Genomic DNA, 143,125 nt, shown 5'->3' on the forward strand with positions numbered 1-143,125 from the left:
GTATGATGTAGTTCATTCAATAAAATGGTCTTAAACACCTAATCCTCCTTACTCCATTCCAAGGTGCTGGGATTACAGACCTGCATCACAGTGCCCCCCTCTGAAAAGAAGACAGTGTAATCCATCACAGTACAGGAAGGAACATGTTGCAGAAACAGAAAGGCGTCTCAGGGGTGAAGAACATTTATTAGTTTCCTAGGGACCAGAGTTTGGTTCCCAGCACCCACATGGTGGTTCAAACCCAGCTGTAACTTCAGCCTCAGGGTATCTCATGCCCTCTTCTTGACTCCACAGAAGTACACGCACACATACAGGCAAAACACTCATACATATAAAAATAATAATTTCAAAAAAAGATTTTATAAGATGGTAGAAGGGGTAAAAAGTAAACAATGCAGAAGAAAGAGATGAGCAGACAATTCAACCAAGTGTATGAGCAACAGAGAAAATTACCAGAATTACCAAAAATCTCCCAATAACTATCCTAGTTACTAATAGTTTGAATTCTCTAGTAATAATAATAAGAATAGCTGATTGGATTTAAAACAACATCAGTTAAGTTGTTTGTATAATTAATCTCACTGGCAAAGAGATTCAAAATAAAAGGATGTAAGTCAATATACCAAGGAAGTGGAAAATTAAACCAGTCATGATTAGGTATATTTCTATCTGATAAATTAGACTTTGACCCCAAATTAAAATAGATAAGGCAGGTCACAATATATGTTCCCATATATTAATATGTAGGGAAATAATCTGTTAAGAACTTAGTAGTATAAAAATATATGCACCAAATATTAAGGTACATAATTTTATTAAATAATTCTAGTAATGAAAAGACAAATAAGTCCAGATACATTAATAGTGAGTGATTTCAATACCTCACTGTTATCAAAAGATCTGCATTTCAGACTGAAAAAAAATCAGAAAGAAAATGCAGAGTTAAATTGTACCAGAAGTCAAAAGGACTTAACAGAAATCTCCAGAACATTGCATGCAACACTATGGAATACACATTCTCAACAATCCATGGAACATTCTCTAAAACCACACTGTAGGCCTTAAAGAATGTCTTCACAGCCGGGCAGTGATGGTGCATAACTTTGATCCCAGCATTCGGGAGGCAGAGCAAAGTGGATCTCTGTGAGTTCAAGGCCAGCCTGGTCTACAGAGTGAGATCCAGGACAGGCACCAAAGCTACCCACAGAGAAACACTGTCTTTAAAAAAAAAAAAAAAAGAATGTCTTCACAAGTACAAAAGAATCAAGAATAAATAAATCCTTTAAAAAGCAAAGATGGGCTGGAGTAATGGCTCCGTGGTTAAGAGCACTGTGGATTGCTCTTCTGGAGGACCAGGGTTCAGTTCCCAGCACCCACATGGCAGATCACAACTATCTGTGACTCTAAGATCTGACACCCTCACAAAGACATACATGTAGGCACAACACTAATGCAAATAAAATAAAATAAAGCAAAGACAGGAAGAGGACTATGTGGGGAAAAGAAGGTCACCAGGTGCCATGTCACAAGTTCCAGAACATTGCATTTACTCTTATGATCTCTGTGGTCCTATTCCATACCATTGAAATGTCAACATTGCTTATTTCTTTCAGCAAAATTATGACCTTCTAGCTCTTATGTAACGGAGTTCTGAAGACAGTGTAGAAGACAATCAATCTCAGGTATTTTGTAGCATCACATGAATAGGAGATATGCCATAGCCCTGGGGTCTTCTTCATGGTTTTTTTGAGTCTCACAGATTCCCATGAACCTGAAAGTAATTATGGTTAGCCTTAAACAAGTGAGGGGAGAATGTCCATGCTCTCACTCAGCCCACCCTTACCCATTTAAATTTCCAGGATTATGTGTTGCATGGACTACATGCCTACTTCTGATTTCTTGGCTCTGTGGACTCTGGAGAAACCCCAAGTCAAGGGTCCTAAGTCCAGGCTAAAGGGATTCCATTTGTGATCCTTACTGAAATAAGATTGAAGTTCTAGATACAAGAACCTACCTGGACAACTAGCTGAGGTAAGATTCAGAGAGGATTTTTTGTTTTGTTTTGTTTTGTTTGTTTTTGTTTTTTGTTTTTCGAGACAGGGTTTCTCTGTGTAGCTTTGCGCCTTTCCTGGATCTCGCTCTGTAGACCAGGCTGGCCTCGAACTCACAAAGATCCTCCTGGCTCTGCCTCCCGAGTGCTGGGATTAAAGGCGTGTGCCACCACCGCCCGGCCAGAGAGGATTTTTTAAGAGACTACAAACTGGAGCTAGAGAGATGGTTCATTCAGTCGTTACAGTGCTTCTTTTCCAACCGGCACAGGGAAGCGAACAAGCCTCTACAATTCCGGTTCTATAGGATATGGTGCCCTCTTCTGGTCTCTGTGGGCACTGCATACACAGACGTGCCGGTAAAGCTCCCATCAAAACAAAATTAAAAAAAAAAAAAAAAAACCCTCACATTAAAAAAAAATTATTTTATGCCGGGCGGTGGTGGTGCATGCCTTTAATGCCAGATTTCAGGAGGCAGAGTCGGGTGGATCTCTGTGAGTTCGAGGTCACCCTGGTCTACAGAGTAAGTTAGAGAACAGTCAGGGCTACACAAAGAAACCTTATCTCAAAAAGCAACACAAAAGACAAACAAAATTATAAAAAAGAAAGAACTGCACTGTGGCTTGGTTAGTACACAAGAATGAGGGGCTGAAATGGTCTGGAAGAACTTGGCCTCTATTCTAGGGGTGGTTAGGAGTATAGACTAGAGGGAGATGAGATCTGATTCAGGTCCCAAGATACTCTCTAGATCCGTGGTTCTCAACCTTTGTGTCATGACCCCTTTCGGGGTAGCATATCAGATATTTATGATTCAGAATAGTAGCAAAATTGCAGTTATGGCGTACCAGCAAAGTATTTTATGGGTGGAGGTCAGCACAGCATGAGGAACTGTTAAAGGGTCAAGGCATTAGGAAGGTTGAGAACCACTGCTCTAGATGATGAATGAAGGATTGACTGGGTATGGCGAGGGTTTGGTACATTACAAAGGCAAGGAGAGCAGAGTGGTGGCTACCACATTATCCTAGGTGAACACTGATAACACATGGGCCAGAGGGGTGGCCTTGTAGTTGGGAAAAGCGATCGAACTGCATTTCCTGATGTAAGAGAGAAAATAGCTGCCTCAAGAATTTGAGTCTTATCAGCGGGAAGAGTGAACGTTCCATCATCTGAACCCAGAAGGTCAGTGCTAGAAGTATCTCCGTATGGAAATCAAAAGTTCATTTATGCCCATGTCAAGTGGGCAGCCAGACACACAACATTGGAATTCCATGCAGAGTTCCCAGATGGAGATACACAAAGGTGGAAGATAATGTGTAGGCTGGAGTTTAGAAGACAGAATATTCACATCACACTGATAGTGCAGGCAGAGAGCCAAGAAGGTGACAATAGATGCCACCAACTGGGTAGAGGTATAGTGTTGTGTCAGAGATGATCTAAAGAATAATTCTACAGAGTTAGAGTGTACACTGATGAGCTCTGGGCCTTAGTACCAATCTTAAGGGAGAAAAGTGAGCCTAACTTTGGTTATCTGTCCAGCATGATCATGCCAACTCCATGGAGTTAGGTGATTGAAGAGTAGGGCTCTTTGTGCTGAGCCCAGACCATATATGATGACTTTCTGCCTATCGGGGACTATGGGGGTCCAGCCCCTTGATAGTCCCTTCCCGGGGTCCGGTAGGAATCTACAACAAGCTGATAATCTTTGAAGAAAAGAAATGAATCTATGTACATGAAACTCCTAAGCCCATACACTTTATTATTCTGTGTGAGTTCTCTCTCTCTACACAGCTTCTATTCTGCTCTCATGTCAAGCCCCTTTCTTGCCTAATTTCTATATTTATCTACTGCTCCCTCTAAGTTCTATTGTCTTTTTTTTTAAGATTTATTTATTTATTATGTATATAGTTTCTGTCTGCATGTATGCCTGCAGGCCAGAAGAGGGTGCCAGATCTCATTACAGATGGTTGTGAGCCACCATGTGGTTGCTGGGAATTGAACTCAGGACCTCTGGAAGAGCAGCCAGTGCTCTTAACCACTGAACCATCTCTCCAGCCCCAATTCTCTCGTCTGTCTCATCTAGGTCCTTTTCATCTTGTTTTTACCCAGCTAGTACTTCCCCATCTGACTCTTCCTCATCTTCCATATTGTCCACACATACTCTCTGGTCAAAAATCTTCCTTATCCCTCCGCATTCTCCATCTCTCTGTCCTCTACGTTCCCCTCAAGTCTCTCTGGAGTCCAATTATAAACCCAAGCAATAGCAATCCTCTGGCTGAGCAAGGTTGCCAGGCTTGAATTCTGCAGGGTCATAAAGGCAGGTAAGAATTTTCCTCAAGCAGTGTCCACCAGGTTTTCTTTTATAATCCAAAATGGGAGTGGTAAAAGAGGTCAACTGAGTGCTAATGACTGTTAGTATATCGAAAAGGGGATCTATGTGCTCGGTCTATATTCCTAGAAGTGGTTAGGTAAGAAGTTAGGGGTCTATTAGTAAGGTTGTATAAGAAAGGAGGGTCTCTGCTGGGCGGTGGTGGCACATGCCTTTAATCCTAGCACTTGGGAGGCAGAGGCAGGTGGATCTCTATGAGTTCGAAGCCAGCCTGGTCGACAAAGCGAGTTCCAGGACAGGCTCCAAAGCTACACAGAGAAACCCTGTCTTAAAAAAAAAAAAAAAAAAAAAAAAAAAAAAAAAAAAAAAAGGGTCTCACCCTAAATTGCATAAGAAATAAAGCTATCCGCCTGACCTAGGAGACAAGTGTTGTTTCGTATGGCCTTGGATGCTTGATAGGCATTTTAGATAAATACACTGTTAGGAGTTCTTGGAAGCATGCAAGAAAATCATTTTAGGAACCAGCTAATTATATATATATATATATATATATATATATATATATATATATATATATATATATATATATATATATATAAGCTAACATATCACCAAGACTTCTTAAGCCATGGCTTGACCTTTGGAAAAGTCCTTGACTTTTCCAAGTAGTAGCTTTTGTGATAGTAGCTGAATTCCATTACACTTTCCTGCAGCTTGCAGCATCTGTCCACATGCCTGTTGTTACTACAAATGGACATATTAATAGGACCATGTGGAGAGCAAACACCAGTGGTACCCAGTCCTCATATTTCCTCTGAGCCTGAGAATTTATAGGAAGGTGTGCAGAAGAGCATGAGTGGGGTCCTTGGGGAAAAGGCCACTCATGGACTCTCTCCACTGTGGCAAAGGCGGGTGAACTTTGAAGATGTGTTCATGTACTTCTCCGAGGAGGAGTGGGTACTTCTTGAGGAGACTCAGAGACTCCTGTACCATGATGTGATGCTGAAGAACTTTGCACTTATGGCCTCACAGGGTAACCCCGTCAACTCCATCCCATTATCCTGGTCTGGGCTGTCTTGCCTCCTCTTCCTAGGAGTCATTTCCTTGCCACATCAGAGCTATGTGCATATCCCCTTCCATTAGAGTAGGTACTATGGTCCTGGACCTAGATGTGTGCACTGCTCCCTTCTCCATTTGAATGGTTCCAAATCCTGCTCTGCTGTTTCCAGAACATATCTAGGGGTTAAACATCTTGTTTTGTTTTGTTTTTGTTCTTTGTTGTTGTTGTTTATTTATTTACTTTTTTGGTTGGTTTTTTTGTTTTTGTTTTGTTTTGTTTTGTTTTCCGAGACAGGGTTTCTCTGTGTAGTTTTGGTGCCTGTCCTGGATCTTGCTCTGTAGACCAGGCTGGCCTTGAACTCAGAGAAATCCGCCTGGCTCTGCCTCCTGAGTGCTGAGATTAAAGGCATGTACCAATGCCGCCTGGCTCTTTTGGTATTTTCAGAGTTTTTCTGTATAGCCCTGGCTGTCCTGGAACTCATTCTGTAGATCAGGGTGGCCTGGAATTCACAAAGATCCACCTGCCTCCTGAGTACTAGATTAAAAATATGTGCCACTAAGCCGGGCGGTGGTGGTGCACGCCTTTAATCCCAGCACTCAGGAGGCAGAGCCAGGCGGATCTCTGTGAGTTCGAGGCCAGCCTGCTCTACAGAGTGAGTTCCAGGAAAGGCGCAAAGCTACACAGAGAAACCCTGTCTCGAAAAACCAAAAAAAAAAAAAAAAAAAAAGATATGTGCCACCATCACCTGGATTTTTCCTACCTTTTTTTTGAGACAGTCATACTAATGTAGCATTGGCTGGCCTGGAGCTAACTAGGTAGATCAGGCTGGCCTCGAACTCTTAGAGATCCACCTGCCTCTGTCTCCAGAGTCCTGGGATTAAAGATGTGTGTCACCTTGCTTGGAGGAGTTAAACATCTTAAAGTCAGCCCAGTGGGTCTTATTTGTCTTGTCTTGTCTTCTTACTTCCTCTGGGTATATCCACAACACTTCTGTGCCTCTCATCCCTATCACCCCCTACCCTCACCCCACCTTTAAGTTGACATTTCCTCTGGCTTACTGATTCTCCAAATTGCAGTGACCAGTGTGATCACTATTTGTAGGGACTACTATAGCAATATCAGCAATTACAATTTTCTTCTTTGTAAGGTAGATTACCAAGACCAGTGCTGCCCATCCACTGGCCCTGTTTTGACCTTGAAGCATGCCTCTTTCATGTTTCACGTAATTGATTCTCTGGAGCTGTGCAGTGTAGTGTGGGTTCATGACTTAGTAGGCGTGTCTCCAGCCATTGTCAGAGACTCTAGGTAGGTGTGGCCTGGACCAGGGAAATGGGGAAAGATGTGTTAGGGCTGAGTTCAAATCATTCCATAACATCTCTATGCCCATTGTTGTTTTAGTGTGAAGGTCTCCATTTCTGTCTTCTTTCCCATTTATCCACTTGTTATTTATACCCTCTGATTTGACCTCAAGTTGTTTTATTATTTTTGTCTTGAGATAAGACCTATGTAGTCCTGGTTGTCCTGGTACTCACTATGTAGACCTGGTTGGCTTTGAACTCACAGAGATCTGCCTGCCTCTACTTCCCCAGCACTAGGATTAAAGATGTATGCCACCACCACACAGCTCTCTAGTTATTTTAGATCTCTACCTCCACACCTCACCTATTGTATGTCATTGCTCCATCTTCAATGCTTTCAACCATTGGACTAGAGGTAGTATGTTGTGGCTATGCACATACCCCGATTATCCTTTAAATGCTAGCTACCCAGGAGCAATTAGATTTTCTTGAGCAGGAATTTATCCTATCTGCACAACTCTCACTTTTCCCCAGGAACTAAGGACCTCCCAGTCATGAAAGACTTCATTGGAGATCTCCTATTCTTACTATACTCCACATTGTTTCTTCTCAGTCTGGTCCTTCTCTGTTCTGTGATATTTAGATCATCTTACTTCATCTGGGTATGGCTGGCAACTCCATCTCTGCCTTTCTTCTTCTCAGCCTTCTCCTAGTCTAGTCACCCCACCTACACTTCTTGCCTGGCTACTGGCCAATCAGCATTTTATTAAACCAAAAGAAGTGACAAATCTTTACAGTATACCTTATCCCACAGCATTTCTTTTTTCTTTTCAAAACAAAAAGCCTGAATCTAATTTCCTTTGTTCAGCTTTTTTTTTTTTTTTTTTTTTGGTTTTTCCAGACAAGGTTTCTCTGTGTAGCTTTGTGCCTTTTCTGGAACTCACTTGGTAGCCCAGGCTGGCCTCGAACTCACAGAGATCTGCCTGGCTCTGCCTCCCAAGTGCTGGGATTAAAGGCGTGTGCCACCACCGCCCGGCTTGTTCAGCTTTTTTCCTAACCATTATCCATAATAATTGGTACCAATACTGTAAACAAAGATAAACATCTATAATCCATTTTTTTTAGGAATGTGGGCATAGTTTCCTAGGCTACTTCCTGCTGATTGGGGGCACTAGTAATCTTATGGGGACACAAAGAAAATTTAGGATTATGGTCAAATATTGACTTGAGTAGTCTGTGAAGCTGGATCATCTCAGCCAGCAACCTTGAAGCCTTTCTGGATGCAGAACTCAGAGGAACCTGCAACAGAGGTGCTCTGAAATGTTAGATCATCTGGGCCATCTGTTCCCACTGAAGATTTTTCAGGAGGTCTTTCTCGATCAAACTATATTAACTTGGAAGCAATCCATAGGTTCTCATCTTCTGTGGAAACAAAAACAGAACTTCTTTTCCAAAGCAATATATCCTTAGATATATTTTGAAAGTCAAAATACCTTTAAAATATATGTTGGTTTAACTTAGCAGCCTTTACAATCACATCTCTCTGCAGTTAAAAATCCCAACAACACAATAATATACAATATCTACACACTCTGTGTATTTTCCATCTTTACATGGCTTATTATATTTTTTATTACTCTGTCTTGAAAAACTATGAAAAAAAAAACCCACAAGTTTTTCTGCATATTGAGAGTCAGTAACTATATTGAGAGGTTCTGTAAAGGCCGTTAGTACCATAAAAATGGCATACATTTCTCACTTTTATACAGACTTGTAAGGGATTTGAACCACTTTACTTAAACCTCCTTATTTATATCCTGCCTTTCCTGCTTTATTAGCATCCATATAGAACATTGGGACTCCAGAGATTGGTTTTCTCTGTACAATGTGAGGAAGGACCCAAATGATTCTTATTTTTTAATTTTTTTTTTTTTGGTTTTTTGAGATAGGGTTTCTCTGTGTAGCTTTGTGCCTTTCCTGGATCTTGCTCTGTAGACCAGGCTGGCCTCAAACTCACAGAGATCCACCTGCCTCTGCCTCCCGAGTGCTGGGATTAAAGGCATGCGCCACCACCACCCGGACTCAAATGATTCTTTTTATGAATTTTATTCTCTCATTTTTGGGATAGCAGTTATTAATCTCTCCCAAAAAACTACTGCACGCTCTTTGCCGATATTCATTATCTTTGCATAAAGAGGAAATTTCTTTATTAGTTAAAGGTACGGCAATTTCTGTTGGGTCCACTCCTGTCAAATGACAAAGTCTCAATTTTCCTTTTAAAATCAGATCAGAAATCTTTTCCACAATGCTAGTTGCTTTGTTTATGCTTTAAGGTTTTTGTTGGGAAAAAATTAACATATGTTTCTGGAAATGTAGCTTCATTTCTCTTTCTTCAATCTTGTAAATTATGAAGTTTTGCTTAATTTTGCTTTTTATAACTACATTATGGTTTGGATTCGAATATGTCACCTACAAGCTTATGTGTGTTGAGAGCTTGGTCAGCAAGTGTTGCTGCTTTGAGAGATTATGGGAACCATAGAAAAGTAGTCTCGCTGCTTGGTGTGGGTCAGCAGATTCTGAGGTTTGTTTTCTGGTCATTGTTTCAGATTTACCTCTCTGCTTCTTTTATATTTTTTAGAGGATTTTTACTTCTACTTTTGTGGTGTGTGTGTGTGTGTGTGTGTGTGTGTGTGTGTGTGTAAGCATACAAATGCCCAAGGGAAATGAAATCATTACTTCAAATTTGCCTTCACCAATGGACTACCAAGTGTAATATATTAAAATGCACCAACATATTAGAATAGCACATTCCACCACTTTTTTCAAACACTCACATTGCTCCTAGATATAAATGTTCTGTGGGAGACAGAGCGGGAATAAGCACCTAGTCATTGTTTGCAGTTACGGTAAGTAGCATTTTTCAAACACCAGCTCTTAGTTTGTCTTAAAAGTCTCATTTTTAATAAATCTAATAATGCTAATTATACATATGGGAGCTCTACCACATAGAATTATTTAACAATTTGATTAAATTAGTTTCTTAAGTATGATGAAGATAATGATACCTACTCTTAAAGCACATAATTATGATTTTATATCTACAAATACCTCTTTCTCACATGTCTTTTAACTTGCTTATCATATATATTCCTGCACATAGCAACTAAAATAAGCTCTACTTCATCAAAGTGTTCAGAGGATTGTTTCACACTAAGTGTCGACACAAAGCCATTTACCTAGAAATGGTTGGAATATACAAAAGCTAGGGCTTTGGCGGATGAAGTCCTCAGTGGAAAAGTTGGTAGTTATGTTAGTTCTGCAATTACTTATATTGATGGTTAATTATGTTACTGGTCTTTGGAAAACAGATTCCATGTCTATACACATGTAAAGAAAGCAATGCAGTTATGTGCAAACATTTGGACATGAAAGCAAACAATTAGTCTTGTACATTTCCCAACACTGATGTAGAAATTGAGTTAATCTGCTTTCATTTCACAATGCATATTCTCTAGACAGTTCCATATTGCTCAGTTGAAGTGGGATACAAATTAAAAATTTAACATACAGAATGTTAACAGATAAGTTTAGTAGAAACATACATCCTAACAGACCCTATACAAGATCAGAAACATGCAGTTCTAATGTAGAACAAAGGAAATAATAATCTCACCAAGATCATGAAACTCCAAGTATTTTAAAATTTCCATTTGCCATTACTTTGATGTTGTACCATCCTACTGTAATTTCCATATGTAGTTTCTCTGTATTCAATGTGCTCAATATACATATTTTTAAAATAAAATTGCTTTTGAAGTTACTGCTTATATGCTGACAATAAAATATTATTGATGAATGTAAAAAAAAAGAAATCTTTTCCACATATGTCTTTAATTTCTTACCCTGTTTACATGGTAGAAATATCCATTCCAAAATAATATCTTCCTCCTACATTAAGAGGATATTATAACCAGAATGCACTTAAGCTCTGGATTCACACAATCCACACGTGCCTCTCATATTTTCTTTTCCACTACTGCCAATTCCTTTTCAGCTTCAGCTAATAATGCTCTTGGACTATTTAAGTCCTTGTCCCCGTTTAGGGTATTGGAAAAATTTACTAGTTCATCTTTAGTTATCCCAGTGGTGGGCAGTAAACTGGAAATGTCTCCTAACAATTTTTTAAAGTCACTTGGAGTCTGCAACTGATCTCTCCTGATTTATACCTTTTGGGGTCTAATTTTTTTGTAAACCTATCTTATATCCTAAGTAATTAATACAATCTCCTCTTTGTATTTTTTCCAGGAGCAATTTGTAATCCGCAGCAAGGTAAAATTTTACTTCTTTGAACATGTTTTCTAAAGTACCTAACTTTGAATCAGTTAATAAGACATCATCCATATAATGGAAAATTATAGATTGTGAGAATTGTACACAAATTATTTCCAATTGTTTTTCACAAAATATTGGCACAGGGTGGGGCTATTTAACATTCCCTGTGGTAGTACCCTCCATTGATATCTCTTAACTGGCTGAGAATTATAATAAGTACTGTGAAGGCAAATTTTCCCTATTCTTTTCTTGTAGAGGTATAGTGAAGAAACAGCTTTTAAGTCAATAACTACAGTATGTAACAGAGAGGGCAAGGGCATTCCATTCTGCAGAAAGCCCATATTCTGATTTATTTTATGACTCTCAGCTCTGTCAGCATTCTCCATTTTCCAGGTGTCTTTTTAATAACAAACATAGAATTCCAAGGGCTGGTAGATTCTTCAATATGTTGAGCATTTAGTTGCTCCTGAACCAGCTGTTCTAAGGCCTGTATTTTCTGATGTCATAGGCCATTGCCTAACCCAGACAGGTTTGTCAATTAGCATTTTGAGGGTAGGGCCATTGGTACCTCTGAGATTTCAACAGCTGTTGTGCCCTATTTTTGTACAGCCTGAATGGTTGGTGACTTTCTTATAGTATCTTTTAATATTATTCCCAGAAACATGAATTGGTTTATGGTCCACTTCTGAGATCTGGGTATTCTACTGCTGTAGCACATTACAACCCCATAGATTCACTGCTACATTAGCCACATATGGCCTCAGCTTTCCTCTCTATCCTTCTGGCCCTATGCATTCAACCCGTCTTGTGCTTTGTTTTAGCTGAGTTAGAGTTCCAATCCCTAGGAATTGAACATCTACCTCCTGAAGAGGCCAATTTGGATGCCATGATTCTGGTGTAATTATAGTCATATCTGCTCCTGCATCCAGGAAAGCCTTCAGGTATAATGTTATTTATTCATACCCTTAGCTTTGGTCTTTGTTCATTTATGGAAGTCTGCCAAAATATTCATTTTATGTTTTGTGGGGGTTTTTTTTGGAATTTTTGATTCATCTTTCAAAGCTATTCTATCATCCAATGCAGTATGGTATTTTATGTTAGCCACTGGATCATCTAATTGTCCTGAGGAGGAGTTTCTTCCACAGTGACTGGAAATGACTGGACCACATTTGATTTGGGAGCCTGCAAGAGACCCCCCCCCCCCCCCGAAGTTGTTTCTGGATTGTAAAGGGTTGTCTTATGTGTCTCTTGTTGATCTGCATTTGCAGGTCCAGTGTCAGCCTTTGCTGAATCTTCTCTATAATCTAGAAGGTTGGAGCCTTCTGTTTGGGTCATTCCTAGAAGAAACATTGTTTCTAGGATCTCACTGTATATAATTTCTTCTTATATGGCCAGGTTTACCACAATTTAAACATTTGACACTTTGATGTCTCTTTATGCCTTTGGAAATTGCCTTTCCTATCCAAGTCCCATCACTATAGTTAAGAGACTGAACATTGATTATGTGTTGGATCCATTCTTCTATGGGTGCTGATCTGACCTTTGCAGGCAGGGTTACAAGCACCCAGACTGGCCTCAGTGCCTGTGCATGCCTAGAGTGCTCAGGGAGCGCAGGGGCCCTTCCAGCTCAGTTCCCTGAGTGCACCTGGTGGAATGTGCTGGGTCAAAGCGGGTAGACACCAGGTCCCCTTTTGTCCAAATAAAAAGCTGGGTCAGCTGGACCCACAGTTTGACTCATAGGCTCTGGGGCAAGAGGGAATTTGAAGAGATAGGGAAGCAGGTCCCTGGGGGGGGGGGCGCTGCAGAATGCAGATGTCTGGCAGAGGGGCTCAATAGCTCAGTGTGGCTTGCTTGGAGCTCAGAGCATGAGAAATGCCATCAGTCACAGAGGCTGGGGACGGATGCCATGCAGACTCATCATGGTCTCATGGGCTCAGATCACATGGGCACCAGATAATGAAGGAAACCCACAGATTACTGATAAAAGGACTAGTTATTAATAGATTATATGAGGGAACAACTCACTGATACAGGATAAGGCAAATTCAGTCACAGAGTCAATGGAAGGCTGAGAACCAGTCTCACACTGCTTCACACTGCCTGACTCAGTCTTCACCATCAAAGAGCATTAAAGAGAAGGGCCCCATGTACATTCTCTCCAGATTTTAAGATAGCCAAAAGGCCACACCTTAGAGGCTGGTACCCCAAGACCATAGGCAGAATGAATACCCACTACAGTAAGGTTTTGTTTTGTTTTATTTTTAGACAGGGTTTCTCTGTGTATATCCCCGACTCTCCTGGAACTCACTCTGTAGACCAGGCTGGCCTTGACCTCAGAGATCTGCCTGCCTCTGCCTCCTGAGTGCTGGGATTAAAGGAGTGCACCACCACTGCCTGGCTAAGGTTAATTTTCTAGAGACATAGAAATTGGACACCTGAGAAGGGAGGCAGAGTAGGTATATAAGAAATATGGATACTACCACAAGATGGCAGTTCTAAGTACTGTCCACCTACCTACCTGGGCTTCATTACACCAATCAATACATAGTTAACACTGATTTTGAATGCAAGGGTAGTGCTGACTAGTGTTAGTTTCAGAATCACAGGAGACACTGTTTAGATCAGAGGTTCTCAACCTCTGGGTCACAACCCCCTTTGGGGTCAAACAATCCTTTCACAAAGGTCTAAGACCATCAGAAAACAATTCAAAACACCAGCAAAATTACAGTAAAGCAGCATGAAAATAATTTTATGGATGGGGATCACTACAACATGAGGAACTATATTAAAGGTCACAGCATTAGGAAGTTTGAGAACCACTGGTCTAGGACACTTGCCCTTTGACATTGTTAAGTCTTGAGGCATTCAGAGAACCATGTCCTGGAACTCCATGCTGTTCTTGGGGGAAAAAAAATCTCAGCAGCCTGGATAATTTTCTTTAAAAAAAACAAACAAACAAACAAACAAACAAACAAACAGAACATCTCTGGGATGTATTCCTTCATGATCTCATAGAATGTATGATATCTTCTAAGTATAACTTTCCATAGAAAACAATGGGAGAACCAGACATTAAAGAGGAGAAACACAGAGAAAAACCTCCAGCAAGATGGTACCAACTGAAAGCATAATTCTGCCAGAATTTATGAGGTCAAATATTCCATGTAGTAATTAAAATTACAATTTCTAATTCCTTCTAAAAAAATAATTTTCAAATGAAATCCCTATTCCTCTTGCTCTTAGAAAGTCAGAGCTGTCAAGTAGTTTGGCTGTACCATAACATTCCCTTAACAATTTAGGAGTGATGCCTCATTCATCAACAAAAATGGGTAAACAAGGAAGTTCATGCACACTTTGGTCATTAGGAAGATTGTCAGAGCTATAGAAACCCACCCTCTGCTGCCAGTGCTGGGATTCCCAACTGGACAGAAATGGCCACAAGCTTGACACCCAGGATGGAAAAGAAACTCACAAACCTTTCATCAGTGGTTCTCAACCTTCCCAATGCTATAACCCTTTGACAGAGTCCCTTGTGTTGTGGATGCCCCCCAACCATAAAATTATTTTGTTATTTCATAACTGTAATTTTGCTACTGCTATGAATTGTAATATAACTATGTTCTCTAATGTGAAAGAGTCGCTGGATGCCAAAGGGGTCATGACCCAGGTTGAGAACCACTGCTTTAGATAATTTACTCTGACAGGGGTCTTGTCTACCAAAGAGACAGGCTCAGAGATTTTTGGCACATTCACTTCATGTGGCTGTAAGTACACACACGTGTGGAAGATCCTTTCCAACAAATCTTTTGTCCACCAAAGTCACCTCATCCCTATCATCTCAGTGTCCCTGCAACACTTCTGTTTCTCACCTCACTTGGTAGGTCAATGACACTTTCCTAAGGGACTGGGAAAGACCAGAGTCTTACTCTGTACAGTACAGATCCAAGAGATAGGAATCTCTCAGTCACACTGGGGAATCCGTGACATCAAAAGGACTGAATTCACACTGCTTTCAGGAGCAAATGCACTTTTCACACCTGTTTTCCTTGGAATGAACACTGGAATAACAAGTGACCCTTACATTCAAGCATATAATTTAGCACACAGAGCTCTTTGGTGTTTTCAGTAGGACCTTAGCAATAGAACACATTATGTTATAACTAGATTGAGAACTCTCTGCCATCTTGTGGTCTTCTCTGAGGCAAATAAAGATCATGCCTATAAATAGCACTATCAGCATGCCTGCAAATAAAGACCACCCCATGTTGGCAGAACTAAATATTAATCTTAATCCTCCCTACATTGTAAACAGAACTAAATGTAATGGCTGCTATACATTATATATATTAGTTGGTTAGGTAAGAGGTAGCAGCTGTGGCTTGTTGTGCTTCTCCTTTGTCGCTGTGAAATGCAACAGCAAAAGATAAGGCAGTTTCAAGGTTGAGACATAGCAACAGTACTGTCACAAGTCAACATTTTTGATAAAGAAATGTCTGGAAATCTGCAGACCTGTGGTAATATGTTGCTTGTAATCTAAGAAATAAAAGCTTGCCTGAAGATCAGAGGACAGAGCTAGTTACAGAGTTAGCCGTAGGTGTCAGGCAGAGGTGGCACACAACTTTAATGGCACTAGGGAGGCAGCATCAGAGATCTGTTTGGATTTCTGTGAGTTCAAGGCCACAATGGGCTACATGAGATTAATCCAGTCTAAAAAAAGAAACGGAGCCAGGCAGTGATGGCACTCACCTTTAGTTTCAGCACTTAGGATCATACACCTTTAATCCCAGCACTAGGAAGTTTGACACAGGAAGTGATACAGCTGAGCAGAGAAAGGAATATAAGGCAGGAGGAGACAGGAACTCAGTCTCTTTCAGGCTGAGGAGTTGGTTAGGTAAGAGGTACCAGCTGTGGCTTGTTCTGCTTTTCTGATCTTTCAGCTTTCACCCTGATATCTGGCTCCAGGTTTTTATTAAGACCAATTAAAGTTTGTGTAATATCTGGCACCCAACATGGGGCACAAATTCACAAAAAAGCCACAGGCCAGAGCTGCACTTGGCCAGAGTCCCTACCCTGCTGGCTAAGATTCTGTTGCAGCCTATCTGCAGCAAACTCCATAGGCTTTTAGACTCCAAAAGCCACAGGAGTTAGCTGCTTTTGCATGTTCCCCTGTGCAGAGAGCTGGATCTTTCACTTCTTTCCTCTCCCAGTGGGTTGTGGCTTTCCCTGGGCCCCCTCTTCAGGCTGCTGCCACACCTTCAACTAAATCATCATTGTCAGTAGATTTGGTGAGTCAATTGGGATTTCTTTTCTTTTTTTTTTTTAAGATTTATTTATACAGTGTTCTATCTGCATGCATGTCTGCACGCCAGAAGAGGGCACCAGATCTCATTATAGATGGTTGTAAGCCACCATGTGGTTGCTGGGAATTGAACTCAGGACCTCTGGAAGAACAGGCAGTGCTCTTAACCTCTGAGCCATCTCTCCAGCCCCCAATTGGGATTTCTTAAAGGGAGGAATTAGTTTTTAAAAAAAAAGTCAGAATGTTTTCCCACATTAAAAATGGGAAACACTATTACAATGGAAGCAGTCTGATCTCTGACAATACACTAGATAGTTTGAAAATGGAACAATCAAATGAGGGGATAACTAACTTAGATGGGATTCACATAATGTCAATTATAAACATTATTGTTTGATCATTCTTGTTTTATCCCTAAAAAGTTGGTTTATATGAGTGCCAAGACACAAATTTTAGAAACTTATTAAAACAGATCATAGAGATATTCATACCCAGAGGAATTTAAAGGAGAACCATTCTCAACATTGAATTATAAGGTTACAGAGGAACAGCCTAAGGCTCTCAAACAGCCAACCTTAATTTATCCAGTAACCTTACAGGAACTACCAAATGACAGATATCCCCAAGTCTGTGTATGAGCTGAATGGACTCTTGTGCAAATGTTAGATTTGAAGACATTCAAGGAAATAATAGTCTCCATATGGCATGCACTCACCTTTTGTGAAGCAGATGTTAAACTCACAATCAACTTGTAATAGAATTATCCCTCAAGAATGGAGAGGTTTGGTTACAGCAGTCTTGGAGGCTGGGCCACAGTTACAGTGGAGGACCTGATGGAAGGATGAGGCTAAGACCACTGAACAACATAGTAGAGCTAGAAGTATTGAAATTTCCCAAGATCAACTTCTTGGAGAGGATGATTATGCTAATATACAAAGACAATCTTCATATGATGACCACACCCTGGCTTTATGCCATGCAACAGCCTTGAAAACTTGGGACAGAATTGAAGAAGTAGGAAAGAAAACTGAATCCCAAAGTTATACAGGTCCCAAAAGAAACTTTCACTGATTTCTTATAAAGATTGACTTCAGCAGTAAATAAAATGATACCAAATTCAGAAGCTAGACAAATAATAATTGAGTTTCTGGCTTTTGCAAATGCTAATGCACAATACAAAAGGGTATTTAGGCCATTAAGGGCAAGATCAGCATCCTTCAAGGAATGGATCCAAGATACAATCTACATTGAATCTCATGACCATGATGATGCCTGAATAAAAGAGATGATTTCCAGAGGTTTGAAGAAAAAAATGTCAAATGTTTCAATTGTGGTTAACAAGGTCACTTAAAAAAAGGACTATTGCCGGGCGGTGGTGGCGTACACCTTTAATTCCAGCACTTGGGAGGCAAAGCCAGGCGGATCTCTGTGAGTTTGAGGCCAGCCTGGGCTACGGAGTGAGTTCCAGGAAAGGCACCAAAGCTACACAGAGAAACCTTGTCTCGAAAAACCAAAAAATAAAAAATAAATAAGGACTATAAACAGAAACAATATTTTTGCTAAGAATAATCCCAACAGAACTACCCTCCCTTCTGGATTATGCAGAAGATGTGGCAAAGGCAGACACTGGACTAACAAATATATATCAACAAGGGACAGACAAGGTAATCCCTTCCTTTGCCATCAGGAAATGACCTGAGGGACTTCTCGCATACCCCCATGTCGAATTCCATTCATGGAAGAAACTGCTTCCCAGAGCAATTAAAGAACCTAATGCATATTGTAAAAAACAAAAAAAAATCATACTGCTTTGGATGGTAGAACAGCTACAGAAGAGAGAGCAGACAATTCAGGAGAAACCATAAATCAAAATTGATAAAGATTAGATTTGGAAGCTCCCCAAAGTTAGCACTGGGGAAGGGTTTTGTTTTTGTCTTTCAGGAGAATGAAGGCTAAGGAATCTGAAGAACACTGGACAAATGAGACATCTGAAGAAAAAGGACAAATCATCCAGAAAAAATGTCCCAAGAAAGAATAAATTGGCCTATTGGTTTATCACATATCTAACAGGATAAAATTTCATAAAGCTGCCTGAATGTTTGTTTCTGCTGTTCTCTACAGACATATAATGCAAATGGTCTTTATGTAGTCCCAGTTCAATTAAAAATTAAAGCTGTTTTTGGAGTTGGAGCATGGCTCTCTCCTTCCCTAAATGCAAGCATGCTTGTTAAAGGAAAACACAAAATCTCTGTATCATGTCAGAAGAGCCATCTGATATGGGACAGAAGAAAAACCAAAATTAAGGGGCTATTCTATTACTACTAATCTCATGATCCTTTTGTTTTATTTTGACTCTTTAGAACTTTCTTAATGTATGAATTTTATATCAAAATTTATAATATTTATATATATATTAAACTTTTATCATATTACTGGTCATTTAGAGTACTAACTAATTCTAGAAAAAAGGCTTCATCTAGCTTCCTGTGCATGATTTCAGGTTTGAGTCTCTATCAGTTTTCTGCAGTGAACCATGACCACACCCAACAGTGACTTTTGAAGTCTCCAAAGGGATGATGGGTCCTATGACGATGATTTCACCAGGACTATGATAAGGCCACTAAGCTGATAAACACCACCTAAAGATCAGCTTTGGACTACAAACTGCTCAGGACAATTTTGAGGTGGATAGCTAAGATGCTACCACCTCACAGACTACTCTAACCATGACTTGAGACAAGCCCTACACTTTCCCTTATGCAGAAACTGGACAACAAATGATACAGCTACCTCTCCCAGGACTTGACAATTAACCAAACATTTTCCTTTCAGAATATCCTAAAGATGACTTTGCCCCCAGACAGCAGAATGTAAATTTATAAATACAACACCCACATTCTCTAGAGATGGGGTGGGTAGCTTTTGGTCATTCAATGGGTTATAGATAATTGTTATTGTTTAGGGTGGTTGGTTACAAGTTGTTATTGATAATGGTCAGGAAGAATGCTAAACAAAGGAGACTGGATTCCGGATTCTTGTTTGAAAAAAAAAAAAACAATAACAACATAGAGATGATAGGATAAAAGGGTAGATTATTAAATCACTCTGAAAAGAAAAAAGGGGAGGATATGGATATAAGATAAAAAGGAAATTATCAAATCTACTTTTGAAAAGCAACTACGAGTTTTAAATATTTTACATTGGATTGGATTTGTATATGTGAGATTAATTCAATCTAAAAGACAAACAGAGCCAGGCAGTGGTGGCACTCACCTTTAATTCCAGCACTAGGAAGGTTATTCCAGAAAGTGATATGCTGAGGAGAGAAAGGAATATAAGGCAGGAGGAGACAGGAACTCAGCCTCTTTCAGGTTGAGGAGTTGGTAAGAGGTAGTGGCTGTGGCTTGTTCTGCTTTTCTGATCTTTCAGCTTTCACCCTCATATCTGGCTCCAGGTTTTTATTAGGACCAATTAGGATTACTGCAACAGAGACCTTAGCTGGGTTCCTTTTAGTCAAAGCTAGCTACTTGCTCAGATTCTAATTATAAAGGGAGGAAGAGAAGCCTCAGCAGGCTCCGGGACATTCGTGATTACCTGTAGGGGACAGCAAGCAAGTATTTGCCTTCCTAGGGTAGAATGGACTGATGAAAACAGATGGATATAATGAGATGGCATCCATAAACTTTGGCAGTGACATAACTCTCTCAAGAGCCATGAACAGTTTACAAAGTGGAATACATCCCATGATAATTTCCTACACGATACTAACTGGGAATCTCCCCTGATAGACAGAAGAATGGACCAGGCTAATCTGCAGGATGATGGGTTTTGCATAAATAGTACTTACTGAGCTTTGCTTTGAAGTGACTATTAGCTTACAAAAGGAAACAGCAGATTTCTCCCTTGCCATAAGGCTGTTCTCTAGGATGATTTTGTTGTTGTTTTGGTTTTTCAAGACAGGGTTTCTCTGTGTAACAGCCCTAGCTGTCCTGAACTTGCTTTGTAGACTAGGATGGCCTTGAAATCACATAGATACATCTGCCTCTGCCTCTCGATTAAAGGTGGAATTAAAGGTGTGCACCACCATGCCTGCTGAATTATTTTTCATGTTAAACAAGTTTAAGAGGTACAGCTAAAAGGTCACCAAAGCTGTTGCACACACGAGGCCTTTTTTCCATGTGCACTTTCTGGTGTCGTGTAAGATGAGAACTTCTGCTAAAGGCTTTTCCACAATCAGTGCAGATACAGGGCTTTTCTCCAGTGTGAACTCTCTGGTGAACAATGAGGCTAGAATTGCGACTGAAGAATTTCCCACATTCACTGCACTCATAAGGCCTTGCCCCAGTATGAACTTTCTTGTGCTGAACAAGGTGGGAGCTACTAATGTAGGTTTTCCCACATTCCTTACACACATAAGGCCTTGCTCCAGAATGAACTCTCTGATGTACAATGAGGCTAGAGCTATGACTAAAACATTTCCCACATTCATTGCATTCATAAGGTTTGGCTCCAGTATGAATTCTCTGGTGTACAATAAGTTGGGAGCTTTGACGAAAGAATTTCCCACATTCACCACACTCATAAGGCCTTTCTCCAGTGTGGATATTCTGGTGCTTTACAAGTGTGCCTTTGAGGCGGAAGGCCTTCCCACACTGACTACACTCATAGGGCTTTGTACCAGTGTGAATTTTCTGGTGATGAACAAGTGTGACTTTGTAGCCAAAGGCTTTCCCACACTTGCTGCAAATATAAGGCCCTTCTCCAGTGTGGATTTTCTGGTGCTTTACAAGTGTGTCTTTGTGACTGAAGGCCTTCCCACATTGACTACACTCATAGGGCTTGGTACCACTGTGAATTATCTGGTGCTGAGCAAAGGTGTCTTTGCAGCCAAAGGCTTTTCCACACTTGCTACAAACATAGCATCTTGCTTTGGTATGGACCCTTTGATGTTTTATAAGGATGGAATTTTGGGTGAAGAATTTCCCACATTCACTACACTGGTAAGGTTTTTCTCCTGTATGACATCTTTGATGTTGAACAAGTGTGTCTTTACGACTGAAGGCTTTGTCACAATCGCTGCACTTAAAAGGTCTTTCCCCTGTGTGAACTCTCTGGTGCTGAATAAGTGTGCTTTTGTGGCTGAAGATCTTCCCACATTCATTACATGGGTAATGACTTTTCCCACTGTGAACCTTCTGGTGTATTTTTAGATGAGACAGGTGAGTAAAGGTCTTGCCACACTCCTTACATACACAAGGTGTTTCTCTTTTGTGGATGTTTCTTTGATTAAAAAAAGGTAACGTCTCCTTGAACACATTTCCAACTGGCACACACCTAATGGGTTTCACCTCAGTAAGAGGTGTATGACTGTCAAGAGAAGTAACACTGCTCAGGGAGGCATTCCCATTATCACTGCCTTTGAGAGTCATCCCATCACTATCTCCTTGGTGTTTCCCAAGCCTGGATCTATGTATGAGAGGCTTGGGGGACTCAGTCTTTTTGTGTAGATTCACCTCATTGCGCACTGTGCACTGGGTGTGGTGCTGAAGAAGGGTGGAACTGTTCAGCTGGTCCATCTCTTCTTCTTTGCATGTAAATGGTGTCTCAGTCACGTGAACGGCATTCTTCACACATGACGTTTCTCTGTCTTCCCATCCAATGGGTTTCTCTCCACAGTGTTGCTTCTTGTGCTGGGAAGGTTTTGTAGTGAGTAAGAATCCTCTTGAATTGAGCCCACATCTATGCAGCACCTGCTTAGGGCATAAGCCATGGTGTTCAGCCAGGTGCAGAATGTTCTTCAGGAGTGGGTCATACTTCTCACAGGGGTGGGAAGTTTGCATCGAGAGACTTGATTCAGCAGTCCTGGTCTGTGGCACGGCTTCTACAGAGATGCTGTGCTCACAAGGAGCCTCCTTGCCATCTGATTCACACCAACAACCTAAAAGCAAAGGAAAGCTGATGACGAGCAGGTTGGCTTTGAGGGGAAGCAACAGCCTATCACAATGAAAGCCTATCAGTTTGTCTGAGGAGGCAGCATCAGTGTGAGAATTAGTAGTTGGTATTGGGCATTGAAGGGTCACACAAGGGAGGAACTTCAACACTGAGTAAAGATCTACTAATGGTATGTGGGATACAGAACAGAGGGGAAAAACTAGTTTTCATGGGGGTGTGGGGCAAACGGGTTTCAGAAGGATGTTGGCTGCTGGTCTTAAATGAGCTGGGTAGAAGGGTAATTCCACTCTTACAAAAATCTGCCTCCAAAGGTTTCCCAAATACTCAAACTTGTTTCCTGTTAAGGCAGGACAGTGTTGTAGAACAATGTAGGTGAAGAAGAGTACATGAGACACAGAACAAAAAAGCATGAAAATGGCCAAGGGAAAGGAAGCAAGACAGAAGAGAAGGACAAGTGGGCAGAGAGCCAAGAATGGGGGAGGAAGAACAGAAGTGACATAACAAGCTATGTTGGCAAGAAACACTGCCAAACACAGAACAAGTTCAAGGCTGAGGTTTGATCTGATGCCAGCTCTAAGATGGTATCTCTGCAGCTCTCATCCATGTGGGCCGGACCTTCACCAGGTCTACCCCAGTGTGCCCAAAGTAATGTCTGTCCTATCACACTGCTTTTCTCCAAATGAGCATCTCTGCTGTGGGATGTTCTGTATGTCAAATGTGTTGTTCTGATTGATTAATAAATAAAACACTGATTGGCCAGTAGCCAGGCAGGAAGTATAGGTGGGACAAGCAGAGAAGAGAATTCTGGGAAGTGGAAGGCTGAGGCAGAGAGACGCTGCCAGCTGCCGCCATGACAAGCAAGATGTAAGGTACCGGAAGGCCACGAGCCATGTGGCAACTTATAGACTAATAGACATGGGTTAATTTAAGATAGAAGAATCAGATAGCAAGAAGCCTGCCACGGCCATACAGTTTGTAAGCAATATAAGTCTGTGTGTGTTTACTTGGTTGAGTTTGAGCGGCTGTGGGACTGGCGGGTGAGAGAGATTTGTCCTGACTGTGGGCCAGGCAGGACTGGAGAAAAACTCCAGCTACACATCTCCAAATGAGCACCTCCATGGGACCTTTAAGAAAGAAGCTGGCTGGGTGTTGAGGGTGCACATCTTTAATTCCAGCAGAGGGAGGAGGATCTGAGTTCAAGGCCAGCCTGGTCTAGAGAGTGCGTTCTAAGACAGCCCAGGGCTACGCATCAAAAACAAAACAAACAACAAAAACAAACCAACAAAAACACTAGAAGGAAATCACGGTCATCTGAGTGTAAAGTCCTGGAAAACTATATCCCTCATTTATGAGAACTGCCCACAGACTTGTGAGGCTTTTGAGGTAAGGCCAGCAAGATGACTCAATAATTAAGACACTTGCTGCCAAGCCTGACAGGCTGAGTTGAAGCCCCAGGGGCATATGATAGAAAGAGTCCTGCAGGTTGTCCTCTGACCTCATTTATGTGTTATGATACACATACACACATGCACAATAAATAAAATTTCAAAAGAGATGCAGACAGATCCAAGGCTGCTCAAAGTACACTTTCTTAGTAACTTTCTAACAGAAACACAGTCAAGGCTGATGTTAAAATCAGTCAAAATCAGGAATGCTTTGTGACAAGGTCAGCGGAAGGCACTCATCAATTGCTCAGGACAAAAGTGGAGACAGTTCAGCCCTAGAGGGTGAGGCATCCCAGACACTCGAGCTACTCAGAACAAGACCTCTGGTGTTATTTCCCATAGAACATACCTGGTGTAGATCAAGAACATGGAGAACAGTTGTGCTGATAGAATACTCCAATGGTTTTTGTTTGTGGTGCACTTAAAAAGTACGTAGAAGTGCTGGGTGGTGATGGTGCATGACGTTAATCCCTTGGGAGGCTGAGGCAGGTGGATCTCTGTGAATTCTAGGCCAGCCTGGTCTACAAAAATAGGACAGCCAGGGCTGTTACACAGAGAAACTCTATCTCAAAAAACCACCAGCAACAACAAAAAAATGATGTGGCTAATCTGTGTCAACCATGGTGGTTTGCATCCATGAAGGCATTGGTAGGATCAAGCTGAGTCCCTACATTCCACCCTCAGTGATGACTCTTAAAGGCTCACATACTTCCTCTTCTGTAATCTGCCCTGGGCTAGTGAGGGGTTTAACATTCTGATGCCAGGTACTACAAAGCTGTTTGTCCAGAGTATAAGCAGCATCTACCACAACAGCCAAAGAGCATGCATAAAAGGAGACCGAATAATCATGTAAATAACAAGAACAATAATTTTTTAAATTAAGTTAATAAAAATATGTTTATTTTGTTTGTATGAGTGTACCTGAGTATATGTATGTACACCATATGCATGCAAGTACCTGGCAAGGTCAGAAGAGAGTGTCACATCTCCCAGAACTGGAGTTAAAGGTGGTTGTAAAGCACTGGATGTGGGTGATTGAAATTGAATCCAGGTCCTCTGGAGGAGAATCAAGTGCTCTTTACTGCTAGGCCTTCTCTCCAGCCCCAACAATCTTTTTTTTTTTTTTTAATTTTTTTCTACTAAGAGGCCTGGGAAACAAATCATTAGCCAATTATGTCACCCACAGAAGGGACAGGATTGGATAAGACACTAACCTGGGCTTGTGACAGCACAGCATGGTGACAGAACAGTAAGAACTATATAGAGACCCTGAATAACTAACTCTCTCTCTCTCTCTCTCTCTCTCTCTCTCTCTCTCTCTCTCTCTCTCTCTCTTTCTCTCTCTCCTCTCTCTCTCTCTCCCCTCTCTCTCTCTCCTCTCTCCTCTCTCCCTCCCTTTCCCTCTCTTCCTCCTCTCTCTCTCTCTCTCCCTCCCTCTCTGTCCACACACACACACACACACACACACACACACACACACACACACACCTGTCCCTAAGATATGAGCAAACATTGGCAAGGACATGATTTGGTAAGAAGTCCTGTGGATGGCAGCCTGAAAGATGGCTGCCACTGATCTCTGCCTGCTGGCACTGTGGCCCTCATGGAAGCCTCTGCCCCTGTCATAGGCTGGACTTACTAACTAGGGTACAAGGAAGATCACCTTTAAGATAAGTCTCCCAGTCACTTTCTAGAACACAAGTTACCTTCCATGTTCTGATGTTCATCACACAACAGACATGACTGAGAATCATGCTCCCAGTTCAACATCCTACATCCTTGTAAGCAGATTCTTCCAAAGACAGGTTTTCAGAAGACATCAGAGGTCTGCTTCACAGCTTAACTGAAACCCCATCTCACTCTGAGCTAAGCAGTTCCCACAATCCAAAGGGATTAAAATGGAGCAATAATACCTCCCACCCCCAAAGCAAGGTTTCTCTGTGTAATGGCCCAGACTGTCCTAGAACTTGCTTTGTAGACCAGGCTGGCCTCAAATCAGAGTACTGGCATTAAAGGCATGCACCACCACACAGGCTGAGACAACTTTTTAGTGTATTAAGCTATTAAATTTGGAATCTACCAAGTAGCAATGAGACAGATACTTACCAAGTGTGGCCACAAGTGAAAAGTTCTCCAGCATCACATTGAGGTAGAGTAGCCTCTGTGGCTCATCAAGGAGTTCCCACTCTTCCCAGGAGAAGTTGACGTATACATCCTCAAAGGTCACACGGCCCTAGCATGATGGAAACAGTTAAGCCCACCAGAAGCATCTTCCATAGAAACCACCCTTGAGTCTCTCTCATGTACACACACATCCCTTTATCCCTCCCCTCCCCAAGTCTACCATCTTATAGGATACACTAAGCCATGAAACTACTGATGTCTACTCTTTCCCTGTGTCTCTCATTCCACTGTGTGCAGAACATCAAAGAACCAGGTAATGTGCAAATCGATATCATCTAAACATGGAGTCTTAAGCTGGCAAGATGGCTCGGTGAGGAAAGCCGCTTGCCTGCTTGGTAAGCCTGATGACCTGAGTTTGATGCCCAGAACCCATGTAAAAATGAAAGAGAAACTACTCCACAAAGCTGGCCTCTAACCTACACACACATACACACACACACACACACACACACACACACACACACACACACACATTTGCGCTCTGAAGTGAGGGGTCTGCTGTTAAAACCTGTGCCACAGCCCCTCCATCTCTGCACTGAATTTCTGTCACCCTTGGGAAGGAAACTCAGATCTGAGGCTCTCAAACCTCAACTGGAGCCTGAACCCCTGTTCTCAGAAGGCTTGAGGTTTCTGAAACTCCTCACTGTTACATCCAAGTATTGTTGTCCGCCAATGCTAAGAAGCAGGGCCTGGCGTTCCCCTGACTGGGTGCTTATACTCAGGGAGAGGAAGCAATGAAGCCGGACGTCCAGGACACACAAACCTCTGTATCTGGGCGAGAACTGCCAATCACCTGAGCACGGTCCATCTGTGAAACAGCCAAGTGAGCAGGCAGTGGGGGCGCCCTGTCGCAAACCCACATCTGGGGTGCCCTCAGCCTGCACGGTGCACCAACGCCTACAAAGCTTAGGGAACTGACTCTAGGTGTGACCAGGTTAGGAACTGCCAGCTGTCACACGGGTATGGAGAAAGATGCTTTGGTCTCGCTGTCTTCCCTGCTGGGCTCCAATGTGATCTGGCCAGCCCACTCCTAAACCAGTTTGGAGGACGCCGGCAGCAATCTAGACGTCACAACTGTGGCGACGGAAGTCCCGCCCGGCCCAATCTTGCCATTGGCCTAGGACTGTGGGTAATGTAGTTTCTTCCCTGTACCCTGCCATGTAGCTGATCCTGACTCCTTCAGGCCACTGCCTGGAGAGAAGAAAGATAGAGAAAATAGTATCTTGGTCCACCACCCTCACCTTATGTGAAATTCACTCTGATTTCTCTGGCTACTTGGGTTAATGCCATTACTCAGGAATCTCCAGCACACACCTTATTCTTTAACCCTTCTGCTTCTGAGGTCCAGGGAGAGCTGCTTCGAATCTATCAGTCTTGGGGATGGAGGTTTTAGTTTTTCAACACGTAGTGGACTTCATTCATGGGGCCCTTGCGTTTCAAATGAAATGGTGCTCTAGTTCATGGGCCCCAAATTTGGGTATCTCGTTTGACAGAATAGCGACTTCAAGAGAAAGCTTAATGTCTAAGAACACTTGCTGCTCTTGCTGAAGAGTCAAGTTGAGTTCCCAGCACGCAGCAACATTAGGTTGCTCTTGTCCACCTGTAAAACTCACCCCCGGGGGATCCTGATGCCCTCCTCTGAAGGCTTGGTTCTGCCTCAACTGAATGTACCAGGCTCTGCTGACTTCCCAAGGGAGCCTTTATTTATCCTTTTGAAAGAGTTGATGGGGGTGTGTCAGAGGCGCGGGATGCTGGTGGGGAGTGGGAGGAGGGATGAGAGGGGGATCTGGGGTTGGTATGTAAAATGAATAAAAAAATTCTTAAATTATTTTTAAAAGTAGGTACCACAGTAATTACTAGTAAGCTTGATGCTGATCTTGCTAAACAGACAAATCCCTAAAATAACAGGTATGGAAAGGATGACACATGACTCTGATATTGAATACATTTTCATGAGTGTTGGAGCTTCTGAAGTCTTGAATGTATTGGGTCTGTCAAGCTACATACATGCCTTTGTAAATAGTCATTCTTGATCTCATTAATCAGGTGGTGAGTGGTGAAATGTAGCAGAGCTAAAGGATAGAATTCAATAATTACTTTGTGAACAGGATAGAATGGTCATGTTGAAATTGGTTTGATTTTAAAATGAGCAATAAATTAAATACAAAACAAAAAGAATACAAACAGGCTAAGAGATGGCTCACAATTAAGAGAATTGCTGTTCTTGCAGAAGACCTGAGTCTGATTCTCAGGACCCACATTGGATGGTTCTCACAACCATCTGGAGCTCCAGTTCCAGGGGATTCAATATCTTCTTACATGCAAACATGCAGATACCCAAATACACAATGAAAAATAAAACCTTAATAAACAAAAAAACTCCAAAGGAAAAAACAAAAAATTATCAGGCCACTGTGGAAAAGATACAACATAGAGAGCTTGAGACTTATCCTTTTGACCATGCAAATTTCCCTCTTGCTTGGAGTTTGTAACTTAGACTTCAGGTTTCATAGTAGCCCCAGATGGGGAGTGGCTGGATTTTTGTACCTAAATTGTTTGTTTCAACAATGTGGCTCATGTGGAATACCTCCCACACTTCTGGAAGTCTAGAATTGGACACAGCATAAGCTCAAGCCATATCTTAAACGAACTCAGTAGAACTCAGTATGAGTGTCAAATGAGATGTCCTAACAATGACCTCCCACAGTAGTCATGAGTCCCTGATAAGGCTCAAACTGAGCACATCCCACATGACTTCATTGGATATTGTTTGGTTTTTCTCTGGACTCCAGCCAATGAGCTTCTTTCGTTTATTGAATCTGTTTCATTGAAAAGTATAAAAACAGGAAGATGGAAAGTGCAACAGTTGACTAGACATGACAAAAGAAAGACATGGTATTTCAAATAAATAGACATTAACCAATAGAAAGAGAAAAAGGAAAAGTGAGAGCCCAAGGATGCATGGGACAATAACAAAGTATTTATCATTTGTATTACTGAAATCCCTGGAAAAGAACAGAAAGAATTCGGATGAAAAAAATAACTTTAAATCTCCCAAGTTTGGCAAAGGGCATAAACCTTCAGAACAAAAGAAAAAATCAACACCAATCAAAATAAACTCTCACAGCTGGGATCAGGACACCGAAACAGGAAGAGTGCTTCAAGTTCAAAGCTAGCCTGGGTTCACTAGTACCAGACCTGCCCTGACTATATATCAGGACACTATCAAAAAAAAGAAAGAAAGAAAGAAAGAGAGAAAGAAAGAAAGAAAGAAAGAATAAAAGAAAGAAAGAAAGAGAGAAAGAAAGAAAGAAAGAAAGAAAGAAAGAAAGAAAGAAAGAAAGAAAGAAAGGGAAAGAAAAGGAACTCAAATTTTTCATACCTGGTACATTACAGACTTTTGAACATTACAGAGAAAAGCATTTTGAATATATCTCAACTGAAATGACAGATTATGAACAGTTCAATTGGTAGATTTTTAACCAGAAACCATAGTTGAGAGAAGAAATGGAAGGGATGGAATAATACTGAAAATACTTTCGAAATATGGATCCTATATGCCACAAAAACTACATTCAAGAAAGAAGGGAATGTGAGGGTGTCCTTAGATGAAAGAAAATGAGAATGTCACCAGCCTAGCATAGAGAAAATTCACTAATTAGAAAGGAAATATTAACAGAAGGTTTGCAATTTCAAGAAGAAAAAAAAAACCAATGGAATGGGTACAGGTAAAAGGGAACTGTGGTAATAAGGCAGGTATACACCAAAGTGCTAAATGTTACAGTCTGTTAAGGTCATGTATTGGTTTGGTTATTTGACATCATCTAGGATCACTATGAAGGGAGAGTCAGTGAGGGATTGTTTAGATCAGGTTGGGCGTGGCCATATTTGCGAAGGGTTACCTTGATTATATTAACCGAAGTGAGAAGACTTGCATATCATGCATCATACCTTGTACAGAGAATTGTGGCTTGCATAAGAGTAGAGAAAGGAAGCTGGGCGGTGGTGACGCACACCTTTAATCCCAATACTTGGGAGGCAGAGCCAGGCGGATCTCTGTGAGTTCGAGCCCAGCCTGGTCTACAGAGTGAGATCCAGGACAGGTACCAAAACTACACAGAGAAACCCTGTCTTGAAATAAACCAAAAGAAAAAAAAGGAGGCGGGGCTGGAGAGATGGCTCAGCATTTAAGAGCATCTGTCCTTCTCGCAAAGAAACCATGTTCAGTGGCTGGCACCTATAAGAGTAGTGAAAGTAACTCCAGTTCCAGCACATCTGATGACCTCTTCTGGCCTCCAAGGGCACTGCAAGCACATGGTGCAGACATAAATGCACTCAATACACCCATTTACATACAATAAATATCTAAAGAGTTCAGAAAGTAAGCTGAGTACTTGCATTAATGTATTAATTCATTGTTTTCTGATGTCATTATTTACTTCAAGTCCCTGCCACTCTGACTTCCTGCCATGATGCATCACATCCTGAAACTGTGAGCCAAATAAACCTTTTCTCCCTTAAGTTGCTTTTGTCAGAGTACTTTATCACAGCAAACATCTTCAAGACTGAATGCTTCACTGGAGAATGCTACAACACATTACAAAAACACACAGTACCAATTTTACAAACCATTTTCCAAAAAAAAAGGAGGAAAGCATAATCCCCAAGTCATACTGAAAGGCTGGTATCACTCTGACACCAGACAATGTCAAACACAAGACAACAATGACAGTAAACGCATCACTCAGGAAACTGGGGAAAACCTCAATAAAACAATAGCAAGTACTAACAACACAAAATCTAAACAAAATTATACACTACGGCTCTTCTCAGAATGCAAGTCTGGTTTAATATTCAAAGCTTAATGTGAAGCATCACATCAATAGACAACTCAACACATTGATTAACACATCTGATGAATTCCAACACCCAGTAACAAAAATACCTCAGCAAAAGGAAATTTCCTACATTTGATTTAACACACACACACACACACACACACACACACACACACACACTCCTTACGCTTAACATCACTCATGAGAAACTGAACACATCAGGAACCAAGTCCAGGTAAATTCTCACTAGTTTTAATGTCATATTGAAAGTGCTAATACAATACAAAGAACAGAAATACAAGCTATATAGATGAAGCCAGGTAGTGGGGGTGCACGGCTTTAATTCCAGCATGTCGGAGGCGGAGGCAGTCAGATTTCTGAGTTTGAGGCCAGTCTGGTCTAGCAGGACAGCCAGGGCTACCCAGAGAACCCCTGTCTTAAAACAAAAGAAAGAAAAGAAAAAAAGCTATACAGATGAGAAGGAAGAAAAACTATTTGACTATTCACAGACATTTATCTGTTTAATAGTTTAAGGATTCTCAAAAATTCTAAAAATGATTAGAAATACTTCAACAAAGTTGTAGAAGAAAAAAGACCCTTTCTGTACACTATACCAAATTCAATACCATGTAGAAATTCAATGTTTAAACATCCCAATTATAATTACTAAAAAATAAAAGATATAAATATCCCTTAAAATGTACAAAAGTTATATGGGTATAAACTATAAAAACAGCAATGAAGTAAGTCAAGGAATACTTAAATGAAAAGACATACCATGTTGTTGAGCTGGAAGATTTAAAACAAAGATATCAATTCTCAACAAACTGATCCACAGATCTAACTCAACTTCTATTAAAATTTGAACAAGATCTCATTTTTTACAAAACCAGAAAGACATATACTGAAATTATATAGAGATTTAAAAAAATAGTGCTAAATCAATTTTAAATAAAGAATCATCTTATCCAATTTTGATACTTACTATATAGCTTCGGCAATCAGGGAATCCAATAATTGGGAATCAACGAAAGTTCTAAGTAGTGTTTGGAATGACATAGTTTTTTTTCAGACTTAAAAATCTTAGGTGGTGCATAAAAAAAGTGGCCATTTGTATGTATTTGTAACATGCCTGGCATGACAAAAGTCCTGGGTTTAGTCTCAGGAACACACACACACACACACACACACACACACACACACACAAACACACTCTGCCTTACCTTCTTAAAGTATTTCATAACTTAAGCTTTCATATTTCTCATACAACTAATGCTCTCTAGAGAAATATGTGGAACAAGGGAAACAGTAAGTTTCTAGATTTGTTCTCAATTTTTTTAATACTAGACAGCAATGCCATACATATATATTCATAGTCTGTCTCTCTCTGTATATATATATTTATATATGTATATATTTATATATATATAAATGTATGTATGTATGTATGTATACACAAACACAAGACATATAAAGGGTTATCATCCTTTACTCCTTCACTCTCACCCACATTAGAAATCCATTAGCAAATGGCAAAGACTTGGCAGGACAGTGTGAAAGCAGTGCTTAAGTTTTTCATCCCTATGTCACCTCCTTATCACAAAAATATCACCTCCTGAACTAACACTACACTGCAAAGTAGGAGAGAGATACACCTGGGAAGGTTTTCATGAGTGCAAAACAACGACTAGGTGTCTCTCCTACTTTCTCAGGGGGAAAATAATGCTCAATTTCTAATATGTTTTCATAGGACAAGCAGCAATCTGCAACAAGTTTTCTCACAGTGAAGACACTTTCAGGGTTTCTCTTTGGTATGAATTAGCAGGTGCTACACAAGATGTGTCTGCCTGGAAAAGACTTTCCTCAGTGGTTATATTAAAAAAGTCACTTCCCAATAGAAGTTCTTGGATGTTGACAGGAGTCTGCCCACTTGTGAAAGGCTTTTCCTCACCTGCTTCACTGGTAGGGTTCCTCTCACTGTGCATCCTTCGATGGTGAGTGAGGGATGAGCTGCGGCTGAAGGCCTTCCCACATTCACTGCACTCATAGGGTTTCTCTCCAGTATGGATGATGGAGTGTCGGATGAGGTTTGTGCTCCAACAAAAGGTTTTCCCACACTCAACACATTCATAAGGTTTCTCCCCACTATGAATCCGCTGGTGCCTTGTGAGTCCTGACCTGCGGTTGAAGGCCTTCCCACATTCTGTGCACTCATAGGGCCTCTCTCCAGTATGGATGCTGAAGTGTCGAATAAGGTCAGCTCTATTGCTAAAGGCTTTCCCACACTCTTTGCACTCAAAGGGTTTTTCTCCAGTGTGGGCCCTTTTATGCAAGATGAAAGTGGAGCAGTGGGTGAAGGCTTTTCCACACTCACTGCACACATAAGGCTTCTCCCCAGTGTGAATGCGCTGATGCCTCTTGAGGTACGACCTGTGGTTGAAGGCTTTGCCACACTCGAGGCACTCAAAGGGCTTCTCCCCAGTGTGGATCACATAGTGGTGGATCAAGGCTGCACTCTCACAAAATGCTTTCCCACACTCACTGCACTCATAGGGCTTCTCCCCAGTATGAGTCCGTTGGTGCCACAGGAGGTAGGACCTGTGTTTGAAGACCTTGCCACACTCAAAGCATTCATACGGGTTCTCCCCACTGTGGATGATGTAGTGTCGAATGAAGCCTGGCCTGTCTCGAAAAGCTTTTCCACATTCTTTACAAACAAAAGGTTTTTCTCCAGTGTGGCTCCTGTTATGTAAGACGAAAGTAGAGCGGTGTGTGAAAGCTCGGCCACATTTATCACATTTATAAGGCTTCTCCCCACTGTGGATCCGCTGGTGCTGTGTAAGGTGGGATTTGCGGTTGAAGGCCTTCTCACACTCCATGCACTTGTAGGGCTTCTCCCCACTATGGACCATGTGGTGTTGAAGAAGGTATGTGCTCTTGCTGAAGGCCTTCCCACACTCCCTACACTCATATGGCTTCACTCCAGAGTGACTCCTCTCATGGCGAGCAAGGAGGCGCTTCTTGCTGAATACTTTGCCACAATCATGACATCTAAAGACACTTTCCTCCTCCTGAATTACAGGGTCCTTATCTGACTCATTCGAGCGACAATTACTGACAGCATTTCCTGAAGAAATGTGCTTCTGTATAACCTCTGAACACATGTCTTCAGCTGTCACTAAGCTATCACGTCCAAGACTGATTTTCCCAGGAAGCAGCTTGCTCTGAGGCTCTATCCCTGTTTGAAAGTGTCCTTGCTGCATTTCTGAAGAACCAATCTGACCAGGAGTTTGCACTGACTGGGAGTCCTCTGAGGCTTCTTTTGTTAACTTGCCCTGGCGTGAGACTCCTTTAGATAGGGCTGGCTCACAAGTGGTAAGTTCGGTGGCCTTGGTTTTTCCATTGTTACCTGAAATAAGCAACACACAGCAGAATAACAGAAACCCAGAAAAAACAAAAGTGCCGTGTTAAAAAAAAACAGCAGACTTGAAACAGTACCTTGACGTCTGTTAACCCTGGTTTGCAATTTCCATTTTTTGTGATTCTTGAATTCTTGACTCTTAAGGGGAGACCAAATTGAAAGTCTAGATGATAGGAAAGAGAGTCTAGGGTAGACATTCTCAATTTCTGACTTAAGAGGCCAGCCTGGTCTACAAAGCAAGTTCCAGGACAGTCAGAGCTGTTAAACAGAGAAACCCTGTCTCAAAAAACATCGACTGCCACCAAGCCTCATGACCTCAGTTCAATGCCTGGTACAAGATAAAAGGAGAGAACTGACTCCTGACAGTTGTCCTCTCATCATCTTCACCCATGTTCTGTGGCACATACATACATGAATGAATGCACACACACACAAGAAATAGAAACACAATAGTCTGCTGCCTCCCAGCACATCAGGAGACGGAGATAAAAGGATCACAAGTTTGAGATCAGCCTGGCTATTTACACAGACAGCTTGAGGGCCAGCCTGACATACCTATAAAAACACTACTTCAAATTCCGGAAAAATATACTTTTAGCATATATAACTAATAAAGTATTATGAATGTGGACTGGGAGGTGTGACTCAGTAGTAGGCACTTATTAGCATGTCTGAGGCTTTTGAATGAAAGAAAAAAAAGAAGAAAAATGTGCAAAGAACTCTGAGTTAATAATGTTAAAAAAAAGCACTTATCTGAATTATTTCACAGAAGACACAGAATTGTCAAAAATCTTTTAATAAGCCACTAACCCCTCCTTCCCAATGAGAAAAAAATGAAATACTGTGGTGTCCCCATCTGATTAGCAAAACCTGAGAAGCACCCACCCTTATAGCATCAAGTGCTGGATGGGCTAGGGACAAAGTAGGACATGCACGCAGACACTGGTAAAGAACTGCTTGCTAAGTGTCGCTCTACAACTCAGAATGGGTGAAAGACGAGAAACGGGGTAGACAGAGCACAGCTCCAGGGTTCCGAAAGAAACATGAGACTGAAAGGAAAACCTCAAAAGCAGGGCCAAAAACAGGCCCAATGATTCAAGAAACCTACCCGCCATGGAATTCCAGAAAACAGCCAACCCTCATCACATATCCACGGGAAATCTGGCTTTCATTTCATCCTGTGGTTTATAAAACAACAACAATAACAGTTTCTGCCCTTCCTCCCTCCTTACTCTCCACTACAAAAACGAATTCTCAGACCCTGCACAAACCCTTCTCTCTCCTGTACCCTCAGATACTGAGGCACAGGGCTTGGGGGCACCAACCTCTCAGACCAGTAAGGGCTGCTCTTGCTATTCTGAGGTCGAACTGAGTCTACTCTTTCCCATTCCCCCTTGAGCAAACTTCTTACAATACATTCTTTGCCACGGTCACCTATACAACACGAACGGTAAGGCTTACATGTTGGTTCGTGTTTGGAGACAGGGTCCCACTGTGCAGCCTTGGACGGTCTGGAACTAGCTATGGAAACCAGGCTGGCCTTGAACTCACAGAGATCCACCTGCTTCTGCATCATAGGAAAAGCTTAATTTTTGATGTGTCGCTTTCTTGTCAACCCCCAGTGTGAAGGAAAACAAAAGAGGGCTCAGGAGACGACTCAAGTGGGTAAGGAGCTTGCAGCCAAGGCTAATAAACTGAATTTAATAATAAGCAGACTCCACATAGTGGAAAGAGAGAACCAACTTCCAGCTCCTGCAAGTTGTCCTCTGACTCTCATATGTACACTGTGGCATATATGTGCACATACACACAAAATAAAAAAGGAAAGAAAGAGAAAAAAGAAAGGAGACGGAGGAAGAGGAGGAGGAGGAGGAGGAGGAGGAGAAGGAGGAGGAGGAGGAGGAAAGAGAGAGAAGTCTCCGGAAGACTCCACTAGTCCTGACCACGTCCCTTACCTGCACTGATGCTTGGGAAAAGGTCTTTCATCACCGGCCACAGCTCCTGCCCGTGCCCCAGTCGACACAGCAGCTCAGGTCTGGGAACAGGATACCCTTCGAGGAGAGAAAGGTGGACTCATGATTTTTTTTTTTCCTGAAAAGAGATGAAGACCCTCAATGTCATCTGGGACTTCAGGACCAGAATTTGGCCTTGGAATGAAGCTGCTCTCAGCAATATCAATAAAGTTAGCATGTGATTTGGAAACTTAAAAGAGTATGCTAAAATCTGTAAAAGGTGTGCCTGGTAGGACAAGACTATAATCCAGCTACCAGAGAGGCTGAGGCAAGAGGACAGCAAGGCCAAGCCTGCCTGGGAAACTTGATGAGACCTTGTTTTAAAATAGAAAGGAGAGCTAGGGACACAGTCCAGTGGTAGAGTGTGCGCGGAGACTACAGAGACAAGCACACCCCTTGAACTGGGGGGGGGGGGACCAAGTATTTTTATGCAGGTTAGTTTTTGTCAACTTGACACAAACCTAGACATATTTGGGAAGCCAAAGCTCCAAGGAGAAAAATGCCTCTAGCAGGATGGCTTGTAGGCAAACCAGTGGGGCATTTTTACTCGAGTGAAATGAGGGAGGGCCCAATCCATGTGAGTGGTGTCACCCTTGAGCAGGAGGTCCTGGGTTCAATAAGAAAGCAGGCTGGGCACCCATGGAGAGCAAGCCAGTAAGCAGCACTCTCAGTGGCCTCTGCATCAGCTCCTGCCTCCTGGTTCCTGCTCGAGTTCCCACCTTGGCTTCCGCTGATGATAGACAATAACCTGTAAGCCAAATGAACCCTGTCCTGCCCAAGCTGATTTTGGTCATGGTGTTTTATCACAGTAATAGAAACCATAACTAAGACATGTCCATAACCAATATTTATAGGGCATCTAAGGGATGTATATTAGGTTAATTCATGACTGAAGAATATTTAAGGGAAAATTTAGGAGTAAAACTGGCATATTCAAAACATCAAGTATTTCCATTTAAAACAAGACTGATTATTAATTCATTTTCCTGTGTACAAAGAAATTCTTAAAGCTGGGCAATATAATAAAAAATCAGAGTCTGGCTGTTGGCTCATACTTTTAATCCTAGTACTCAGGAGGCAGAGACACGTAGATATCTGTCAGTTCAAGGCCAGCCGACTGAATACTGAGTTCCAGGCCAGCCAAAGCTACACAGTGAGACCCTGTCTAAAAAACACCAAACATACGAAAGGAACAAGCTTGGAATCGGTGATGGTTAGCCCCTAAAACATCAGTGTGTTGGCTAGTTTTATATCAATTTGACACAAGCTACAGCAGTGGTTCTCAACCTTCCTGATGCTGCGACCCTTCAATACAGTTCCTCATGTTGTGGTGTCCCCCATCCATAAAATTATTTTTGTTACTATTTCATAACTATAATTATGCTACTGTTATGAATTATATAATACACGTATCTTATGTTTTCTGATGGTCTTAGTTCACCCCTGTGCAAGGGTTGTTCAACCCCAAAGGGGTCATGAACTGCTGAGCGACAGTCAATGGAGAAAAGGGAGCCTCAACTGAGAAAATGCCTCCATAAGATCACGATGTAGGCAAGCCTGTAGGGCATTTTCTTAATTAGTGATTGAGGAGGAGGGCCCAATCCATTGTGGGCAGGACTATCCCTGGGCTGGAGGTCCTGGGTTCTAGAAGAAAGCAGGCTGAGTAAGTCATAGGAAGCAAACTAGTATGTAGCACTCCTCCATGACATCTGCATCAGCTCCTGCCTCCAGGTTCCTGCCCTATGTGAGTTCCTGTCCTGACTGCCTTCGATGGACTATGATGCGGAAGCAGAAGCCAAACAAAGCCTTTCTTCCCCAGCTTGCTTTTGGTCATAGTGTTTCATCAAAGCACTTAGTTAAGACAACTGGCATCTGGGAGGCTGAGGCAAATAAAAGAATTGCCACAAGTTAGAGGCCAAGCTGGGTTACACACTAAGTTCTATGCCAGCCTGGCCTATAAAGTGAGACCTTGTCTTAAAAAACAACATACTGGGTGTAAGTGGCACATTCCTTTATTTCCAGAACTCAGGAAGCAGAGACAAGTGGATCTCTGAGTTCAAGGCCTGCCTGGTCTACACAGTGACCCTGTCTCAAAACAAACAAAAACGTATCCCCAAAATAAAAATAAACAGGGCAGGTAAAGGTGCTTGCCACCAAGCCTAAACGTGACCCTCAGGATCAATGTAGCGAGGAGAAGTGAGTCCTCACGTTGTCCTCTGAGCTCTATGTATCATAGCACAAGTGTGCATACACACTAACACACAGTATAATCCTAGCACTTTGGAGACGGTGACAGGATAATAAGGAACGCAAGGTCATCCTCAGCTATGTAATGAGTTCAAGGCCAGCCTGGGCTGCATGAGACCAGACCACTTTATAAAAGACAAAAATCAAGTCTATTTAGCTCAGTTTAGAGGGAAGTCTTTCCTGTATCCCCTCTTCCTTTCCTTTCCTCTGTTCCCCCTCTTTTCCTCCCTTTACTAGGGTCTCTCCATGTCTCCTAGGGTGGCCTCAAACTCCTGATCCTGTTGACTTGGGTTCCCAAGTGCTATGATTACAGGTAGGTATGAGCGACCACACTCAATCAGTACTGATGTTCTATAATCCACTGTAACTAAGGCCATGCCAGGACCACATTGATAAGTACATTAACCCCTGGAAAGGACAGTGGCTCCAGTAACTTTTGCTTCTCTCCTTCCACATTTATGTGGATCATGGAGTTAGCACTCAGGTTTTTGGTTTTTTTTTTTAAGATTTATTATTTTTTAAAGATTTATTTATTATTTTATGTATATAGGTATTTTGCCTGCATGTATGCCTGTGCCCCTTTTGTGTGCATATTGCTCTCAGAGGCTATAAGAGGGCATCAGATACCCTGGAACTAGAGCCACAAATGGCTGTTGGCCTCCATGCTGGTGTTAGGATTTGAACCTGAGTCCTCTGGAAGAACAGCCAAAGCTTTTAACCATGAAGCCATCTCTCTAGCCTCCAGCTTAGGCAAATGCTAAGCTATCCTGCCAACCCTAAACCTCACTTCTCAAAGATATAACCACTTCAATATTACCATGATGATAAGTAAGTCTCCAAACACATAACCATCTAAATTTGTTGTGGAATATTCCTTTACACTGTGTGAAGATGTCACTGTGATTGGTTTAATAAAAAGCTAAAGGGCCAATACCTAGGCAGGAGGTATAGGAGGCACTTCCAAGTAGAGAGAAAGGAAGAGGAGATGAATCTAGGCATGGGAGAGACGCCAGATACGCCAAAGGACCCTGAGAGAAAACAGGAGATGCAAGATGAAAGAGGGGCAAAAAGCCATGAGGCAAACATATAGACTAATATGAATGGGTTAATTTAAGTTATAGGAGCTGGTGGGAAAGCCTAAACTATAGGCGAAGCTTTCATAATTAATAAGTCCCTGGGTCATGATTTTGGGGTTGGCAGTCCAAAACAGCCTGCTACACAAACCACAGCAACATGTATTTTCATTAACCCATCTTTGTTTAGCTCCCAAGCAAAGTTTTACAGTGTTCTTGCAGGTCACAGACTAAATGTGGATTCTATTCAGAATCTCTCACAGCATCCCCAGGTAACCTCCCTCCAAGCATGTATTAAAGGAAGACCATGCAAGTACAAAGTACAAAAGAAGAAGGCCCTTAGCACACAGAACCAAGCTACCTACACTCTAACCTTGGATTTCTCAGCATTTAGACCTACGAAAAATAACCATTTGTTAAAGAACTAAAAAAGAAAAAAATGAAAACTTCACAGGAGGAGCCAGGCTCATGGATGGCAATTGCTGCCTCAAAAAATGTTGGCCACAGGGCCAGAGAGATAGCTCAGCAAGTAAAGAAGCGTCCAAAGTCCTCCAAGGCTGATGACCTGAGTTCAATCCTCAGGACCATATGGTAGACAGAAAGAATGGACTCACACAGGTTATCCTCTGACCTCCATACACATGCCATAGCATAAATGCCACCCTCCCGCCACAAGATATAAAAGTATTAATATTTTTCAAAAAAAAGAAAAAGAAAAAACCCACATAATGTTGGCATTCTGGCCTCCTCCTTGGGGACCCGCCCTGCACATCCTGATGTAAAGCCTACTTTAAGAGAAGACGACTCCTCCTCCTCCCTCTCTCTATTCCCACGAGATGCGCACCCTCGCTCCACCCGCCTCTCTCCCTATCTTTCTCTTTCCCTCTTTCTCCCCTCACCAAATAAAACTCTTCCCTGAGCACTGTCTGCTTGGCGTCTCTGTCTCTCACCACCCATGGGGCACCTTGTCCCAAAGGCCCCTGTGCACCATATGATAACACAGAAGCCACTGCAGAAAAACAAAAACATGCAGAAAACCAGAGACCACTGAGAGTAATGACTAAATGAGTCTTTCCTGTTGCAAATTTGATAAAGCAGAGAAAAAGAAAAATACCAAGGGTCTCGTTCTCAGGTGAAACTGGCCTTACACTCACAATCCTTCTCTCTCAGCCTCTCAAGTACCAGTATAAGAGTATCACTACCTTTGGGGAAAAAATACGGGGGCAGGATAGGGAGAGGGCTTAGCAGGTAAAAGCACTAGCCACAGGGGGCTGGAGAGATGGCTCAGTGGTTAAGAGCATGTACCACTCTTCCAAAGGACTTGAGTTTGATTTCTAACACCCACGTCTCACGGCTCATAACTTCTTGCAATTCCAAATCATTCAATACATCCAGCCACCTCCAGCACCTGCACGCATGTACTGACACACTCACATATGTAGGAGACATGAGGTCCTTGTGCTCACAGGTAAGTACTAGGGAAACCAGGAATGTTAAACATGCAGGGTTGTCTCTTCAAAGAAAGAGATGCATGACCTGTTTTCCACCTAGAAGCCTGGGAGTGAGGTGGTTATAGCCTGGTGACCTTGGTACTATCTGTATGGCCAAGCCAACCTGGCTCCCCCAGACTCATATGTTTATCTCAGTCAATCTATAGTGCTATCTTCTCCCAGACCTTATCATGAACTGTTTACCTGAGCCTGCTTTCCTAGTTAATCCATTGATCTTTATGAAAGAGGTCACATGTACTTTACAAAGAGTTTTGATGCAGTCATACCTAAGATTTATTGTGCATACAGAATCAAGTACCACCAGGGAACATTTTTCTAAATTGTACAGTACTTAAATATGCCTAAAATAAACTGCCTGGTGTCAAACTCTCAACATTTGAATCAACACCAGCCACTGAGTCATGTCGAACCAGACTTCCTTCTTGACTCATTAGGATCAACTCTCTGCTGGCCATGGTGTTTGCAGATACTCATGTACACATACAAATGACTAAAAATAATGAAAATAAATCTTGTGAGGGGAAAAAAGCACTACCACAAGAAGCTGGAAATTCTACCTCTGGGTTCTATGAAATACCCCTTTCCTCCCACAGTCATCCTCTCTGTATTACCCTTGGAGCTAAAGGTACTATGTTTCTGGCCCAAAGACAGACAACATAGGAAAGGATGAGTCTAGAAAAAGGTCTGAAGCAGTGGGAAGAAGAGGAGGCAGGCTCAGAGGACCCCTAAACCATCAAGGCCTGGAACCAGCGGGTAGAAAGAAAAGAGCAGATAACCCGTCCCCCCGGAAATGGGAGGCAACAAGACTTACCCAGAGAGACCAGGAGCCCACGGTTTTCCAGCATCACCTCCTGGTACAGGGTCCTCTGAGCTGGAGCCAGCTGCCCCCACTCCTCTTGGGTGAAAATTACAGCCACATCCTCAAAGGTGAAAGCCACCTGAAAAGTCACTAAATGTATTAGTGTTGGCCTTGGGCGGCTCGGTAAGATGTCATACATGCATTGCTCAAAAGGTATATAAAGGAATGAAGGCCCAAAGTACACAGCACATCCTGAAGGTCATGCTGCTTCCTGGCTCCAAGGGGAGAGATATGCTGTTGGGGCATGTGATGGCGAGATTTCATTGACAACTTGACACAATCCAGAATCACCTGGGAAGAGAGGCTCAAGGAGGGACTGTCTAGATCAGGCTGGCCTGTGGGCATGTCTGTGGGAGATCATTTTGATTATGTTAAGGTGGGAAGACCCAACCTAAAAGTGATTGACACCATTCCCTGGGTTTGTGCCCTAGACTGCATATAAAAGGAGAAAGTGGAGTCACTGAGTTGCTTATCAGGAAAAGGCCAAGCTTTACAACTTATCTATCCCCTGGGACCTTAAGTAGCAAAAGGCAGGAACCCAACTCCCAAAAGTTGTCTCCTCATTTCTAAATGCAAAGCCTATACATACACACACATACATAAATGAATAAACATAACTTTTAAATAATTAAAAATAAGTGCTGGCTGTGACCGCTCACACCTTTAATCCTAGCACTTCAAGAAGCAGAGACAAGACGGGTCTCTGTGAGTTCCAGGGCAGCCAGGGGCTACTTGGTGAGACCCTGCCTCGTGAACGAACAAACGGAGAAAAGCGGAGGAGCACACGCATGCGTGCATCTATGGCTCTCTTTTTCTGACCATGAACACACTGTAACCAGTTCTCTCAAACTCCTGCTGCGGTTGACTTCCCTGTCGTGACAGACCCGGGATTGTGAGCCAAATAAACCCTTGCTTCCCTCAACAGCCTTTGTCAGGGTATCTTATCCCAGGAACAGGAAACAAAGCTAAGACGAAGACGGGGGCATAATTATGCCAGTGTGAAGGGCAGCAACCCCCCACACGCAGGAGCTCTTAGAAAGTAACAAACCAGGAACACCAACTGTGAGTTGTGAGAGAGCCTCTGTCTGGGGTATCGCAGGAATGACAAAACAATGACAATAACAATGGAACCGATACCAATAACGTTAAAGATAGCAATTCTTCAGTTTCACTGGTCCCGCTAGTTTCCTGCCCATGCTGAATGCTTCACAAGTCCTCAGTTCTGAAGTCAGACTCCTAGAGTTTCAATCCAAGCTCCTGAAACTACCACTCCACAGCTGTGCAACATTAGGTACCTCACTTCATCTCTGAGCCTCCATTTCCAGATCAAGACAGTAATTCTCACTTCATCGACAACAGCTATGAGGGAAAAACAAAACAAAACAGAAAAGGGTAAACATGGGTTAAAAAAACAGCCACGAGACTGAGATGAGATTTTTGAAAAATAAAGCATACCACACTTGAGCCGGGCAGTGGTGGTGCATGCCTTTTATCCCAGCACTCAGGAGGCAGAGGCAGGTGGGTCTCCAAGTTTGAGGCCAGCCTGGCCTACAAAGAGAGTTCCAGGGCACTCAGGGTTATTACACAGAGAAACCCTGTCTCACACAACACTTAACTGTTTATTTCCATTAACTTCTACAGCATGTGGTCACCTATATATCAGTCAGTGACTAAAAGATGTCCACAAATTCAAGTATATCTTTGTGTTTGTTAAGACAAGGTCACACGTAGTCCAAGCTAGTCTCAAACTTGCTATGTAGCCAGGGCTGACCTTGAACTCCCAATCCTCCTGCTTCTGCCTCTCCAGTGCTGGGACTACAGGAATAACTAAATGAGGGTGCTATGCGGGCAAATGAGATGGTCTGGAGGGGAAAAGTACTTTTCCCCCAAGCCAGGGCACCTGAGTTCGAGCTCCAGAACCCATATAAAAGTAAGAGAGATCCAATTCGGGAAAACTGTCCTTGGACCTCAAACTCATTGCTCACACATGAGTGAACACAAGCTTGCACACAATCAAACACACAAATTTTATAATTTTTAAAAAGTGACCTCTGAGCAGAAATGTCAGAGAGAATGGTCTTGCAGGGATCTGAGGATGACCTGAGACAGAGGGAACTGCAAGGGTTAAAGACTGGAGAAGTACAGAGAAGTTTTGGTCAGGTGAGTACACCTGAATAGCAGTGAGCCAGAGAGAAAAAGGAAACAAGATTGTAAGTGGTCAACCAGGAAGAATAAGAGACTTATAGACCATGTATGCTTGGATTATGAGTTGATGAAAGTCTTTAGCCTGGAGCTTCATTCACCTTTCAAACCTTTAAATACCCATTGGAGGCCTGACATTCATTCACCTTTCAGTCCCTTAAATACCTTTTGGAGGCCTGACATTCATTCACCTTTCAGTCCCTTAAATACCTTTTGGAGACCTGACATTCGTTCACTTTTCACTCCCCTAAATACCTATTGGAGGCCTGACATTCATTCACTTTTCACTCTCCTAAATACCTATTGGAGGCCTGACATTCTTGGCATGAGGAAGCTGTAAGGGGGCTAACTAGCAAAGGGTCATCCTGGAAACTGAGGGCTATGTGTGGCCTTTATTAGCAGCAGAAACAACTACAACAAGCAGGAACTAGTTATTAAAACAAATCCTAGTCATCTGTTGCCTATTGTTACAGAAGTTATGTGTAGGACTCTATAGATTATCAAGAGAAATAGTCATCTGGCTAACTGTAGATATGACTTACAGGCTGACTTCCAAGGTGTTTTGTTACAGAAAAGGTGGCAGGTTGCTCAGATTAGGGCTCAAAGTCCTACTTCTTTAGGTATGGCCTTCCCTGTCCATGTGTATAAATGACCCTCTCGGGTGCTAAGTGAATAAAAAAAGAAAGAAAAGGAAAGGAGATGACAGTTCCTAGGTGTGGTAGAGGGGAAAGTTTATTATGGATATGTGGAGGAGCGTAGCTAGAGACATGGACATCAGAGAGAGTCCAGAGTGGACATGACCCTGAGCCATGTGAGGAGAGGGGGAGGGGGACCAGGTGCAGCAGTCAGAAGCCCAAAACAGGAGGGGTAACCAAAATGGTTGGATTATATAGGGACGGTGAGCTGGGGGAAGGGCTGCCCAGCCCCTGGGCTGGAGATGTTTAGGGTAGAGGGCGGGTACTCCAACCAAGAGGACCCTGTAACAGGTAGGGACTGAGGGATGCTAGAAGAACCTGGCAGCCAGGTCCGCTTTGGTATGTTAAATAAGCACCTCAGCCGTTTGTCTCGGCTTTGAGACCTAACACCAAGACTGGAGAAGAATTGGGTGACCATCCAGAGCCACTTTTCCTAGACAAGCACAACTACAAAGACAAACCGAGAGGCTCTCTTGACTGACAGGCTTTCGGAACCGAGGAGACGTCAAACATCTCCGTCAACCCACCTGCCTGGCGTCCACCAGCGCCGACGCCATCCTGAGACCCCCGTGGGCTTCGTGCCCCGGGCAGGACACCTTGGCTGACGGCGGCTCGGTTCACCGCCTGATGTCCAGGATTGCCTGTCAGAGGAGACGCCCCTCAAGCCCTATAGGAAGGCTGCTAGGATTTCCACAGCGGGCCTGGACCACACCGTCGTGCAAGAATGACATCACGGCACGGCGACAGTAAGTCCCACCACCCGCTCCTCAACAGGAGGGAAGCACACTATATTAGGCTTTTCATTTGCCGAGCAAGCCTGACTCGGGTGCTATGCCTTCTGGGTAATGTAGTTCTTCCTCTGCTACCTACCCCTCTCTCCTCCCCCCTCCCAACCCCATTGGAGTGCCTTGGTGTTTTCCTAGACTATAGACCCAGCGTTGTGTCTTGGACACAACAATAAATATTGTTATTATTTGACATTGTTTCACTTTTAATTTTGGGGACAGTCTCAATAAATTGGCCAGGTTGGCCTTGAAATTTCTCGGCGGCCCAGGCGGGCTTTGAAATCGTCCTGCCTCAGTCTCCTGAATACTTAAGATTGTTGGCATGGGTCACCAGGCCTGGCTTCAGACCCACCCAGTAACAATGCACAGCTTGGGAGGATTCGGGCACTGAGTGAGACTGCCACTCTTTCAACGTAAAATGTAGTTTTTTCAGGGCGGGTCTGGAACCTTTGCCAAAAATCTGGGCAAATGTAAAGATGAGAAACTGGGCACTCTAGGGGACCCCAGACATCTCTCCTTATCCACCCCCTTTTTCATTTATTACTTATTTTGTATATGTGTGGGCGTGGGTGTGCCTCTGTACCTGAGTGGAAGTACAAGGACTTCGATCCCCACCACCCTGGTACAAGCTGGGCACAATGATGAGCATCTGTAATCTTAGTGCTGGGGAGCTGGAGATAGGAGGTTCAATGTTCCCTGACCAGCCAGTCTAGCCAAATCAGTTGAGTTTCATGTTCAGTTCAGAGATCTACCATCTCAAAACATGAGATGAAAGCCGGGCATGGTGGTGCACACGCCTTTAATCCCCAAACCTGGGAGGCAGAGTCCGGTGGATCTCTGTTAAGTTCGAGGCCAGCCTGGTTGACAACTGGAGTTCCAGGACAGCCAAGGCTGTTAACACAGAAAACCTGCCTCAAAAAAAAAAAAAAAAAACAACCAAACCAAAAATGAGATGGAGAGCAATAGAGTATCTACCTGATGTGGACCCTTCGCCTTCACCCCCCCCCCCAAACCCCCCCCCCCCCACAGTTAAGACAAAAAGATTCTACCAAATTGACATACCAACTCACACAAACAAAAAGATGTTAAATCAGGTTTAATTAGCATCTTCAAAGAGAAAACAAGCAAAACAGATGAGGTAACAGAGCCTGGAGAGCTCCCTGAATAAACACAAAGGAATAGGGGCAGGGCTCAGGAAGCAGGCTGACTACAAGGAGGCAGGATCCTATGAGAGTGGGCCCGGACCCAGGGGTGCTTCAGGATCTGGTCCAGGTCCAGTCGATCTGAGGGATGGTACCTAAGAAGCTTGGAGATCAAGTCTTGGGCCCCCACAGGCACTGAATGAGGAAACCTCAAATCCACCTAATGAGGCCGGGGAAGAAGAATGAGAATCTAGTTAATCTCTTTGCTTAGTTCTCTCCTTGTTCTGTCAGTCTCTTCAGGGTACCTGTGGTGATATTTTCTTTGTGCTTTAACAAATAAAGCTTGCCTGGAGATCAGAGGAAAAAGCCAGCCACTATATTAAACATAGAGGCCAGGCAGTGGTAGCACAAGCCTTGAATCCTAGCATTCGAGAGGCAGAGATTTATCTAGATCTCTCTGAGTTCAAGGCCATCCTGGCCTAATAAGACACTATCTCAAAAAAAAAAGCGCTAACCGTAACACAAATTACTAAACAGTCTTATTAATTAAAAAAAACCTGGAGCCAGGTATTGGGTTGAAAGCTGAAAGATCAGAGAGCAAGCCAGCCACGTCTTACCTCTAGGAACTCCTCAGCCCAAGAGCTCTATCACTTCCTGTCTGTCTGTACAGACCTCCAGACCTCTGCGGTTAACTAGTGATAGGATTAAAGGCATGTGTGCCACACTGCCTGGCCTCTATGTCTAATCTAGTGGCTGTTTCTGTCCTCTGATCCCCAGATAAGTTTTATTTGTTAGAGCACAAATAAAAATTACCACCACAGGTACCCTTCTGGCTATAGCATATATAGTCTTCTGTAAACACTCCAACCCTCAAAGGCCCAGGAGCTATCACTGTCTGCCTTCCTGATGTGGCCATCTCACCTTGACGATGCGTTTGTATGTCTCGCTGTGAGTGCTACTCTCGAAGGGTGGATTTCCCACCAGCAGCTCATAGCAGAGCACCCCAATACACCACAGATCCACCTTCTCATTATATGTTCTCCCTTCAATCATTTCTGGGGGCAAGTAGTCCAGAGTTCCGCACATTGTCTTTCTCCTAGAGCAGGACACAGAAGGGAGTGCTGTGTGTGCGTAGGCTCAGAATGAGGGAAATCCCGGCCCCGCCCCGTTCAGCTTCCAAGGAAATGGGAGACCCAGGGACATCCTAAAGAGCCCCATCCTGGGCAGGGTTTCAGAAATACAATTGTTAATATGGATCAAGATTCAGAGCGGCTGTGGGAGGTGGCTCCGTGGGTAAAGCATGTGCACTGAAAGCCCCAGGACCAGAGTTCTATCCCCAGAACCCACATAAAGCTGGGTGTGTGTCTATAGTCCCAGCGCTCTTAGAGTGTGATGGGAGGCAGAGGAGAATCCCTGGAAGCCTGCAGGCCAGTAGGCCAGCTAGCCTGACTATGAGCAGCAAACAAGAGACCTTGTCTCAAATAGGATGGAAGGTGAAGAGTCACACCTAAGGTTGTCTTCTGACATTCCCCCACACACATACACACACACAACACGGCACACATGTGCCTGCACTCACACATGTGAACACATGCATAGAATTTTTTTTTTTCTTTAAGATTCAGGGAAGGCAGATGGGTATAGTGGCGCACATCTCTAATCCTAGTGAAAGACCCCCACCAAAGGCCAAGACACAGTTCCCCCAGAAACCCAAAAGAGCTGAGGGAAGAGATAGCTTAAAAGTAAACAGAACAGAGTCTGTTCCCCCTTCCTGGAGAGGGTGAAGTCAGGTGTTTTCAAAAGAACAAAATCAGGATGTCTGGTGGTGACCGATTAACAACGAGATACCCCTCTCTGGAGATAACATGACCAGACCCTGGAGATGGGTTATAAAACTCCTGACAGGGCAAACAGATAAGCTAAAATAAGACAAAGTCCAGGCCTGGGAAAAACTGGACCAATCAAGGATGAACCCATACTAACCCCCTCCCCTCTAAGAAATTTTGTGGGTTTTGCCTATAAAAACTAACTTCCCCAAGAAAGAGTAACTCCTCCCTGCCTCTCTGCGCTGTGCGTTAACTTGTAAAGGAAATAAACCTTGCTTTTGCATTCTGGTATGCTCGTCCTCGGTGGTCTCTCTGGGGGGTCACGATCTGGGCACAACACTAGCACTTGGGAAGGTTTAGGGAGGAAAGAGTACTATGTGTGTGAGGCTAGAATGAGCTACAGGCCAGACAACATGAGAAACTGTTAATCAGAAGGCGGGGCTGTTCTTCTAAAGGACCCTAGATGGATTTCCCAGCACCCCCATGGCAGCTCACAACCATCTACAACTCCAGTTCCAGGGGATCTGATGCCTTCTGATCTCCACAGGCACCGGGTATGATAATCGGTGTACAAAACATACATGCAGGCAAAACACCCTAGTGTGGGATAATGCTCTTGTACACTGTAAAGATTTGTCACTCCCACTGGTTTAATAAAACGCTGATTGGCCAGCAGCCAGGCAGGAAGTGTAGGTGGGGTGACCAGACGAGGAGAAGGCTGGGAAGAGGAAAGGCAGAGATGGAGTCACCACCCAGAGGCAGAGGAATTAAGATGAGAATGCTGGACTGAAATAAGGTACCAAGCCAGGTGGCTAAACATAGATAAGAATTATGGGTTAATTTAAGCATAAGAGCTAGAGTTAGTTATAAGCCTGAGCAATAGGCCAAACAGTCTTATAATTAATATAAGCCTCTGCATGTTTATTTGGGTCTGAATGGCTATGGGACCAGATGGGACAGAAAATTTCATTTACAACACCCATGCACATAAGATTAAAAATGAAAAAAACCAAAACCCCAAACAAACCCTAAGAAGGCAAATACTGTAAGGGAAAATACACTAACTAACCCCATGCTTTCAAATGATTCAGTCAGGTAGAGTAAATCACACCGAGATAGGATGATTGCTCTAAGTTTGAGGCCAGCCTGGTCTACAGAGCGAGGAGGGAAGATTTGGAACATAATGATGGTACATCAAGAGGACCCAGGCAAATGTAGCTGATCAACACAGAAAAGTTCATTCCTGGAATGTTTACTAATTTTACACAGAGAAATCTTATGGGCAAAGGCAAATACTAATAAAAACCAGAAAAGCTCTGGTTGGGCCTTGTTTGTGTGTGTGTGCATGCCTACACATACACACACACACACACACACACACACACACACACACACACACACACACGACATTCAGTGTCTCTACTGCTCTCAGGTTTATTCCTTGAAGGCAAGGTTTCTCACTGAACCTAAACCAGCCATTTTTGCCAGGCTGGCTGCCAGCAAGCTTCCAGGATCTGCCTGTTTCCACCCCTCAATTTTGTGCTTACACAGGAAGTGCTCTTACTCACTGAGTCACCACTCCACCCAATTCTTTCAGTCTGCAAATGCATTTTAAAGGTATGCACTTGGAAAAGATGGTGTCCAAATACAAGCCCCTGTTTGAATCTGGGTCTTACATATGAGAAGAATTCACCCAGGTGAAAACTCCTCAATGGTTTAAGGGTCCCACCCCTATCCCATGTGGCCTACCTGAGAGAAGGGGTATGCACAGACCAACCAAAGTCCGCGATCTTCACCTCACCCCTGAACCCCAGGAGGAGATTCTCCGGCTTGATGTCCCTGTGAATCACCTTCTTCTCATGACAGTAGGTCAGGGCATCTGCCAACTCTTCTATTATCTGTGTAAACAAAAGCAATCTGGTGGGGGAAAGACTTTTACAGCCTCCCTGCGAGGTAGAATAGGCATTATGAATTTTTGTTTGTTTGTTTGTTTTGTTTTGTTTTGTTTTGTTTTGTTTTGTTTTTCAAGACAGGGTTTCTCTGTGTAGCTTTGAGCCTTTCCTGGAACTCACTTGGTAGTCTAGGCTGGCCTCAAACTTACAGAGATCCGCCTGGCTCTGCCTCCCAAGTGCTGGGATTAAAGGTGTGCGTCACCACCGCCGGCGGCATTATGAATTTTAAGACCACAATGGAAGCTCACTTCTTGAGGTAATTCCAATATTTTTTTTTTTAAGATTTATTTATTTATTATGTACACAGAAGAGGGTGCCAGATCTTATTACAGATGATTGTGAGCCACCATGTGGGTGCTGGGAATTGAACTCAGGACCTCTGGAGGAGCAGTCGGTGCTCTTAACCTCTGAGTCATCTCTCCAGCCCCCAATATTTCTTGGTGTGTATACGCATGCATATGTAGAACCCAAGGACAGTTTTCAGTGTGGCTCCTTATTGTCCACCCACCTTGTCTGTGGCTTTTAAGACAAGGTCTCACTGTATAGCCCAGGTTAGTCTTGAACTCATGAGCTCCGCATGTCTCTACTTCCTGAGTTTAGGATTAAGGAATGCACCCCCATGTCCTCTTGGTTCCCCAATATCTTTACTATAACACCATGGTTATAGCTTTGAATGGACACTAAAATGGACTGGTCTTCCCCGTGGACTTGGCAGAACAAGTAGCCAGATATAGAACCTGTGCTTAGCCAATCAGAACACTCCCCAAAGAGTCGGTCTCAAGGGAAGGCTATAGGAATCATTCATTTTGACTCAACTACTGCTGTTGGGATAATGGCTGCCTATAAATTTCTAGGTAACTTTTTTTTTTTTTTTTTTAAGATAGGGTTTCACTATGTAACCCTACTGGCCTAGAACTTGATATGAACCAGGCTGACCTTGAACTCCTGATCTTTCCGCCTCAGCCTTCCAAGTGCTGGAATTATAGGCCTGTAAAACTACATCCAGCTAGCCTTCCAATATATGTTTATGGTTCCATTTTCTGCATGACAGAGTTGGACCTTTTATATACTATTCTTATTACATTTATTTGTTTTTTGTGTGGTTATATGTATGTGAGTGCATGCACAGGTCCCAGGCTACCTTCTGGATTTGTTCTCTCTTTCTACCATGTGGGCCCCAGGAGGCCAAACTTACATGATCAGCCTAGGCAGCAAAGTATACATACCTATTGAGCCAGCTTTCCAACCTAAGTTAGAATCTGATGCTTGGTATAAAAGACTCCAGGTATGGTGCAGTGGCCAGCAGTCAGGTATCAGAGGCAAGAGGATCTCTGAGTTTGAGGCCAGTCTGGACTACATACAGCATTCCAGGTCAAGGCTACTGTCTTAGTTAGGGTTTCTATGGCTGCAATGAAACACCATGACCAAAGAGCAAGCTGGCAAGGAAAGGGTTTATTTGGCTTACACTTCAGCATTGCTGTTCATCACTGAAGGAAGTCAGGAAAGAAACTCAAAACAAGGCAGGATCCTGGAAGCAGCAGCTGATGCAGAGGCCATGGATGGGGTGCTGTTTACTGGCTTGCTTCCCATGGCTTGCTCAGCCTGCTTTCTTATAGAACCCAGGACCAGCAGCCCAGAGATGGCACCACCCACCATGGGCTGTGCCCTCCCCCATTGATCACTAAATGAGAAAATGCCTTACAGCCGCATCTCAAGGAGGCATTTCCTCAGCTGAGGCTCTTTCCTCTGATGACTCTAGCTGGCGTCAAGATGACACACAAAACTACCCAGTACAGCTAGTTGAGACCCTCTCTCAAAAAATAAAATAAAATCCAAACTATGAACACTAATATTCTAGAACTACTACCCAGGGCCATACACCAGAAACTGGACCACCAAGTCATATCTCAGCACCCCAGAAAAAAATTTTTTTAATGGAAACAGTCCAAAGCTGGGTGCGGTGGCAGATGCCTGTCTTCCTAGCAACTCAGGATGCTGCAAGTTCAAGCCAGCTTGGGCTATACAGGAGTTCCAAGTCATTCTCGGCTATATAGCAAGACCCTGCCTCAGGAAAAATATAGCACCCTGAGCCAGGCATAATGGCCTATGTCTATAATAATAGCGCACGTGAGGCTCTCCCTGGAGGATCACACATTTCAGATCAGCCTGGAGATTCTGGGAAAGCCAGGTTACAAGATTCCCCCATATGGTGGTATTTTATTTGTACTGAAAAAAAAAGGGGGTGGTGGTGATGGAATGAAGGCCAGCAAGATGGCTCAGTGGGTGAGAAAGCTTTGCTGTGAAAGCCTGGTGACCTGAGTTCCATCCCCGTCTCCCATGTAAAGGTGGAAAAAGAAAGCAGACTCTTCCCCTCCAAGCTGTCTTGTGGCTTCCACATATGCAGCACCATGGCATGTATACCCCCCTCCCACATCACACACACACACACACACACACACACACACACACACACACACACACATAGTGAATTAAGAAAAAGTGAGAAGGGGATATTGGCAGGCACAAACACTAACTCATCATCCCAGGCCAAGCCCCTGGCCCCGGAGCGGCCCTCACCGTGGCTGTACGCTGCTCATCCAATGTCTGGTTCCTCTGAAGCTCCTTATAGAGCTCGCCCCGCGGAGCATATTCCAGAATTAAGTACACCCGGCGAGCATCGTGGAAGTAGTTGTACAGGCGTAGGATATTCGGATGTCTGAGGGCGGAATGAAGCGTCAGGGCAGATGACATGGCGAGCAAAGGCACTTTACTAATGCCAACCTAAGTTCCACACCCAGAATCCATATGGTGGAGGGTGAGAACCAACTCCTGCAAGTTGTTCTCCACACTGTGACACACAGGGCCCACGTGCCACCTCTTTTATCTGGGTGGGGGTGGCACTTGCCTTTAATCCCAGCATTCGGGAGGCAGAAGCAGGTGGATCTCTGTGAATTTAAGGCCAGGCTGGTCAACAGATCGAGTTCCAGGACAGCCAGGGCAACACAGAGAAACCTGTCTTGAGAAACAAAACAAACAAACAAAATCAACTACTTGTGTCTCACTGTGTAACCCTGGTTGGTCTGGAACTCACTGTATACACCAGGCTGGCCTTAAGCTCAGTGATCTACCTGCTTCTGCCTCCCAGGTGCTGGGGATAAAGGAATGATTTTTAAAAAAAGATGTCACCTGAGGAGCAACAAACGGAGGTTTGACATCTGACCTGCACAAGTGTACACACACAAGACTGGTGTGTCCAACACTGGGAGAGAATGTTACATGGTCTAACTGGAATGAGCTACAGAGAAAAATCTTCAAAGTGAAAACAAAGTGCTTATTTGGGACTCGTGGAGAAGGCCAAGTTCAGGTCAGGCCAGCAAGAGGGAAGCAGGAGCTTGAAATTCCCACCTGGGAGTCCCACACAGACCATGCTTACTGTAGGTGCGCCTGGATCTCCACTTCCCTTCGAAGCTGGTGCTCCAATCCCTCCTTCTCTATCTGGGACTTGAAGAGGACCTTCAGGGCCACAATGAAATGGTTTTCCTTGAGCCGAGCCAGGTACACATTGCCAAATTTCCCCTTGCCCAGAGGACGCCCGATTTCAAAGTCATCGATGGTGAAAAGCCTCCTGGAGAGAAAGAAGAGATAACCACATCTCAGAGACTAGATGAACGCGCCTGGTCCGGGACTAGCCGACTTCGCCTGATCCCGGTTGGTTGATCTTTCTGACGACAACGGCATACCCAATAGGGTAGCGCCCTGAGGGTGTTCGGCCAGTAGGATGGTGGGGGCGGGACCAGAGGGTCTCTGGGAGCCTAAAGTCTCTGGGAAGGTAGGTTGGGTAGGAGAGTTAGGGACCCCCAACTCCTCCCCTTCCTCATTCACTCTGCTCACAGCCCCAGCACGGGGAGTTCCATGGGGGAAAGAGCATTCTGGATTCATTAGCCAAAGCTCCACTGGCCCAGCTTGCTCTTTACCCGAGTGGGTCTTCTTTCTTCTAGATACCATGGCAAGGCACTCACCTGGTTGAGGTGCTGGGCTCCATCTGGCCAGTGGCTAAAGGAAAGAGGAAGAAAAACTGCAATCCTTGTCTGTGGTGCGGGGGTGGAGGTAGGAGGGTCACAAGTTCAAAGTTATCCTCCACTACATAGCAGCTTTGAGGCCACTTGGGCTCCAAGAGACCCTGTCAGAGACTACGGGAAGGAGAGGTTAATATAAGAGAAGTGTGGGGGAGGGAGGGAGGAGTTGGCGGAAAGGACAAGGAAGGGAAAGAGGAAAAGAGGGAGGGGAAGGAGAAAGAGAAGGACCGCAGAAGGAGAGGAAAGCGGGGAGGAAGGGGAGATAGAACCTAAGAGGAAGGGCCGGAAAGGGAAGGCTGAAATCTTCAGTGTCCATGCACCCCACCTGATGGCGGACCCCAGTCCTTTCTTGTCCCTCCTCTCTCTAGTATCCTGTTTCTGTTTAAGACAGGGTTTCATGGTAGTCCAAACTGGCCTCTACCCGCGTCCATCCCCTGCCTCGGCCTCCCCCGTGTTGGGATGGCACACACCAGCTACCACCACCCTGGTTTTTGATCCCGGTTCCTATCCCTCTTACTTGTGGGCGAGGCTGTCCCCGAGGGCGGTCCCCGTCTCGGCTGAACTCTGGAGAAGAGGTGACCTCAAGCTGAAGTCCCGCTGGCTTCTTGGGTCCAGGGGCCCCTGGAAAGGAGTGGGCGAGCAACGCTCGGGCTGCGGCCTCTCCAATCGCCCAGAATGCCCCACCCCGCCCAGGACACGGGCGACGCACCTACAAGCAAAATCCGCTGGAATAGCGGCGCTCAGGCCGTTTGTAGAACGCGCCTGGTCCGGGACTAGCAGACTTCGCCTGATCCCGGTTGGTTGATCTTTCTGACGACAACCGCATACCCAATAGGGTAGCGCCCTGAGGGTGCTCGGCCAGTAGGATGGTGGGGGCGGGACCAGAGGGTCTCTGGGAGCCTAAAGTCTCTGGGAAGGTAGGTTCGGTAAGCGAGGTTTGCAGAGATCAGCAGGCAGGGCGGTGGGTGTGTCAGTGCACGTACAAATGAATGTCCATCAACTTCAGGGACCTCGCTGTTAGAAATACTAAATAGGTGTCTTTTCTATAAGTACTATAAAATTTGTGTTTATTAAGATAGGGAATTAAAACCTTAAAAAAAAAAGTGGTGGTGCACGCCTTTAATCCCATTGGGAGGCAGAGCCAGGGGGATCTCTGTGAGTTCGAGGCCAGCCTGGTCTAGAGAGCGAGTTCCAAGACAGGCACCACAACTACACAGAGAAACCCTGTCTCAAAAAACCAAAAAAACAAACAAACAAACAAAACAAAACAAAACAAAAAATCCCACCCATGTAAGGCGGTGATGGAGCACGCCTTTAATCCCAGTACTCGGGAGGTAAAGGCAGCCCGGGTTCGAGCAAGTCCCAGGACAACCAGGGTTACACAGAGAAACCCTATCTGGAAGAACAAAACAGATAAACAAAAATCCTGCCCACTCTGTACTTTTGTACAAGTGTTTTTGTAGTTTTGTTTCCACCACCACACTGAATATGTAGCTCTGAGTCCTGATGCTCATGTAGACCAGGCTGGCCTCGAATTCACACAGAGATCAGCCTGTCTCTGCCTCCCAAACCCTGGATTCAAAAGCGTGTGCTCCACTACACCTGGCCTATCCAAGTGTTTTAATTCTCCCTTCCTAGTAAAACTGTTGTTTACGCAAAGGCTCACTACTTTCTCTAGGAATGTGGTGACCTGGAACAATAACCCTTCACTTTCCTCTATTTCTTCTTTTCAGTCTAGCCAATTTGAGTAAGATTGCAAAGTCTAACCCCAGCCAATGGGGTGGGGGGGACCAAATACAATAACAACAAAAAACACCACCTGAGAATTAAGAAGCAATTACATTTCTTGTCTCCACATGTGTGGGATTTTCTAAGCCCACCCAATTAATCAAGAGTGTTGGAACCAGGTCCAGGAATGGAGCCGAATGAGAATCCTGAGTGCTTGTGAGAACACTCCAAGAAAACAAGTCTTGTGACCTCAGGAATTATTCTCGGCATGTGTTTTCGTGCCCCTCCCAGGTGTAGTGGATAGGAGTGAGTTTACTTCAAATTGAATTCATTCAGACCAGGAACAAGACAAATTTTGCAGCACATCAATTGAAAACACAGCAAGATTAGCCGAGAGGTGGTGGTGCACGCCTTTAATCCCAGCACTTGGGAGGCAGAGGCAAGTGGATCTCTGAGTTCAAGGCCAGCCTGGTCTACAGAGCGAGTTCCAGGTCAGCCATGTAAAAAGACTGTCTCAAAAAAATATAGCAAGATGATTTCTGATAGGCAGTGATAACTGCTGTGAACAGAGGAGAAAACCTCTCCAGAATTTACAAATACCTGTTGTAAAGGAAAGGAGGAAGGATGGTGTCTCCTGTGTGGTGCTGGGAATTGAACACAGGCTTGTGTTACTCTATAGATAAGAAACCCCTGGTTCTCCATTTATTTAGTTTTTTGAGTCAGGGTTTCTGTGTGTAGCTTTTGGTGCCTGTCCTGGAACTTGCTCTGTAGCCCAGGCTGGCCTCAAACTCACAGAGATCCACCTGGCTCTGCCTCCCAAATGCTATGATTAAAGGCATGCGCCACTGCTGCCCCACTCCATTTATTTATGTTTAAAAATCCTTTTTATTGGGCTGGAGAGATGGCTTAGAGGTTAAGAGCACTGACTGCTCTTCCAGAGGTCCTGAGTTCAATTCCCAGCACCCACATGGTGGCTCACAACCATCTGTAATGAGATTTGGAGCCCTCTTCTGTATACATAATAAATAAACCTTTAAAAAATTCTTTTTATTAATTTTACTTACATGTATTTTGCCTGCATGTATGTCTATGTGCCACATGGCTACACTATGCCCTTGGGGACCATAAGAGAGCATTGGATCACCTAGGAGGAGAGTTACAGATGTTGTGAGCTGCCACGTGCGTGCTGGGAATAGAACCTGGATCCTCTGGAAGAGCAGCCAGTACTTGTAAACACTGAGTCAATATTCGTGGGTGCGTGTGCGTGTGCTGCAGAACTGTGTGAACCGAGGCCTCATTCATGATAGTCAAACATTCTCACTGACACACATCTCCAATCCCTGTCCTCTTAATTTTAAGTAAGACAGATTGTCTTCCTTTTCTTTAAACATAGATCACCCATGTAAGTTACTTATGAGGCAGGCTAGACTGACAAGCAAGTATTAGCCAAGCCTCCTTTGTGGTGCAGGTCTGTAATCCCACCTATTGGAGAGGCTGAGGCAACAAGATAAGAAGGTCATGTGAGAGGGCTCAGTGGATACAAGTGCTTGCTGCCTGGTCACCTGAGTTAGATCACAGGAACCCACTTGTAGGAGGGGATGATCACTCCACAGAGATGTCTTCTGACCTCCACACACCACCTTGGCACATGTACCCACATGCAACACACACACACACAAATAATTTGTATTTAATGAGTTTAGATGTTTTGCCTGAATGTATGTTTGTGTACCACATGCATGCCTAGTACTGGAAGTGGCCAGAACAGGTGATCTGATCCTGTTGTGAGCTGCCACATTAGTGCTGATAATTAAATCGGGGGCCTCGGGAAGAGGAGACAGTGCTCATAACTATGGAACCATCTCTTCAGCCCCACGAAAGCAAGAAAGAAAGTTCAAGTCTAGCCTGGGCAACTCAGTAAGAACCTGTCTCAAAAGAGAGCTACGTCTGGGTGTAGCTCAGTGGTGCAGTGCCTGCCGAGCATGAGCATCATGGTAACTCCACAGCAACAAATGAATATATGAGACACAAAAAGGGCGAAGGCCTTTTACCTCTGAAACACCCACCTCACTCCAAGTAAACTGAGGAACTGATATCAAAGTGTCATAGATTTGTCAGGGAGATCTGAGAGACCTGTTTTTATTTTGGTCTACATTGGCTCCTTTGTGAAACAATTCCTGAGATAACACTGTAATGTAAACTAGGAGAAAGACACGGCTGAAGCTTTTCCTATATCAAAACAAAACAAAATCCCAAACCCCCATACTATGGGTCTTTTTCCTGAGTGAATTTTCATGGAAAATAAGGCTATAAAACTGGAGTCTGCTGCCGATGTTTGTCTTCAAATGACGAAGAATATTCTGCGACAGAAGCTTTTTTATTTCTCTCTCTCTCTTTTTTTCAGTCAAGACACTTGTGGAGTTTCTCTTTGGTATAAACAATCAGATGCTGAGGAATTTGTTTCCTGTGATAAAAGATTTACCTCAGAGGTTAAATTCAAGAAGTCTTTTCCTAGAAGGAGTTCTCGGAGGGTAACTGAGGTGTGTGTGGTTGTGAAAGGGCTTCCCTCATGTGACACACTGCTAGAGTTCCTCTCACTGTGCATTTTTTGATGCTGACTGAGGGATGAGCTGCGGCTGAAGGCCTTCCCACATTCACTGCACTTATACGGCTTCTCCCCAGTGTGTATAATGGCATGGCGAATGAGGTTTGTGCTCCAGCAGAAGGATTTCCCACACTCAATACATTCAAAAGGCTTTTCCCCACTATGAATTCGCTTGTGCCTCGTCAGGCCTGACATACGAGCAAAGGCCTTCCCACACTCCACACACTCATAGGGCCTCTCTCCAGTGTGGATGCTGAAATGACGAATAAGGTCTTTCCGATTGCTAAAGGCTTTCCCACACTCTTTGCACTCAAAGGGTTTTTCTCCAGTGTGGGCCCTTTTATGCAAGATGAAAGTGGAGCAGTGGGTGAAGGCTTTTCCACACTCACTGCACACAAAAGGCTTCTCCCCAGTGTGAATGCGCTGGTGCCTCTTGAGGTACGACCTGTGGTTGAAGGCTTTGCCACACTCGAGGCACTCAAAGGGCTTCTCCCCAGTGTGGATCACATAGTGGTGGATCAAGGCTGCACTCTCAAGGAAGACTTTCCCACACTCACTGCACTCATAGGGCTTCTTTCCAGTGTGCGTCTGCTGGTGCCACAGGAGGTAGGACCTGTGCTTAAAGACCTGTCCACACTCAAAGCACTCGTATGGATTCTCCCCACCATGAATGACACAGTGTCTAAGGAAACCTCCCCTATGTCGAAAGACTTGTCCGCATTCTGTACACACGAAAGACTTCTCTCCCGTATGCCTCCTGCCATGCAAGACAAAATTAGAGCGGTGTGTGAAGGACTTCCCACATTCACTGCACTTATAAGGCTTCTCCCCACTGTGGATCCGCTGGTGCTGGGTAAGGTATGACTTGCGGTTGAAGGCCTTTCCACATTCCAGGCACTCGTAGGGCCTCTCTCCAGTGTGGATCATCTGGTGCTGAAGGAGATGAGTGCTCTTTATGAAGGTCTTCCCACATTCTATACACTCATAAGGCTTCACTCCAGAGTGGATTTTCTCATGTCCAGCAAGGAGGTGTTTCTTATTAAATACCTTCCCACAGTCACTGCATTTGAAGACAGTTTCCTCTTCCTCCTGTGTGGGCGTTGGGCACAATTCCTCAGCTGTCCCTACACCATCTGGTATAGGACCCATTTTCCCAGGAAGTTTCTTCACCTGGGCCTCTGTCTCTTGTATGAAGAGTCTTTTCTGAACTTGTGATGGATCATTGCGGCCTTTGGTTTGCACCCACTGCAAGCCTCCTGGGGTTCTTGTTGTTGACTTTTCCTGGAATGAGATTCCCTCAGACAGTTTTGGCTTGTAAGTGGTAGATCCAATGGACTTGGTTTTTCCACTGTCACCTAAAACAAATTCAATGCACAACAGGGATTGTGAGTAATAACAACATAGGAAAAACAAAACCATGCTATTGAAAACACATGAGCATACCCTGCCCCCCCCCAAGAAGATAAAAATAGTTCCTCTCTGCCTACTATATTATCTCCAAAGCCCAGGTTAGCAATTTTTTTTTTTTTTTTTTTGGTCCTTGGATTCTAAATGCTGTGAAAGGGAGATGTCGAGGGAGAGACTGGGTCAGTGGCTAGAAGAAGGCCTTTCAGGGAGTTGTTTTCAAAATTACAGGCTGGATGTGGCTTGTCAGAGTGAGACTGACACCTTGAGGTAAAATTTCTCTAAGTGAAGCACCTAATACTGTCTCCATGGAAGACATGGAATATATGATGAGAAAGAAAACACCCACAGGGAGCTCAGCTTTTGTTCAGCATCATAGGAAATAACCTTCAAGTACCAGAGGTGTTCAGAATTCCTTTTCAAATTCATTATGCAGTCCTACCATTAAAACCGATAAGTGGTATTATGGATATTGTCAGTGGGAGGTCCTGGCGGGTACAGCCAAGGTGCCCCACTGCGGGTGAGAGACAGAGATGCCATGCAGACAGCACTCAGGGAAGAGTTTTATTTGGTGAGGGGGAAGAGAGAGGGGAGAGAGAGAAAGAGGGAAAGAGAGAGATAGGGAGAGAGAGGGGAGGGGTTCAAGAGGTGCACACCTCGTGGGAGGAAAGCAGAAGAAAGAGAGAGAGAGGAAGGGGAGGAGTTTTTCCTTAGAATGAGGCTTTTACATTCAGTATGCAGGGCGGTGCCAAAGGGGTGGAATTTCAAGGGGCAGGTCAGAATATTAAGAAGTGATTTTTCTTTTTTTGTTTTTGTTTTTCCAAATAGGTACTTCATTTCTGGCCGACAAGCAATTTACTCAGAAGGGATAACTCAGCAAAAGGCCTGGCTATACAAGAAAAGCAAATAAACTGGGTGGTGGTGGCACACGCCTTTAATCCTAACATTTGGGAGGCAGAGGCAAGCAGATCTCTGTGAGTCAAGGCCAGCCTGGTCTACAGTGTTGAGTTCCAGGAGAGTCAGGGGTACACAGAGAAACCCTGTTTTGGGAGGAAAAGGGGGTTGGGAAAGAAAAGCAGATTATATGATTAAAAGGTTTGGCTTGGAAAGCCAGACATAATGGTGGATTCCTTTAATCCCAGCACTCGGGAGGCACAGGCAGGTGGATCTCTGGGAGTCTGAGGCCAGCCTGGTCTACAGAGTGAGTTCCAGGACAGCCAGGGCTACATAATAGAGACCCTGTCTCAAAAACAAACAAACAAACAAACAAACAAACAAACAAACAAACAAAAACCCAAGAAGGTTTCATTTGTACTGGAGATACTGTTCATAGAGTAAAGATACTGCTGGCTGTACAATTCAGATGAGAAAACTATCTTTGGAAGAGGGAGGAGAAAACCAACTTCACAAAGTTGTTGTCTGGCCTTCACACATGTGCTACCCACCTCTAATAATAAATTTTAAAAATTAAAAAAAGAATTAACTCTAAATGCCAACTAACATATGGATGGTACCTAGCTTTAACAACTCCAAGGTAGAACATAGTGGGAACATAGTGGGAAGACATAGACTTTTAGTGTCTGAAGGACTCTCATGAACAAGATTGGAAAGGGTAGCAGATAGGACAGAGTTGTGGATGGAAATCAGCAGAATAAGAAAGGACACCTTTCCCCTCGGTGTCTGGAAGGAAATGGGAGGACAAGTTACTAGGTATGACTAATGTGAGATAAAGGCCATGCATACCCTGTTCCACATGGGCTGCACAGGTGCACTAGAACTCTCCAGGAGCCGAGTGGCAGTGGTGCACGCCTTTAATCCCAGCACTCGAGGAGACAGAGCCAGGCAGATCTCTGTGAGTTCAAGGCCAGCCTGGGATACAGAATGAGATCTAGGACAGGCACCAAAACTACACAGAGAAACCCTGTCTCAAAAAAGCAAAAAAAAAAAAAAAAAAAAAAAAAAGCAATAGGCAGATGACAGATGTGCGAGTCCCTGAACAGCTGTGTGACACAAAGCTCCCAGCTGTCCACACAAACAATGGAATGAGTGAGAAAAAGCTGCATACTGAACCACTGAATCTGGAGTTAATGCTAACTTAGTCATACTTATTGTCAGTCGTGGTTTGAATTGCAGTATCCCCCACAGGCATTTGAATACGTGGTCTCCAGTTGGTGGCACTGTTTAGGGAGGCTCAGGGGGTGTGACATTGCTGGAGGAAGCACATCACTCGGGGCAGGTTTTGAGGTTTCAAATGCCTTGCACCATTCCCAGTGTGTTCATTGCTTCCTGATTGTGACTCAAGATACGAGCTTCTCTAGGTGCCAGTTCTGCTGCTTGCCATCTCACTTCCCTGCCACGATGGACTCTTATCCCTCATGAACCTTAGCCAAATAAACGCTTCCTTTTATAAGTTGCCCTGGTCATAGTGTTTTATCATAGCAGTAGAAAAGTAAGGAATACGCTTCAAACCACAAGTGATCGTTAGCTTCCCAAGAGCCACAGAGCTTGTGATGAGGAAGCCAGGTTGTGGCTCAAGCAGGCAGAGGGGGTCCCGAGACAGTAGTTTCTGAGGAGCAGTGACAAATGGGACAGGGTGGGAGAATCAAAAGAGCCACAGATCGCAGGGTTCCATGGCTTCAGATCCTGAAGTGATACACTGAGAAGCATCCCAGCAGGCTGGAGAGATGGCTGAGAGGTTAAGAGCACTGGCTGCTCTTCCAGAGGTCCTGAGTTCAATTCCCAGCAACCGCATGGTGGCTCACAACCATCTATAATGAGATCTGGTGCCCTCTTCTGGCCTGCAGGCATTTATGCAAGCAGAGAATACTATATACATAATAAATAAATCTTTATTTATTTACTTATTTATTTATTTTTATTTTTTGGTTTTTCGAGACAGGGTTTCTCTGTGTAGCTTGGCGCCTGTCCTGAAACTCACTCTGTAGCCCAGGCTGGCCTCAAACTCACAGAGATCCGCCTGGCTCTGCCTCCCGAGTGCTGGAGTTAAAGGCGTGCGCCACCACCGCCCACTGCCCAGCTAATAAATAAATCTTAAAAAAAATGAACACTTGGTCTTTCAAAGGATCTGAGTTGAGTTCTCAACACTCCCATCATGCAGCTCATAACAACAGCCTGTAACTTCAGTTACAGGGAATTGGTGCCCTCTTCTGGCCTTTGAGGGCACCTTCACTCCTGTGGCAAATACTCACAGACACATAAATAAAAAGAAGCTTCCCAGGAGACCCCTGGTCCAGACCTCCAGGCCCTTCCACTGGACTTTTACCTGAGCAGGTACTTTCGGAGAGGGACTCTGCCACTGCCCACGGTTCCTGCCCTTGCTCCAGCTGGCACAGCAGCTCCAGTCTGGGAACAGGATACCCTTCAGGGAGAACAAAAAAGCATACGGAGATTTTGGTGAAACAAGATAAAGACCCTCCATCTTAACCGGATTTGGTCTGGATCTTGGATGAAGCTGCTCCCATCTACACAAAAAAAAGGTGAAACATAACTTAGAAGCTAGAAATTTGCTATCCCATACTAAACAGTCCATCAGAAACTAATACTTGGCTGGCAAGATCACTCAGTAAGTAAAGGCACCTGCTGGAAAAACCGAGAACTTGAGTTTGATCCCTGGGACTCACAAGGTGGAAGGAAGAGAACCAACTCCCACCATTTGCTCTCTGATCTTCACACACTGTAGCATGCATGTACATGTGTGCACACAAAATTTTTAAAATGTAATACAGTTTTTGTTTTTTCTTTTTTTCTTTCTTTTTTCTTTTCTTTCTTTTTTTTTCCTTTCCTTTCTTTCTTTTTTTTTTTTTTTTTTTTTTTGACACAAGGTTTCTCTGTGTAACAGCCTGGCTGTCCTGGAACTCACTTTGTTGACCAGGCTGGCCTTGAACTCACAGAGATCCACCTGCCTCTGCCTTCCAAGTGCTGGGATTAAAGGCATGTGCCACCATGGCAGGCTTGTTTTGTTTTTCTCAAGACAGAGTCTCACTATGTAGCTCTGGCTATCCTGGAATTCACTATGTGGACCAGGCTAGGCTCGAACTCACATAGATCTGTAACATGAATTCTAATTGGTCTTATTCATAAAAAACCAAAGCCAGATATTGGGATAAATGCTGAAAGATCAGAGGAAACAAGTCACTTCTCATCTTGCCAACTCCTCACCGAAAGGGGAAGATCCTGTATCCACAAATCCTCAGACTGAATGCCCATGAGTCCTCAGCCAAAAATACTGAGCTCCTGTCTCTCCCGCCTTATATGCCTTTCTCTGCCCAGCCATATCACTTCCTGTCCTAACCTTCTTAGTGCTGGGATTAAAGGCATATGACTCCCAAATACTGGGATTGAAGGTGTGAGCCATCACCGCCTGGCTCTGTTTCTCTTTTAGACTGGATTAATCTCTTGTAGTCTAGGATGGCCTTGAACTCACAGAGATCCAGATAGATCTCTGCCTCCCAAGAGCTAGGATTAAAGGTGTGTGCCACCACTGCCTGGTCTCCATGTTTAATCTAGTGGCTGGCTCTGTCCTCTGATCTTCAGGCAAATTTTATTTATTAGAATACAAACAAATTATCACCACATTTCCCCTTTTTTTGTCTAAAATAAAAGGTTATAACTAATATAAGAAAAACTATATATAATAAGTACAATAATTACATACAATATATACAGTCAAGAATTACATTAACAATGACCAGTTCACTAACATTTGACAAATTCAGAGAAAATATTCCATTATTTATCCCATTTTGGTGAATCCAAAGTGTTGTACCTAATTCACTTTCTATCCTAACTTGTATTACCAACCAAAAACTATCTTTTGATGACTTTCAAACTTATACATTTTACACCTCTTTAGTGAGTTTCTTTTCTAAATTTGTTAACAAGGAAAACTATAACTACCTAGTCTTCAACTCCATCAAAGACTCAAGAAGGAAATAATATTAACTGAGTAAGCAGGAAGTGCAAAAAAGTGACTTCCAAAAAATGTGAGAAACGACAGAAACAGCTGGCTGCTTGAACAGTCACCCAAAGTTCCTCTGCAACACTGGGGCTTCTATCTTCAGCCTACAGGCCTAGAATATCTGACAGAATTATCTGTGAAGGATTTTCTGAAGGGCTGTCCCACCTTGTCTTGGCAAAGTTTGAGGGAAGCCTGTCTACGTAAGAAAAATCTGCCTCAAAAACCAGAACAAACAAACAAACAAACAAAACAAATAAGTTATCTGTATTAGTCTGTTTTTTTCTGCTGTAACGAAAAGGATAATACAGTGAACAATATAGTAAGATAACAGGCTTAACTCACTCTTGAAAACTGAGAGTCTACCTCAATAATCCCACTGGTTTGCTCCCGTGGTTGAGGAAAAGCAGGAGCAGATGGATGGTGAGGCAGGTATGACATAGCAAGACAGGAACAGTCATACCCTTTATAACTGCCCACTCTCACAGGATCTAGCTGGGCTCCCACAAGAACAACAGTAGGTTGTTATTAACCACTACTGTGATGGTTAGCTTTGTCAACTCAACACTATGTACAATTACCTAGGAACAGAATCTCATGAGGTATTATATACACTGGGTTTGCCTATGAGCATGCTTGTCAGAGGATTGTCTTAATTAAGTTAACTGATGTGGAAAGACTCAGCTCAGTGTGGGGGAATCATTCCCTAGGCAGCAGTCCTGAATTGTAATGAGCTACATCCCCATTCTTTTTTTTTTTTTTTTCTGAGACAGGGTTTCTCTGTGTTGTTTTGATGCCTGTCTTGGATCTCACTCTGTAGACCAGGCTGGCCTCGAACTCACAGAGATCCACCTGGCTCTGCCTCCCGAGTGCTGGGATTAAAGGTGCACTACCACCACCCAGCAACATCCCCATTCTTAAAGTTCCCACTATCTCAACAACCTCGTGTAGAAGAACAATCCTGCCCTCACAAAAGCCTGGCACACAAAACCAGTATGCATCTTCGCTGATGGAAGTTTTTAGTTAGATGCAATGCAAAGTTTTGAGATGTGCATGGTGGTGTATATATATGCCTGTAACCCCAGCACCTGTAAGGCTGAAGCAGGAAAATCACTACAATTATGAGGGTAGGCTAGCCGGGACTATCACTATAGATAGTTTCACCTCAAAAAATGGAGATGGGGGGAAAACTGAACAAAGTTTTATAGTGTTCTTCCTATAAGCCAAAGACTCAATATGGATTCTATTTCAGAATTTTCTCACAGCATCATAACCATTATCAAGACCATTTTATACATGGACAAGCCAAGGCTCAGGTTTCATCATAGGGGGTTGTGAGGGAGAATGGCTAAGACAGAATCCTAGACCCAGCCATCTCTTTTCTACCTGCTGTTTACCCATGAGTGCAGGCACAACTGGGATGCTAATCATGAGGATCTTAGTAATGGCAATGGTACCTGGGACCCAAATGGCTGACACACATGGAGACTGTAGTGCAACGCTGTTCTGAACCCTCTCCTGTAACGAGTTATTTACACTGACAAGAGCCATGGAAACGGATATTCAGTATGTTCACATCTAAACAGATGATGCTGGGGACACGGGGGAGTTGGATAACAGGTCCAGGGTGACACAGTTTTAAGGAGCAAAGCTGGGGGCTGGAGATAGCTCAGTGGTTAAAAGCACTCGCTGCTGTTGCAGAGGACCTCGGTTTAGTTCCCAGCACACACATGGCAGCTCACAGCTGCCTGTAACTCCAGTTTCAGGGGATCCAACATCCTCTTCTGGCCTCCATGGGCATTGCTTGCATGTGGTGCACATATTGACAAGGAGGTATATACACATGTACAAAAATTTTAAAAATAGGGCTGGAGAGATGGCTCAGAGGTTAAGAGCACTGACTGCTCTTCCAGAGGTCCTGAGTTCAATTCCCAGTAACCACATGGTGGCTCACAACCAGCTGTAATGAGATCTGGTGCCCTCTTCTGGCCTGCAGTCATACATGCTGTATACATACTAAATAAATAAATCTTTAAAAAAAAATTTTAAAAATAATTGAAAGGTGAAAAAACCAAGGAGCAATGCTGGGACTGGACACCAGAGACCTGGCTGCAGACTCTGGACTCCCAAGTACCATAAAATGGAGAGAGCCACAGACACCCCAGAGGGCTCAACAACAGAGATAGGGTAGTAGGTGGTGATGAGGCAGGGCCTTAGACAGGCAGATAAATTATCTTCGGGTAGCAGAGGTCAGAGAGGGACACACTTGGTGATCACACTGCAACACTTCACTTTAATTTTAAGAAAACTGTACATTTAAGTCAGGTGGTGGTGGCACACGCCTTTAATCCCAGCACTAAGGAGGCAGAGGCGGGTGGATCTCTGAGTTTGAGGCCAGCCTGGTGTACAGAATGAATTCCAGGACAGACAGGGGATACACAGAGAAACCCTTTCTCAAAAAAAAAAAAAAAAAAAAAAAGTTTTTGTATCTGTTGAGGGTGGCATGTCATGATGTGTGCATGAATGGCAATAAGAAGACAAATTGTGGGGCTCAGTCCACCATGTGGGTGGGATCTGAGAATCAAACTCAGGTCATCAGGCTCAGTGGCAAGCACCTTTACCACTGAGCCACATCACAGGTCAGAATATTTAATGGTCGGGAAAGATCTTGTGAGAAGGTGCCAACTACGCTGAGAAATAGTAGCCACGTGAAATGCCACATCATGCTAAGAACTCCCCGAACAAAGGAAAATGCCTAGTGTGCTACCTTGATGGTGAGCAGGGAACCCAGAAAGACTGCCACAGGGTGAGTCTCAGGCTGAAGTGAACATGTGAAAGGAGACCATAAGGGTCTTATTTATTTGTTTGTTTGTTTATTAATATTTACTGTGTTGTTTATGTGTGTATCTGTCACTTCTCTTTTGTTGTCATAAAATACCATGACCACGGCAACTTATAAAAGGAAGAGTTCATTTCAATGGGGTAAGAGTTCACAGTAGTAGAGAGACGTGGCAGCAGGCAGGCATGGTAGTAGGAGCAGGGAGCTGAAAAATCCTATCACTAACTACAAGCATGAAGCAGAGTGAACCGGAAGGAGGGTAAGGCCTTAAACTCTCAGAGCCCAACCTCAGTGATGCGCTTCCTCCTGCAAGGCTGCACTTTCCCATAACCTCTCCAAACAGCACCACCAACCAAGGCCAACTTCAATGCCTGAGTCTATGGGGTCGATTCTCACTTAAACCACAGTGTGCGTGTGTGCGTGAGTGTATGCACGTAATTCCAAAAGGACTGCCTGTGAGTTTGAGGTCACAGTGTGATTCCAGGTCAGCCCGAGCTGCAGAGTGAGAAGATCCTGTTTTTACAAAGCTGGGGTAGAGTAGGGTGTAGGGTAGGGAGGGGGTCTTGCGAGATGGCTAAGTGGGTAACGTTGCTTGTCACCAAGGCCGGCAACTTGAGTCTGAGTCCTAGGACCCTTATGCTGGGAGGAAGGCACTAGTTTCTGCAAGCTGCCCTTTGACTCCCACACACAACATGTGTGCACCTGTTAACACATGTGTACATATGTATACAAAATGAATAAAATATATTTTAAAGTTATTTCTTAAAGTAGAGTAGAAAGCCTTACCCAGAGAGACCAGGAACCCAGAGATTTCCAGCATCACCTCCTGGTATAGAGTCTTTTGAGCAGGGTCCAGCTGCCCCCACTCCTCCTGGGTGAAAGCCACAGCCACATCTTCAAAGGTCAGAGACATCTTGCAAAGTCAAACAGAGGCATCAGTGTTAGCCTTGGGGTTCGATGAGGAGTTGGCCCATGCCTCACGGAAAAAGACTAAGAGGGACAAAGGCCCAAACCACACAGGGCATCTTCACGCCCATGTTCCATTGTGGGTTTTGGGGGTTAGGGAGAAAATGCCTGGAGAACACAGAGGTGTAAGGAGAGAAGGATCCTGTGTTAAGAGTCATCAGAGCCTGGCAGCTCACACCTATAACCTCAGAACTTCAAGGCTGAAGGTAGGAAGATTGCTATTATTTCTATTATTGAGCTGCACAGCAAGCTCAAGGCCAGTCTGGGCTACATGAGACTCTGTCTCAAAACAAAAAAGAAAAGAACTGAGCTGGCAAGATGGCTCAGTGGGCTAGGGCACTTGCTAAGTTTGCTCACCTGAGTTCGAAACCTGGGACTCATATGGTAGAAAGAGAACTGACTTCCTGAAGTCCTCTGACCTCTGCACTCAGGCTGTGACATGTATGCACACACACGCCCCATAAATAAGAAAAGTAAAAAAACAAAAAATATACCATAAATAAATAAATACACGTGAAAAAGATCACTACCCCAAACAAAGTCAGAAGGACAGACAACAAAAACATGTGGACTATGAGATGTGGACAGTAGGATTCTAGAAAATCAGAAGAATGAAGACATGAAGGTGATACCGAAACAGGTACAAGCAGAGCCTCTCCATGATGTTTCACAACAACAGTTCTCTAGGGCTGCCAGGGTGGCTCAATGGGTAAAAGCACCTGCTGTCATGTTGTTCGAATCTAGATGGTCTTTTAATTAAAAAAAAAAAAAAAAACCAGAGCCAGATATCAGGGTGAAAGCTGAAAGATTAGAGAAGCAGAGGAGGCAATCACTAGTTCTCATCTCTACGAAATCCTCAGCCTAAAGAGAGTGAGTTCCTGTTTCCTTGTGCCTTATATACCTTTCTCTGCCCTGCCATAGTACTTCTTGGGATTAACGGCATGTGTGCTTCCCAAGCAAAGACAAGAGATCTCAAGTGCTGGGATTATAGGTGTATGCCACCACAGCCTGGCTCTGTGTCTGATCTAATGGCTGGCTCTGTCCTCTGATCCTCAGGCAAGTTTATTAGGGTACACAGTATATCACATGTCAAGCCTGATGATCTAAATTCCATCCCTGAAACCGACATGGTAGAAAGTGAGACACAACTCCCTTAAGGTATCCTCTGATCTCCTTACCCATGCACACACATGAACGCATACACACTGAATAAATGTACAAACAAAACAAAAACAGTTCTATCCAACAATAGGAATTTTTTTTTAATTGACTTATTTTTATGTGCACAGATGTTTTTGCCTGCACTGATGTCTGTCTGTCTGTCTGTATGAGGGTGCCAGATCCTCCAGAACTGGAGTTACAGACTGTTGTGAGCTTCCAGGTGGGTGCTGGGAATTAAACCCAGGTCCCCTAGAAGAACAGCTGGTGCTCTTAACCACTGAGCCATCTCTTCAGCCCCCAACGATAGGAATTTTTAAAAGAGAAATTCTCCAATGCTCATTGTGAAAACTGTCTTAATTTCCCATGGCCTTTGAGGTCACCATCATCAGATGATGATGTGAGTGACTCCAGTGACAGTGAGTGACCTGAGGCTAAAGGAGCTTTTACCAGCTTACCTGGAGCCACTCAGTACTACCAAAGGCAGGGACTGCACACTGGCTTACGGTTGTTGTAACAGTAATTCTGACACTCTATTAACAGCAAAGAGAATCTAAAGTGACAAGCTCATTCAAAAAAGGAGTTGCAGAGCTGGAGAGCTGGCTTAGTGGCTAAGAACAGTGGACCTGAGTTTGGCTCCCAGCAACCACATCAGTATCTCCAGCTCCAAGCAATGTATGGCCTAATCTGGCCTTTTCAGGCACTTGTACTCATGTGCACATACCCTTATGCTAACATATGCTATCATTTAAGAGAGGTTGTTTTTTTTTTTAATTTCTTAAAAAAAAAAATTAGTGACTTTGTGTAGCGTTTCCACTCCTTTTTGCTGGCAAACCCATTTAATCACTTCTGAAAAATACCCTTTTGACATGTCTAGACAAAGCACGTCTTATAGCTGGCTTCACAACTGATGTGCTTGAGTTGGTTGCGGTGGCTCACACCCATAATCCCAGCATTAGGGGAGCTGATACAGAATTTCAAATTTGAAGCCAGCCTGGGCTACGCAGTAAGACCTTGTCTCAATACAAGAACAATAAGAGAGTTATTACCATCTACTGGAGACAAGTCCCTGACCAGCTTCCCCAGTAGCCTAGACCTTTCTTAGGCTTCTTAGATTCCCAGGGAAATTCCACAATGAGACGTCTACATTTTTCCTTGCAGGATTCTGACAGCCCTGCCCCTGTTGTTAGGACACTTCAAAAACTGGGAACACAGTGGTCAAGGATAAATAAAACCAGCTGTGGCTTTCAGAATCAAGTCCCTTCACTGGGTATAGACGAATGGAAGCTGAAAATACTTGGAGAAGACTACACTATTTTGCTCTTCATTTCTCCATCATGGCAACCTTATAGGTACTGCTGGGCCTTCTTAAAGGGCCAATATACCTGTATTCCTCCCAGTACGTCTCCCTGCCCGGAATGCCCTGATCTTGACTTTCTTAAACCAGTGCTGTTGCACAGAGGCCTAGGCAGTCTCGGTGGATCCTTGCACGCACAGTAGGAGTTATTAGTATGACTGGATCCCTTAGGGGAAGCATGATTTACTCTTGCAACAGCTTACCCATGACAATGTAAAAAAACACACTTCTCACCTCAAAGCAGGGAAGGAGTTTATTCTGAACCCAAATATGGGCGACCACGGCCCTGGAACTCCCATTTAGGTTAAACCAAATGCCATGTTCCAAAAGTTTTAAGATACAGAGCAAAGGGCATAAAGAGACTTTTCAAATACACTCACGAATACATCAGGCAGGTAGGTTTGAGCTCCGTGGAGAAACCTCTGCTATAGGCCTGCGATGCTATCCGAAGACTTTTTTTTTTTTTTTAAGCTTTCTGGTTTGTAGAAGCTAGAGGCTTGCTAAGTTAACACATCCAAAACATCTCGTCTATGTTTCACAAAGATGTTAGGTCAGTCACTGAGGTGGGTAAGGAATAGTTACTAAGGTGGCTAAAGACAGCCCAAGACAATTCGTAAACAGGCTCTTGACCTGCCACATTCCAATCCCGCCACCGTCACTGGTGTATCAATCCGCTGTCTGGTGCAGCTCCCTTCCGGAAACTCCAGTTCAAACCGGGCATCTTTCGGGAGCATCCAGGACCGCTGACGAATTAAGTTCCCCGCCCCTCGCCCCCCCCCCCCCCCCAGTATCCAAAAGAATGACAACGGCAGAGCTCCATCCAAGGAGGGGCTGTCTCGGTTCCCTGAGCAGAGATTTAAAGCTCACAGGCCACTCACCTGCGTGTGGTCCTTCCCGGCCGCCATAGTCGGACTTTTCGGGGGAAACCGAGGGCCTTGCAGACCTCGGCCGAATCTCCCCAAGAGCGTCCGGCCTTGGCCGGGTAACCACGGAAACCGGCTGTACTCAGGACCGCGGGATCTTCCGTGGAAATGACAAACCTGCCCCCAACCGTTGCCCTTGGGGGCTGCAGGCTGAAGGACGAGGGCTGAGAGGTCGCAGCCCGCCGGAGGACCAGACCACACAGATTCGGACCGGCTTCTGGGGAGAATTCTTATGTTCCGGTCCTTTTCGAATTCGGCCAGAGGCCTGAGAACTGACCCTAGGTTCCCGATGTTCAATCAACTTAAACCCCTTGGGAACCGATGTGCAGAGACAAAAGGCGTCCGTGGCGAGCAACCCGGAAGTGCTACCCGTTCTGGTCCATTATTGGGCCCGCGTGCAGCACAGTCTTCTGGGTAATGTAGTATTTATAGTGTTTCCCACTATGTCTGACCAAACTGGGAGCTCTTCACCCAATAAGTGTGAGAGGCGCTCAAAGGTCCCACTTTCTCGCAAATGCGGAGAAATCTAGAGGGCGGAGTTTGTGGGGAAGGACCCAGGAACAAGGGTAAGATCGCCGTTCTTCGTCCGGGGAAATCGAGGCTTGGGAGGCAAAAGGATTTGCCCATCTTAGGGTTAATGCAACTGTGTGTGGATCCCGACGCTGAGCTGATCTCTCCGTTTGTGCCTTTAAGATACTTCCTACCAAGATCGTTTTTCCGAGCTGATGATAGAAAATGTAGCTTAACATTTTTCGTGGGGAGGATGCTCATCTCAACATATTATCCCATCATTCATCCTTAGGTCTTTTGTGGCCCAAAACAGCCTCCACACAGGCACAGACTTCTGGGTCACTAGATCACTGGATTTGCGGTCTCTTGACGTGTGAAAGCTGCAAGGGTAGGAGGTTTAGGGGCCTCAGAGTCAATCTGATAAGTCTCTAAGATAGAAAAGTAAACAGTCATATAGGCAAGTCAGCCTATGTCTGAACACAGGGAATGGACCTAAGCCTGGGCATATAAATTTGGGAGTTGTGAGCCCTATGTGGTTGTTCACACTTATAGTCCCAGCATTCAGGAGAATGATGCAGGAGAATTGCCATAAACACCATGGCAGCCTGGGCTACAGAGTTCTCCCTCCCCATCTATTCCCTCTTTCTTTTTTGAGATATATAAACTCTATACTCTCGACTTCCAGCCAGCCACGGCGATGCTTTCCTGAGATTTCAGCACTTGAGAAGTGGAGATAGGAGGATCACGAGTTTGAAGTCATACTCAGCCCTATAGTAAGTATGAGTAAGTATATAGTAAGTATGCCTGGGCTACGTGAGACCTTGTCTCAAAAAGACCAAAAACCAACAACAGAAAAATCTCCAATTAATAACTTTCTTTGGGTTCGGAACATGAATGTGATTATCCAATTTTAGTGGCTGATTTAAGTCACTTAACATAATAGCCTTTGGTTCCTTCCATGTTGTAGCAGTTAAAATAAGATTTAAATATTTTATATGACTGAATAGTATTATTCTGTTATATATCGGGGTCCGAGGAAACACTGAAGAAAGACCCCAGACTCAAATAGTATACATGCGGGGTTGTTCACCTGTACAAAATGGCAATGAACCTGAGAGGAGCATGCAGGCTCCTTTTAAGCACAGCTGGGGAATTTCAGGGATGGTTAGGTCATCTAACATAATTGGTTAAGCAAGCAGCAGTTACATTAGTATACTTTCAGTTGACTGAGGTTTTATCTTTGGATATACTTTGGTAAATTTCAAGAGGGTTGCAGGAACTGTCCTTGAGACATTGTGGGGCTGAATCAGGCCTTGTTCATGCTTTCTCCCTTGTTCCTGAATATAAGGGTGTTTGTTTGATAGCCCTTTGTTTAAGAGACTGAAATTTCCCACAAAGATACATGCTCAACTATGTTCATAGCAGCATTATTTGTAATAGCCAGAACCTGGAAGCAACCTAGATGCCCCTCAACTGAAGAATGGATTAAGAAAATGTGGTACATATACACAATGGAGTACTACTCAGCAGAGAAAAACAGTGACATCATGGAATTTGCAGGCAAATGGATGGAACTAGAAAATATCATCTTGAGTGAGGTAACCCAGACCCAGAAGGACAAACATGGTATGTACTCACTCATAAGTGGATACTAGATATAAAGCAAAGGACAATCAGATTGCAACCCACGGATCCAGGGAGGCTACCTAGCAGGGGGGACCTTAGGATGACTGTGATTTATAATAAGTTTTAGTTTTGCTCAATCACTGGGCAAGCTTTAGTGAAACATTTCACTGTTAAGATAAGAAATTGTACTGTCTCAAGCTGGAAAAAAAAAAAGTCCTCACAGGTAAAATCCTTAGAGAGAGAGAGACAGAGACAGAGACAGAGACAGAGACAGAGACTGAAATTTTGACCCAGCTTGTAAAATGGAGGAAGTTTAGACCTCTCACATTCCACATTTTATTTATCCGTGAACATATAGGTTGATTCCATTTCCTGGCTATTCTGAATGGTACTGTAACAAATCTTGGAGTACAGATATTTCTTTACCCTCTTGATTTTATTTCCTGGGGTATTTTTGTTGTTGGTGGTGTTGAGTTCTTGTGGGTTTTTTTTTTTTTATTTTTTTTTTTGGTTTTGTTTGTTTGGTTGGTTTTTCAAGACAAGGTTTTTCTGTGTTACAGCTCTGGCTGTCCTGGAACTCATTCTGTAGACCAGACTTGCCTTGAACTTACAGAGATCTGCCAGTTCTACCTCCAGAGTGCCAGGATAAAAGGCATATGCCACCACATGTGGCATTGTTTGTTTTATTTATTAAGGTCAGAGTCTTGCTACCTAGCTCAGGTTGGCCTAAAACACACAATTCTCCTGCCTCTCATCTTCAGTGCTTGAATTTCAGGAATGTACCATTAAGCCTAGTTCTGATCCTGTTTCCTTTGGATATATAACTAGAAGTGGGAATGCTGGATTTTGCTTTTGGTTCTTTTTTTTTTTTTTTTTTTTTTTTTTTTGGTTTTTCGAGACAGGGTTTCTCTGTGCAGCTTTGTGCTTTTCCTGGAACTCACTTGGTAGCCCAAGCTGGCCTCGAACTCACAGAGATCCACCTGGCTCTGCCTCCTGAGTGCTGGGGTTAAAGGCGTGCGCCACCACCGCCCGACTACTTTTGGTTCTTTTGAGACAGGATCTCACACTGTTGCCCAGCTAGGCCTTCCAAACTCCCTATGTAGAGCAGGCTGACCTGGAACTCACACTCACCCTCCTGTCAGCCTCTCCACTGTTGGAATTAGAGATTTAAAACATCTAGAGATTTATTGTCCATTTGTCATGCTTCCTTTTTGTTTATGTTTTTTGGGTCTTTTACATCTATACATATATTATGCACCTATTATATATTATATATAACATAAAATGTTCATATATGTACACATGTATTGTTGATCATATATTCAATATATTAACATTAATCATAACAATATGTATACACTAATAATTCAACTGCATAACATGTAAGTGATAAATATAATAAATAATAAAATAATTATGTTGCTAATGTTATATATTTCATATATAATATGTGATAGTATATAGTGTATGTATCATATATGCACTTAAGAGTTATAAGTAAGAGCCTGGAGAGACGGCTCAGCGGTTAAGAGCACTGGCTGCTCTTCCAAAGGTCCTGAGTTCAATACCCAGCAACCACATGGTGGTTCACAACCGTCCGTAATGAGATCTGGTGCCCTCTTCTGGCCTGCGGCCATATATGCAGGCAGAACACTGTATACATAATAAATAAATAAATCTAAAAAAAAAAAAAAAAAAAGAGTTATATGTAAGAAAGGAGGGTATTGGGGCCAGTGAGATGGCTCAGGAGGTTAAGGCACTTGTCACCAAGCCTATCAACCTGAGTTTGATTCTGAGACCCATTGCCCATTGTCATAGAAAGGGAAAACAGATTCTTAGCAAGTTGCCCTCTGCCCACTTGTGTACCGTGGTGTGCCTGCACACCACACATGCACAAATACAGAATAAATAATCTAATTAAAGAAGTAAATAAATGTAATTTTAAAAAAGAAACGAGGAAAAACAAAAGGGAAGGTATTACATTTGACTGTGTAATGTCCCGTCCCCCCCCCCCCCCCAGGATCGTATGCTTTTATAAAATTACATTTTCTTTCTTTCTTTATTTTGTGTGTACCTGTGAGCGTGGGTGAATATGTGGTAGGTGTGTGCATGCCAAGACCCAAACGTAGCAGTTAGAGGACAGCCTGGAGGAGTTGGTTCTCTCCGACCGAGTGGGTTCTCAGGGATCAACCTCGGAGCTTCCGCCTTGCCCTGAGTCCCTCTGCCTGCTGAATCGTCCCACCAGGCCCCGCTATCATGTACCGGAAGTTCTACAACAGCCAATGGTGCTGTTCGGAAGGCTGTGGAACCTTTAAGCTTTGTGGTCTGGCTGGAGACCAGGATAAAAGCAACTAGTACAGGGGGACAAATACAGAGGACTAGGCTGGGGAGGATGGCACATTCCAAAGACATTCTGATCTTTCGGGGCTTTTTTTGTTTCTCGCAGTTCCAAGCAAATCTTCCTCCCCAGGCTTGTCTTGACTTGAAAAGAACAAGAAATGAATGATTCCAAGGTGAGTTTTTATTTATTTATTTATTTATTTTGCACAGGACCATGAATCTAGTGTACGGCAAATAGCTTTTTACTACAGAGTTGTATCACTAGCCCCTCTGGTGAGTTTTGTTAAAACGTGAAATCAGGAGGCCTGAAGAGATGGCTCAGAGGTTGAGAGCACTTATTGCTCTTGTAGAGGACTTGGGTTCAATTCCCAGTGTCCAAATGGTGGCTCACAGCCATCTACAACTGCAGTTCTAGGGAATTTGGTGTCCCATTCTGACTTCTGCAAGCCCAGGCAAGCACATGGTACACACACATATATGTAGCTAAGCATTCATACACATAAAATAAGTCTAAACAACAACAAAAACCTTGGAACCTCTGTAGCTCAGCCAGGCATTGAACTCTTGATCTTCTTCACTCAGGCTCCTGAGCAGCTGAGGTTACAGGCCTATACCTCAGCCAATTTTCTCTTTTTTGTGAAAGTGAAAAACATTTTGCCAGGTGGTCCTGGTGCATGCCTTTGATCCCAGCACTCAGAGAGGCAGAGGCAGGTGGATCTCTGAGTAAGAGGCCAGCCTGATCTACAGAGGAAATTCCAGGACAGCTAGGGATACATAAAGAAACTCTGTCTCAAAAAACAAACCAAAGCAAAACAAAAACAAGATGGATGGATGGATGGATGGATACAGACGGGAAGAAGAAAACATTTCTAGTAAAGCTGAATATCTTTTTTTTTTTTTTTTTTTTTTTTTTTCCGAGACAGGGTTTCTCTGTGTAGCTTTGTGCCTTTTCTTGGAACTCACTCTGTAGCCCAAAAGCTGAATATCTTTAAATTAAAAAAATATTATTTACTTTTGAGACAGGGGTTCTCTGTGTATCACTGGATGACCTGAAACTCACTCTGTAGACCAGGGTGGCCTCCAACTAACAGAGATGTGCCTGCCTCTGCCTCTGCCTTAATCTTCTGGGATTAAAGTCATGCTCAAACAAATAGCTGAGGCAGAACTTTGCTTTGCAGCCCAGGCTGGCCTATAACTCTCGATCCTGCTGTTTCTGTCTCCCGAGTGCTGGGATTAAAGGTGTACAAAACCATGTCCAGCCAAGGTGAACATCATTTGGCCACTGCCACCACCCACTTTGTCTAAAATCCATCTCCAGATATATCACTGAAATATAAATTTTTCTGGAGTCTTTTCTTTTAACAGAGTTCAGTAAGATGGGTGCATGAATAATCCTCAGGATTTTAATTAGATTGCATATATTTAAAAATTCAATTTGTTTTCTACCAGATCATAGTATTCAGTAAACTCAGCACACAAGGCATTGGACACATTTTTTATATTTCTAGTCCTCAGAAGCAATTGGAATCTTTTTGTTAATCAGATTTGTTTGCTTGGTTTTGTTTTGTTTTTGTTGTTATTGTTTTGTTTTTTGAGACAGGATCTTGCTGTGTAATCCTGGCTGACATGAAACTAAAAATTTAGAATACCAGGCTGGCCTTGAACTCAGAGGTCCTACTGCTTCTTCCTCCCGAGTGCTGGGATTAAAGGTGTGTACCCACCACAAGCACAGCCTTGTTATTATTTTGAGACAGAGTCTCACACTGCACTGGAACTTAGTATCTAGCCCTGTTTGGCTTCTAACTCACAGCAATCCTCCCTCCTCAGCCTTCTGAACACTGAGTTTATAGACATTAGGCACCACACCTGCCTTCAGTGATGGATTCCTACAGATGGGGATTTGCTGTTACAGGGGAGAGTGACCTTTGAGGACATCACTGTGAACTTCACCCCAGAGGAGTGGCAAGGGCTGAAGCCTGAGCAGAGAAACTTGTATAAGGATGTGATGTTGGAGAACTACAGCAACCTGGCCTCTGTGGGTGAGGAGGGCTTTGGGACTGGGGAGGCGGGTGATGGCCTGAAGTCTGAAATATACAAGGACCTTTTCCAGGTTGAGCAGATGTGTTTCTGGTCCACTTTTCACTGTTGGGGTATCCTATGTGAGTCAGGATTAGGATGAAGCAGGAAAGAAGTGTGGTGTCAAGTTTTGTGGTTGTGTTACTGTTTTTCCCCTATTTTCTTGTGTGTGTATATATATATCTGTATACATATATATATATGTGAACATGGATGTGTTCATGTCATGTCATGCCAGGTGGAGGTCAGAGGACATTTGAAGATTCAGCCTCATTTCACCCTTTGACTGTATTGGAGACCAGGTCTCTCATTTACTCCTGAATACAACTGACCATCTGGTCCACGAGCCTTTGGGAATTCTCCAGTCTCTGCTTTGCTGACATTACAGACATGTTCCTGCCATGTCAGTTTATACCTAAGTTCTTCAGCTCCAAACTCAGGTCCTGACACTGGCATAGCCAGGGCTTTACCCACAAGCCGGGTCACCACATCCCTTTTGTTGTTGCTTTTGTTTAAAGATAATTTTTCTAAATTTGTGTGTGTGTGTGTGTGTGTGTGTGTGTGTGTGTGTGTGTGTGTGTGTGCCACATGTATTCAGGTGGCCATAAAGGCGATGAGAGGGCATCAGATTCCCTGAATCTGGGGTTGTAGGCAATTATGGGCCCCCAGAAGTGGGTGCTTGGAGCCTAACTGGGATCCTCTGGAAGAGCAGCAAATGTTCTGAACTGCTGAGCTGATTTATTTTTATTTTTAGTTATGTGTATCTGTGTGTCAGATTCTCTCCAGCCCCTTTCTCAGTCTCTTGACTAGTACTACTGGCAGTTAGTCCCTGGTAGCCTATCTGCTTGGTGGCACAGCTGATCAGACACTTCCTCAGGGAGGCTAGACCAAGTCCAATTCCCTGAGACCAGAATGGCCCCACTTGGTGATTTCTAGCATCTTCATCTCAAATCACAAGTGTAGAAGGTTTCTCATATAACATTTCTCTGTAATACATTTCAGAAAAAGACCAGGATATTGAAAGGCAAGTTAGGATGAACATAAATTTGGAGAAAAGTCTCAAGAGAGGAGTTGTATCCATACACAAGAAAACATTCACTAAGCAAAAAGGTACCGCACATAAAAAGATGTTTCTCCCAAGCAACGATGATGTTTCTTCAAGATTGAGGCTCTCACAATATGATCTAATTGGAAAGCATTTGAAACATTGTTTTGATAGGAATCCTTGCATAAAAAATAATTCTAATGAATATAGAAAATCAGTTAGCTCTAATTCATGGAAATCTATGAAAAACCATTTTGAATGTAATGCCTGTGGAAAGTTACTCGATTCGAAGCCACGCCTTCAGAGGCATCTGAGGATCCATAATAGGGAGAAATCCTTTAAATGTAATGAATGTGGAAGAGCATTCAAAATGCTGTGGAACCTGAATAAGCATCAGAAAATTCATCCAGAGAGAAAAGTCTATAAGTGTGACGAGTGTGGAAAAGCCTACAGGCAGAAGACCAATCTCGTTCAACATCAGAAAATTCATACCAAAGAGAAACCCTATAAATGCCAAGCTTGTGGGAAAGCCTTCTTGTGGGTGTCATCTTACAGTAATCACAAGAAAATCCACAAGGATGAGAAAGCCTATGAGTGCAATGTATGTGGCAAGTCCTTCAAACAGAACTCAACTTTTAGTCAACATAAAAACACCCACAAGGAACAAAAGCCTTACAGATGTAAGGACTGTAAGAAATCTTTCATTTGCAAGTCTGCTCTTGTGAAACACCAGAGAACACACACTGGAGAGAAACCCTACAAATGTGGGCTGTGTGAAAAAGCTTTTGCCCAGAAAGCAAATGCCATCGATCATGAGAAAATCCATGCTGGGGTGAGGTCTTATGAGTGTCGTCTCTGTAACAGGGCTTTTGTCCAGAAGAAAAACCTCACTCAACATAAAAAAATCCACACTGGAGAAAAATCATATGAATGTAGTAGATGTGGGAAAGCCTTCTCTCTGAAGTCAAACCTTGGAGTTCATCAGAAAATTCACAGTGGAGAAAAAGCCTATGCATGTAACGAATGTGGGAAATCTTTCAGCCGCAAAGAACACCTTGATTTTCATAAAAAGCTCCACACTGGGCAAAAACCTTATAAATGCTCTGAGTGTGGAAAAGCCTTTGCTGACAAGTCATACCTTAGTGGTCACCAGAAAAGAATTCACACTAGATAGGGACTCTGAGCACTTCAAATACATGGAAAATACATTTATGGGATGGCATGGGATAGTCATCCCAAAAATTGACGCAAAACGGCCTACACTTTTCAGTCTATCACAGAAAACACGGAGGACTTAAACTCACTGAGACCATCCTTTGAGGACAGGTTTAGCTCATTCCTTCATAGATATTTGTTTTGTCTTTTTAAAATGTATATGTTTCCATATATGTTTGTCATGCGTGTAAAGATGCCTAGTGGAGCCAAATGATGACATCAGGTCCCATGGTGTTGCAGGTGGTTGTGAGCTGCCTCAATGGGGTGCTAGGAACCAACTTTATTCCTCTGGGAGAACATAATATGTCCCTAAATGCTGATTCATCTCTCCAGGCTCATGTTTCACTTTAATATTTTATTTATACATTTTATGTGTTTGTGTGAGCATTCTGTGTTGCCTGCATGTATGTCTGTGCCACACGTGTGCCTGGTGCACATGGAGACCAGAACACATTGGATCTCCTGGGATGAAATTACAGATGGTTGTAACTGCCATGTAGATAATGGGAATGGAACCCAAATCCTTGGAAGAGCAGATAATGCTATGAGCTCTTCTACCATCTCCAGCCACACTGTTTTTTTGAGATGAAATCTTGTTATATTTCCCAGACTGGACTGGAACTTCTGGGCTCAGGTGATTCTCTTGCCTCAGCCTCCTAAGTAGCGGGGACTTCAGATACATGACACATGTCTGCCACTCAGCAAACATTTATAAAGTGCCTTTTGACTAACATGACTGAAGAGATACCAATAAACTAAATCTGTCCAAAACTTTCATGGAATTTTTGTTTTTTTATCATGGAATTTATTGTAGTAAAAAGTAACTCATGGTAGCCTTTTCTTTGATAGTTCACATCAGAAAATATATTGTTATGAGTCTGTGCCAGGTTGACAATGTATTTTGTATGGAAGGGGTTTTTGTTGTTGTTGTTGTTAAATAAATAAAGTTGGAATTCGAAGTGACACAGCAAATAACTCTGTGTGTGTGTGTGTGTGTGTGTGTGTGTGTGTGTGTGTGTGTGTGTGCTGGAAATGGAACTTGGCCTCATGTATGGGATTTATTTACTCTAACACCAAGCTACATTCTCAATCCAACACTTTAGAATTTTTTTTTTTTTTTTTTTTTTTGAGACAGGGTTTCTCTGTGTACTTTTGGTGCCTGTCCTGGATCTCGCTCTGTAGACTAGGCTGACCTCAACTCAGAGATCCACCTGGCTCTACTTCTGGGTAGAGTTCTGGGTTTAAAGGCATGTGCCACCACTGCTTGGCCCACTTTGGAAATCTTAAACATTGTAAAAGGAAGCTAGAAGTGATGGCACATGCCTATAATCTCAGAATTTGAGAGCTGGAGATGAGAGCATCGAGGCTAGCCTACAGGTGGTGAGGTGGTTCAGTAGGTAAAGGCACTTGTTACTGACTCCCAAAACTTGAGTTTGATTCCTGGGACCAACATGGAAGAAGGAGAGTATTCGCTCCCACAAATTGTCCTCTAACCACCTATGAATTGTAGTACACACACACTAAAGGGGTGGAGGATGTGGAACAGATGCCTAGGTGTTTAAGACCATTTTCCTTCTTCCAGATGACCTGAGCTTGATATCCCATCACCCATGTTCAATAGCTCACACCTGCCTGAGTCCCAGCTCGAAGGGATCTGAAGTTCTCTTTTGGCCTTAAGTGCACCCACAAATGAAAATACACAGAGTCCCACTGAAACAAATAAATAGAAAACCTTGTTTTTAGTGGTTGGGAAGGAAGAGGAGAGGGGAGGCATGCTTTTCTGACTTTAAGTCTCTGACCTACCAGATTTTCAAAGAAGAACTAATTCCAATACTCTTCAAATTGTTCCACCAATAGAAAAAGAAGGAACATTACCAAACTCTTTATGAGGCTGCAGTTACCCTGATATCCAAACCACACAAAGATGCAACAAAGCAAGAATAACAGACCAATCACCCTAATGAACACTGATGCAAAAATACTCAATAAAATGTTGGCAAACCGAATCCAAGAATGCATCAAAACAATTATCCACCATGACCAAGTAGGTTTCATTCCAGGGATGCAAGGATGGTTCAACATTCAAAAATCTGTCAATGTAATACACCATATAAACAAACTCAAAGAAAAAAACCACATGATCATCTCATGAGATGCTGAAAAAGCCTTTGACAAAATCCAACACCCCTTTATGATAAGGGTCTTAGAGAGGTCAGGAATACAAGGAACATACCTAACATAATAAAGGCACTTTACGACATACCAACAGCCAACAAAATTAAATGGAGAGAAACTCAAAGCGAGTCCACTAAAATCAGGAACAAGACAAGGCTGTCCATTCTCCCCATATTTATTCAATATAGTACTTGAAGTTCTAGCTAGAGCAATAAGACAACAAAAGGAGATCAAGGGGATACAAATTAGAAAGGAAGAAGTCAAACTTTCACTATTTGCAGATGATTTGATGGTATACATAAGTGACCCCAAAAATTCTACCAGGACTCTCCTACAGCTGATAAACTCCTTCAGTAAAGTGGCAGGATACAAGATCAACTCAAAAAAGTCAGTAGTTGTCAAGCAGTGGTGGCGCACACCTTTAATCCCAGCACTTGGGAGGCAGAGCCAGGCGGATCTCTGTGAGTTCGAGGCCAGCCTGGGCTACCAAGTGAGTCCTAGGAAAGGTACAAAGCTACATAGAGAAACCCTGTCTCCAAAACAAAACAAAAAAGATCAGTAGCCCTCTTATACACAAATGATAAAAGGGATGAGAAAGAAATCAGAGAAACATCACCCTTTACAATAGCCACAAATATAAAATACCTTGGAATAACACTAACTAAACAAGTGAAGGACCTGTATGATAAGAACTTTAAGTCTCTAAAGAAAGAAATTGAAGAAGATAATCAGAAAAGGGAAAGATCTTCCACACTCATGGATAGATAGGATTAACATAGTAAAAAATGGCAGTCTTACCAAAAACAATCTACAGAGTCAATGCAATCCCCATCAAAATCCCAACACAATTCTTCACAGACTTGGAAAGAACAATACTCAACTTCATATGGAAAAACAAAAAACCTAGGATAGCTAAAGGAATCCTGTACAATAAGCAATCTCTGGAAGTATCAACATCCCTGACCTCAAGCTCTACTATAGAGCTATAGTAATAAAAACAGCTTGGTACTAGCATATGGACCGGAATCGAATTGAAGACCCTAACATTAATTAATCCACACACATATGAACACCTGATTTTTGACAAAGAAGCCAAAACTACAATGGAAAAAAGAAAGCATCTTCAACAAACGGTGCTGGCATAACTGGATGTCAACAGGTAAAAGATTACAAATATATCCACTATCTGTCACCATGCACAAAACTCAAGTCCAAGTGGATCAAAGACCTCAACATAAATCCAATTACACTGAATTTGATAGAGAAAGTAAGAAGTACTCTTGAACACATTGGCACAGGAGATCACTTCCCAATATAACACCAGTAGCACGGACACTGAGAGCAATAATTAATAAATGGGACCTCTTGAACTGAGAAGCTTTTGTAGGGCAAAAGACATGGTCAATAAAACAAAAAGACAGCCTACAGAATGAGAGATCTTCACCAACCCCACATCTGACAGAGGACTGATCTCCAAAGTATATAAAGAACCCAAGAAACTAGACATCAAAATACTGAACAATCCAACTTAAAACTGGGCTATAGAACTAAACAGAGAATTCTCAAAAGAAGAATCTTGGCCGGGCGGTGGTGGTGCATGCCTTTCATCCCAGCACTAGGGAGGCAGAGGCAGGCAGATCTTTGTGAGTTCGGGGCCAGCCTGGTCTACAAAGTGAGATTCAGGAAAGGCACAAAGCTACACAGAGAAACCCTGTCTCAAAAAACCGAAAAAAAAAAAGAAGAATCTTACATGGCTGAAAAAAACATTTAAGGAAATGCTCAACATCTTTAGTCATCAGCGCAAATGCAAATCAAAACGACTCTGAGATACCACCATACACCTGTCAGAATGGCTATGATCAAAAACACTAATGACAGTCTATGTTGGAGAGCACTCAGAGCAAGGGGAACACTCCTCCACTGTTGGTGGGATTGCAAACTTGTACAACCACTGTGGAAATCAGTATGGTGGTTTCTCAGAAAATGGAGAAGAAAATGCTGGCCTGGGCTGGAGAGATGGCTCAGGTTAAGAACATGGACTGCTCTTCCAGAGGTCCTGAGTTCAATTCCCAGCACCCACATGGTGGCTCACAACCATCTGTAATAAGATCTGGCGCCCTTGGCCGGGCGGTGGTGGCACACGCCTTTAATCCCAGCACTCGGGAGGCAGAGCCAGGCGGATCTCTGTGAGTTCGAGGCCAGCTTGGGCTACCAAGTGAGTTCCAGGAAAGGCGCAAAGCTACACAGAGAAACCCTGTCTCGAAAAACCAAAAAAAAAAAAAAAAAAAAAAAGATCTGGCGCCCCTTCTGTATACATAATAAACTAATAAATCTGAAGAAGAAGAAGAAGAAGAAGAAGAAGAAGAAGAAGAAGAAGAAGAAGAAGAAGAAGAAGAAGAAGAAGAAGAAGAAGAAAATGCTGGCCATACTTTCAGGAGAGGAGGCTAAAATCTTTTTAGGTTATGGATTAGCCTATAGAAAAATGTCTGCCATAAATCAAACAGTGAAGGGGAAGATGAATGGGAATCTCACTTACACAACTGAAGTAAAACATAGCTCTCTGAACAGATGAGGATAGGTTTTTTTCTGTATCCCAGAATCTAATCAATATTTATATGTATAGTTCAGCTCTCATTTGGCTTATTGGGAAATGTTATCATTTATACTAATTTCTACAGAAAAAAATATTTTACTGTTTTAAAATAACAATCTTTATGTTCAAGCTGTCTGTATATTATCTCTCCTGCAGTTGTACATAAATTTCTTTTACATTAAAAAAACCCACACGAAGAATCACGAGCTAAGAAACTTCAAGTGTTGTTATGAGGTATCTCTAGCAGCCATGGAAAAGGTCTAGAACCATTTTACAGAAGAGGGAATGTTTGAACTCCTGTGCCACACACTATGTAAACACAACACATCAAAGGACTATGTTTAAGAGTACAACAATGGGCCGGGCGGCGGTGGTGCACGCCTTTAATCCCAGCACTCGGGAGGCAGAGCCAGGCGGATCTCTGTGAGTTCGAGGCCAGCCTGGGCTACCAAGTGAGTTCCAGGAAAGGCACAAAGCTACACAGAGAAACCCTGTCTCGAAAAACCAAAAAAAAAAAAAAAAAAAAGAAGTAAGCAATGGAAATGTTTTGAAATACACAAGTGTAAACCTTCTTGACCCTAAATGAGGCCATTGTTTCTTAGGTATTCTAAAAGAAATAGCAGCCAAAGGTAAATAAATTGTATCTTCATCAGAAAAAAAAAATTGAAGTTTAAGTAATAAAAGACAGGGTACAATTTGTTATTTTGTTAATGTTGCTGATGTGTTATTGAATAAATGCATAATTTAACCATGTATGTAATCATCTATTAAATATTTCGTAATTTAAGTAAACTTTTTTTTTTTGACAGCCAAATCGTCTTTATTGAGAGAATGGGTCTCTAGGGGGATGGGCCTGGGCCCTCACTGCTCAGCTTGTTCATTGGCACTGCCTATGGCTTCATCACATCTGGAAGCTATGAAGGGCTGGAGAATGGCTCAATGTGCAGGGCTTCAAAGGCATCATCTGCACCGAAGGCCAGGCCCACTGTGGCTGGGGCCTGTATCCGTGCTGTCTGGCTAGTGAAGCCACACTCGCCCAGTGTTTTTCTGTCATCAAGGAGCTGGTCATCCTTGTACAGCCGCTGCTCTTCTGGAGGCCGCTGGAAGATGCCTTGGACAACAAGCTTTAGCTGGAACACGGTACTGGACTCCTTGGCTTCCGTGAAGATGGTGGTCTTGTGGCGGCGTATCATGAGAAACACCTGAGGATGGCAAGCTCGTGTCAACCCCAGCACGCTACCCCTCTTTCCCCACTCCCCTGGCCCTGGGGCCCCTCTTACCAACACCCTCAAGCCCCAAGTGCCTTATCCCCGCCAGAAACTTTGATTTTCAGCAAACTTTGTTTTTACTTATTTGCCCTAGGCTTAACCGTGAAAACAAATACAGAAGGTCAACGCTGCTTTTTAAATGGTTCATATTTGTATTTAGAATGACTATAAACTTAGTTTTGAGCACATTAAAAAATTTGATCATTTAAAAGGTGATTAACCATTAATTTGTATGTTTTAACTATTTTAACAGTTTACAACAAGTTAGTAGCTTTCATAAGATTAGGATTTTACAGTTTTAGACATACATTTCCAAATTATTGTTAACCTGAGTATACCTTTACAACCTCAGGAATTTATCATACAGAAATGGATTTTAAGCCAAAATATCTTGGAGACTTGTCATTGTTTCTTTAGTCTAAAAGGAAGGACAGTATGACTAAGGTTGTTTGTTTGTTTGTTTGTTTGTTTTTGTTTATCGAGACAGGATTTCGCTGTGTAGTTTTGGTGCCTGTCCTGGATCTCACTCTGTAGCCCAGGCTGGCCTTGTAGTCACTGAGATCCCCCTGGCTCTGCCTCCCAAGTGCTGGGATTAAAGGCATGTGCTGCCACCACCCAGCAAGACTAAGTTTTAATAGTGTTGTCTTAGTTGGTTTATATCACATGGTCATCTTAAGATGGTGATGAAATTATGTGGCATGTCTTTTAATCTTAGTAAAGATGGCTACCATGCACACTATCTTTTTATCCTAAAGAGGCATGAGCTAAGATGAAGAAAAACTATATGGCTGTTATTTAAAAATATCCATTTTATATGTTTTAGCAGATATAATTTTTTATACAAGACTTGAATCATATATACATGATATATAACCAGAAATATATATATGCTATAGTAAATTAAAATTACCTATGTATTGCTCATTTTGCCTGTCAGCCTTTTGTTACAAGTTTTAAGTTAAATTTTTGTTACATAGAGAACCTCTGCCTCAAAAAAAAACCCCTCTATTCTCTATGTGCTAATTTATACATAATATCGTTAATATTGAGCCATAATGTTTTTCAGGATACCCATTATGGGTCAGGGTGTGCAAACTGGGGATTCAAAGCTATTATGATCAGACAACTCTGATTCTTCTAAATCCATGCAATAAACTCTCATCCAAATTTAAATAAAGAGCAAAGTCAGTTAAAATATTTAATGGCTAAGAAACATCTAATTAATGCTGATTGATTATAGCAAGCTTAGACTTTTAAGCTATATCACCAGGATGGGTACAATCTTTGAAGGGCATGTGGAATTTGTGTATAGAAGACATATTCTTGTCCTTTTAAAGTCATCTCTTAAAGCATTAAATGCAATCTCTATTTTTCTAGAGAGGGTTTCTCTGTGTTGCCCTGACTGTCCTGGAATTCTCTGTAGGCTAGTCTGTCCTCAAACTCACAGATTTGCCTGCATGCACCACCACCACCAGGTTGCTATTAGATTTTAAATTCTGTAGGATTTTTAGATGTACTATCAGGTATTACACAGAATGTATCTTTAAAAATCTTAAGAGGGAAAATTGTGGATAATATCTCTAGAATCCATCTAACATGCTAATGTTATTGTAGGTATGAAACAAATAATTGACCTGTATTTTATTTAGAGGCACAATAAGTTCTATAGGCTCTTTATCAGTAAGGGATTATTTTGAGTTACCACTTTAGCAACCACGTTATTTGATAAATTAATAGCCTGCTCTGTTTTAAATGTTACATTTTGTTGTAGAATTTAACTGAGAGCTTTCAGAAAGCAACTTAAAGAACACAGACAGATCTCTAGGAGTGATAAACAGATTAGAGAGTTCCTATTGATATAACCCCAAATTTTAAATTTTGCTCTTACCATGAAAGTTAAACATTTAAACATTAATTAGATGATCAGGAGAAGATAACATCCTCCGTATAATGTATGACTAATATCTCTAGAAATTTATACTGCATTGTCTTAGTGCTTTATGCCCTGATTGTAATTGTCTCTATACTATAAGTTGGGCTTGTTTTAATATTTTTCCCCTGCAGGTATCATTGATAATGAGTTATTCCCACTATGAGGGAATAACAAAAAACATTCTCCACAAAGGGAGTTTCAATTTTGAGTCATTTCTGCTGTGAGGGGAAAAAAAAAATCACAAAACATTTAAACAAAAATCAAGCAAACAAACAAAAAAAAAACCAAAAACCCTAAGTTCTGGGGCAGTCGAGCTAGCTCATGTTGCAGTGTTGGAGTTCCACAGGTCATTCCTTGGAACTCACTCTGTTCCACAAGACCCTGGCATCCCTAAAAGCTACAGCCTGGAGTTCTTTGAGTTCCAGGCAGGTCACTCAGAAGGGTGAAAGCTCCAATATGATTCTGTGACCGTGGGAAAGCATGAGTGGCTGGAGTCTCCTTTAGTCCTCCGAGAAGACCTGTGAAGATGTGTGGCAGAAAAAATTTTTCTCTCTCACCCTCTCCTTTTTTTTTTCCTTCTGAAAGGTCCCAAGCAGTACATTACTATACTCTAGCTTGTAAAAGGATTAACATGGAGTTTTTCTCCTTTTTCATGGGCTAAGCGTATGAAGTTGTAGAGTTGTTGCTCTGAATATTTTGTTCCTTTACATCTTAACAAATCTCTCAATAATTGTACAAAATGCTTTGTCTCAGAGGACTGAGCAGAACCCATGTTAACTTTCACTCTCACCTACAGTCATGACCCCTTGGGTGAGAAGACCCAAACACCTAAGTCCATTTAAAGAAAACTTTTCTTACATTCTCGGAGTCGCACTTTGCATAGCCAGCTCTGGTTCTCTTTTTGAGGTATTTACAGGAGCCACGGGGGAAACAATAAGCCATTCTTTCTTCAAAGACAACTCCTGTAATTGAAAAACAAAAAGCACAATACACACTTTAACTGTTGACCTGTTGAAGCTGTGCCCATTCTTTGGAAGACACATTCAGAATTACTTTGCTTTCTCTTTTGCTGTCCCAATATTTAATTGTGATAGTTAGTTCTATTTATTAACTTGCTATAACCTACTATCACCTGAAAATTTAGTCTCAATGAGTTTTTCCTTTATCAGGTTGGCCTTGGCGGATTTCTTTGGTTGCCTTAATCAGTATGGAAAAACCCAGAATGAGAGTGTGTGGCACTATTCCCTGCTTTAGGGTACCAAAGTACATAAGAGGAGAAAAAGATGTATATAACGGTAGAGAAATTGTCTGCATGCATTAATGTCTGCATGTATTCATTTTCCCTCTGCTCCTAGCTGTGGCTGTCAGGTGACCAGCTGTTTGAAGTTCCTGCAGTTGTGACTCCCCAAAGTGATGGACTGTAACATGTGACTGTGAACTGAAAAAAACCTTCCCCCTCCTAAGTTTCCTTAAGATTTGTTTTCCAGACTGTTTTATCACAGCAAGAGAAATGAAGACTACAAGTATCTCAAGTGAAATGTGGTGAGGGTGCACATCTGGTCTCACTGGTGCCTCTGCTCTTCTCTGTCCCTCTGATGATGCTGAGACAATGAAGTTCTGGTCAAATTCTAGTCTCTCATGCAAATGCAACAGTTAGGAAGATGAGCCTGAGTGGTCACCTCTGGTGCTGGCCTTTTTGATTACAGGTTCCAGATCCAGATATCCAGGCCTGCAGTGGTCAGATGATAAAAATCAGAGTACAAATGCAAATTTATGAAGGGCTGAAGATACAGCTCAGTGGTTAAAGCATCCAGTATGCACAAGACCCTAAATTCAATCCCTAGAAACACAAGCAATTCTTAGTTTATGACTGTATATCTATAGGCAGAGATTTCCTGTCCTATGGCTGCTCTCAAACACAATGAGGCTTATATTAATTGCTCAGACTTATTGCTAACTAGCTCTTACAATTCTAAGATAAACCATAATCCTTATTTACTCTCTGCCATGTGAAGGTACCTTTATTAATTAACATGGCAGTTTCATAGACTCAATCTCCATCTAGCTGGTGTCTCCAGAGTCCACCCTTCTTCCATCTAGCTTTCTCCTAGTGTGGCTCTCCAGCCTAACCTTATTCTGTTCAGCTACTGGCCAGTCAGTTTCTTTTTTATTAGACCAATCACAGCAATCCATCTTCACAGTGTCCAAAATGATTATAACTCCAGCACTGGAGAGGGTTTAAACCAAGACATGGAAGTGTGAGACAAGAATGGTGTATGCAGTGAGACTATAATAATCTCAACAAAAAAAAAAAAAGAAAAAGAAAAAGGGAGTGAGAAACAGTACCCAAATCAAAGTAGGAAGAGAAGAGAGTCAGCCTGAAGGTAACCACAGCTACAGTAGACCAGTGTCAGAAACTAAACACTGCTGGCAAAAGGGTTAATGGTGCTTGCTGCCAAGCCTGACACCCCGAGGTTCATCCCTTGCACCCACATGTGGAAGCAGAGACCAACTCTTGCAAATGGTTCTCTGACATACACACTTCAGCTATGGTGTGCAAGAAGAACACAAGCATATACAAATAAATAGAATTTAAAAACTCCAACTCCACAGGCAAGGCATGGCACAAACCATTAAACCAGGGATCCAGAGGCAGGCTGGATGATCTCTTGAGTTTGAAGGCAGCTTGGTAGACATACAGAATTCCAAGACAGCCAGGTCTACAGAGAAAGACCCTGACTCAAAAATATAAAAGTATAGGGGAAAATTACACAAAACAAAATCTAGTGCAGTAGAGACAACCAGAACTCTCCTGCTTCTCCAAGAATCTGAAACAAAACATGGACATATGTTTGCAAGGAGAGGTGACATGTGGAGAGGACAGTTAGATACCAGATGAGAACTAGAAATATGGAACTTCAATTGTTTCTAAGAATCATTTTTTTGCTTCGATCTCAGTACTGGAGAGCGAGGAGCATCTGTGACTTGGAGGTTATCCTGGTCTACATAGACAGTAGAAAAAAGCAGTATAAGAGGACAGCTACATAATAAACTCAACCTCAAAATTATTTTCAGTTTCATGTGTGTGGAGGTCGTCTGCTTCTCTGCATCACTTATATGCAGTGCTCGAGGAGGCCACAAGGGGGTGACAGACACGTGGAACTGTAGCCAGAGAAGGTTGTGAACCACCATTTTTTAGGTGCTGGGACCTTAAAAGCCATCTCTCTCTGGTCCCTGAACTTAGAATTCCTAAAGGAAACTAAAGACTCTAATACAGAAAAGTAAGGAAATCTTTAAGCAACAGACACATTTATCCTCAGGGAGACCTCAAGCAAAGAGCAGAGTGAAGCCTTGAGATCCACAGATCCAACAACTGACAATGGAAAAACAGGTTTTATGCACCACCACACTCTGCTGCAAAAAATATCTTCTCAAAATTAGCAGAGCACGGCCCAGCAGTGGTGGCACATGCCTTTAATCCCAGTACTCGGGAGGCAGAGCCAGGTGGATCTCTGTGAGTTCTAGGCCAGCATGGTCTACAGTGAGATCCAGCACAGGCACCAAAACTACACAAAGAAACCCTGTCTGGAAAAAAACAAAAACAAACAACCAAAAAAGGATTGGCAGAGCACCCAAGCAGACATCTGAGAAGGAACATGCATGTCTCTGCCTTGAGCTTGGGGCTTAAAATTAATCAAACGCTTCTACGGAGGGACAGAATGGCAGCTATCTCCAATGCCCAACACCCCACCTCTCCATTTGGTCAGAATGAGGCCACCTCCAAAACTTCTGTAGACAAGAGAGCAGGAGATGACTTGGCTATGACCTAAGACTTCAACCACTTATTGGCAGAAATGGAGATATTCTCCTTTTTGTTTGCTTGTTTTTGTTTGTTCACTTGGTATTTCTTTGTTTTTTTCCCAGAACATGCTTTCTCTGTGTAGCTCTGGCTGTCCTGAATCTCACCCTGTAGCTGGCCTTGAACTCAGAGAGTCACCTGATTCTTTCTGGCTCCTGAGTGCTGAGATAAAGGAAAGCCCAGGTGAGATATTCTAAAGAGGTACTTGTGGGCCTTCATTGGCTATTAGAGTGTTGAGACAATAGACCCCAAGAAATGGGACTTTCCAGAGAAATCTTTTCTCTGACTGGCATAGTACTATGTAGACCATGCTGGCCTCAAAAATCAAAGAGATCTGATTCCTTCTGTGTGCTGTAGAAAGGCATGCACCACCATAGTGGTTCTCATTTTGTCCACTCTAAATCTAATCCACATAGTTCATTCAGAAGGTTTCATTTCATATGGACCTTTCTTTTTTTTTTTTGGTTTTTCCAGACAAGGTTTCTCTGTGTAGCTTTGTGCCTTTCCTGGATCTCGCTCTGTAGCCCAGGTTGGCCTCGAACTCACAGAGATCCGCCTGCCTCTGCCTCCCGAGTGCTGGGATTAAAGGCGTGTGCCACCACCGCCCGGCATAGACCTTTCTTTAAATTCTTGCAGGGGACTAGGCTGCAGAGGACAGTGGAGCTCTGTGAGTTTGAGGCTTAGCCTGGTCTACATGGTGAGTTCCAGGTGAGCCAGTTCTATGTACTAGTGGTATTTTATCTCAAAAACAAAACAAAGCATCTACAGTGGACATGATCACATTCTCTTGGACCTTGAATGCAACCAAATAGAAAAGAATCATTTGGGGCTGGAGAGATGGCTCAGGGGTTAAGAGCACTGACTGCTCTTCCAGAGGTCATGAGTTCAATTCCCAGCAACCACATGGTGGCTCACAACCATCTGTAATAAGATCTGGCACCATCTTCTGTATACATAATGATTAAATAAATCTTAAAAAAAAGAAAAGAAGAATCATTGGGACCTATAGGCAGCATACTTCTTTGGAAAACTCTTACAATCTCCCTTCCAGTCACATAAAAGTCAAAAGTCTCTCACAGGAGAGGCCATTTCATGTCTTTGGAATTCCCAAGCTGCTTAAATACTTTTGTTTATATTTTTCTACACAGGGCTTCTTTCTTTCTTTCTTTCTTTTTCTTTCTTTCTTTCCCTTCCTTCCTTCCTTCCTTTCTTTCTTTCTTTCTTCCTTCCTTCCTTTCTTTCTCTTTCTTTCTTTCTTTCTTTCTTTCTTTCTTTCTTTCTTTCTTTCTTTCTCTTTCTTTCTTTCTTTCTTTCTTTCTTTCTTTCTTTCTTTCTTTCTTTTCTTTCTTTCTTGAGTGTTCTGTCTTCATGTACACCTGCACACCAGAAGAGAGCACTAGATATCTTTCAGATGTTTGAGAGCCACCATGTGGTTGCTGAGAGTTGAATTTAGGACCTCTGGTTGAGTTTCCAGTGCTCTTAATCTCTGAGACATGTCACCAGAGTCTAGGCATGGTTTCTCTGGTTAGCCCAGGCTGTCCTTTAACTTGGTCTGTAGACCAGGCTGGCCTTGATTCAGAGATTTGCCTGGCTCTGCTCTCCAGTGCTGTGATTAAAGGTGTGAGCAACCACCACCTTCCCTTCCTTAGCTGTTCTGATTCCTCAAAGTTTAAGTTCTTTTATAATAAGATACATACACATACATAGACACACATATATATAAGTATATGAATATGCTTGAAAAGACAGTAAATCCACTGATGGAGGTGAAAATCCGTACATATCTGAACAAGGGAGTGATATTGATTAATGGAATAGTATTTGTAGGTTTTCATGGCTGTTTCCATTTATTTATTTATTTTTATTTTTTTAGAGGAAAGAATCTGAGGATATATTCATGGCTGGCCTCAAAGTTGCAGAGATCCACCTGCCTAAGCCTCCTAAATGTTGGGTTCAAGTGCTGGTCAACACCATTCCTTGTTAGTTTTCTTCTGTAGATCCGAATTTTTTCTTTTTTTTTCTTTCTTACTTCCTTTCTTTCTTTTTTTTTTTTTTTTTTTTTTTTGAGACAGGGTTTCTCTGTGTAGCTTTGGAGCCTCCTCTGGAACTGACTTTGTAGACCAGGCTGACCTGGAACTCAGAGAACTGCCTGCCTCTGCCTCCTGATTGATGAAATTAAATAAAGGCATGAGCCACCACGACCCAGCCCTTAAAATGTGTGTGTTGATTCATATTCTTTTTCTCAGTCCTATTTTACTTGCTCATTTTCTTCTCTGTTATCTCATTGAGAAAAGAGTCTTGGTCTGTAGTATCCCTGGCTAGGCAAGAACTCACTAGATTGACCAGACTAACCTTGAAGTGACCTTGAATCTGCCTCCTTAGTGCAGGTATGTATTAGCATACCAAACCCTTTGGCATTTTATCACCTTCACATTTTGGTCTGTAGTACAAATTGACCCTCATAAATCCCCATACCTAAGGATAAATACTAACATCCAAGTACAGGAGACATTTAGAACCCCAAATAGACATGAGAAGAAAAGAACTTTCTCAAGGTGCAATATAGGTAGGATTCTAAGACTATGGAGAAATGAATCAGTAGTAAATAAATCTTTATTCAGTCTAGGTCATCTTCCATGGCATGGTTTCTCCCACAATTAATGTGGGTCTTTACACCTTAAGTAACCTAGGATAGATAACCATGGACTTGCCTAGAGGTTTATCGATCTAGTAAATCCTCATGGTTGTGATCAGAGACTGGTCTCCTACTTGATCACAGATTAGGCAATATTAATCATCGCAACTCTACCCAACCACATCACTTTGAAGTGATAATTGTCCTTCCCTCTTTCCCATGTGTTCAGATATTTATGCAAAATGCATTCATTCCAATTGCAAAAGATCTGTAGTCATTAACTATTCCAACACTATCTAATGCCCAAAGCCCAAGTTGACAAGATGGCTCAGCAGGTGAAGGTACTTGCCACCAAGCCTGTGGACCTGGGTTCCAACCCTGGAACCCATGTGATGGAGGGAGAGAAGCAACTCTTGTAAGTGGTCCTCTGATGACAACACCCATGTGTGTTAGACACACACACAAACCAAGTAAATGTAATAATAACGAGTCCAAGTCCAAACACTGAGAGTTCAAACACTGAGACTCTAGGCAGTCCTTACATTGGCAGCTCCTGGTAAAGTCACATATTTCTACCAGGTGGTGATGGTGCAAGCCTTTAATCCCTGCACTCAGCACCTGAGGCAGAGGCATGCAGGTCTCTGTATTTAGGCCAGCTTGTCTACATAGTGATTTCCAGGATAGCCAGAGCTACTCAGAGAAATCCTTTCTCCAAAAATGAAAACCATACAAGTTGCATTTTTCTGATATACAATAACCTCACCACAGAATAAACATTCCAAATTCTGAAATGGAAAAGGAAGGGAGAGTAAGGAATTATCAGAAAAAAAAAACCACTGAAATCTACCAGGGCAAATGCAAATCATGGAGACAAAACAACTATACAAATAACTTAAAAATTAAAAATTAAAAAAAAATTAAAAATCATTTCTAAAATCAAATGAAAACAAAATATATCTGGACCTAGGGTTCAGGCTTGTAATTTCAACTACTTGTGAGGCTGAGGCAGGAACGTCCACAATTCCAAACCAAGTGGGCAAAGGCACTGGTACTAGCATAAAAAACTGATATATGCACCAATAGAATCCTGACATTAATTAATCCACACACATATGAACACCTGATTTTTGACAAAGAAGCCAAAACTATACAATGGAAAAAAGAAAGCATCTTCAACAAATGGTGCTGGCATAACTGGATGTCAACACATAAAATATTACAAATAGATCCATATCTGTCACCATGTACAAAACTCAAGTCCAAGTGGATCAAAGACCTCAACATAAATCCAGTCACACTGAACTTGATAGAAGAAAACATAGTAGGAAGTACTCTTGGACGGACGCATTGGCACAGGAGATCACTTCCTAAATATAACACCAGTAGCACAACACTAAGAGCAACAATTAATAAATGGGACCTATGGGTGCTGGAGAGACGGCTCAGTGGTCAAGAGGACCTGGGTTCAATTCCCAGCACTCACAGTGCGGCTCCCAACTGTCTGTAACTCCAGTTGCAGGGGATCTGACACATACACACAGGCAAAACATCAATGCACTTAAAATAAAAATAAAAAAATAAATAAAATAAATGAAATAAAATAAATAGGACCTCTTGAAACTGAGAAGCTTTTGTAGGGCAAAGAACAAGGTCAATAAGACAAAAAGACAGCCTACATAATGATAGAACGGTTATGATCAAAAACACTAATGATGGGGCTGGAGAGATGGTTCAGCGGTTAAGAGCACTGGCTGTTCTTCCAGCAGACCTGGGTTCAATTCCCAGCACCCACAAGGCAGCTCACAACTGTCTGTAACTCTAGTTCCAGGGGATCTGACACCCTCACTCCAATGCACATAAAATAAAGTTTAAAAAGCATTTTAAAAAGACACTAATGACAGTCTATGTTGGAGAAGATGCAGAGCAAAGGGAACACCCCTCCACTGTTGGGAGTGCAAACTTGTACAACCACTATGGAAATCAGTATGAGGGTTTCTCAGAAAATTGAGAATCTAATTACCTCAAGACAGAAGAATGGATTAAGAAAATGGAGTACTACTCAGCAGAGAAAAACAATGACAGCATGAAACTTGCAAATGGATGGAACTAGAAAAAATCATCCTGAATGAGGTAACCCAGACTCAGAAGGACAAACATGATATGTACTCACTCATAAGTGGATACTAGATATAAAGCAAAGAACAATCAGACTGCAACCCACAGATCCAGGGAGGCTACCTAGAAGGGGGAACCCTAGGATGACTGTGGCTTATAATAAGATTTGGTTTTACTCAGTCACTGGGCAAGATATGGTGAAACATTTCACTATTAGCATAAGAATTTGTACTGTATCAAGCTGATAATAGAATAAAATAAAATTAAAAATAATAAAAGAAAACTTGAAAAAATATAGAAAAAAAAAACTAAGAAACAGATGGCTTCTAAGACCTCTCCCCCACCCCACTCACCCTAAAAAGTAAACAGACTAGACAGGAAGTGGCAGAATTTCTAGTGAGACTCTTAGTCATTCCGGGTGCCTTACTTCCTACCTAATCCTTGTGCTGCTTGGTCACGAAATTTCCATGTAGCATGATCACATAATCTATGTGTAGGCAGGGCATAGCTACTTAAGCCCATATGTGCTTGTGTGTGTGGGCGAGGGTGGGTGTTTGAACCTATAAAAAGCCAGTTTCATCTTATCCCTTTCCTCTCTTCCTGCACAATCATTTCTCATAAACTCTTATTGTAGTGGGTTTTGTCATAACTGGTGGCTTTTCTTGCATGCTAAACAGCGCTGCCTAATGAATAACCCAAAGCTGAAAAGTAACTAACAAGAAGTCATTGAGGAGAGCTCTTGTTAAAATTCTGTTAGGGATCCTGAAGTGTAACCCTTAGCTGTTAAGGACTTCAAGTAGGGGTGGGGAAGGACTGTTTTCTTTTCTTTTTTGTTTTTTTTTTTTTGTTTTTTTTTTTGTTTTGTTTTTTTTGTTTTTTGTTTTTTTTGTTTTTTGTTTTTCGAGACAGGATTTCTCTGTGTAGCTTTGCGCCTTTCCTGGGACTCACTTGGTAGCCCAGGCTGGCCTCGAACTCACAGAAATCTGCCTGCCTCTGCCTCCCGAGTGCTAGGATTAAAGGCGTGTGCCACCACCGCCCGGTGGGACTGTTTTCTTTAAGGTACTGGACACTGGGAGTTTGACCATGCTCCAGTGAATGTACTGACCTTACAAAATGGACTCTATTTCTTTCCTCTTCGTTTCTTTGGGAGAGGTCACCAGGGAGTGGGGGAAGTGAATGTGAACAGAATACATTATGCAAATCTCCAAAAAAAAAAATCAATGAAAATGTTATGTTGGGAAAAAAGAAAACAAATCCAAAGCTTTCCTTGTCTGCAGAGCAACTTCTGGGTTAACCTGGGGAAATGAAGAGTACTGAGAGGAATGGGGATATAGCTCAGAAAGCTGGAGTCAAGAGTGCCATAGGTTCAATGCCAAATACTAGAGAGAACAAACCACTGCTTTCCAGAACCTTTAGGACACAGTAAATTAGTGACATTACTGCTTCCATTAAAAAGAAAAATCTCAGCTGGGCGTGGTGGTACACACCTTTAATCCCAGTACTCAGGAGGCAGAGCCAGGTGGATATCTGAGTTCAAGGCCAGCCTGGGCTACAGAGTGAGTTCCAGGAAAGGCGTAAAGCTACACAGAGAAACCCTGTCTCGAAAAAAAAAAAAGAAAAGAAAAAAAAGAAAGAAAAACCTCAGCTGTGCGCAGTGGCACACGCCTTTAACCCCAGCACTCGGGAGGCAGAGCCAGGCGGATCTCTGTGAGTTCGAGGCCAGCCTGGGTTACAGAGTGAGTTCCAGGACAGGCTCCAAAGCTACACAGAGAAATAATGTCTCGAAAAACCAAAAAAAAAAAAGGAGCTTAGTTCGGCCAAAAAGAACAAAATTATTTGCAGAAAAATTTGGAATGGAAATCATTTTAAGCAAAAATAAGCCAGATTCCAAGAGACAAATATTTCATATTCTCTCTCATGTGCAGAATCTAGATTTTTTTTTTTTTACAAAGGGATTTAAAGTAGACAAGAGACTTCCAAGTAAAAGGGTGGGAAGACTTTTGGAACAGAGGATGTAGATGAATTGTGGGTGTGTTTTTCTTAAAGCATACCTAAAGTTGGGATAAAAAAATGGAAAGGAGCCGGGCGGTGGTGGCGCACGGGAGGCAGAGGCAGGCTGAGTTCGAGGCCAGCCTGGGCTACCAAGTGAGTTCCAGGAAAAGGCGCAAAGCTACACAGAGAAACCCTGTCTCGAAAAACCAAAAAAAAAAAAAAAAGGAAAGGATAGGGGAGGAATTGGAGGGAAGGGAAACTGGGGTAGATTTGATCAAAATTGTTACATGGTTGTCTGAGGTTCTCAAACATTAAAAAGATGAACAGGGCAAAAATGACCTGTGTACATTGTATGCCTCTTTGAAATATCTTAATGAAGCTCATTACTTTCTACAAATACATACTAATTAAAAATTTTTCTTTTTCTGAGAAAGGGTTTCGTATATCTCAGGATAGCCTCAGATTCACTATGTAGTAAAGAATGACCCCAAATTCCTCATCCTTGTGATCCACCACCTTTGGGGTGCTGGAGTTATGGGATTGTTCCACAATGCTCAGTTTGTGCGTGGCTGGAGATCAAGCCAAGGACTTCAAGCATTCCGGGGCAGATCTCTACCAAAGGAACTCCACTGAATCCCCCGCCCCCATTAGCCCTCCTAATTTTGATCTTTCCTGGTCATTTCTTCCAACATTTCATTCAATGAGTCCCAGGGAACCTACTCCAGTTGGGCCTTGTGATATCCAATATATACACTTAGTAACACAACTCGAAGGAAATAACGCTTTACTTACCCAGGCCCAGTCAGGAATGTCACAGCTGTTGCTCGCGATCCTGCTGTACACCTCTAACTAAAGTGTCGATCTTGCTGCAGGCTGTCACCTAAAGAGTTCCTCACAAATTGTAGCTTAATTTAAAGGGTCCTAAAAAGGCCACGCCCACATTTCACGTCATCATCTCTTAGGAACAGGGATTGGGGAGAGAAAAAAAGTAAGAGTGACAAAGAAGAAATAGAAAACAGAAGAGGCTGGAGAGATGCTCAGTGTTCAAGAGCACTTGCGGCTCTTCCAGAGGACACCAGTGTTGGGGTCTCAGCACCCACTCTGCAGGGTGAGTGGGGGTGCACAATGGTTGGTAATTTCAGCTCTCAGGAATCAAATGCCTTTAGAAGGAACAAGACATGTGCTCAAAGAGTTGTGTAAAATGAAAATAAAGCCGGGCGGTGGTGGCGCACGCCTTTAATCCCAGCACTCGGGAGGCAGAGCCAGGCGGATCTCTGTGAGTTCGAGGCCAGCCTGGACTACCAAGTGAGTCCCAGGAAAGGCGCAAAGCTACACAGAGAAACCCTGTCTCGAAAAACAAAAAAAACAAACAAACAAACAAACAACAAAAAAAAAAGAAAATAAATCTACATTGGGTGTGGTGTCCTACGCCTTTAATCCCATCACGCCATAGGTAGAGCTCAGAAATAGAGCTCAGTGAGTTCCAGGCAAGCCTTGCTCCTAAGAAAGAGAGAAAAACCAGGGGTGGTGGCCCATGCCTTTAATCCCATCACTCGGGGAGGCAGAGGCATGTGGATCTCTGAGTTCCATGCCACTCTAGTCTACAATGAGAGTTCCAGGACAGCCAAGGCTACACAGATAAACCCTGTCTTGAAAAAACAAAGACACACAGAGAGAAAAAGTATTGGAATTCTACAGATCAGGAAATGATGTTTACCAAGTACGAATCTGAAAACTCAAATAAACACTGGGATAAAGATTTAAACTCAGAATTTGCAAAAGAGGAAGCACTTAAATGTTAAATAATTTTCACCATCAGGGAAACGCATATCAAAACAACTCTGAGATTCTTTTTTTTTTGTTTTTCGAGACAGGGTTTCTCTGTGTAGCTTTGCTCCTTTCCTGGAACTCACTTGGTAGCCCAGGTTGGCCTCGAACTCACAGAGATCTGCCTGCCTCTGCCTCCCGAGTGCTAGGATTAAAGGCGTGTGCCACCACCGCCCCGGACTACTCTGAGATTCTTATACCTTATAACTGTTAGCAAGACTATGATCAATAAAACAAGATAAGACATGTGGTGGTACACACCTTTAATCCCAGTCCTTGGGAGGCAGAGACAGGCAGATCTCTGTGAGTTCGAGGCCAGCCTGGTCTACAGAGAGAGATCCAGGAAAGGAGCAAAGCTACACAGAGAATCCCTGTCTCGAAAAACCAAAAAAAAAAAAAAAAAACAAAAAAACAAAAAAACCCCACATCTATATCTTAAAAAAAAAAAAGAAAGAAAAATGTGGTACTTTTGGGGTATGGTGGCACACACCTTTAATCCCAGTACTCAGGAGGCAGAAGAAGGTGGATCTCTGAGTTCCAGCACAAGTTGGTCTACAGAGCTAGTTCCAGGACAGCCAGGGCTACACAGAAAACTCCATATTAAAAAACAAAAAATGAAAGAAAATGTGGTATATTTACAAAAAAAAGTATTATTCAGTTGTTAAAAACAGAATGAAAACATTGGGTAGTGGTGCTTGCTTTTAATATCAGCTCTTGGGAGTCAGAATCAGGTGGATCTGTGAGTTGAAGACCCGCCTGGTCTATAAAATGAGTTACAGGACAGCCAGGACGACACAGATAAACCATTTTTGGAAAAACAAACAAACAATATTGTGAAATTTGCAGGCAAATGGATGAAAATACAAAAAATCATCTGGAGGAACTTAAACCGGAGCCAGAAAAGCAAATATTGAATATACTTAATAGTATGTGGGTTGGGTGTTTAGCTCAGTGGTAGAGCACTTGACTAGCAAGCACAAGGCCCTGGGTTTAGTCCTCAGCTCCGGAAAAAAAATAGTATGTGGATATTGGCTCTTAAGTCAATGATAACCAAGCTACAATCCATAGAATCATAGTGGGTAGATACAGAGCAAGGGCCTGAGAGAACAGATAGATATCCTTAGCAGCGGGAAATAAAAATAGATAGATATGGATGAAAGCAGAAGTGGAGGGTGGGAGGGGTGGGGGGGAATGAGAGGATGGAGTGTGTGTGTGTGTGGGGGGGTTGGGGGGGAGAGTTGTGAGGAGAACAAGGGGAGAGACAGGTAAAATTAAGGAACACTTGAGGACTAGTGTGAAAATTAATACTGTAGAAATTTCCTAAAATATATACACATATGAAGGCAATCTAGATGAAATTGCCAACTAATGAGGGAAACAGAGCCCCAGCTGACCATCTCTTGTCACCCAATGAAGTTTTCAGTACTGGGATTGGGTTCCATTTAATTGATTTGTTATCTAAAGAGGTCCCATGGGAATTCCCAAACAACCAAGCTGTTACCAAGACCATAGCTTGCTCTTGACAAACTGACAGCAAGCCCATATTGCTGAAGAAAACACCTACACAGCTCAATGAACATGGAGAATTCAAGCTGGTGCCTACACAGAGCCTTCACCCCATCATTCCTGAATCTTTGGTACAATAAGGCACTCTGGCTGCTATCAAATGAGAATCATAAACCCAGCCTAGCCTCAGATCCTTTGACCTACAATCTGTCCTGTTTATAAAATATGCTAGGACAATGGGGGCACAGAGCTTGTGGGAGTAGCCAAAGAACAACTGATTTGACTTAAGTCCCAATTTATGAGATGGAAACTATACCCAACATGGCTTGAGTGACCAAGAACCAAAGATACATAGCACAGGGACCTAGGGTAAAACCAAACATTACTGTTATAAAAAAAATTAAGAAGCCAGGCGGTGGTGGCACATGCCTTTAATCCCAGCACTCAGGAGGCAGAGGCAGGTGGATCTCTGTGAGTTCCAGGCCAGCCTGGTCTACAAAGGAAGTTCCAGTAAAGGCGCAAAGCTACACAGAGAAAACCTGTCTGGAAAAACAAAAACAAAAACAAAAACAAAAAATAAGAAAAGGAAAGAAGGGCTAGAGAGATGGCTCAGTGGTTAAGAGCTCTCGCTACTCTTCCATAGGACCTGGGTTCAATCCCCAGCACCCACATGGCAGCTCACAACTGTCTGTAACTGCAGTTGCAGGGGATCCGTCACCCTCATACAGACATACATGAAAGCAAAACACTAATGCACATAAAATAAATTATTTTAAAAAAGAAAAGAAAAAAATGTACTGATAAAATGACTCGTGCCAGGTGGTGGTGGCCCATGCCTTTAATTCCATCACTCAGGAGGCAGAGCCAGGCAGATCTCTGTGAGTTCGAGGCCAGCCTGGGCTACCAAGTGAGTTCCAGGAAAGGCTCAAAGCTACACAGAGAAACCCTGTCCCAAAAAACCAAAACAAACAAACAAAAAAAGGCCTGGGCAGGCGTCTCCATGACGGGTAAGGTGACCGGCTGACTTCCCTCGCAACCTAAGTCAGAAGCTCATTTTTTAGTAAAAGGGGGGCCTCTAGGGTCCTGGCCCCTGTTTTTGGTAACTTTTGCCTTGCTTGCTGACCTTGACCTTGATATCCTCCCTATGCTAATTCCCTCCCGGGTTACACCCTCCTGAATGCTTAAGGGAAATTCCTTGTCTGTATATCCTGCATAATGGACATTAACAGCTTAGATGCAAGATTGTAAAACATCAATAGCGACCTTCTGCCCTCCGGGGTTCTCCCATTGTGCTGTAAGCCTGTATTTAAGACCTCCTCCCTCCTTTGATAAACAGCATTCAGCATTTAAAACAAAACAAAACAAAACAAAACAAAACAAAACAAGCTCACTTCTTAACCCCTTAACCACTCAAACAGTTATAATACCTGCTGCTTCCCACAAATACATCCTCAGTGAAATCTTGTTTCCCAGGGCTGAAGTGGGAAACAGTAACCATATGGTTTCCAATACCATTTACCATTTCTTATATTTAATTCTTTATGTTGGCTTTGCAGATGAAGCAAAATCTGTGAAAGTTAGATAGTGTCCTCCCTCCACCCCCACCCCAGACAGGGTTTCTCTATGTGATAGCCTTGGTTGTCCTGGAACTTGCTTTATTTACCAGGCTGGCCTCGAACTCATCCAGACCCACCTGCCTCTGCCTGCCCAAGTGATGGGATTGAAGGGGTGCACTACCATGCCCCACAAATCTTTTCTAAACAGAGATGCTATATGCATACAGTGTGTGTGAGAGTATGTGTATGTGTGTAGTGTATGCACACAATAAGATAATAACTGCACTGGGAGTGCTTATTTGTCCACCTCATCTCAAAATAATCAATTCAATCAAATAAACAATTGAATATCTTTGAAATTCAATCTCTCATTGTTAATAAGAACATTAAGCATAGTGATAGTCTTTCTGACAAAGATTTGGCTATAACTCCTGTATTTAGATACACAACACTGCCTGTATTTTTTACTAAATTATTATTATTAATTTTATTTTATGTGTATTGGTGTTTTGTGTGCATGTATGTCTTTGTACCTTTTGTATGCCTGGTGCCTGGAAAGAGCAGAAGAGGTGATATCCCCTGGAACTGGAGTAAGAGATAGTTGTGAGCTATCATGTGGGTCCTGGGAATCAAACACAGGTCCTCTGAAAGAGCCACCAGTGTTCTTAGCTGCTGAGCCATCTCTCCAGCTCCAATATTGTTTATTATCAATACTCTATAATTATTGTTTGAAATTCTTCCAGTTCACCAGTTATATAGAAAAGTGATCTTCCTTCTGTGAAGGATAAAGTTCTTAGAATGTTTTATATAAATTATAAAATAATGATGAAATACTAAAGTGTGAGACCAAAATGAGCCATCTTAGAGATAAGACCAAAATGTTTTCACCCTAAAATTAAGGCCTAAGATTTCTCCTTTTGGGAATAGGCCATTGGTTACTGAAACCAGTCAGTTCAGATTCCAGAAACCAGGAAGTGTAAAAGTACAGAGTCACAAGATAGTCACGAGGTAATGCCTGCTGGACTATGGAATGTCCTCTCCCTGGTTTCCAGGGTAACTGACCACCGAAATGCCCCCACCTGAGGGCAGCCAATGAGAAATGGTGGTGGGTAACCACTCCCTTAGAAGTAATTTCTAGAAGTCCCTAGAAGCGAGCCAATCAGAACTGTAAATGATGTAACCTTGTGATTTTTCCCTTTAAAAACTGAGCTTGCAGATAGGTGGGCACTTCTTCCAGCCTCCACTGCCTTGGATGTATTGGAGGAAGTCCCTGCCTAGGCTTGTATTGCTTTTGGATATCCAGAATTAAACCTTGCTTTTGCATTCTGGCATGCTCGTCTTTGGTGGTCTCTCTGGGGGTCACCATCTGGGCACAATGAAAGGATTATTTTTTGAAAAATAAATTATGTATTCTCTGAGATGTAGAATACAAATAGCTCACAAAAAATGACTCCTAATGACATTCTGCTATACTCATGAATCAGTACCTTGCTCAGCCATCATCAGAAGATTCCTCCCATAGCAGCTGGGAACAAATATAGAGACACACAGGCAGATATTACACAGGAAGTGAGAGGCTTTGAAATACTTAGCCCTAAATGGGAGGTCTCCAACCAATTTGTTCCCTCAGAGATCTGGGAACCTTTGGAAGAGGAGCAGGAAAAAATGTAAGACCCAGAGGGGATGGAGGACACCAAGAAAACAAGGCCTTCTTAATCAACATGCACAGGGCCTGCATGGGAATCCATCAGGTCCTCTGTGTACACGTTATGGAAGCCAGTTTACTGTTTTAATGAAATTCCAGAGTGTTTGAAAGACTGGTTCTCAGAAGTTGCCATGCTTACTGTTATGCCCAGATTGTGACCCCAAAGAGACCACTGAAGACCATGGATGTCCAGAATGCAGCAGCAAGGTTTATTCTGTAGATACAAGTCTAGACAGGGAACTCATTCCTACACCCAATAGAGTGAGGCAGGGAGGAGTTGCTCTTTCTTTGTGAGGCTAGCTTTTTAAAGGCAAAAACCACAAGCCCTTCAGGGCAGTTGGGGGTTTGGCACAGGTGCAACTCGGATTGGTTTATTTTTATCTCTGTTCTCTTTTAATTGGGTGAGGGTATGTAACCTTTGAATTTACTGGTTGGGGGTTACAATTATCATTTTGGGGGCTGTCCGAGACAAGTGCCCGGCTTTGTCCTTGAGCTGCCATGGGGGCTGGCTGGCCTAGCATGTATTGACTGTGGGGGCTGGTTCAGTGGTCTAGGCTCTGTCCTTGACTCATGCACATAACTCTAAGTTGGTGAGGGGTCCCAGACAGTAAACATCTGGCTGAACTTTGAGCAGTCAGAGTACGTGCAGAAAGGGAGCTACTGCAAAGACTATGTCTTTTGTTCATGGCCCTCCCAGAGACTGCTTGCTCAAGTCTAAGGAAACTGAAATTGAGGCCTGATCTCTGAGAGAGGACTGAGCAGCCTGTTATGGCATCTGCTTGGTCCTTTCACTTACTACTAAGCAATAAATTACACACATTGTTACCTGCAAATGTATAGAGAGGTTAGGGACATGAATAACACAAATGAACACTTTACAAGGAGTTTTGGGACCGGGCGGTGGTGGCGCAAGCCTTTAATCCCAGCACTCGGGAGATAGAGGCAGGCGGATCTTTGTGAGTTCGAGGCCAACCTGGTCTACAGAGTGAGATCCAGGAAAGCTACACAGAGAAACCCTATCTCAAAAAACCAAAAAGAAAAAAAAAAACCAAAAAGGAAAAAAAAAAACAAAAACAACAACAACAACAACAACAACAACAAAACAAAACAAGGAGTTTTGGGGCTTCAACATTATTTTCTTTTATTTTTTATTTTTATTTTTTAAATTACACTCATGATATTAATCACACTTGTGGTATTCATAGATTATATTTGCAGTATGTATATATGTAATATATACATATATATACATATATATTTAATTTTAAATGCCAAATGTCATTTATTGAAGGAGGGAGGAGGTCTTAAATACAGACTTACAGCACAATGGGAGAACCCCAGAGGGCAGAAGGTCGCTACTGATGTTTTACAATCTTGCATCTAAGCTGTTAACGTCAGTTATTCAGGATACACAGACAAGGAACTTCCCTTTAGCATTCAGGAGGGTGGAACCTGGCAGGGAATTAGCATAGAGAGGATATCAAGGTCAAGGTCAGCAAGCAAGGCAACAGTTACCCAAAATGGGGGCCAGGGACTTACAGGTCTCCCTTTTATTAAAAAAATGAGTTTCTGACTTGGGTTGCATTCAACGTCAGCAGGTCACCTTACCCATCATGGAGACGCCTGCCCAGGTCCCACAGGTGCTCTGTCTTAGGTTGGTGAGTGCCCCCCAGGAATTACCTGTCTCTGAATACTCATTATCATACAGGCTCAATTGTGTGTGGGCTGCAGAATTAACTGCTGCCAAAGATCTCAAAGTGGCACTGGGCTTGCAATCTGTGTGTTCAACACAGAAAAGACCCACAGAGGTCCTATCTCACCCATAGCCAGTAGGCTAAAGGCAACTGAGCCATTTCCTTCCTTAACGAGCCATACTGTACGTTGGAGTCCTTGTAAGATAGTATCCCAAAAGCAACTGGAGCTTGAGTTTATAAATTTATAATTTTCAAAGCCAATCAAGATGTATATAACTACTGAATTAATTTATCATACCCAATAGAATGGAAGATTAATTAAATGTGGTAGTCACTTTTGTTGCCAGGGTCTCCACTGTGCTAGCTGTGGTAAGCAATTATGAAATGGTAATCCCAGAAACAGTAGTAGCAGTGGGCGCCATTGATAAAGCAGCAACAGTGACAGCAGCAATGTCAAATTCTCTTCTCAAGTGTGTGGACATCCACTGGCATGGATACAACTCCACTAACACGAACCGCCAAGGCTCATTTTTCTTGAACCCAGCACGATTTAGCTGGTAGCTCTTCTGGAGAATCTAATCTCATCGCTACAGTTCCTAGTCTTACATTAATGCTTGCCAAAGCTGGCGATAGTGGGCTCTCAATCTCCATTGGCATCAGAAGGGTAGATTTTTTTCATGAAGACTCATTAGGTCTCTGTCATGTTGGGCTTCAGCAGCAGCCACAGGGCGCGTTCAGTGCTCAGGAATCCAAAGAGGAACCTCATTATCCTGAGGAAAGACATAAATAGAACCCCGGGGCCACACCAACGCTAGATCGGGTCTTGTCCATGTGCTAGTAGAAAGATCTTTCCATCACTCCAGAGGGTGATTTGCAACAGGGGCCCTCCAGTGCTTATCTGTATCGGATACTCCAGTAGAATCCACCGATAAAAAATTTAAAATATATAAAACAAGGGAAAGAATAGAATGTGGAGAGGAATGATGAGTTCCTAGTTCTCCCTTTTTTTTACTTTAGTAAAATGTTTGCTTAGTATTTCAAATTTTTCTTTTATTTTTATTTATTTTTTATTGTTTAAAAGTAATTAATTAATTAATTTTTCTATTATCAGCTTGATACAGTATGTATTCTTATCTTAATAGTGAGATGTTTCCTTGAGGCTTGCTCAGTAATTGAGTAAAACCGAAATTTATTATAAGCCACAGTCGTCCTAGGGACCTCTATGCTCTATCTATAGCCTCCACGGTTCTGTGGGTTGTAGTCTGATTGTTCTTTATTTTATATCTAGAATCCACTTATGAGTGAGTACATACCATGTTTGTCTTTCTGGGTTTGGGTTACCTCACTCAGGATGATTTTTTCTAGTTCCATCCATTTGCCTGCAAATTTCATGCTTTCATTGTTTTTCTCTGCTGAGTAGTATCAACATTATTTTCTTACAGTTCTGAGGATTGAATGGAGGTTCTTGAGCATGCTAGGAAGCACTCTGTTAGTAATCTCCATAAACAAACATGTTTACTTACTGGGAAGGGTTTGTGTGAATTTTTTTGAGACATGGTACTCTATTCATGTTGGAAGGAAGGAGAAGGATTTTTCAGCTGGGTGGTAATGGGGTAGGTGTAGTGGTTAGTTGTTATGAGAAGGGACTTCACAATCTGCATTTAACTTTGAAAGATGACAGTTCCTTACTCATTGACACATTGTCCTCCTTAGATGTTGAAAGGTTAAAATTATTCCTAAATTCTTTTCATCCATCTGTATTCCAACAACCCAAGGAACCCAAGCATGTTCTTGAAAGTAATGATCCATTTTGCAGGAAGTATCAGGAGCCAGTTTGTGGATCCTTGAATACTACACAAGAAAGTGGTACTTCACTCCCCATGAAGATGCCATTTTCGTAGTCACAGTCATTTTGTAGTCACCCTAGCAGCAGCCATGTTGAAAAAGAGAGAGTAGGAAAACAGAGCAGAAAGAGGAGGAGAAAATTAATGTATATGGAAAGTCAGATAATCACTATCACTGAGATGCCCAATTACTTTTGTGTTCTTAAAGAAAAAAGTTTCTGGAAGGATCTCACGAAATGGCCAAACAGTTCCTCCAATAATCATGGAAATAGAATCCACAAGGAATTGCTTTCTCAGGCATCACCTCAAAGTGTTGGGGGTACTCAGGAGGACACAGAGAGGGATCTGAGTAAGATTTCAGAATTGAGAGATCAGAAAGTTGATGAAAATTCCCTTGGTACATCAGGGAATCCTGAAAGTAACAATGTTCCAGGAAGCAACAACCCAGTAGATGCTGTTGATGAGTCAAAAAATGTGGCATTGGAGATGATCCTCAGAATTACAGACTGGTCAGTGTTGTCAGCCATTTTGGGAGCTCCCAAGATTCAGGTCATTATGCAAGCAATGTGTATGACTTTCAAAAGCAAGCATGGCTCCTATCCAGTGATGTCCAAGTGTTCGAGATCCCAGAGGCCTTGAGTGCTTGCCTAGCAAGTGCAAGGCCCTGGGTTTGGTCCTTAGCTCCTGGAAAAATAAAAGGCATCAGAGTGCTAGTTACTCAGCACATCTAAAAAGCAAAAAAAGAATATGGATCTTTTCTCACAATTGCTTAATTGCTTTACATACTTCATAGAAGAATCATAAATTCTGTCCATAACAAAGATTTATAGCTCAATTAAAACTCAGCAAACAAAAAACAAACAACAACATATTAGGACAGAATCCCAAACATTTAGAAGCAGGGTGTGCACCACTCTCTCCTCCAAGGTTATAGTGATGCTCTTCATGGTTCCATGTTTGTTTGTTTTTGTTTCTTTGAGACAGCATTTCTCTGTGTAGCCCTGGTTGTTCTGGAAGTCACTCCGTAGAGCTGGCTGGCCTCAAACTCAGAGATCCACCTTCTTCTGCCTCCCAAATGCTGGGATCAAAGGTGTGTGATATGACCTTCCACCAATTTTTAAAAATTTTATTTATTGGGCTGGAGAGATGGTTCAGCAGTTAAGAGCACTGGCTGTTCTTCCAGAGGTCCTGAGTTCAATTCCCAGCAACCACATGGTGGCTCCCAACCATCCGTAATGAGATCTGGTGCCCTCTTCTGGCCTGCAGACATATGCAGGCAGAACATTGTATACATAATAAATAAATCTTAAAAAAAAAGACGAAGAGATCTCATACCAATGACTTAACAGCACAACTGAAAGCTCTAGAACAAAAAAAAAAAACAAATTCACCCTGGAGAAATAATTAAATTGAGGGCTGAAATTAATGAAATAGAAACCAAGAGAACAATACGAAGAATCAATGAAACAAAGAGTTGGTTCTTTGAAAAAAAATCAACAAGATAGACAAACCCCTAGCCAAATTAACCAAAAGGCAAAGAGGGAGCACCCAAATTAACACAATCAGAAATGAAAAGGGAGACATAACAACAGACAACAAGGAAATCCAGACAATCATCAGGTCATACTTCAAAAACATGTATTCCACAAAATTGGAAAACTCTGGAAGAAATGGACAATTTTCTGGATAGATAACACATACCACAGTTACATCAAGACCAGATAAACTATTTAAATAGACTAATAACCTCTAGAAATAGAAACAGTCATTAAAAGTCTCCCAACCAAAAAAAAAGCCCAGGACCAGATGGCTTCAGTGCAGAATTCTACCAGATTTTCAAAGAAGAACTAATTCCAATATTCTTCAAATTGTTCCACACAATAGAAAAAGAAGGAATATTATCAAACTCTCTTTATGAGGCTACAGTTACCTGATAGCCAAACCACACAAAGATGCAACAAAGAAAGAAAATTACAGACCAATCTCCCTCATAAACATTGATGCAAAAATACTCAGTAGAATATTGGCAAACAGAATCCAAGAACACATCAAAACAATTGTCCACCATGACCAAGTAGGTTTCATCCCAGGGATGCAAGGATGGTTCAACATATGAAAATCTGTCAATGTAATACACCATATAAACAACCTGAAAGAAAAAAAACTACATGATCATCTCATGAGATGCTGAAAAAGCCTTTGACAAAATCCAACACCCTTTCATGACAAAGGTCTTGGAAAGATCAGGAATACAAGGAACGTTCCTAAACATAACAAAGGCAATTTACAGCAAGTCAACAGCCAACATCAAATTAAATGGACAGAAATTCAAAGCGATTCCACTAAAATCAGGAACAAGACAAGGCTGTCCACTCTCTCCATATTTATTCAATATAACACATGAAGTTCTAGCTAGAGCAATAAGACAACAAAAGGAGATCAAGTGGATACAAATTGGAAAGGAAGAAGTCAAGCTTTCACTATTTGCAGATGATATGATAGTATACATAAGTAACTCCAAAAATTCTAACAGGGAATTCCTACAGCTGATAAACTCCTTTAGTAAGGTGGCAGGATACAAAATCAACTCAAAAAAACCAGCAGCCCTTCTATATACAAATAATAAAAGGGATGAGGGAAAAAATCAGAGAAATATCACTCTCTACAATAGCCAGGAATAATATAAAATACCTTGGGATAACACTAACTAAACAAGTGAAGGACCTGTTTGATAAGAACTTTAAATTTCACTGGGCAGTGGTGGTGCACACATTTAATCCCAGCACTCGGGAGGCAGACGTAGGCAGATCTCTGTGAGTTCGAGGCCAGCCTGGGCTACAGAGTGAGTTCCAGGAAAGGCACAAAGCTACACATAGAAACCCTGTCTCGAAAAACAAAACAAAACAAAACAAAACAAAACAAAACAAACTTTGAGTCTCTAAAGAAAGAAATTGAAGAAGATATCAGAAAAGGAAAGATCTTCCATGCTCATGGATAGATAGAATTAAAGTATTAAAAAATGACAATCTTACCAAAAGTAATCTACAGAGTCAAATGCAATCCCCATCAAAATACCAACACAATTCTTCACAGACTTGGAAAGAACAATACTCAACTTCATAAGGAAAAACAAAAGATCCAGGATAGCTAAAAGAATCCTGTACAATAAAACAGCCTCTGGAGGCATCACCATCCCTGACCTCAAGCTCTACTATAGCAACAAACAGCTATAGTAATAAACAGCTTGGTACTGGCATAAAAACCAAAATACAGACCAATGGAATCGAATTGAAGAACCTGACATTAATCCAAGCACATATGAACCTGATTTTTGACAAAGAAACCAAAACTATACAGTGGAAAAAAGAAAGCATCTTCAACAAATGGTGCTAGCATAACTGGATGTCAACATGTAAAAGATTGCAAATAGATTCATATCTGTCACCATGCACAAAACTCAAAGACCTCAACATAAATCCAGTTCTATCAACTAAAATTGATAGAAGAGAAAATAGGAAGTACTCTTGGACGGACGCATTGGCACAGAAGATCACTTCCTAAATATAACAGCAGCAGCACAGACACTGAGAACAACAATTAATAAATAGGACATCTTGAAAGTGAGAAGCTTTTGTAGAGCAAAGAACAAGGTTAATAAGACAAAAAGATAGCCTACAGAATGGGGAAAGACCTTCACCAACCCCACATCTGACAGAGGACTGATCTCCAAAGTATATAAAGAACCCAAGAAACTAGATATCAAAATACTGAACTAGCTGGGCAGTGGTGGTGCACGCCTTTAATCCCAGCACTCGGGAGGCAGAGCCAGGCTTATCTCTGTGAGTTCCAGGCCAGCCTGGGCTACAGAGTGAGTTCCAGGAGAGGCACAAAGTTACACAGAGAAACCTGTCTCGAAAAACAAAAAACAAAAACAAAACAAAAAAACTGAACAATCCAATTAAAAAATGGACTAAAGAGCTAAATAGAGAATTCTCAAAAGAAGAATCTCAAATGGCTGAAAGACATTTAGAGAAATGCTCAACATCCTTAGTCATCAGAGAAATGCAAATCAAAAGACTCTGAGATACCACCTTACACCTGTCAGAATGGCTAAGATCAAAAACACTAATGACAGTCTATGTTGGAGAGTATTTGGAGCAAAGGGAACACTCCTCCACTGTTGGTGGGAGTGCAAACTTGTACAACTACTGTGGAAATCAGTATGGCAGTTTCTCAGAAAATTGGGAATCAATCTACCTCAAGACCCAGCCATATCACTCTTGGGCATATACCCAAGGAGTGCTCAATCATACCACAAAGATACATGCTCAACTGTGTTCATAGCAGCACTATTTGTAATAGCCAGAACCTGGAAACAACCTAGATGCCCGTGAACTCAAGAATGAATTAAGAAAATGTGGTACATACACACAATTGAGTGCTACTCAGCAGAGAAAAACAATGACAGCATGAAATTTGCAGGCAAATGGATGGAACTAGAAAATATCATCCTGAGTGAAGTAACCCAAACCCAGAAGGACAAACATGATATGTACTTACTATAAGTAGACACTAGATATAAAGCAAAGAACAATGAGACTGCAACCCATAGAACCAGGGAGGCTACATAGCAGGGGGGACCCTAGGATGACTGTGGCTTATAATAAGTTTTGATTTTGCTCAATTACTGAGCAAGCCTCAATCAAATATTTCACTATTAGAATAAGAATTTTTTTTGGTCCGAGACAGGGTTTCTCTGTGTAGCTTTGTGCCTTTCCTGTATCTCACTCTGTAGACCATGCTGGCCTCGAACTCACAAAGATCCGCCTGGCTCTGCCTCCCAAGTGCTGGGATTAAAGGCGTGGGCACCACTGCCCGGCCAGGATAAGAATTTATACTGTATCGAGCTGATAATAGAAAAAATTAAAAAAAAACCAACTAACAAACAAACAAATAAACAAACAAACAAAGGTGTGTGCCACCACCACCCAGCCAAAGCTCTTCTTTAAAGCTTTCCATCTACAAAAGCAGATCCCATAAATAGGCAAACCAACCTTGCCTGTGCTGAGAAATTAGAATTTAGTAATGTGCAGTAGCACATTTCTCTTATCCCAGAACTAAGGAGGCTGAGGTTGGAAGATTATGAGCTCAAGGCCAACCTGGGCTACATAGTGAGACTATGCATGTGCATATTCATGTGCAGCACAACTGAGTCTGTGTGACCTACGAAGTCTAAAATACCACCTGAAGTTTTCCAGAAATGTTTCAGCACTTTTGTCCTAAATTTCACATATACCCATATTCCAAAAATAATGGACTGAATTCAGTATAACCCCCACCTTTAAAATAATATAAAATCTGTTAGTGATAGATCTATAAAGTAGACCCCAGATTAATAAACTATTGTTCAATTTATAAGCCAAGACTTTTTAAGATCCAATTTGAGAACACACAAAAAGTGATCGAGAGATGAGTTTGGAGTGTTAAAATCATGACAAAATTTGGTTTGTATCATGCCAAAGTTTGTAACTAATGTTTCCAGGAAATTTTCCTATTACCTACAAAGGAAAATAGTTAAAAGAATCCATCTCAGATTTGAAAGAACAAATCATGGAATTCATAAACCACTTGAACTATCTCAACTGGAAATAAAGAGGAAGGCATAAGCCATGCCACCACTGGTATTTAATGTGTGTGTACTATTGATTGTCATACTGCATTGCTTTGGTACTGTGCAGACATAGAAGACATCCTCAGAGCAGGGCTAAGGTGGGAAGAGAGTCCAGAGTGGGCCTCTGCATACTCAGCCATTTAAAGTAGATATGCATTCCAAGTATCTGAGTCCTGTGATAACCTGCCATGGATTTAAGATGCATACATTTGTATCAAAATGATTTCTTCATTTTATATTTTCACCTTTAGAGAATGGGAACTTCATAAGTTTACTACCTATAAGGGAAATTATTGGCTCAAAATTACCTATTCCCTGCCTCCCAGGGATTGTCCTCAAAGACTTTTATCACATAACTTTACCAGACTTGGCTCTGGATGAACCAGGAGATGGGATCAAACGTAGGGCTTGGGAGTGCAGTGCTCTGACTCTACATCCAGAGTGGATGGGTAATTCTAAAAACAAAAATCTATTCCAAGAAAAGACAATGGTTTGATACCATGGGACCGACCATTGGGATTGGGTATCCTAAAGGAAAATGCCAAAGTTGAGAAATTACAAAGAAGGACAAAATTTAATGCTTTAAAAAAAGACAGTACATAAACTACAAAATGACTACTGATGGTCAGCAGTTATTAGATTTATAAAATTTAGACTATTTATTAAAAGAAAATAAATTAGTCTAGTAATATCACCATTAAAAAAAAGACAAAAAGACAACCTACAGAATGGGGAAAGACCTTCACCAACCCCACACCTGACAGAGGACTGATCTCCAAAGTATATAAAGAACTCGAGAAACTAAATATCAAAATACTGAACAATCTAATTAAAAAATAGACTAAAGAGCTAAATAGAGAATTCTCAAAAGAAGAATCTCAAATGGCTGAAAGACATTTAGAGAAATGTTCAACATCCTTAGTCATCAGAGAAATGCAAATCAAAAGACTCTGAGATACCACCTTACACCTGTGAGAATGGCTATGATCAAAAACACTAATGACAGTCTATGTTGGAGAGTATTTGGAGCAAAGGGAACACTCCTCCACTGTTGGTGGGAGTGCAAACTTGTACAACTACTGTGGAAATCAGTATGGCGGTGTCTCAGAAAATGGAGAATTGATCTACCTCAAGACCCAGCCATATCACTCTTGGGCATATACCCAAGGAGTGCTCAATCATACCACAAAGATACATGCTCAACTGTGTTCATAGCAGCACTATTTGTAATAGCCAGAACCTGGAAACAACCTAGATGCCCGTGAACTCAAGAATGAATTAAGAAAATGTGGTACATACACACAATTGAGTGCTACTCAGCAGAGAAAAACAATGACAGCATGAAATTTGCAGGCAAATGGATGGAACTAGAAAATATCATCCTGAGTGAAGTAACCCAAACCCAGAAGGACAAACATTGTATGTACTCACTCATAAGTGGATTCTAGATATAAAGCAAAGAACAATCAGATTGCAACTCACAGGGAGGCTATATAGCAGGGGGACCCTAGGATGACTGTGGCTTATAATAAGTTTTGGTTTTACTCAATTACTGGGCAAGCCTCAATCAAACATTTCACTATTAGGATAAGAATTTGTACTGTATCAAGCTGATAATAGAAAAATAAATAAATAAATAAACAAGCAAACAAATAAGTAAATAATTAAAAATGGGGGTCTAGATAGATGGCTCAGAGGTTAAGAGCACTGAATGCTCTTCCAGAGGTCCTGAGTTCAATACCCAGCAACCACATGGTGGCTCACAACCATCTGTAATGAGATCTGGTGCCCTCTTCTGGCCTGCAGGCAAACATGCTGTTTACATAATAAATAAATCTTTAAAGAAAAAAATAAAAATGGGGGGAAAAGAATAAAATCACACACACACACACACACACACACACACACACACACACAAAGCAGAAAAGCTGTAAATTGTGGCATGCACCTATAGGCCCAGTCCTGAGGAGATAGAATCAGGAAGATTGCCACAAGGTCAAGGTTGACCTTGTCTTAGACAACAGCAGCAAAACTCACACCAAAAGAAAGAAACAGCTGGGCGGTGGTGGCGCACGCCTTTAATCCCAGCACTCGGGAGGCAGAAGCAGGTGGATCTCTGTGAGTTCGAGGCCAGCCTGGACTACCAAGTGAGTTCCAGGAAAGGTGCAAAGCTACACAGAGAAACCACCCTGTCTCGAAAAACCAAAAAAAAAAAAAAAAGAAAAAAAGAAAAAAAAGAAAGAAAGAAAGAAAGAAACAAACAACAACAAAAATAAACAGGATAGAGTGATAATGCTCTCTTCAAATGAAATGTTGAGGCTCTAACCCAACAACACGGCTGTGTTTGGAGGTCGGACTTTACGAAGTAGTTCAGATTAAATGTCATAAGGATGAGCCCACAATCCACTATAGGCCTTCCAGAAGGGAAGTCAGGGCCTGGAGTACACCTCAGAGGTACAATGTGTGCTTAGCATGTTCAGAATTAAGTCGCTGAAACAAACAAGAAGGAATTCATCTCCTCTTACTCTCTCCAACCCTCAACATCCCTTATGTTTGAAAAGAGCTCTCACCAGAAACTGAACTCTCCACACTTTGACTTCTAATAGGCTTAACCAGAACTTCTAGAATTATGAGAAATAAATAAAATGTTTGGGGCAAAAAAAATATATTTTTCTTTCTGGGTCTGGGTTACCTCCCTGGGTATGATTTTTTTCCTAGTTTTGTCCATTTGCCTTCAATTTCCCAATGTCTTTTGTTTATTTGTGTGTTTGTTTTCAAGACAGGTTTGTTTGTGTAGCCTTGGCTTTTATAGATGCACTTGCTTCTCCCTTCCAAGTACTGAGATCGAAAGCAAGCACTGCTGGGTGGTGGTGGTGCACGCCTTTAATCCCAGCCCTGGGGGTGGGGAGGCAGGCAGAGGCAAGCAGATCTCTGTAAGTTCAAGGCCTGCCGGATCTACAGAGCGAGTTCCAGGAAAGGCTCCAAAAGCTGCACAGAGAAACTCTGTCTCAAAAAAAAAAAAAAAAAAAAAAAGAAAGAAAAAAAGAAAGCACCACCACTGCCCAGCTGATGTCATTCTGATTTTAACAACTGAATAAAACTCCATTATATAAAAGTACTGCATTTTTTTCTTCCTTTCTTTTCTGAAACAGGGTTTTTGCCGGATGTCCCAAAACTGGCTCTTTGAACTCAGAGATACACCTTCCTCTGCCTCCTGAGTACAGGAAGGAAAGGCATGTCCCACCACACCTCAGCAGTATATTTTCTTTATTCATTCTTCTGTTAGGTCCTTTCCATTTTCTGGTTGTTATGAATAGAGCAGGGATGAATGTGTCTGATCAAGTGTCTCTGTGGTAGGATGAAGTGTCCTTTTGGTGTATGCCCAAGAGTGGTACAGCCGAATTTTTTTTTAAAGATTTATTTATTTATTATGTATACAGTATTCTGCCTGCATGTTTTGCCTGCAGGCTAGAAGAGGGCATCAGATCTCATTATAGATGGTTGTGAGCCACCATGTGGTTGCTGGGAATTGAACTCGGGACCTTTGGAAGAACAGCCAGTGCTCTTAACCTCTGAGCCATCTCTCCAGCCCATTTTTTTTTTTTTGGTTTTTTGAGATAGGGTTTCTCTGTGTAGCTTTGCACCTTTCCTGGAACTCACTCTGTAGACCAGGCTGGCCTTGAACTGAAAAGAGATCCGCCTGCCTCTGCCTCCCGAGTGCTGGGCTTAAAGACATGCACCATCATGCTGGCGGTACAGTTCATCTTGAGGTCTATCAGTTTCACTTTTCCTGAAAAACCACTGCACTGATTTCCATAGAGGCTGTATAAGTTTGCCCTCCCTCCAGCAAAAAATGGAGTGTTCCCTCACATTCTCTCCAGCATGAGCTATCTTGTGTTCTTTTTTTTTTTTTTTTTTTTTTGAGACAGGGTTTCTCTGTGTAGCTTTGTGCCTTTCCTGGAACTCACTCTGTAGCCCAGGCTAGAACTCAAGGAGATCTGCCTGCCTCTGCCTCCCGAATGCTGGCGTGCGCCACCATGGCCCGGCTATCTCACATTCTTGATCTTAGCCTTGCTGACTGGTACAAGATGGAATCTCAGAGTTGTTTTGATTTGCATTTCCCTGATAGGTAAGAACATTTAACATTTCTTTAAGTGTTTCTTAGCCATTTGAATTTCCTCTTTTGCAAATTTACAATTTAGATCTGTACCTCGGATTTTAATTGTGTTTTCTTGATATCCATTTTTTTGGGTTGTTATTTGTTTTGGGTACTAGCCCTGTATCAGAGGTGTATTTGGTAAACATCTTTTCCTATTCTGTAGGATTCGGATTCTCTCTCTCTTTGGTTTTTTTTTTTTTTTTTTTTTTTTTTGAGACAGGGTTTATCTGTGTAGCCTTGGTTGTCTTGGACCTCTCATTGTAGACTGGACTGGCATAAAACTCACAGAGATCCACCTGTCTCTGCCTCCCAAGTGGTGGGATTAAAGGCCACCACCCCTGGTTTTTCTCTGTTTCTTAGAAGCAGGGCTTGCCTGGAACTCACTGAGTTCTGTGTCTGGGCTGTACCTACTGAGTGATGGCATTAAAGGTGTAGGCCACCATGCCCAATGTAGATGTATTTTCATTGTATACAACTCTGTGAGTACATAACTTTTTCCTTCAAAAGGCTAGGATTCCTGAGAGCTGGAAATACCAACCATTGTGAAACATTTCCCACCCCACAAAGTGGGTGCTGGGACCCCAACACTGGTGTCCTCTGGAAGAGCAGTAAGTACTCTGAAACACTGAGCATCTCTCCAGCTTTTTTTTTTCTATGTCTTTTTTCTCTTATCCTTTTTTTCTCTCCACAACCCCTTCCCTGAGATGAGGACATAGAGAAGTGGGTATGGCCTTTTTTAGGACCCTTTAAATTAATCTACATTGTATGCCCAAACCTTTTTTTTTTGGGGGGGGGTTCTTTTTTTCGAGACAGGGTTTATCTGTGTAGCTTTGGTGCTTTTCCTGGAACTCACTCTGTAGCCCAGGCTGGCCTTGCACTCAGTGCTTAAAGGCATGCGCCACCACCGCCCAGCTCCCCACCCTTTAGGTAACAGCCTGCAGCAGGACTGACCCTTTCATTAGCAGTGTGCAGTAGGATCGACTTTTTCTTTAGCAGCAGGATCATGAGCAACAGCTGTGATATTCCTGAGTGGGCCTGGGTGAGTAAAGCCTTATTTCCTTCGAGTTGTGTTACTAAGTGTACGTATGTACTGGATATAAGGCCCAACTGGAGTAGACTCATGGGACCCCTGGAATGAATGGTGGAACAAATGACCAGGAAAGATTAAAATGAAGATTGAGTTAAGGGTGAGCGGGCCTCTGTAGTTGCTTTGGTAGAGATCTACCCCTGAATGCTCGACTCCTTGGCTTGTTCCCCAGCCAGGCACAAACTGAGCATGGTGGAACACTTCCATAATTCCAGCAACTCAGAGGTGGTGGATCCAGAGGATTAGGAGTTTGAGGTCATCCTTAACTGCATAGTGAATGTGAGGCCATCCTGGGCTTTAAAACAGCCCTTTTTCTGAAAAAGAAAAAAATATATTTTTTAATAATTTATTTAAATTTATTTTATGTGCATTTGTGTGAAGGTGTCAGATCCCCTGGAATTGGAGTTGCAGGCAGTTGTGAGCTGCCATGTGGGTGCTGGGAATTGAACCTGGGTCCTCTGAAAGAGCAGCCAGTGCTCTTAACTACTGAGCCAACTTTCCAGCCCCGAAAATATTTTTTAAATTAGTATGTATTTGTAAAACACAATGGGCTTCATTACGACATTTAATAAAGGCATATATAATGTATTTTTAACATTTTTGCCCATTTATCTTTTTATTGTTTAAGAACCTTAGACAAGCATGTAATAATTTTGATCAAATCCACCCTGGTTTCCTTTCCCTCCAATTTCTCCCTTATCTTCCCCATCATTTTTCCATCCCAACTTCAGGTGTGCCTTAAGAAAAACATACCCACCAGTCATCTACATCCTTTGTCCCAAAAAGGTCTTCCCTCCCTCTCCATTGGGAGTCACTTGCCTACTTCAAAGCCCTTTTTGAAAAAATGTAGATTCTGCACATGAGAGAGAATATGAAATATTTGTCTCGGTATGTGGCTTATTTTTGCTTAAAATGATTTCCATTCCAAATTTTCCTGCAAATCATGTAATTTTGTCCTTTGTGGCTGAACTAAGCACTTTTGTGTACATATACATTTATATGCATTCATACCTACACCTGTTTTATGTAGTTATTCATCTGAAGTTGAATTGTTCTCTGTAAAAATTCATAGGTGTTCAGCCCCCATGTTGTACCCTACATTGATTACTTCAGATGAACACCCAGAGCTATAGCAGAGTCAAACTGTAGCCCTGTTTTTTAGTTTTCTTCTTAATATTCATTTTGTGGGTTTCTTTTTTGTGGTTGTTGTTGCTTTTTTTTTTCTTTCAAGACAGGGTTTCTCTGTGTAGTCCTGGCTATCCTGGAACTCATTCTGTAGACCAGGCTGGCTTCAAACTCAGAGATCCCATGCCTCTGCCTCCCAAGTGCTGCGATTAAAGGTGTGAGCTGTACCCAGCAATTACATTAAAGGTTATTTTAACCTTTAACATTTTTTATTTACTTATTGTGTTTTTTGAGATGGGGTTTCTGTGTGGCCCTAACTGTCCAGGAACTTGTTCTGTAGACCAGGCTAGCCTTACTCAGATCCTCCTGCTCCTGTTTTCAGAGTGCTGGGATTAAAGGCATACGACACTATGACATGTGCCATACATTGGTCCTCAAACAGCTCCGTGGACCAATGGCATCGAATTGAAGACCCTGACATCAATCAGCTGTTTTTGAGGCCTTTATATATTCTGGATATTGTTGATCTCTTGTCAGAGAAAATAACTGCCAATGATTTTTCTCCAATTTTCTAGACTTTCTCTTCACTCCAATCAGTGCTTTTTCTGCTGTTTAGAAGTTTTTGAATTTGGAGCAATTTGACTCTTCAGTTCTTACAGGTAAATCCTGAGTCATTAGAAGCATGATCTGGGTCTCATGTAGTCCTTCCTGGAACTCTTGTCTCTTTGGTGGAGGTTAATCTTTAAATTCTGATCCTCCTGCCTCCACTTTCTTAGAGTTAAATGATAGGTGCATACTACTAAGCCCCATTTTTTGAGGTGCTGGGGAATCAAACCCAGGTCTTTGTACATGGTGAGCAATCAAGGTACTGAGCTATACCTGTAGCTCCTGTGGGGTTTGTTTTTAAAACTTGGCCTGCTGTGTAGCTCTGGCTGGCCTGGAACTCAGAAAGATCTGCCCGCATTTGTCTCTCCAATACTGAAGTGAAGGATAGGAGCTGCCATGCTAAATTGAGAATTTTTTCTTTCTTTTTTTGTTTTTTGTTCAAGACAGGGCTTCTCTGTGTAACAGCCCTGTCTGTCCTGGAACTATGTAGATCAGAACTCACTCAACCGTAAACTCACAGAGATCCCCTATCTCTGCCTTTAAAGACATGCATGTTCTATCACACCTGACCTGAGATCTCTCTCCCTCCCTCCCTCCCTCCCTCCCTCCCTCTCTCTCTCTCTCTCTCTCTCTCTCTCTCTCTCTCTCTCTCTCTCTCTCTTCTCTTTCTTTGGTGATTTGTATTTTTGAGAGAACATTTCTCTTGTTTAGCCCTGGCTATCCTGCAACTCTCTCTGTGGGCCAGACTGTCCACAAACTCAGAGATTAGCCTGCCTTAGGCTCTCAAATGCTGGGATTAAAGGTATGTGTGTCACCATGCCTAGCTTGAGATTTTTCTTTTTTTTTTTTTTTCTTTTTAATGGAAGCAGTAATGTCACTAATTTACTGTGTCCTAAAGGTTCTGGAAAGCAGTGGTTTGTTCTCTCTAGTATTTGGAATTGAGCCTATGGCATACTTAGCTCCAGCTTTCTGAACTATACCCCAACTCCTCACAGTACTCTTTATTTCCCAGGTTAGCCCAGAAGTTGCTCTGCAGACAAGGAAAGCTTTGGATTTGTTTTCTTTTTTCCCAACATAACATTTTTATTGATTACTTGGACATTTGCATAATGCATTCTGTTATCATTCACTTCCCCCACTCCCTGGTGACCTCTCCCAAAGAAATGAAGCAAAGGAAAGAAATGGAGTCCATTTTGTACGGTCAGTACATTCACTGGAGCATGGTCAAACTCCCAGTGTCCAGTACCTTAAAGAAAACAGTCCTTCCCCACCCCTACTTGAAGTCCTTAACAGCTAAGAGTTACACTTCAGGATCCCTAACAGAATTTTAACAAGAGCTCTCCTCAATGACTTCTTGTTAGTTATTTTTCGACTCTGGGTTATTCATTAGGCAGCGCTGTTTAGCATGCAAGAAAAGCCACCAGATATGACAAAACCCACTATAATAAGAGTTTATGAGAAATGATTGTTCAGGAAGAGAGAGAAGGGATAAGATGGAACTGGCTTTTTATAGGTTCAAACCCCCACCCCTGCCCACACACAAGCACATATGGGCTTAAGTAGCTATGCCCTGCCTACACATAGATTATGTGATCATGCTACATGGAAATTTCATGACCAAGCAGCACAAGGATTAGGTAGGAAGTAAAGCACCCGGAATGACTAAGAGTCTCACTAGAAATTCTGCCACTTCCTGTCTAGTCTGTTTACTTTTTAGGGTGAGTGGGGTGGGGGAGAGGTCTTAGAAGCCATCTATGTTTCTTAGTTTTTTTTTTCTATATTTTTTCAAGTTTTCTTTTATTATTTTTAATTTTATTTTATTCTATTATCAGCTTGATACAGTACAAATTCTTATGCTAATAGTGAAATGTTTCACCATATCTTGCCCAGTGACTGAGTAAAACCAAATCTTATTATAAGCCACAGTCATCCTAGGGTTCCCCCTTCTAGGTAGCCTCCCTGGATGTGTGGGTTGCAGTCTGATTGTTCTTTGCTTTATATCTAGTATCCACTTATGAGTGAGTACATACCATGTTTGTTTGTCCTTCTGGGTTTGGGTTACCTCACTCAGAATGATATTTTTCAAGTTCCACCCATTTGCCTGCAAATTTCATGCTGTCATTGTTTTTCTCGGCTGTGTAGTACTCCATTGTGTATATGTGCCACATTTTCTTAATCTGTTCTTCAGCTGACTGGCATCCAAGTTGTTTCCAGGTTCTGGCTATTTATGAATAGTGCTGCTATGAACATTGTTGAGCATGTATCTTTGTGGTATGATTGAACATTCCTTGGGTATATGCCCAAGAATGGTATGGCTGGGTCTTGAGGTAGATTGATTCCCAATTTTCTGAGAAACTGCCATACTGATTTCCACAGTGGTTGTACAAGTTTCCACTCCCACTAACAGGGAGGAGTGTTCCCTTTGCTCCACTACCTCTCCAACATAGACTGTTATTAGTGTTTTTGATCATAGCCATTCTGACAGGTGTAAGGTGGTATCTATCTCAGAGTCTTTTGATTTGCATTTCTCTGATGATTAAGGATGTTGAGCATTTCTATAAATGTCTTACAGCCATTTGAGATTCTTATTTTTTTGAATTCTGTTCAGCTCTTTAGTCCATTTTTTAATTGGATTGTTCAGTATTTTGATGTCTAGTTTCTTGGGTTCTTTATATACTTTGGAGAACAGTCCTCTGTCAGATGTGGGGTTGGTGAAGGTCTTTTCCCATTCTGTAGGCTGTCTTTTTGCTTATTGACCTTGTTCTTTGCCCTACAAAAGCTTCTCAGTTTCAAGATGTCCCATTTATTATTGCTCTCAGTGTCTGTGCTGCTGGTGTTATATTTAGGAAGTGATCTGTGCCAATGGGTTCAAGAGTACTTCCTACTTTCTCTTCTATCAAATTCAGTGTAACTGGATTTATGTTGAGGTCTTTGATCTACTTGAACTTGAGTTTTGTGCATGGTGACAGATATGGATCTATTTGTAATCTTTTACATGTTGACATCCAGTTATGCCAGCACCATTTGTTGAAGATGCTTTCTTTATTCCATTGTATAGTTTTGGCTTCTTTGTCAAAAATCAGGTGTTCATATGTGTGTGGATTAATTAATGTCAGGTTCTTTTTTTCTTTTTCTTTTTCTTTTTTTTTTTTCGAGACAGGGTTTCTCTGTGTAGCTTTGAGCCTTTCCTGGGACTCACTTGGTAGTCCAGGTTGGCCTGGAACTCACAGAGATCCGCCTGGCTCTGCCTCCCGAGTGCTGGGATTAAAGGCGTGCGCCACCACCGCCCAGCCTAATGTCAGGTTCTTCAATTTAATTCCTTTGGTCCATATGTCAGGTGTTTTTTTTTTTAATTAAAAGGGAGGTTTATTTTGTGGGTTAACTCACAAGTGAAGGGATAGGTAACAGGGTCTGGGAAAGGTGTAGCGCAGTCCGGGCGGTGTTCTCTGGAGAACTCTGCTCAGTCTACCTCCAGCATCCAGGGTCCAGGAACCCCGCATGTCAGTTTTTATGCTAGTATCAAGCTGTTTTTTGTTACTATAGCTCTATCCTAGAGGTTGAGGTCAGGCATGGTGATGCTTCCAGAGATTGCTTTATTTATAAGAAACATAAGCCTTCTATGTTTCTTATTTTCAACTGTGGGTCTTCAGTCATCAATACCACTGCAAAAGAAGCTTTCTTGCCCCTCCCCCTCTTTTTGAGCCTGCCTCTGCCTTTGCCCACTTGGTTTGGAATTGTGGACCTTCCTGCCTCAGCCTCACATGTAGTTGAAATTACTGGCCTGAACCCTAGGTCCAGATATATTTTTGTTTTATTTTTATTTCTTTTTTTGTTTTTTCAAGACAGGGTTCCTTTGTATAGCTTTTGAGCCTGTCCTGGAACTCAATCTGTAAACCATGCTGGCCTCCATGAGAATCTACCTGGCTCTGCCTCCCAAGTGCTGGGATTAAAGGGGAGTGCCAGCTGGGCGGTGGTGGCGCACGCCTTTAATCCCAGCACTCGGGAGGCAGAGGCGGGCGGATCTCTGTGAGTTCGAGGCCAGCCTGGGCTACCAAGTGAGTCCCAGGAAAGGCGCAAAGCTACACAGAGAAACCCTGTCTCGAAAAACCAAAAAAAAAAAAATAAATAAAATAAAGGGGAGTGCCACAACTGCCTTTGATTTTAGAAATGATTTTTAATTTTATTAAGTTTTTGATTTTTATTTTATGTGTATAGTTGTTTTGTCTACAGGATTTTGCATTTTCCCTGCTGGATTTCAGTGTTTTTTCTTTCTTTTTTTTATTTTTTATTTTATTTTATTTATTTATTTTTATTAGAAAAATTCCTTTACTTTCAATTTTCCATCCACATTTAACCCAAGAGTGTTTTAAAAAAATAATTCGAAAGGTAGCTATCAAAGATGCCAAACAACTCCTTACTGGGTAAATATACAAAAACATTCAGAAGTCAAAGTTCTAAACTATTAATTTATGTAAAAAAATTACAACATTTAAAAAGATGAGGATTCACTCTCATTAATGTCCTTATCTGGATCCTGTTCGGCAGCTTCTTTTTCTTGTTGCTGTTTCTTCCAAAGCTTGGCCATTGCCAGAAGCTTGAGGTTAGGCTGGTTGGCAGCATCCTCTGGAAAGATGTAATAATCATAGTATTCTTCCCACTTGGCATCAGACCCAGCGTTGGCCTGGACCTTTCTTATCTTCTTGACCTTTTCTGGCATGAGTTTGTCTACTCTTTCCTTGTTTGATACTGTTCCAAATTTATCTTCAAAACCTCACCAGGATTCCAGCAACATAAGTCTCTCTTCTTTTTCTTCCCAGTTTCTCATGGTTTTATTAGCCTCTTCATAAATCTGTCTGCATTTAGTCACACTTCCTTCTTTCCCTGAGGATAACTCAAACTGAGCAAAACTGATCCATACCTTGACATGCTGTGTTCGCTGAAGCAATTGTCGGTAAAGGTTTCGTGTTCTTGCAGTTTCTTCCTGCTCAATCTCAAAATCAATATATGATTTCCAAAGTACCTCTGGTATGTCTAAGTGTGGCTGGCTGATGGCTAATTCATAGATTGCCTGGGCTCTATCAATATCACCAAGGATTGTCTCTAATTCTGCAAACTTAATCCATGATGTACAATTTTCAGGTCCAAATTCCAAGAACTTTCCATAAAGCTTCCGGCATCTGTCAAATTCTCAAAGCTGTAGTTCCAGTTCTATATAACCTTTGAGTAACTTGTTCTTTGGACATTTGCCTATGGAAGTCCCCAAAGCTCTTCTGGCAAATGGCAGATTTTTCTGTCGTATTTCATACTGTGCATAGTATAACCACATTTTGGCAAATGTGAACTTTTTGTGAGGAATTAGTTCCAAAGATGCTTGATATACCTGTCTTGTCCTCTCAGGATCCTTGGCTTCCAGCTCTTCGTAGAATGCATAGTTGATCCAGAGATAGATGTAGCACTTCCAGTGCCTCTTCTGGATGGTGGCATGTTGGCAATGGCCCCATCATAGACTTCCCGTACAGTGTCAGCTTTGGCATCACTTTCTACCAAGCGTAAGTAATCAAACCATGCGTCATAGCTGTGTGGATTAGCCTTCACTTCTTCTTCATACTGGAATCTCCGTTTGCTCACGATGATATCTTCAATACCCCTCCGGTCACCAAACTTCTTCTCAAAGATGGTATAGTTTTTAAAGAGTTCTTGGGCCTCTTGTTTTGAAATTCTATCCAGGGCATATTTGTAGATAACTCATACCCTTTCAAATTCTTTCTGATTTTCCTCAAATTTAGCAAAGGCCACATACAGGTGTTTGTCCATATGCTCATCTCCAAAGAACTCCAATGCTCTCTCGTAGACTTTCCGTGCATGGGCAAAGTAAGCGTGTTTCTCCTCGAATCGGGCATACTTGATCCAGTTCTTCACAGCAGGGTGCATGAGCACAAAGCGTTCATAAATGGTACGGGCCCGCTCCACCTCTGTATCTCAGCTCAAAGTTGATGCAGGAGTGCCAGGCCTGCTCCTCAGGCTGCCATTCCATCCAGCGCTCAAACTCCTAACGGGCACCGGCAACATTGCCCATGTATGTGTACTTGTACCAGAACTGGTTGACTCGGGGCAGAGTTGTTATGGCTCAGTCCCAGATATTTCGGGCATGGTTGACCTGGCGGTTCTTCATTTCCATTTCTGCATATTTCAGCCAGAGTGTAACATTGCAATAGTCTACATCCAAGGCACGCTCGTTTATGGATCGAACCCTTTGAATTTCCTTTAGACTTTCTTCCCATTGTGCGTACTTTATCCAGTTACTAATCACAGTCCTATTTTTCCTTATGTTATCTTCAAAAGTCTTCCTCTTCCGAAGTTTGTAATCATTGAGCTCCTCTTCATCTGTGATCTTCTGCTGAGGCGGGGGTGGAAGGAGCTTGAGCTCTCTTTCTTTAGACTCTCTTAAGAGCTGCTCGGCAGTTATCTGTACCTCAGCTGGCGCTTTGTTTTTCACCTTGGCCACTTCGGGAACCCGCTGTTTCCCGGCCGCTGTAGAGGCCGCCATATCTGCAGCCGCTGAACCAGTTTTAATTTATTTTAATTATTATGTGTACAGTGTTCTGTCTGCATGTATGTCTGCAGGCCAAAAGAGGGCGCCAGGTGTCATTACAGATGGTTGTGAGCCACCATGTGGTTGCTGAGAATTGAACTCAGGACCTCTGGAAGAACAACCAGTGCTCTTAAGGGCTGAGCCATCTCTCCAGTGTAACACCCCCCCCCCCCCCCCCCCGCCCCCAGTGTTTCTTTGATATTCCTTACTATCACTTCCTTCTTCATTTTGGAATTTGGAATGTTTATTCAGAAATATGTAACTTGTTTGGTTTTTGTTTTTGGAGAAACTGTTTCTCAGAGTAGCTCTGGCTAGCCTGAAATTCACTATATGGTCAGACTGGGCTTGGACTCAGAGATCTGCCTGTCTCTACTTCTCCTGCCAAGTGATGGGATTAAAGGCTTGTACCACCACCATGTGGCAGAAATATGTGAATTTACCAGGAGCTGCCAATTTAAAGACTGCCTAGAGTCCCAATGTTTGACATGGTCTTTGGACTCATTATTATTACATTTACTTGGTGTGTGTTTGTCTAGCACACATGGGTGTTGTCATCAGAGGACCACTTAACAAGAGTTGGTTCTCTCCCTTCATCACATGGGTCCCAGGGATGGAACTCAGGTCCACAGGCTCGGTGGCAAGTGCCTTCTGCTGAGCCGTCTTGCCAGCTTGGACTTTGGGCCTTCAGTCGGTGTTGGAATAGTTAATGGCTACAGAACTTTGGCAGCTGAAATTGAAAACATTTTGTGTAACTAAGTGTCTGAATATGAGAATGAGGGAAGGAAAATTATGGCTTCAAAGTGATATGTTTTGGGATCAAATTGACAAGAGGTAGAGCTGGGATGATTAATATTGCCAACTGTAGGATCAAGTAGGAGACTAGTCTCTGAGCATATTCATGAGGATTTGCTAGATAAATAAACTTCTAAGCAATTCTAAGATTGTCTATCCTAGGTTATTTAAGGTAGAAAGACACACCTTAATTGTGTGTGACACCATGTCATGGGAGATGTCCCAGACTGAATAAAAAGGAGATGTGTTTGTTGTAGATTCATTTCTCCATAGTCTTAGAATCCTACCTATATTGCACTGTGGGAAATTTCTTTTCTAACTTTATTTTATGTGCATTGGTGTTTTGCCATGGGTGTCAGGTCCCCTGGAACTGAGTTACAGCTGTGAGGTGTCATGTGGGTGCTGGGAATTGAACGCAGGTCCTCTGGAAGAGCAGGCTGTGCTCTTAACCACTGAGCTATCTCTCCAGCCCGAAATTTCTTTTCTATTCATGTCTATTTGGGGTTCTAAATATGTTTTATTTTTATGTGCATTTGTGTTTTTGTCATGGGTGTCAGGGTCCCCTGAAACTGGAGTTACAGACAGGTGTGAGCTGCCATGTGGGTGCTGGGAATTGAACTTGGGTCCTCTGGAAGAAGAGTCAGTGCTCTTAACCCCTGAGCCATGTCTCCAGCCCTATTTGGGGTTCTAAATGCCTCCTGTACTTGGATATTAGTATTTGTCCTTAAGTCTGGGGATTTGCTGCTATAACTGAGGGTCTGTTTGCACTACAGAACCAAAAGAGGAAACAGAAACATGTAGGTGATAAAATGCCAAAGGCTTTGGCATGCTAATACATACCTGTAATTCCAGTACTAAGGAGGCAGATAGAAGAACTGCCTCCAGTTCAAGGTCAGTCTGGTCAATCTAGTGAGTTCTTGGCAATCAGGGATACATACCAACCCTGTGTCTCAATGAGATAAGAGAGAAGAAAAGGAGCAAGTAAGATAGGACTGGGAAAAAGAATGTGAATCAACATACAATAAATACTAGGGGCTAGAGGAGAAAACTAACAAGTCATGGTGGTGCCCTGCACTTTAACCCAGTACTCAGGAGGCCCAGGCAAATGGATCTCTGTCAGTCTGAGGCCAACCCTGAGATACACAGTGAGATCCTTTCTATAAATAAATAAATAGATAGATAGATAAATAATGGAAACAGCCATAAAAAACAAAATTACTATAATATTATTCCCTTGTTGAGATGGGTATAATATCCCACCAGTAGATTTCCTGTCTTTTCAAGAATGTTCATAAATATACATATATAGAGATATGAAGCATGTTCATATATATATGTATGTATTTTATTACAAATGAACATAATCTTTGAGGCATCCGAATATCTAAGGGAACGTAGTGGTAGCCCACACCTATAATCAGCACTGGGCTGGCAGAGGCAGGCAGATCTCTGAATCAAGGCCAGCGTGGTATACAAACCAAGTTAAAGAATAGCCAGGTCTACATAGAGAAACCTTTTCTTGAAAAACAAAAACAAACAAAAATACCTAAGCAGCTTGGGTAGTCCAAGGACATGAAATGGCTTCTCAAGTGAGAGACTCGTTTTGAGTTTTATGTGACTGGAGGGAAGATGGTAGACAGCTTCCAAAGAAGTATGCTGCCTTTAGGTCCCAATGGTTCTTTTCTATTTGGACCCAAGGTCCAAAAGAATGTGATCATGTCCACTGTAGATGCGCTGTTTTGTTTTTGAGATAGATAACCACTAGTACATAGAACTGGCTCACCTGGAACTCACCATGTAGACCAGGCTAAGCCTCAAACTCACAGAGCTCCACTGTCCTCTGCAGCCTAGTCCCCTGCAAGAATTTAAAGAAAGATTTATACGAAATGAAACCTTCTGAACGAACTATGTGGATCAGATTTAGTGTGGACAGAATGAGAACCAGTATGGTGGTGCATGCTTTTCTTCCCAACACACAGAAGGAGTCAGATCTCTGTGATTTGGAGGCCAGTGTGGTCTACATAGAACTATGTCAATCAGGGAAAAAAAGATTTCTCCAGAAAGTCCCATTTCTTGGGCTTCATTTTCTCAACACTGTGATAGGAAGATGAAGGGCCTCAAGTGTCTCTTTAGAACATCTCATCAGGGCAGAGTGACAGTGGCACACACCTTTAGTCCTAGAGCTGGAAGCAAAGCCAGGCAGATCTCTGTGAGTTCGAGGATAGCCTGGTCTACAGAGCGAGATCCATGACAGGTACCAAAACTACACAGAGAAATCCCGTCTGGAAAAAAACAAAACAAACAAAAAAAGAATAGCTCATCAGGGCTTTCCTTTATCTCATCAAGCAGAGACAGAAAGAGGTGAACTTCTGTGAGTTCAAGGCCAGCCTTGTCTATGGAGTAAGTTCAAGTGTAGCCAGGGCTACACAGAGAAACCCTGCCCTGAAAAAACAAAACAAACAAAAAAAGCAAACAAATGAACAAAAAAGAATATCTCCATTCTTGCCAGGATAGGTCTAAAATCTTAGGTTTGAGCCAAGTCACTTCCAGCCCTCTAGTCCACAAAAGTTTTGGAGGTGGCCTCATTCTTAGCCTGTGGAGGGGAGGGGCTTTGAGCACTGGAGATTAACTGTCACACGTTCTAGTCATACAAGGGTTTGATTAATTTCAGTCCCAGAACTCAAAGCAGACCTGCTGGTTCCTTCTCAGATGTCCACCTGCATGCTCTTCCAATCTTAAGAATCTCTTTTTTGCCAGGCTGTAAAGATGGCTCAGCAGTTAAGAGCACTGGCTGCTCTTCCAGCGGACCCAGGTTCAATTCCCAGCACCTACATGGCAGCTCAAGCCTGTCAATAACTCCAGTTCCAGGGGATCCCATATCCTCACAGAGGCATACATGCAGGCAAAACACCAATGCACATTAAAAAAATACATAAAAAAAAAAAAAAAAAGGCGGGCGGTGGTGGCGCACGCCTTTAATCCCAGCACTTGGGCGGCAGAGCCATGCTTATCTCTGTGAGTTCGAGGCCAGCCTGGGCTACCAAGTGAGTCCCAGGAAAGGCACAAAGCTACACAGAGAAAACAACAAAAAAAAAATCTCTTTTTGCAGCAGGGTGTAGTCATGCCTAAAACCTGTTTTTCTGTTTTTCCATTGTCGGTTGTTGGATCTGTGGATCTCAAGGCTTCACTCTGCTCTCTGCTTGAGGTCTCCTTGAGGATAAACATGTCTGTTTCCTAAAGCTTTCCTCACTGTTCTATAATAGGCTCTTTAGTTTCCTTTATGAATTCTAAGTTCAGGGGCCAAGAGAGGGCTGTTTGATTCTAGCCCCTAAATGCTGACTCACAACCCTCTCTGGCTACAGTTCCAAATATCTGGTACCCTCTTGTGGTCAGTGCGGGCACTGCATGCAAGTGGTGCACAGACAACCAGGCAGGCATCACCCACACACACGAAATTGAAAGTAATTTTTTTCTAAAATACTTTTTTTAAAAAGATTTATTTATTTATTATGTATACAGTATTCTGCCTGCATGTGTCCCTGCAGGCCAAAAGAGGGCACCGGATCTCATTACAAGTGGTTGTGAGCCACCATATGGTTGCTGGGAATTGAACTCAGGACCTCTGGAAGAGCAGTCAGTGCTCTTAACCATTGAGCCATCTCTCCAGCCCTGAAAATAATTTTAAGGTTGAGTTTATTATGTGGATATCCTATTATGTTGCTTTTTCTACTGGCCTTGTAGACCATGGTAACCTCCAAGTCAGAGCTCCTCCTCCCTCTCCAGTACTGAGATCAAAGGTGTGTGTGTGTGTGTGTGTGTGTGTGTGTGTGTGTGTGTGTGTGTGTGTGTGACCACAGCCAGCATGAAAATAAATCTTAAAAACAACTAGAGTTCTAATTTCTAGTTTTATCTGGTATCTAACTGTCCTCTCCACATGTCACCTCTCCTTGCAAACATATGTCCATGTTTTGTTTCAGATTCATAGAGAAACAAAGAGTTCTGATTGTCTTTACTCCACTAGTTTTTATTTTGTGTATTTTTTCCCAATACTTTTTGTTGCTTTTTTGAGTCAGGGTCTTTTCTATGTAGACCTGGCTGCCTCTGAATTCTGTATGTCTACCAAGCTGCCTTCAAGTCTGTATGTCTATCCAGACTGCCTCCAGATTCCTGGTTTAATGGTCTGTGCCATGCCTTGCCTATGGAGTTGGAGTTTTTAAAATTATATTTATTTGTATATACTTGTGTTCTTGCACACCATAGCTGAAGTGTGTATGTCAGAGAACCATTTGCAAGAGTTGGTCTCTCCTTCCACATGTCGGTGCAAGGGATGAACCTCGGGTTGTCAGGCTTGGCAGCAAGCACCATTAACCCTTTTGCCAGCAGTATTTAGTTTCCGACACTGGTCTACTGTAGCCGTGGTTAGCTTCAGGCTGAATCCCTTCCCTTCCCTCTTTTGTTTTGGTTCTGTTTCTCTCTCTTCTTTTCCTTTTCTTTTTTCTTATTTTCTTTTTGTTGAGATTGTGGTCTCACTACATACTCCATTCTTGCCTCACACATGTCCACGTCTTGGTTTAGCCTCTCTAGTGCTGAAATTAAAATCATATATGCTGTGGAATAATCATTTTGTACACTGTGAAGATTTGTCACTGTGATTGGTTTAATAAAGAAGCTGACTGGCCAATAGCTGAACAGAATCAGGTTGGACAGGAGAGCCACACTAGGAGAATGCTGGGGGGAAGATGAACAGTATCTAGAGTCACCAGCCAGAGATGGAGTCCATGAACCTGCCATGTTAACAAAAGTATCTTCACATGGCAAAGCTTAAATAAGGAATATGGGTTAACTTAAAATGTAAGAGATAGTAAAAAGTTTGAACAATTGGCCAAGCATTATAATTAATATAAGTCTCTGTGTTTATTTGAGAGTGGCTGTAGGACAGGAAATTTCTGCCTACATATATACAGTCATAAAGCTCAAAATTGTTTTTGTGTGTGTTTCCAGGGATTAAATTTAGGATCTTGTGCATACCGGATGCTTTAACCACTGAGCTGTATCTTCAGCTTTTCATACATTCACATTTGTACCCATGATTTTTATCATCTGACCACTGCAGGTCTGAATATCTGGATCTGGAGCCTTCAAACAAAAAGGCCAGCACCAGAGGTGACCACTCAGGCTCATCTTCCTAACTGTTGCATTTGCATGAGAGACTAGAATTTGACCAGAACTTCATTGTCTCAGCATCATCAGAGGGACAGAGAAGAGCAGAGGCACCAGTGAGACCAGATGTGCACTGTCACCACATTTCACTTGAGGTACTTGTAGTTTTCATTTCTCTTGCTATGATAAAACAGTCTGGAAAACACAACTTAGGGAAACTTAGGAGGATGGGGAAGGTTAATTTCAGTTCACAGTCACAGATTACAGTCCATCACTTTGGAGAGGCACAACTGCAGGATCTTGAAACAGCTGGTCATATGACAGTCACAGCTAGGAGCAGTGAGAGAATAAATACATGCATACCTCTTTCTCTACCCTTATATACTTTGGTACCCCCAAGCAGGGAAAAGTGTCACACAGTAAAGCATGGAATAATGCCACACACTTTCACACTGGGTATTTCCATACTAATTAAGGCAATCAAGACAATCCCCTAGGCCATCCTAATCTAGAAAAAAACTCATTGAGACTCAATTACCAGGTGCTGGTAGGTTGTGGCATGTTGACAAATAGAACTAACCATCACAATTAAACATCGGGACAGAAAAAGAGAAGCAAACACACTCTGAGTGTGTCTTCCAGACAATGGGCACAGCTTCAATAGCTCAGAGGTTAAAGCGTGTACTTGAATGTAATTGAACAACTCAATGGTTAAGAGTATACATTGCTGTTACAGAGGACCTGAGCTCAGTTTCTAGCCCCTCCACTGGGTAGTTCAAAACTGCCTGTAATGCTAGTTCTAGGGACTCTGATTCCCTCTTCTGGATACTGAGGGCACTGCACTCACATGTGCACAAATGCACACACTTATACATAATTTAATAATTTTATTTAAATGATGTAAGAAACTGCAGTTTTTATTAATTGTAATTACAATCATTACAATAATGATTGTAATAAATCATTATTGTAAATACGAAAAGAAAAACGTAAGTTTTCCTATCATGTTGTACTTGAGGCATGAAGAGAGGAATAAAAGCCAATTCTGGTCAGTTATAGTTTTACGAAAAACCATTGTGATCAACATATTTTGAGTCACAATCTCTCTGTGTATTATGCTTTTTGTTTGTTTGTTTTTAGATTCCCTGAGTTTTCTTTGTGAAGAAAGAATGGCTCCTCTAAAGATACATTGTTTTGTCCAAATCCGATGCCAGAACCGGAGCAAACTTACCAGGGCTTCTCAGTGGAAAGAAGCAGTCATCAAAATAGTACAAAGGAAACAGAAGTTTAATCTGGTGGTTGCCTTTAAGTTGGAAGGAAGGAGCAGGGTTTTTCACCTGAATGATAATGTGTCAGGTGTAGTGGTTAGTTGTGGTGAGACAGGAGTACATGGTCTGAATTTAAATTTGAAAGATGACACCTCCTTACTCATTGACAAGTTATCCTCCGTAGATTTTGAAAGGTTGAAATCTTTCCTGGATTTTTTTCATCCATCTGAATCCCAGCACTCTGAGGAGTTTGAGAGTAATCAGGATGTTCCTGAAAGCAGTGATCCATTTCACAGAAAGCACCATGAGCCAGTTTCTGGATCCTTGACTACTACACAAGAAAGGGGTACTTCGCTGCCCATGAAGATGCCACTTTTGTGGTCAAATTCCAGCCACGGTCATGTTGAAAAAGAGAGAGTAGAAACACAGAACAAAAATAGGATGAGAAAATCAGCATCTAGTGTTATAATGAATGAGGCCATTCTTCAAGAAAATCATCCTGAACCAGAAAAGAAATCTAAGACCTCTAACTCCAGGAGTAAAAGAAGCAAAGACGAGAAGCCAATGGCTTTAAGAGATCCGGAAAAGAACAACACTGGGAATCTTGAACCTTCATTCAACCCCAACACCTGCTGGGGTCCTAACTTAGATGACACTGTTCTTCCAACACTAACACTGTCTGATGAAAGAGGATCAAAGTTTAGCCAGGAGACCCAAACATATAATAACCTCCAGCCTCCTCTTCAGACTTACTGGAAACAACTGAAACGTGAAGGCTTCCCCAATTTGGGAAATACCTGTTACATGAATTCCATTTTACAATCTATTTTTGGGATTCCAACGTTTGCAATGGACTTGCTCGCACAAGGTATCCCATGGGAGAAAGTTTCAAATGATGATCTTATCAAGCCCTTAAGCCGACTCCTTGTTTTAAAAGACATCCAGGATATAGAGATCAAGGGGGCGATACTCATGGATGTGAAGAAATCCATTTCAACAGTTGCAGACACATTCTCGGGTGATGAACAGAATGATGCCCATGAATTTCTAAGTCAGTGTTTAGACCAGTTGAAATTGAACGTGGAAAAACTAAATGCCATGTGGATCACTGAGAGAGATAATGAAGCTGAGAGGTCATCTCCATCAACATATGCTGGGACTGCCACCAACAAAAGGTTTGTTTGTCCTGTCAGTGCTAATTTTGAGTTAGAGCTGCAGAGCTCTATTGTTTGTGAAGCCTGTGGTGACGCTACACTCAACACTGAAGTGAGTAATTACCTCTCTGTTGACCTGCACCAAGGAACAAGAGAAGAGCCTCTGTCTATTGAAAAGTCCCTTGATCTTTTCTTTACACCAGAAAAAATTGAGCGTAATTGTGCGAAGTGCAAGAACAAGAATTCAGTTCTCAGGTACACTTTGAGGAGGCTCCCCAGGGTCCTTATTGTTCATCTGAAACGCTACCACTTGACCGCTAATGGGTTGTTGGTGAAGAGTCATCAGCCAGTTAAGATTTCTAAGTATCTAAATGTATCTACCCAGTATAACGAAAACAAGAAACCACCATTTCCCTTGACCAGTGAGGTTCCTTTTGATGACTGTGATGTCCCAAATGTCCCTGAAGGGAATCTGCCTCTCAGCCAGTCAATACCATCTGGGAATGTGAAGAACTATGAGAAAATTAATGTAGATGAAACATCAAATCATCACACTACCACTGAAAATTCCAATGGTTTTTGTGATCTTAATAAAGAAACAATTCTCGAAGACTCTCAAGAAATGGCTGAACAACTTCTCCCTAATCATGGGAATACATTCCATAAGGAATTCCTTCCTCAGGCATCACCTCAAAGTGCTAGGGGTACTCAGGAGCACAGAGAGAAATATCTGAATAAGATTTCAGAAATGAGAGATCAGAAAGATGATGAAGATTCCCTTGGTGCATCAGGGAATCCTAGAAATAACAATGTTCCAGGAAGCTACAACACAGTAGATGCTGTTGATGAGTCAAAAAATGTGGTATTGAGAGATGATCCTCAAAATTACAGACTTGTTAGTCTTATCAGCCATGTTGGGAGCTCGCAAGATTCAGGTCATTATGTAAGCAATGTTTATGACTTTCAAAAGCAAGCATGGCTCCTGTACAGTGATGTCCAAGTGTTCGAGATTTCAGAGGCTTTGATTCAGGAAAATCAGCCTCAAACTGGATACATTTTTTTTTACATGCAAAATCAAATTTTTGAGTGGCTGTTGAAAAACGCATCAGAGTGCTAGTTACTTAGCACATCTAAAGAGCAAACGAAGAATGTGGATCTTTTCTCACCATTCCTTAATGGCTTCACACACTTCCTAGAATAATCCTAAATTCTACTCATATTGAAGATTCATTTAGATCAATTGAAAACTCAGCAAACAAAACAATACAAAACAAACAACGTGTTAGGACAGAAACCCATACATCCATGATGCAGGTTATGCACCATTTTCTCCTACAAGGCTATAGTGATGCTTTTCATATTTTTTGTTGTTGTTGTTGTTTTTTTTTTTTTAGACAATGTTTCTCTGTGTAGTGCTAGCTGTTCTAGAAGTCACTCGGTAGAGCACGCTAGCAGCAAACTCAGAGATCTAATTTCCACTACTTCTCAAGTGCTATAATCTAAGGTGTGTTCCACCACTCCCCAGGGATGGGAGGATTTTTTTAAAAAATAATTTTCATTTATATTTAATGTGTTTTTCCTGCATGTATGTCTATGTGAAGGCGCTGGGTTCTCTAAAACTGGAATTACAGGCAGTTATGAGCTGCATGTGGGTGCTGGTAATTGAACCTAGACCCTCTGGAAAAACAGCCAGTGCTCTTACCCACTGTGCCTTTTCTCCAACCCTAACACAATGGTTTTTTTAATGTCATTCTATACCAAAACAACACAGCAAGGAACTGACTAAATGTCCTGATGTTAGTATCCAACATCATAATGGGTTCAGAACGAGTACTGATGGACTTAAGTGCTTAAGAAGTAGTATATAAAATCTGTTATTTTGTTAATGTGTATATGAATTGTTCACATCATCTAAGGATTTTCATTTTATTGCTTTTCCTAAAATAATATACTGTTCTATTGTCAATTTATTAAAACCATTGTTTTTTTTTAAAGAATTATTTATTTATTACATGTACAGTGTTCTGCTTGCATGCCAGAAGAGGGCACCAAATCTCATTACAGATGGTTGTGAGCCACCATGTGGTTGCTGGGAATTGAACTCACAACCTCTGGAAGAGCAGTCAGTACTCTTAACCTCTGAGCCATCTCTCCAGTCCCAAAACCATTGTTTCTATATGTGTTCATGACTCATTGCTGATGAAATTATCTAGCTGCACACCCACTGGTTTTGTGCTTCCTTCTCAGAATTGCAGGGCATAGCATCAGGGTTACACAGGAAATGAAATAGATAGAATGGTAAATTTTGCAAATTCAGAAGCTCTCCAAAGGCTCAGTGGATGAAAACACCTGCCACCAAGCCTGATGACACCAGTCCTTCAAGTTGTCCTCTGACCTCTAGAGGAGCTCGCATATATGCATATATATAATGTGTGTGTGTGTGTGTGTGTGTGTAAATCAATGAACAAAAAGTATAAGTTTTTGAATCTCACTATGTAGCTCTCTCTGGCTTGGAACTCTATTTAGATCATGTACTGTACAACATAGATGTTCCCTGGCTTTGCCACCTGAGTGCTGGTCTTTAAATGTCTGGACCACAATGCCTAGCATAATAACATTTAAAAAGCACTCTTTTAAAAACTTTAGAAGTGCCAAATAATACTTGTTATATTCAAATCCTGATTGACATGAGAAAATGGGGTGGTTCAAGGGACAGAGGGTCTGAGATAAATTGTCTTTCAGGTGAGAGCCTCATATATTAACATAACCAGCATGGTGGGGTTCTAAAGAGAACATTTTAGTTCATAAGACAAAGCAAGGTTCCCCTTAGTTCCCAAGAGAAGGAAGAGACCCTGTGCCATATGAAGCAGCAGACTTCCTTAACACATAGCTCAAAGGACAGACTTGTTTTCAGCCTGTTATCCTGATTCCTGGGTAGCAAGGGAAAGGGAAAACCACCTGGTGTTGCTGGCTATGAGGAGTGTAGCCTGATCTGAGATACCCACACCACATCTAACTGTTTCAAATATGAAAATAATACAGATCCACTCTCAAGGGCTTGGGGAGATAGTTCAGCAGGTCAGAGCACTTGCTGTTTAAGCAGGAGTACCTGAGTTCAAATCCCCAGCACCCACATAACAAGCTGCTCATGGCCACCATACACCTGTGACTCAGTGCTGGGGAGTAGACAAGGGTGTATTCCACAGCTCACTAGCCAATCAACATAGCCACAATGGGAAGTGTAAGGTTCAGGTGTGGGACATTCACCAGAGAAAACTGCTGGGCCAATGTGCTAAGGTCTGGGGCCCTGTTCCACAGTTAGATTGTATTTCAAAAAGGAAACACGGGGGTTGGGGGTTTAGCTCAGTGGTAGAGCACTTGCCTAGCAAGCGCAAGGCCCTGGGTTTGGTCCTCAGCTCTGGGAAAAAAAAAAAAAGGAAACACGTGGAAAGTGATAGAAAACACTCCATGTCCTCTGGCCTTCACATTTGCATGTTCACAGGTGGAAACACCACACAAATGGTATTTTCCAAATTCCACTTTTGGGCTGCAGAAATGGTTAAGATCACTTGCTACACTTTCAGAGGACCAAGGTTCTCTTCCCAGTGTCCACATGGTGGTTTCCACTCTCTGTAACTCCAGATACAGAGGATCAAATGCCCTCTTCTGGCTTTGTGGTACACAGACAAAACACCTCTACATTATGGCACTGCCTACTTCCACCATCAAAAAGGCACAACATAGTCTTGTGGCTAAATTTAAAGAGCTTATAAAAATTCTCAGTATTATACTGTGTAAGAATATTTACGGCCGGGCGGTGGTGGCGCACGCCTTTAATCCCAGCACTCGGGAGGCAGAGCCAGGCGGATCTCTGTGAGTTCGAGGCCAGCCTGGGCTACCAAGTGAGTCCCAGGAAAGGTGCAAAGCTACACAGAGAAACCCTGTCTTGAAAAACCAAAAAAAAAAAAAAAAGAATATTTACAAATGTTAACATTTTGAGGGTATAAAAATTCTAAAAGCCTGGTAATGTATAAAATATGGGGCAGGCTGGAGAGATGGCTCAGCCGTTAAAGGCTAGGCTCACAACCAAAAATATGGGGCAAAATTAAGTGAGGGTGGTAGGCGAAAGGAAGGATTAGTTTAGAACAGTGGTTCAAAATACATTTGGGTTCAATACAATAAATGAGCAAAATTACTGTTATGAAGTAGCAATGAAAATAATTTTATGGTTGGGGGGGTCATCACAGCATGAGGAACTGTGTAAAAGAAAGGGTTGCAGCATTAGGAAGGTTGAGATCCAGTGGTCTAGAACATCCTTATGATCTGACAGATAATTCTTTGTTCATTTAAAAGAAGGAAAATTTAAACATTTATTCATGTATTTCATGTATATGAGTGTCTGTCTTCACACTTAACAGAAGAAGGAATCAGATTCCATTACAGATGGTTGTGAGCCACGATGTGGTTGCTGGGAATTGAACTCTGGAAGTGCAGTCAAGTGCTCATAACCTCTGAGCCATCTCTCCAGCCCCTTCAATTTTTTTTTTTTTTTAGGAAGAGTCTATATTTGCTTCCACGAACAGGAATTTTCAAAGTGGATGAGTTTACATTGAGGCTAAGGGAATGGACAAAATTAAGTGCTTTATAAACATGAAAAAGTTACAGTGAAACACATTTTTGTACAATTAATACAAGCATTAAAAACTTCCCCAGTGGTGGTGGGCCAGTTTTTTTTTATTTTTTATTTTTTATTTTTTATTTTTTTTATTTTTTTTGGTTTTTCGAGACAGGGTTTCTCTGTGTAGCTTTGCGCCTTTCCTGGAACTCACTTGGTAGTCCAGGCTGGCCTCGAACTCACAGAGATCCGCCTGGCTCTGCCTCCCGAGTGCTGGGATTAAAGGTGTGCGCCACCACCGCCCGGCCTCAGTTTTTTTTTAAACTTCCATGGATTTGTGGCTTTCAAAGTTTTCTTTGTTTCTTTTTATTTTTTTTAAATTCATTTTACATACTAATCACAGATCCCCCTGTCACCTCTCCTCCTGCTCTACCACCCCTAGCATCCCCTCCCCTCCAAACCACCCCTCATCCCTTCCTCCTACAGTTCTCCCATGAGGGAAAAGCTAAGCCTGGCACATTCATTTGAGGCAGAACCAAACCCCTCCCAACTTCATCAGGGGTGAGCAAGGTGTCTGACCACATGTAACAGGGTCCAGAAAGCCAGCTCATGGACCAGGAGCAGATCTTGATCACACTGCCAGGGGCCTCAAAGTAGATCCTACTACACAACCCTCTGCTGTATGCAGAAGGTCTACTCCAGTCCCATGGAGGCTCCACAGCTATTGGTCCACAGTTCATGAGTTCCCACTAGTTTAGTTTGGTTGTCTCTGTACATTTCCCCATCATGATCATAACCCCCTTGCTCATAGAATCCCTCTTCCCTCTCTTCGACTGGACTCCTG

At 42.4% G+C, this 143,125-nt stretch overlaps 7 protein-coding genes and 1 pseudogene across 15 annotated transcripts; 2 read left to right on the top strand and 6 right to left on the bottom strand.

The window, feature by feature from the left end:
• Positions 1 to 20,267: 20,267 nt before the first annotated feature.
• Positions 20,268 to 26,996, bottom strand: Znf304 (zinc finger protein 304). 2 transcript variants are annotated; one of them, XM_059281511.1, is made up of 3 exons: positions 26,708 to 26,996; positions 25,867 to 25,993; positions 20,268 to 22,301 (listed from the first exon to the last, which is right to left on the bottom strand). In XM_059281511.1, exons 1-3 carry the CDS (start codon positions 26,804 to 26,806, stop codon positions 20,473 to 20,475), a joined length of 2,055 nt encoding a protein of 684 aa, XP_059137494.1. In that variant the 5' UTR covers positions 26,807 to 26,996; the 3' UTR covers positions 20,268 to 20,472. The 2 variants fall into 2 exon arrangements, with proteins under 2 accessions (XP_059137494.1, XP_059137503.1); XM_059281520.1 differs by having other exon boundaries at positions 20,270 to 22,301; positions 26,738 to 26,995.
• Positions 26,997 to 32,253: 5,257 nt separating this feature from the next.
• Positions 32,254 to 45,513, bottom strand: LOC131926226 (zinc finger protein 805-like). The gene is made up of 5 exons (XM_059281546.1): positions 45,330 to 45,513; positions 43,201 to 43,264; positions 41,858 to 41,984; positions 36,159 to 36,254; positions 32,254 to 34,191 (listed from the first exon to the last, which is right to left on the bottom strand). Exons 3-5 carry the CDS (start codon positions 41,889 to 41,891, stop codon positions 32,561 to 32,563), a joined length of 1,761 nt encoding a protein of 586 aa, XP_059137529.1. The 5' UTR covers positions 41,892 to 41,984; positions 43,201 to 43,264; positions 45,330 to 45,513; the 3' UTR covers positions 32,254 to 32,560.
• Positions 45,514 to 46,668: 1,155 nt separating this feature from the next.
• On the bottom strand, positions 46,669 to 55,411 carry Aurkc (aurora kinase C). The gene is made up of 8 exons (XM_059281594.1): positions 55,293 to 55,411; positions 55,101 to 55,204; positions 54,527 to 54,560; positions 53,941 to 54,132; positions 53,085 to 53,223; positions 50,305 to 50,453; positions 47,651 to 47,825; positions 46,669 to 46,949 (listed from the first exon to the last, which is right to left on the bottom strand). The coding sequence occupies exons 3-8, from the start codon at positions 54,547 to 54,549 to the stop codon at positions 46,779 to 46,781; spliced, it is 849 nt and encodes a 282-aa protein (XP_059137577.1). The 5' UTR covers positions 54,550 to 54,560; positions 55,101 to 55,204; positions 55,293 to 55,411; the 3' UTR covers positions 46,669 to 46,778.
• A 3,006-nt stretch (positions 55,412 to 58,417) lies between these two features.
• On the bottom strand, positions 58,418 to 72,700 carry LOC131926220 (zinc finger protein 264-like). Its single transcript, XM_059281533.1, has 4 exons — positions 72,494 to 72,700; positions 68,921 to 69,047; positions 63,604 to 63,699; positions 58,418 to 60,271 (listed from the first exon to the last, which is right to left on the bottom strand). Exons 1-4 carry the CDS (start codon positions 72,518 to 72,520, stop codon positions 58,716 to 58,718), a joined length of 1,806 nt encoding a protein of 601 aa, XP_059137516.1. The 5' UTR covers positions 72,521 to 72,700; the 3' UTR covers positions 58,418 to 58,715.
• A 52-nt stretch (positions 72,701 to 72,752) lies between these two features.
• Positions 72,753 to 82,326, top strand: Zim3 (zinc finger imprinted 3). Of its 8 annotated transcripts, none has more exons than XR_009383459.1 (7): positions 72,753 to 72,952; positions 73,734 to 73,821; positions 74,489 to 74,674; positions 77,121 to 77,187; positions 78,927 to 79,053; positions 80,093 to 82,198; positions 82,238 to 82,326. XR_009383459.1 is itself a non-coding variant. In XM_059281561.1 (6 exons), exons 4-6 carry the CDS (start codon positions 77,173 to 77,175, stop codon positions 81,307 to 81,309), a joined length of 1,359 nt encoding a protein of 452 aa, XP_059137544.1. In that variant the 5' UTR covers positions 72,964 to 73,104; positions 73,232 to 73,821; positions 74,489 to 74,674; positions 77,121 to 77,172; the 3' UTR covers positions 81,310 to 82,286. The 8 variants fall into 8 exon arrangements, 1 of the variants encoding a protein (XP_059137544.1); XR_009383461.1 differs by lacking the exon at positions 72,753 to 72,952 and adding an exon at positions 72,964 to 73,104 and having other exon boundaries at positions 73,232 to 73,831; XR_009383454.1 differs by lacking the exon at positions 72,753 to 72,952 and adding an exon at positions 72,964 to 73,104 and having other exon boundaries at positions 73,232 to 73,821.
• A 4,658-nt stretch (positions 82,327 to 86,984) lies between these two features.
• On the bottom strand, positions 86,985 to 87,314 carry LOC131926270 (elongin-B-like). The gene has a single exon (XM_059281604.1). The coding sequence runs from the start codon at positions 87,309 to 87,311 to the stop codon at positions 87,033 to 87,035; it is 279 nt and encodes a 92-aa protein (XP_059137587.1). The 5' UTR covers positions 87,312 to 87,314; the 3' UTR covers positions 86,985 to 87,032.
• A 39,875-nt stretch (positions 87,315 to 127,189) lies between these two features.
• LOC131902592 (crooked neck-like protein 1) lies at positions 127,190 to 129,250 on the bottom strand (annotated as a pseudogene).
• A 7,163-nt stretch (positions 129,251 to 136,413) lies between these two features.
• On the top strand, positions 136,414 to 138,783 carry LOC131902433 (ubiquitin carboxyl-terminal hydrolase 29-like). The gene has a single exon (XM_059253431.1). The coding sequence runs from the start codon at positions 136,414 to 136,416 to the stop codon at positions 138,781 to 138,783; it is 2,370 nt and encodes a 789-aa protein (XP_059109414.1).
• The last annotated feature ends 4,342 nt before the right edge of the window (positions 138,784 to 143,125 follow it).

Source organism: Peromyscus eremicus, chromosome 1, assembly GCF_949786415.1.
Source record: "Peromyscus eremicus chromosome 1, PerEre_H2_v1, whole genome shotgun sequence".
NCBI lineage: Eukaryota > Metazoa > Chordata > Mammalia > Rodentia > Cricetidae > Peromyscus > Peromyscus eremicus.

What these genes read in the sequence shown, in the direction of transcription:
- LOC131926270 (XM_059281604.1), bottom strand. Translation starts at nt 87,311, where the DNA reads ATGATACGCCGCCACAAGACCACCATCTTCACGGAAGCCAAGGAGTCC.
- Zim3 (XM_059281561.1), top strand. An exon ending in CAGCAACCTGGCCTCTGTGG is followed by an intron (nt 79,054 to 80,092) that starts GTGAGGAGGGCT and finishes AATACATTTCAG; the next exon opens with AAAAAGACCAGGATATTGAA.
- Aurkc (XM_059281594.1), bottom strand. Translation starts at nt 54,549, where the DNA reads ATGGAGCCCAGCACCTCAACCAG. An exon ending in ATGAGCAGCGTACAGCCACG is followed by an intron (nt 50,454 to 53,084) that starts GTGAGGGCCGCT and finishes TTGTTTACACAG; the next exon opens with ATAATAGAAGAGTTGGCAGA. An exon ending in CATACAAACGCATCGTCAAG is followed by an intron (nt 46,950 to 47,650) that starts GTGAGATGGCCA and finishes CGGCCTCATTAG; the next exon opens with GTGGATTTGAGGTTTCCTCA.
- Znf304 (XM_059281511.1), bottom strand. Translation starts at nt 26,806, where the DNA reads ATGTGGGTTTGCGACAGGGCGCCCCCACTGCCTGCTCACTTGGCTGTT. An exon ending in GTTCTCGCCCAGATACAGAG is followed by an intron (nt 25,994 to 26,707) that starts GTTTGTGTGTCC and finishes CCATCATGCTAG; the next exon opens with GGCCGTGTGACCTTTGAGGA. An exon ending in TTCACTTGTGGCCACACTTG is followed by an intron (nt 22,302 to 25,866) that starts GTAAGTATCTGT and finishes CTTTGCTTTTAG; the next exon opens with GTTGTTGGTGTGAATCAGAT.
- LOC131902433 (XM_059253431.1), top strand. Translation starts at nt 136,414, where the DNA reads ATGGCTCCTCTAAAGATACATTGTTTTGTCCAAATCCGATGCCAGAAC.
- LOC131926226 (XM_059281546.1), bottom strand. Translation starts at nt 41,891, where the DNA reads ATGCTGGAAAACCGTGGGCTCCTGGTCTCTCTGG. An exon ending in TGGGCTCCTGGTCTCTCTGG is followed by an intron (nt 36,255 to 41,857) that starts GTAAGTCTTGTT and finishes CTCTCCTCGAAG; the next exon opens with GGTATCCTGTTCCCAGACCT. An exon ending in TTTCCCAAGCATCAGTGCAG is followed by an intron (nt 34,192 to 36,158) that starts GTAAGGGACGTG and finishes TGCTTATTTCAG; the next exon opens with GTAACAATGGAAAAACCAAG.
- LOC131926220 (XM_059281533.1), bottom strand. Translation starts at nt 72,520, where the DNA reads ATGGCGGCCGGGAAGGACCACACGCAG. An exon ending in CCGGGAAGGACCACACGCAG is followed by an intron (nt 69,048 to 72,493) that starts GTGAGTGGCCTG and finishes TGACTTTGCAAG; the next exon opens with ATGTCTCTGACCTTTGAAGA. An exon ending in TGGGTTCCTGGTCTCTCTGG is followed by an intron (nt 63,700 to 68,920) that starts GTAAGGCTTTCT and finishes TTCTCCCTGAAG; the next exon opens with GGTATCCTGTTCCCAGACTG.